The following is a 144,179-nucleotide window of genomic DNA, read 5'->3' on the forward strand; positions in this document are numbered from 1 at the left end:
ATCTGATTACAATTAATATATCTTTTTATATTGATAAATTGTAAAATATTAAGAACTTTTTAAGATTTTTGTGTTTAGGTAGGTACTTTCATTTTTTTACTAAAATTAAAACAGTTTACTATTTTAATAGTATTATTTACGTTTAGATATGACACTATTATTATAGGTAATCCTGCATATTTGATATTATAAAATAACGTGGGTTGCATTGGATTTACAACGACGGTGTTAATTTTAATACATTTCCTTATAATGATAAATTGTAATGTATCAAAAACTAAAATACTGCTCTTATGCTTACTTACCTTCATCTTCTATAACTATAAGACAGTTTATTATCTTTATAGTATCGTTTAAGTTTAGGTATCTCATTTGTATTCAATAATCTTTCAATTTTTGAATTATAAAACAAAATGGGACGCATTGAATTTAACGGTGCATGCGAATTGCGTACTATGTCAGATAAACGAACCTTTTTGAACAAATTGCCTCTCGGACGCAATTCGTGTTACTTTTTCACCTACAGATAATTTTGTGTACCGGATTGGTGGTAAAAATACTTTACGACCTTTTCTCAGATATACTAATCAAGCCGTTGCGGAGGAGTGCGAATTTTATATATTAGATGGAATTACATATCGTAAATGATTCTGAAACCTTCTTTTAGACTTATATGGACGTAACTACGTAGGTACTATCGCTCTCGCAATTTGACATTTAATATAGGTGCATCACATTACAACACCTATACAACATAGAACATACAAGTATAATACGGCGACGATTAACGCGATAAAGTGAAGCATGGTGAACTTAAATACGAGATACGAAGCGAGCACGATAAAATAACCACGACGAAGCAGTGGCGATAAAATACTGCACGATTAACAAGCATGCAATAAAACGTCGGCGATAATATTTCGGGCGATGAACTGTCGTGGAATCGTATTCACACACCTTAATGTGTTGAGAGGGACAATAATATTGTTAACAATACATGATGACATTCCTTACGCCGCTGACGCGTCACGGCTGATCGAACTAGGTTGCCCCCATACAGTATGTCTGATATCACGTTATGGAGTTAAATATAAGCTACAATCCTCAACATTAACTGTCAGTGAAACAATTAGAAAACAATTAAAAAGTATTACAATATGTAGAATACCACTACATGTACAATAATATGTTTATACTATTACTTACTAAGAGTACAATAGTTCTGTGGAGTCTTTAGTATATCTTCAAGTTCTAATAAATAAATAGAAGAATATGTTATGAGATTAGGTAGACTATTTCACTTTTTACATTATAAAAATACAACACATTTATGACGAATTCTATAAAATATTTATATGATTAGTTATAAAAACAGATTCACATACGTATATTACTTACCTTCACGTTTTGCACTATAGATTGACGTATAAAATACACCTAAATAACCTTTTAGTAATTTTAATGATATATCAATTAATTAAGAGAATATTCTCTAAGGTTGGGTGGTCATGCATTCTAAAATAACGTTTTCGAAGTCCAAGGGAACGAAAGATTGTCTATGAGAAAGATTGTGTGTTCGAAAGGTCGTATGTTTGAAATTATCGATAAATGAAACCATCACGAGTTGTACCATAGTATTTGTATTTATTCATTCGATCGTCCGTGTAAAAAAAAAAGGAAAATAATGGATTACAAATGGAAAGACGCATTCGTCGCGTTCATTGAAGCTTAATATTATTTTAAATAGCAAAACTGTTAAATATAGTTATAATTGTTTTATAATTGTCTTCATGTTGGCTGGTCATCAGACATCCGTACCTACGTACCTATACCAATGGGAAATGGTACACAAATTTTGTTACTGATACCTTGTGAAATTGATCCATGTATTGTAAATATCTGTTTAAAAATGCAAGGAAAAGCCTTGAATGTTGCATCAAAATTTTATTCCCACAAGTTGCAATCATAAGTTTATTTTTCATTCGATTACATTTTTCAAGAAAAAACGCTTGCCAAGTCAGGGATCGGTATGGAAACTTTCTTGATTTTTAATTTTTAGAAATGTATTAACTGATATCACATCCAAGCGGTACAGCAATTTGAATCCAGAAAAATTTCGGTATGAACAGCCCCACAAAAAATCATTTTCATTTAGTGCGATAGATCTCCGAAACCGGAGAGCGGATTTCGTTGTTTTGAGTCTTGTTAGATTCACATTGGTTAGGAGAAGTGCAGTGAAGATTTTCAGAATTTTATCTTTAATAGTAAATTCATTACAGAACATTAAAAAAAAATAAAACAAATTTTATTGGGCGTTTTTTTATGTTTTCCAGCTTTACAGCTTTGTAGTGAATTAACGATTGGAGATAAAGTTCTGAAAATCTTCACTGCACTTCTTCTAGCCAATGTGAATCTAACAAGCCCCAAACAACAAAATCCGTTCTCCAGTTTTGGAAATCTACCTCGCTAAATGAAAATCTAGCGAAAAATAACTCTTTTTTTATCTGTGAAAAATAAAATAATTTTTTTAAAAAAGTTTTAATTTTACATTTAGTATCTACTTGGGAATTATCAACCAACTTTCTAGCTATTATAGTTTAGGAGAAAAGTTAAAAAATAGAAATTTTGGGACTGTTTATGCCGACGTTTGAGTGGTTATACCGCTTAGCTGTGATATCAAATCTCTCTCATTAATATTTTATATTAAAGCTAGCTAAATTACCCACCCATCATTACTGAGTTACATTTTTAATATTTGCCTATTTAACACAAATTCTTGAAGTTTTCAAAATCCAGACTTTTTTTCATTTCAATTACCATACTTACTTGATTAAAAATCAAGAAAGTAAAAGGTTGTCTTGGAATATTATTTTGAAGCTACAATGGAGGTATATAATTTAATGAAACTTTTTATAGTTCTTTTCCTTTTCTTTGTATTTTTACGATTTGGTTAAATTCGTTTTTAGTTTCTTGAGAACTATCACGTTGAAATTTGAAATTTAATTCCGGCTTTTTTATTTTATTTTTTAGAATTTCTCAATGATGTTTAACCGTACTTATCTGATGCGTGAGAATGTAAATAATAAAACAATTATCTTTTTTATGTTCGCCGTGCTCAATTAATATTGTCTAAAAAGTTTGTTGTCAGCATCGTTTTATACATTTCCAATAATATTTATTAATTTTATCATGTATTGGCATTTATTTCTTATCAAACATGAACTGACAATTATTTATAAGTAAGACGTCCTGTCATGTATATTTTAAATGTGTTTAAACTAGCCATTTAAAAAATTAAAACCACTCACACAAATTGTATACAATATTATTTGAAATGAGTTTTTGAACAAATTTGTGTTCGGTACTCATACCTTTGGAATGATGTAGGTATCAAACTGTACTGATAGATGAAAGACAAAACAAAACTTCAATAATATCTATAATGCTTTCGCCACGTAAAATCAATAAAGACAAGATTTAGTGAAATCCAATATTATAATAACGCGATTAGTGTTATTTAGTTTCGTTTATCGATAAATTCGAACATACAACCTTTCGAGCATATAATATTTCGTGCACTTGCAATATAACATGCGACATTCGAATACATGATTTTCGAACACATGACACGCTACCGTAAACTGTGGTTATCTCAGTAACTCATAATAAACCTTTCACATAGATTTTAGAATAACCTCATTGAAGATTTACCACACACTTAAAAAATTATAATTTAAAAACGCTAAAACAAATTCATGCAAATTAAGTACTCCTAAATCTTGTTTCATAATACATATTTATCATACCAGACAATTTAAAAATAATATTTTTTGATATTATCCCCAAAATTCCAGAAAAAGTCATATTAAAAAAGAGTAATTAAACATTTTTGTATTTCAATTTTTAGAGAAGCTAAAATTAAAAAATCAAAATCGTGAGTATATATTAATTTCAAGTAGATTTGACGACGAATTCAAATGTGTTTTCAGAATTCTTATCTCTTCATTAGATCAATTGATATGTTTGGCAAAGAATCCGTCTAAAATCCTATGTCACGCGTGTGTTAGACAAAAACAGAAAATCACGGTATGAAATCCCCTTAAGTAAAAGTCATAAGGAATTTGGGAAAAGAGATACTTTTAATATTACAATTGGAATCGATGTTGTGTAGGTGTGTTTTGTGGAATAACTTAGAAATGTGGAATTCCTGAAGTGGGGAAAGATTTTAGTATAACGTATTTTAAGCAGTAACATATTTATTAATTCAGCCATGTAAGGTGTGACAAAGATGAGCTAGTAGTAGGTACGTCCTTCTGGAAAACGAAACGAAATTGTCACCCATATTTTGTTTTTAAAAAGTTGTATTAATAATTTAACAATTCTTATGTTAAATGAGGCTGTTTAGTTGCCGTGTATTATACTTTATTTAGGATAAGATTGAACCACTTGAACGGCAACAATTTTGTCATTTTGTTGGTGCATACCCCCACAACCATCCCCATTTCATGCATATACACTGTATCACTTAGTAAGCACTGAAGAAAGTGAGTACCGATGGTTATTGGCTACCGCAGATGATTATCAATCGATAACAAAACGCATAGCAATCGCCTGAGAGGTTAGACGCTGATCGACGGTTCAGACTAAATTCGCGAAAGTGGTTCAATCTTATCCTGAATGAAGTTTTTAAATACATATAAAAAACTTTATTAATATAAATATATAAATATAGCGGACTGCTCACTTTGTGAGTTGCCTTACGACACAGTCTACCGTTCAATACTCTTGTACATAGTTTGTATAGTTAAAAATTAAATTACTATATTTTTCAGTTGAAATCACTTCATTATAACTGTTGATGTCAATCCTTGTTTTCACGTGCTGTATAAATTCCTCATAGTCTTCTGGGATATTAAATTTTTCATAATAATGATCAGCAAATATGTGAATTACCGCATAGTGTATGAAAAAGAAAAGATTATAACTTTTGTATTTTGTACGTTGTGATACGTTATTACATAATAAGAAAGTTAGTAATCAATAATGTAATAGAGAATGTATTTTATTTAAAAATAGACGTCTATATTCTTTAAATTTAAGAATATTACCACTCTTAATTACTTACTAAATTGCAGTATAAAATTCAAATTATAAAATCCAGTGTCAGCTGTAACAATATATTATCATACGTATATTACTCACATAAGTTAAACGCAGATTTATCGACGGTTTAAAATATTTAATATTAATAGGTGTTTGATATAAAAATAACAAATTGTTTTACCAATATACTGATAGGTACCATAAACATTTACTTACATTCAAACCCAATTTTTAATAAAAGATCTGTTGTTAATTTTCCAAAATTAAAAATATATAAATACAAAACATACGATTTATCTAAAGAAATTATTTATGAAAATTATAATAAAATAAAATATAAATCTAAAAATAATTAAAGCTAATATAATTTTTATTATTATGAAATCACTTACTTTCACATTCTAAAAAACAAAAAAAATACTAAATAAGTTATTTATTCGATTGTTAAAATTGACGAATGTCATTGATTGGATATTACATATTATATTACATGGTGAATTATATTAAATTTATATATGTATATTACATTATTAGAAAATTGTATTAAGTTCGAAAGTTTTTTGATCTAGCGAAACACTTTTATCGACAATCATTTTTAAGAAACTAATAAAAATAAAAATTTTCTTTTACATATAAATAGCCAAATATTTTTAGTGTAAAGAAAATTCCAATATAAACAATCGGTGAAAATGACATGGATAAATTATAACCTGTATAACCTAACTCAGCGTCCTCATTATCGGATATGATTTATGTCTAGGAAAATACAAACACGTTGTATTCAAGTAAATTAAAATTTGAGCAAACCTCATGCATTTCTGCGCGGAGTCCACAGTACATTTTGGTATATTATCTTAATATTAATATCTAAGTTATTATTATCCACTAAAGTAAGTTTTTGGAATGAATTATTAGATGGATAAATTTATAGAAAAGGTAAAATATTTATGAATCTGGATTTAAAGGAAAAGAATGCTTGTACAAATTTTTTTTTTTGAGCTTTTAAAGCTAGAACAATTAAAACAATTCGATAAAAATTTGGTATGGACCTCAGTCGTTGAGGCTTAATATGAAGTCAAAGGGTACATTACTTTGCTTCGTTTGGCCAGAATTCGTTATTTGAAGATTTATTGAGAACTGATAGAACTCTGTTTACATATGAAATCATTACGGCATTTTCGCCAGCATATTTCATTTGTTCCAGTTCGTTACAAACAACTCGCATATGTCCCCTTTCTAGCATCGTACGATCCCTTGTAATTCTAATGGAATTGGGAATTGGAGTTCTGCCATTCACGGTAGCTCTATAACTCATCATAAGGTCCTCTACATCTTTCTTTATAAGTCAGATTTTTTTAATGGTCTAGGTTTCTTGGCATTATTACCTCCAATATGGATTAACTTAGCATCGTCTGGTATGACAATAGGTAGATTATTGAAAGCAGTCGATAGGGTTAACTTGTCATAAATTGTTCTTTGATTATACCTCTTTGATAGTGATTCTGGCACCCCATATGCGATTGAATTTTGTTTGAATTTTGAACGTTTGCTTAACTTACGCAACAACTGTATCAATGACGAAGTACTCACTGTTAATGATTTAGTTTCAAGACTAAGAACTTTCGCTTTGAGGGAAGATAATTTAGATTGGAGATGGGAATTTTCCGACTTCAATTTATTAATATTGGCAGACCATGTATCAATAGACTCTGGTTAGCCGCAAAAATTCAGCGTTTGTTTTGATGCAAGTTCTTTGTTTGCAAAAAAAACCCAGCCAGAGACGATTTAATTTCTAAAATGATTTGCACGAGTTCATCGAAAGAACATTATTTTGTGGTCTTTGATCTGGTATTCATTTTACTGGATGCATTGGGTACAGAATTTAGATTATTTAATTTTGTGTATATATAATAGTTATGTGTATACTAAGAGGAGAGAAAGTAAGACAAATAAGACAGTATCACAAATTAAATAATTAGTGGTCATATTAACTTGGTACCCACTGTATATTTTTAAAAGATCTAGGTAATTGTTACTTGGAGCACAGTGTATATAGTATGTTGAGTAGTGAATGGTAGACCCGTAGGATCTAGTATAATTTAATGCATATAATACTACCAATCTTGTACACTTCACAACAGTATATTTGTACATGCGTTACGGGTCTGCGATCTTAAATGATTTCAACCGATAGATAGCTAGACAAAAAATCATCTTTTCTGGAGGCAGTTTATTTATTGCGGTGAGTCAAAGAACCGATTCTTATGGAGTCATTTTTGGACGAACTGACTCAAAAACGACACCGATCCGTGTGCGGACTTTTTATGAACTACGTAGTCCAAAAATAACAAAAAACGGTAAATTAAGTCCAAAGATACAAACAATAAATACCGAAGTATGGACACGTTATATTTCCACAATTCATAATTATAGGCACATGATAAAATTTTCGACTAAAATCGTCGATTTATTTCGAGGCCACAACCATGTACAATATAATATTACAAGAAAATGAATCTGTTCGGGTGATCGATTATCGTATCAGACCTGCGCATTTCCCACCAACGATCTGTATTAATATTTAATAAACCACCGTTTTCCAAATTATTTCTCGGCCGGAACCCTTAGAGTATAGTAAAAATTATTGTGGATAAGACCCCGTTATAAAAATAACCTAACCTAACAATAATTGTAAATAATAATTCACGGACCTCCTTCAGCATACATGCGGGCACCTAGGGGCATCCACAATTTGGGAAACGCTGTTATAGGCAATTCACACCCATTTTCGAGAGTTGAAAAAGTTCGTACAATATGGTTTTCGGGAAATGTCGGATAGCAAGGTGGGAGAAATTTGGCCTCGGCAGTTCCATAGCCATCAATAATGAATTGTACCGCGAAAGTGATTATAATTCTCTTTTGAAATAGAGTACCCATATTATATTAGTATCGTAGAATGACCACATTATAATCAGTTGAGGATTATTAAATTCATATTCGGTTCATAAAATATCCTGATATATATATAAATGTATAATTCTTGAGTGATTTCTGATATAAATAATTTATTTTACGTAAAATAACGATTGAGGTATATCAATAGTTAACTTAGCCAACTTCTTTAAGCATCGTTTTTCCACCGAAAGAGCTCAAACATGAATATTATTTTGACTCATGCAATTATATTTTTTTTTTTGTTTATTTATATAGTTGACATTTGTTACATATTTTATTACTATAAACTATTATAATAAGTAGAAAATATATGCATTTTTAAATTATTTACAAATTTATTTTAGCAAAAACAAATCATTGGCACGAGAAACACCGGGCGGGAAAGCAAGTAGTACGTATATAATTTATAAACCTGAATTGGATTAATCCTTCTTATTTGTTGCCATCGCCAGCGAAAGATAACTTTCAAAAAAAAAAAGTATATAGAGTAATTACCTAAGTAAAACAAACTATCAACATAGTCATCTACAAATTGTAATCATTTACATCCATCAATTTTTTTGTTAAATTTTAAGCGTACAAAATATATGTAATCAATTACAAATACCTATTTTATTATGCAATTAATATTATGTCATGAATAATAGTAACTATTTAATGGGCCATCACTTTTATTCTATTTTAATATGCATACTGCAACCTAATTTAATACTATTATAATATAAGTACTATGTTTATTAAGTAATATATTTTTGTATATTTTAATGTAATTACAAAATAATTGTTAGTTGTTACCTTCCACTGTTCCGTTACAGTATATCATAATATCAAATAGCAGTGTTAATAATGTTAAAGCTTTATAATATGAAATCATAGTTATTGTTTAGGTAAGTACCTACAAAAAACGAGTATAAACTTTTTATCGCAATGGACGTACGTAACACCGAATAACGTTATTTTACTTTGGTGAGTATGCCTTTTATAAACTGAGTAAACATTGTAAATATTTTTTTCATAGACATCTGCTAGAAATCCATATGATCATATGAAAAAAATATAATTTTTAGTGGTACACGTTAAGAGAATAAGTGAGAAAAGAAACCCGACAACAACACCTGGCTGTGTGGTTTTTTTTATCGATATTAATAAACTATTTTATTGACTATTGTTCTTTTTATGTATTTATTTAATGTACAATTTAAATACATATTTACAATAAATGTATTGAATTTAAGACCATATATTTCTGCACTTCATTTGAAACCTTCAGCTATTGCGTTTGCATATGGCATATCCATACCAGTTGCCTTTGGTCCAATTTAAAAAAAAAACATATTTAAAGGTAGAGTTGTTTGTTTTTTAGCAGTTCCGTTTGACATGTTATATATGTAATATATACAAAGATTTTGTATGCCAATAAACAACATTTTTTTTAGAATTTTAGCTTACTATAGTTAAGTATAGTTATATATTAAGGTTTATGGCTGTCTTAATAGTACTTGAGTACTTCCCTTTTCTTGCAAAACTACCAAGTACTTAGTCAGTGGTACAACTAAGGGGTGCTTACTACTGCTTAGCCCCCTGACTACGATTTAGCACAACCCCTCCCAAAAATAAAAAAAAATGTCCCTTATTGATTTAGATATGGATTATTTTAAATAGATATTTTTGTTAGGTAGTTTGTATCCCCCACAGAATTTTAACCCAAGTTGCGCTTATGTAGGTACTTAGTCCCACTATATATTTATCAATACAATATATAAACCAATTGAACACAACATAAAATATATTTTTTTTAACCACCATTCTTCCATTGAATATTCCTGAGTATGCCTCTGATCTCTACTGTAATAAAGGATAGTTTATTATTTATTCAAATCAAAAAATGTATATAATCAAATTTAAAAATTTAAACAAGTGCTCCTAAAAATATAATATACAATTTAAGGGGGCTCCAGCATACCATGTTTTAAGGAGTAATGTTTAGGAAATTCATATCTCACGTACATTTGAACTGTGTCATTGTGTGAGTAGTAAATAAACATTAGTGTGTGTATCCATTATCGCACGCCACCGCCTACCGACCGACAGTTTAATGGTTTCCCGGAACTACGATGATGAAAATTAAAATGTACAAATAATAATAATAAAAGTGTCATTATACCTACGTACGTACGAATATCTTATATATTGTAGAGTTATCTTTTACCATAGTACTCGCTATCTCGACTTTTTCATTATTACACAGCTTTATTTTAAATGTAACTATTTAAAAAAGTATTACTATAAAACAATACCTGATAGGCAACCCACGCTCATATGTTGAATCAATTAATTCCAAAACTATACTATTCATAAGACGACATATACAGTTGAGCCATGCCTATGTGTGAGTAAAAAATGAACATTAGTGAGTTATGTGCCAATGTGCATAGTAAAACAATATAACATGAATAACATTCCTTCCAAAGCCATTTTGTGGGTATAATGAAACACTTTTGAATGCATTTCTTGGTACATCCTATTAGAAATTACCGGCATATTCAATGTTGCAGCAAATTCTTCTAGTTGGGCATATCCTTGATCAGTATTTACGACAGCAGATACGACGGCCAAATTAGCATTTATATTTATATTATCAGAAGGATTTTCACTATAAACATTTTCTTCTGAGCCACATATTTTGCAAATAAAACAAAAAGTACTAACAAATCCTTTCCTTTTCTCTTTAGTAAATTCCAAGTCTCGGAATGAACAATCAAACCCTTGGTGTCTGATCGATTGAATAGACTCAAAAATATATCTAATATTGACCAATCTTCTTCCATCCAGACTATCAAATGAGTTATTTATTTCAGCACTATTATTTTCCTCCTCAGCTATTTCAGTAAATAACTTTGTATTCACCGGAGTAGAAGCAAAAAATGATTTGGTTTGAAAAGCAAAATTATCGTGGTACGAAGATTCGGCGTTTATACATTTTGAATCATTGGTTTTAGTCCTATGCACAAATAAAAATCACAACAAATTAAATCTGAACCTATTTCGTAACCTACAATATTTCTACTATCCAAATAAGTTTTTTTTAATCAGTACTTTTTTATATCAGTCTTTTACAATAATTTGAAAGTCAGTAGCTCTAATTCCAATAATATAGAATGCAGACATTCTGCAGGTATCTGGTATCTATGTTTATATTAAATAATGCTGGTTTTACGCGAATTCGTAAAAAATTAAACTTCAGACACTTTAACTTAAATTTTTCGGATAATGACGCTACGATATAGCGACACGATTGAGCATAAAACACATTTTTTTGCGACACGATTGAGCAAATTTGTCAGCGTATCAAAGGAAATTGAAATACAAAAGGAAACCTACAAACTCTGCATCGTTGCCATTTTCAATTTTGAACTATATTTTACAAAAATATTTTTTTAAATAATTATAATAATAATTCAATATATAACACGTCAAAAAAATAACATGATTTCATGGTCAATAATAAAGTCAAATTTCATGAATTTAGTCATAGATCCGTTTGATAATAATAATAATAATAATAATTTTCGTGATTTTAATATATTTTGTAACAATTTGAACTTTATACGCTTTTAAAAAAAATTGTAACTTACAATTTTTGATTTTTTTTAATTGTGATACATACAACTTAGAGAGTAATTTATAAAAAAATACTTAATAAGTTACATTTTTTTATAATATGTTATTACTTATATAGCCGTCGATAATATTTAGACATTTAGCATAATATTATCATCTATAACTTCTACGTCCTACTACTGTTATTTCACAATGACTAATATCCAAATCCAATAACTGTTTTACTTACCTAGTGACGTTAGTAAGTTCTATATTGTTTTCTTCTATCGTCACATTTTCAGATACTGGTAAATGCGTATTTTCCTTTTACAATTAAAATAAATAATACTGAATTATTTTCAATTGTAAGAATATTATTATTATTCTAAATGTTATATTTTTGTTTTATAATTACCTGATCGCTGCTATTATTTATATCACCTTTTTTCTTTTGTAAATTTTTTAATAGATATTTTTTTGGCCTGTGCGCACTTAGCTTGCATCTAGTTTTTCGCCCAAAACGCCAATCTTTACCCATTTTTTAAACAAATTTAAAAAAGAACACAATACTAAATTACAGACAACTTTGCTGATCGGCGCTAAGTACTAAAATGAAATGATTCATAAATCATAGACCATAGGTATTTTTCCTGTACATATATGGGTTGTACATACTATTATAATATGTGGGTATAATTTTTGAAATAATCATTATTATTGTTGCCCATTAGTAATTTTACTATACCTATCCAGTAACTCTTATCGGCTAAGTGTTTCCGAGAATCACTGTTACGTCGCGTCGGGCAGCCGCGCCGCGAATGCAACTCTCGTACGCGCACGCACATGTCAATAATCGCGAAAAACGAAATATATTTTTATATGCACAACCTATAAAAACTACTAAAAGCAGTAGTAAATTAAACATACTTCCTGAAGTTCAATTTTAATTTCGAAAAAAGGGTTAAATTCGTAAGCTTCTAGACTATGCTTTGTAGGAACCACTTTTTTGATTTAAAACCAGATGTTCCCAAAATAAACATAAATGTAATGCAATTATTTCATGAGGTTTTTTAAAACTAATTTTTTAATTTTAAGGTCCTTTAAAATTGAAAATTGAAAATCGACTTCCTAGAAAGCCTAGTAATTTTGTCAAAGAGTACATACATGTATTAAAAATTAAAATCAGACATTCGGAAGTATGCATATTTTACTACCGCTTATTGGTCTAAAACATACGAAAAATACGTATGATGCGATCCCCTTTTAAAAATAAAAATGTTACTATTAAGTATTTACTAACTTGTTTTTGTTTTTCAATTAGACGGACAAAATTTTACACTCCCTTATGTGACTTACGTTTTAACCACTATATACTATACACAAGACCGATTAATAACGAGTGGCGACTAAAGACGTGACTAAAAACTTAAGACTTTAAACGTGATAGCATGATAGTTGTAACAGGTTGATTTTTGTGTACCTTCCCGTAATTACATGAATAATAAGTTATAAATGACAACAGATTGGTTTTATGGTAATTTATTTCTATTGAATTTGAAAAGTATAGTATTTTATACAATATAAAATAATTATTATGAATATAAACAAAATTCGCGATGTTCTATTACAATTCTACTCTCCCATTCACAAATGATATGTTTTAAGTACTCACAGTTAGTTGACCGTTTTGTTTTACTAGTGATGTCGCTTAAGGGGATTCCATACCGTGATTTTCTGTTTTTGTCTAACACACGCGCGACATAGGATTTTAGACGGATTCTTTGCCAAACATATTAATGAAGTGATAAGAATTCTGAAAACAGATTTGAAATCGTCGTCAAGTCTACTTAAAATCGACTTTCCCACATTTTGATTTTTTGATTTAAGCTTCTCCAAAAATTTAAATACAAAAATTTTTAAATACTCTTTTTTAATATGACGTTTTCTGGAATTTAGGGCATAATATCAAAAATGTGGGAAAGTCGATTTCAAGTAGACTTGACGACGAATTCAAATCTGTTTTTAGAATTCGTATTCCTTCAATAGATCAACTGGAATGTTTGGCAAAAAGCCCGTCTAAAATACTATGTCACGCGTGAGTTGGACAAAAACAGAAAATCACGGTATCGAATCCCCCTAATGGAAGATGGTAGCCCCGGACTTGGTTGTCACTGGTGGTAATTTAGGTTCCTCTGCTTCGAGTGTATTGGTAACGGTTGACGGCAAGACTATAATTGCACTCCAAAGTTCCGTACAACCGTGGTGACTGCGAGTGTAATTGACTACTATAACTCACCCGAACTAGTTGTGGAATAGTCAATACACCAAGGAAACAGTAACGTGAATATAAACATTATAAACGTATGTCAGTTGAGCGATAATCAATGCTTTCACTGCGGTATTATAGTAATAGTAACAGCGCACACGTCGGTGGTAATAATGTTAGCGATAGTCGCGAGAGAAGGTAAACGATAACAGTGATATCATGTGTTATAAAAATATGTATGTTGGCGACGAAAGTAGGTAAACGGCGGTGGCGGCATTACGTTTTGTATAGCGCGACGATATACATGAAGTTGCCTCCCCCCCACATTGTCCGAATGATTTCAAAATACCACCAAATAATTGCAAATCGAGTTTCGTTAATTGCAAATCAATCAGTTTTGAGTAAACTCAAATTCAAAATTGGGGGGTCAACTTCATGTAGCCCCCCCACACTCTATCCGATCAACTTCGAAATACCACCAATCAATTGCAAACTAATTCCAAATCGAGTTTCGCTAATTGCAAATCATTTTTTATATTTTTTACGAATTTTTCAATTTTTTAACCAGCCTCCCCACCAATTTTGTCTGATTCATTTCAAATTTTTTGCCAGCTTTCCCACTTAGTCCGATTCATTTCAACCTAACCTGACCTAATCATACTACTAACTAATTATATATTATAGAAAAAAACAACTAATGGTAATATTAAAAATTAACAGTCACTATTTGAATGGAAAAAAAATCTGTATGGTTACATACAGTGCTAAGAATAAATAACAAAAACCTATATCTAGATAAGATACAGATAATTGTATATACATTTTTCTAGCTACAGATAAAGATTACCTATCTAACTTTTATCTAAATAATATGGTAGGTAGATAAAACTAATTTGTATTATACTTAAATAATAAATATATTTCTTTACCTACTTGAACATAAAGTAACTAATAGTTAATAGGTGCATACAGTAATATAGTAATATTTTGTACTACTTGGATAGTGTTCTGGTAGAACAATTTTTGTAAAAAAATATTAATATGATTTAAATAAAATGTATCTAGGTAAGTAAATATGTCTTCTAAGATAACACATAGATAGATCGGACAAAGTGGGGAACTGGCTAAAAATTATGCTATTAGCAAAAACCGATTTGCAATTAGTTGCAAACCCACTCAACACTGGGTGATTTGCAATTAACGAAACTCGAGTTACAATTATTTGGTGGTATTTTGAAATCATTCGGACAATGTGGGGGGGGGGGGTGCAACTTCATGTGCATCGAGTGCCGCCGTCGTGACTATTGCCGTCGCCGCCACTGGCAAAGTGGCAACGTGAGTAGGTAAAACGGTGGTGTAATCTTACTCTAACCTTCCCACGGACGGGTGGCCGAAAATAAGAAACACTATGATAAAATATGGCGTGAATACGCGATGACGGTGATACAATAGTATATGACTATTCTAGCCTCCCGTAATTGGGTAACACACACTAAAACAACAGAACGTGAATACGTTGTGAAGTTGCGCGGCGGCGGTACGAGTATGCAACTGTTCTAACTAAAGCGCGGATTTTTAGGTTCTTAAAAGCTTAAAATATGCAGATAATATGCTCTAAGAAAACCTTAAAATATTCTCTAAACATTCCTTAAGCTTGTAAATATGCAGATGATATGATTTTTTTAATAATATGAATAAATAACTCTTATGGGCCATTCCTTTAGTAACAAGTAAATTATTTAAATATAAAAATTTAAAACAGTTTATACATAGGAATATAAATATAATAAAATAATATATAAATGAACGGGCGTCACCATTTTCAGCCAAAATGTACCCTTACCTTTTCGGCCAGTGTCACTTTTCAGCCAAGACTTACCATCCCTTTTTCGGCCAAAACATAAAGTTCATTTTACAATTATAACAACTGAACTTAACAATTTTTATATTTAATTAAATATGATTGAATCCAAAAATTTAATTTTTTGATAAACATTCTTATCTACAATTGAGTGAAAAAATAATAAAATAAAACAATTGGCAATAAAATGGTTTAACATATTATTAACTTAGTCAAATAAACTAACGATTAATTTTTGTTCAAAAAATGTTACTTTTTTTTATTACCTTTACTCTTCAATGTAAGTTTAATTTCGTTCATAGTTAGTTATATTTTAGTATCATAATTATTATTATATACCTATTCTTATTACCTATATGTATTATATGACTATATTAATTTCTATTCGATTAATGTAAGTATTAACATTGATTATAAATACTAATATAAATATATAATATAATCAATATTGTAATAATAATATGTTATAACAGTTTATTGCCAATTGTTTTATTTAATATTTTTTTCAGTTTTTTTTACAGTTGTAGGTAAAAGATAAATAATTATATTTATTTATTTATTATAAAATGATTCTCACAACGTTATTAGTTATCAAATTCGATAATCTATCGTAAGATCACGGACTGAGAGTAACAGTAAGACCAACATTACCAATTTAATTACAACCAAGTAAATAATTCAATGATTTTTAATTTTTAACATTCTTAAATCAAATTATTTTTTTTTCCAAGAAAAATCTCAACTCAAGAAATTAATAAAATACGCTTTTTTATGAACAATAATTGAATATATTCTAAAATATGACAAATAGGCTAAATATTCAATAATGTTCAAAATATTCTAAAATATGCAAAGTAACATTTTTCCTACGAACTCTATGATGGATAAATCATCCACATTTTTCATCCTCGTAAAGCTGCATAAAGCCAATAAATATATGTAAAAACCTAAAGATTCGCGCTCTAGTTCTAACCTTCCCGTAGGATGACACCGGACCTCGCAGACCTAGGCCGAATGACCTGATTACCCTCTAGCCTTCCCGTAGGTGGGTGGCCGAAAGCAGTGACCTACACTAGCCAATTGTCTGTTCAGACTCGGAGATGGAGAACGATAATCTTCGGGCCGTTGTGGGCTCTTATATGCTAAATAACGGTGGTGTCAATGATGTAGAAACTGTGGTTACTTCCTATATTGTTGGCTGTATAGGCGGCTATTCATAAATGTCTACTGTCGACCCACGCGCTCTATCGCCGGAAATCAGTCGTTCGCACCGGTTCCGCAGTTTTGAGTACCGCCTGGAGGCGCGTCGTCAGCTGTTTATCGTATAATAGGAACATGAAGCATTTTGCTTTTGTTACATAGTATAATAGTATTCAAATTGAATGTAAACTGAATAAGTTTATAAGTTAAATCCAAAAATAATTGCACACTCCACTTACTCGTGCATGTACACGCAAATAGGCGTCACGTCGGCTGGTAAGGAATGCGCCACGAATGATTCACCAGGAATTTACACGAAAGTGTCCAAGTATTTTCCGTGGATTGAACGAATCGTTTGGCCCAAGTCTGGCTGAGATCATCACACCCATATTATAGATGGACATCACTTTGCATTGAACTCATGAATAAATATGAAAACCTTTAATAAAATAGCGCAGCTTTTAATCTTTAAGTATAATATTCCGTTTATTCCGATTTTCTTCAACGGTAACTTTTCTGATAGGAAAGTGAATTAAGTTGGTACTTTGGGGGGTCAAAAGTAAAAATTTCCCAGTAGTTTTCAAAAGCGACGTGAAAAACAAAAGAAAAATTAAGGAAAACGGGAATTTTCACGCGAAATCTGTTTTCGAGAAAATCGATTTTGGTTTTTGGTGCAACTCTAAAGCAAATGATCGTAGGTACATGAAATTTTAACAAGCTTGAAAATTTAACACAAGGCTCCTACTATATAGTTAAAATGACATTTGAAAAATATTAAAAATCCTTAGTCACAGCTTTTATTTATAAGCATTTAAAGTTTAAATATTGACAAAATACGAAAAAAATCACGAAAATTAGCAAATTAATTTGAGTTGAGAATTCATAAAAATTTTATTTTTTTTCAATCTAAGATTTGAAAATGTAATACAAGATTATCCATAAGTTTGTCTACCTTTATCAAAAAAAAAAATGTCTACAAGAAATTCAAATTAAATTTTTATGAGCATTTGAAATTCATAATTTTACAACATTTGATCTTCACTCGATTTCTCGTGTAACGATTTTCTTATTTTGTTGTAATTAAAAAACGCATGACTGTAGATACTTGAAAATTTCACCGAATGTTTGTATTAGCATTTTATATACACGATACAATTTTGAAAATAATTTGACTCTTTTTGACCTGTTTAGGGACATTGTCAGTTTTCAATTTTTTTAGTTTTATTTTCTATTAATATCAATAAAATTTTTATTTTTGGGTAGAAAAGCGTGAACATTTAATGCAAGGCTCCTGATATATTGTTACAATAGCAGTTGAAAAATATTAAAAATACATAGGCTTAATTTTTTTTTTAAGCATTTAAAGTTCAAATTTTGAAAAAATGTATCAAATTTAAAATTTAATAATTATTTTGTAGTTAAAAATTTATAAAATCATCAAATATATTAGTTACCATAGGCTGACTGACCGTTTTCGCTCAGAATCGTTTTTCTTATACAATGATATTATATCATTGAATTAAAATTTAACACCATCCATTACAGTGACCCACTTGTAACCTACCGTACAGCAGAGCGACATCCACTTACCCACCTTTTATTATATTATTTTTATTTTTTTAGTTTATTTTTCTATAGGTAAATATCAATTGAATTGTATTTATTGGGTGAAAACCCGTGATAATTAATACAAGGCTCCTGATATATTGTTACAACAGAAGATGAAAAATTTAAAAAATGCATTGGCACGTTTTTTTTTTTATAATCATTTAAAGTTAATATGTTGACGAAATTTATCAAATTGAAAATTTACAAATTATTTAATGTATTAAAGTATCAACTTTTATATCTAAGGAATAAGGAAAGGATTATAAATTTAAAATAAAGTTCCACTTAAATAGGTCTGATGGGTAGATCAGCCCATCGGCGGAGACGTTTACACGTGAGGACATGACAAACACGAGGCAATACATTTTTCTTTATTTATATCTGTTAGTATTTTATAGATTATTGTAAAAACATAAATTGTATTTAAATATTTAATTCAAATTTATTTATAATTTGTAATGAGTAATGATATAACAGCAATGATATATTTCAAATACTTATTAGGTACATAAAAGATATTTATTAATTTTAATTAAATATTAATTTAAACTAAAAATTATAGACATCAAGTAAATAAAAAAATAAATAATTTAAAAGTGACGAATTGCACTTGTAACTTACAAGATGTAATAATTAAGCAAGGAATTACCAGGATTTTAATATTTTTATTTTTTTTAATTACAAATGATGACATACAAGATAATTAACTAGTAATAAAAGGAAAAGTAGTGCTTGTCTCTTCCTTATTCATTGCTTACTAGGCTCTTTATTTCCTTTGGAGAAATATTGTTCGCACAATTTAGAAATAGTGAATGATTTAAAGGCTTAAAATAATAGAAACCCATTATATTACATAATGTTATTTATCGTTTTAGAAAGTTTAATAGTAAATACAAATATAAATTTATAAATATTTATCTGTGTAATATGTGTTATGTATACACTATACATGAATTAAATAAAATCATATGGTGAGATCGACTGTTGTGACGAGCAATATGGGCACAAACCAAGTAAAAGAAACTAACTAAATAAATAATAACTAAAACAATTAAACAACTCAAAAACTTGGGATAAAGTACAAAAAGGCGGTTTTTAACAAGAACGCTATATTGTTAAGTCTAACCGTGTGGATTCACGCAGATTAATGCAGGATAATTATTTGTTTTGCTCCATAATATTTTATGTAGACATATTCCGTTTGTAACGTAGGTTATGATAGTCATTGCAACTACATGATAATTATTACTGGGGCTAAGTCTGTGTAGGGTTTCCCGTCATATTTTTTGAAGATCTCTAGGATATAGTTTTCAAATACTGTTCCGGCGAACCATCGAGCTCTGAGTGGACTGTAATCGATTGGTTGCGTTTGAAAGATATCACAGTAGTACGAAAAACCGCGAATGTATAACTGACTCATGAGTCATGACAAATTAAACAGGTATGTCAGCAATAAACCAGGCATGGTAGACACGAGCTGCAGTATGGACTTCGGTTGGTTCAATGGATGGTTGGTAGACGGTAGGTCGGTGTAGGCACACGGTGACAAAGAGAAAAAAAAACTAAATTTCCCTGTAGTAGTAAATTGTGGTAATATCCAAACTTTTGATCACGGTCACGGTATGAGTACTGGTCGGAAGGTGAGTTGGACGGTAGATCGGACGGTATTGAACCTGCATCGCCAGGCGGCCTGCATACGGAGCAATGCCTTTGCCGAGAGAAGGGGAGACGCCGTATAACTGTTTTCTCGCCCGAACAAGTATTTTTAAAAAATATCATAGTACCTTGTATCTTGTATTTAGATACTTTGTTTGAGGTATCTTGCCCAGCCCTGCCTATATACTACATTTTAATTGTAAAGTAACTGTATTATATAGCTGGAATATGAGCAAAGGGAGTGCTTAACCCCCTCCCTAATCAGTAATTGGTTACAAACTGGATATTTCTAATTTTTCGACCAAAACAAAAATGAAATCTAATTTTTAATTTTTAATTAATTTATTAAAAAATGTAATGAATAGCTTTACAATATTTTTCTTAAAATACAGTAAAAGTATTATGATTTATTTAATCGATTATTACGACTTTACTTGTGGTGACCTAACCTAACCTAGGTTTAGGATAATTTGTAAAGAGCTGAGGTACAAACGATGTTACTTGAGGTACAAACAGGTACAAACGAGATACAAACGATGGTATGTGTATAAACTCGAAATTCAAAGGCAGGGCTGCAAGCGTTTTATCGGCACCCCCAAAGGTAGGGGTGCTGGGGACATGGAGCTTCGCTCCACCGTAGTCGCCGCCGCAGAAGACTCCACCCCCACTCCACTGCTCAACCAGTTGGAGAAATGCTTACGTCACTGACATGCGTACCACGAGTTTCTGACATACCTATTTAATTTGTCATGAACTGACTGATATCGTGATCCGAACCCGTATTAAAGGCTTGGCCAATGAATTCCGTTCGTGATTGGTCGTAGCACTTGGAGTGTGACAACGTCGTGTATATGTGTGTGTCTGTGTGTGTGTGTGTATGGGGGGGGGGGGGGAGGGGAATCAAAACATTTAACTAATGCTAAAATTGTCTTTTAAAAATTCGTTGCATGCAACTATATGCAAGTGGTTCACACGGACCGAAATCATTGTGATCAGCGCTCGTTGTTATTATGTTTCTCAGTATCTCTCTCAATTACTTTTACCAAGTTCTGTGTTGTGTGTATAGTTTTTTGTAGACATTCACTAGTGCACCGACTTACACGTTAGTATGTATGGAAATTTAAATTTCATTGTCTTTAGCAAGATAGGCAACACATTTATATATTTTGTTATTGCATTGTTTCATACGTGTTAATACAGATTTCAGTTAGTATATCAATTTCTATACAGTTCATTTTATCTGTTAGATCTACCTATCACAATTTAAAATTATTTATAACACCTATTTATTACTTATTCAGCACAAATCATTGAGAGTCTATTTCCAGAAAATTAGACAATTTATGTCAAGTTTCCACGCGCGCAGTATCATGTTTTTTTTATAAATTTGACTGAATACAAAAAAAAAAAATTAAAATATTATTATATATTAGTGTTCAATAGAATACGTACTGTCAAACATTATATCAAAAATTTCGATATTATACAGGTAGTACTTATGTACATGTCCTAAAATAACAATAAAATAATGCATTATGTAATTATTAATTTTATTAGTGAAACTATTAAAGATTAGGTTTTACTTATTGTTTAATACTAAATTGTTGTTCTGTGTTGACTAAATGTATCCAGCCCCACTCCACCAAATTGGAATTAAAAACACTTATTTTGGCCTATATATTCAGCATGTAATTAGCATTAATTTACATGGTTTCTGTTCAAGCGTTGTATAAACAACTATGTGAGGGGTTACTTTAGACTCATGTCTTCGATCACCCTCCTATACTTAACAAAAGTTCTCATTTTCAAACACGGCATAGGGAAAGTGGCGCTCCAATCGCCCAATGTACTTAGGGTGCATTGCAATAGCCCTACATCGACCTTCATTGGTTGGGGTAGTCTGGTGCTCCAAGTTTGGTGTTAATCGCAGAGGTAAAAACCTTGCCTTATAAAAAGTCATATTTTCAGGACACCAAGCCTAGGGAAATTAACTGGAATTCAGAAAATGGAATTATTAAAATGTGGTAGGTACTTGGAACGTAAGAACTCTGTGTGAACTCTGAACCTTTAGCGATATTTGATTTGGAGAATGGAAGTGGAGAAATATAGAATGAAGTACGTAGACTTACAAAAACTTTGACGGGAAGACCTTGGGATAACTAAGACATCACGAAAACCTATATTTAATGATAAGTGCGAACATGGTCATAGTTTTTGGACTGGCTGCGCTGTAAATGAGTCAATCATCCGTGCAGTATAAAATATCAAAGATATTAACCCAAGGCTTTTTTCCAAGGAAAATTTTAGGATAGTTTTAGGAGATTTAATTTCAATTAAGGAATAATTAGTGGGATTTAATTCAGCTTGTTATTGCGGTTTTAAAACTTGATAACAAATTTCAGTTATCCATAAATTTAAATGTTGTGGTGATGAAAATGCAACAACGCTCATTAGTCTAAGTATAATACTGCTTTATTAATTACAATAAAAGTAAAAAAAGTAACATTGGTGTACAATGTAACAAACTATTTGGGACTAGTTGTAACATATTTTTTATCATAGTTATTATTTTTAACGAATTTACACTGTATTTACCAAGCCTGGACAAGTTAATGATAATTTTTAACTGAGTTAAGTGTTGATGGAAAAGATTTTAAAAAGTTTAAAGTTACAGGAAACCTAATTTTTTTTAACTTAGTTAAGTTAAAAGTTATATGAACATTTTCAATTACTTTATTAACTGAAGTTAAGTTATTATTTTTTCTTTTTTTTAATATCTATGATCTATATGAATACCCAGTTATATGGTTTAAAGTAATAAAAATCATAAATATTATTGAACACAGGAAATTGCTAATAGCTTTTCTATACATAGAATTAAATTAATAGGTACTGAATTAATAGAACTTTGTAATAGGTACCAAAAGCTTACGAAATTGAAAATGCCGAAATAAATACAATCTTTTGATTTATAAATAAATAAAAATTTATTTATAGTGAAAATATTTTATAATATTATGTTCTTGAGAATTGTACATTTGTGATTTGTATCTATATCAATATAATAAGATAATATCATATTACTTATTAGTAGGGATCGGATTTTAAAGAAAATGCTTCTTTTTATATATATAAAAAAGAAATCTAATTTTTACACATAAATTTGTTTCACGTAATTCTGTTTCCAAATAAACGATTTTATATTTGCATTTTTTGTGTAAATGCTTTTTTTGCTTTTTTATCGCTTTTTCAGTTATTCTAACTGTGGAATTCGAAGTGAGAGTTTTCACTAAAAAAAATGTTTGTTTAATTAATAAGAAATGTGAAAACCCGGAATACGGACTAAATGGTTGTATTGGATTATTATAGTTTTTGTTATCGACTTGATTTTATACCTATGTATAATATAAATATAGATTTTATTGTAGATTACAGTCGATCTACAGATAGGTCGATAGCTTATCGGCTATTGCATATGGCCTGTAGAACCTACGCTCAGTACATAGATAACATCGTTATCGACCAGTTCAAAATTTAAGTTTTAAAGTGTTGTAATTTATAAAAATACCTAAAGTTAAAACAAATTCATTTAAAAAAAAAATTAGTGTTAGAACTTAGAAGTTGATGAAGAATTTTTTCAAACAGATGGATCGATTTTATATTGCAAACTTTGTGAAATAAAAGTGAAATAAAAAATATAATGTACAACAGCATGTACGGAGAGAAAAACATGTGCAAACTGTTAAAAGACACGAAAATATTGTCAGATACATAGTAGTGAATTCTTTTTGTTAAATTTAAATTAATTTTTCAATTTTTTTCAGTGTTATAACTAATTCATGTTAATTTTTGGTCATGCTTTTTTTTGCTTTTTTTTAAAAAAAAAATATGCTTCATTTTTGCTTTTTTAAAACAATTTTGTGCCTTTTTTGTTATTTAATATGCTTTAAAATCCGAGCCCTACTTATTAGTTATTAGTATTTACTAATTATTATTATTACAATATGCCCGTATGCCGCAGTATGGCATGGTATATCTTTAATCTTTATATATTCGATACACCTATAATCTATATATCATAATACAATATAGGTTTACCTAAATGGCTATTGCTATAATATGTATTTACTATTTAATTAAGTTATTTTTCTCGAAGAATCCTGGCTAATGGAACCAAACATTAATTTAACTATATTTCTTACTTAATTTCCTATTCTAGTAAATGGTTATGTAATATGCAACATCAATAATAATTTTTATTTTTATTTTTATTATATTTATTGTTTAATTATTTATAAATAAACCTAACTTGAATATGATTAAAAGTAACTCGTTATTTATTAAGTTTAAATTAATTAAAAGAAGTTAAGTTAAAATTTAAGTTAGGTAATGGAAATTAAATTTAAAAAAAAATAAGTTAAAAAGTTAAAATTAACTTAACTTTAACTTTTTAACACGTTTATGTACAGGTTTGGTAATTACATAATTCTTGAATAGTATTTAGCTAAAATATTAATTTATTATTATACATTTATACTTGTATAGAGGCCATAGATCCTTTAATATGCCTATTGCCTAGACAGTAGACACTATAAGAAACACTAATAGAGGTTCCCAATACAGTTAATTAAACACTAAGAACTATTTCATTTTAAACTATTTATATTATTATAATAACCCACAGAACTATTTATTTTGAAATATTGTATTTGTTTTTTAAGAATATAAAAATGACACAATATATTTGAGTGTTGCAACTAATCCCACAAGGCCACAACATGTTGAAACTCATCCCAGTATTGGGGTTAAATGTAACAAAAAAATAATAATATGATATCGAATTTCACATCCATTAATGTGATTATTAATAAGGGACTTAAATGCATACTATGACACAAGACAACATTTTCTATCTATTGGTATAAGTAAAAACCAATTGTGAATATTATTGTGTTAGATACAGACATACAGTTACAAAATATAGTAAAAGTACTATAACTAGACCAGGTATCCAGGGCCACTGAACAACAATAATTTTAAAATTTACATTTAATGTAAGTAAATAATTATTTAATGTTAAATAAAATAATATTATACCTTTCGGTTTCTCAAATTTGTACTTATCTATAACAATGTATAATTATAAAATGCATCGTTTAATGTTCAGCTAGGAACTATATTTTGTAATTATAGTAATTCTAATAATTGCAATGCTATATAATTGGTTTATCATAATTTCAGTTTAAAAAAGTTTGGTTTAATATACAGGAAGTAAGGTAAAATGATTACTACCTATTCAAATTATACTCTCTTCCTTTTTATTTTCTATACTTCTTAAATATTATTATTCTTATGTATTATTTTACTATCCGTAGAACCTGTGAGCTTCGTCGAAGTTCCTGTAATAGCACTACGCAATTCGGCTCGTAGGCCACGATTGTCTAACTGTTCACCTTGGGAAGAGGGTAATAGTACCTAAGCCCTTTTTAAATTCAAAGACTGTAATAAATGCACAAGGATTTGTAAATGAGGCTATAAGGTATTCTGAGTGACTCCTGCCCTGAAAGGTCAAATTAAATTAAATTTGAATTTATTTAACATACAATTTAAACAAATTATAAGTCCCACAGATAAAATGAATTTTCGGGGGTACCCGATGTCAAACAAATTCTGATTCGGTTCAAACAAATTCAAACAAATAACATACTAAATATTGGCAAAGAAAAATCCTGGAAAGTCCATTATTTAATTATGAGGGGGGCTGGGGAAACGTTTCCTCGGCCCCCCACGGGAAAATTGAATTTTCCTGGGTACCTGATGTCAAACAAATTCTGATTCGGGTCAAACGAATTCAAACTAATAACGAACTAAATATTGGCAAAAGAAAATTCACGAAAATTGATATGTGGGGGGCTGGGGAAACGTACGTCTATTCGCTTATATTGTTAATATTATTATTTGTATTGTTTTATTATCTGTAGAACCTGTGAGCTTTGTCAAAGTGCCTGCAATCGCACTACGCAATTTGGCTCGTAGGTCACGACTGTTCACCTTGGGAAGAGGGTAATAGCACCTAAGCCCTTTTTAAAGTCAAAGACTGTAATAAATGCACAAGGATTTGTAAATGAGGCTACATGATCTAGTTGTATCTACTCACAATATACAAGTATCTATATTCTAAAGAATTTAAAGTAACTCTAAAATTAATTTGTAATCCAAATCGCAGTTCCCGAACTAATATGATTCAGTACCTATATATTTTTTTTTTTTTTAGTAATGATAGTATTCGCAGAAGGTATACTAGAACATTTAGATATAGATAAGTGTAGTAGTGAAAAATGTTACATAAAATTATTTACCTAACATTTTCTTGAATAATGTGGACTTCTCTGTAACAATATATAATTATATAATTGTTAATTAATGTCATTATCTTAGAACTATATTTATTAATTATAATTCTAACCATTACTGTACAATACATTTTTTGCCATAATTTTAGATTAAAAAATATATATTTAAAATATAGGAAGTGGTTATTTCATCTATTTATTTTTGCGTCCTATGTTGTTGCCCAAAATAAAAATATTGATTTAAAAATTGTAATCTTATCACCACTGATTTAAATACTTACCAGCGCTTAATTCAAATTTAAATTTAACTGGATTATTATTCTATTTTATTTGACCCTCATTAAAATTGTTTATAGCCTGGTAAAAATGTTGGTACCGATCATTTTTAGAATGTCTGGAATGACAGCATAAAGTTTAGAATCTGTTTTGGTGTCAAATGTTGACTGTAGCAATGTAAATTATAAAAGCTTATCATAAATATAGCTGATTGATGGATATATAAATATTGATAAATATATGTTTGTAATAAAGAAAAGATTATGCTCTAATTTAAATATATAAGGATATATATTATATTATAATAAACAGGATACTTCTAATTATTATTGTTATTTCTTAACCAATTTACAAAGTATTAATGCAGTCATTGATTTTTTTTTTACAGTGTAACACTATTTCTTTTCTCTCCTCGACTAACGTACAACATTGCAATTTGTCGTCAGAAGCACCAGTTTTGATGTTAAGTTTAGTATCAGAGTTTTGATACTTTTCCTGCTGTTCTGAAATTGGTCGGTAACTATTATTTAGCGCAGACAAATGTCAAAACTGTAACTATAAGAAGGGTGTCATTTGAATGCTAAACTTGCGCCATCATAAATTTATAATTAATATTTTAATGAGGGTAGTTATCAAATTAGCAGTCTTAAGATTACAATTTGTTATTCAATATTTGGACCAATCGGCAATCACAGCATTATATGACGCTATAAGACGCTGTCTCATATAGATATCCACCGGACATTGAAATAGCCACTTTCTAAAACATGATCGAGTATATAGATATTGTTACCTTGGTCAGGATTATGTAACACAGCTAAAGAAGAAAATATAAAATTGTTAACTATCGTTATCTATATAATGTGTCTAGTTTTTGCTTAAGTTAAGTGATTCTTAAAAATAAAATTACAATTGTGGTTATTACCGATCTACAGTAGGTACTATAATAGATCTAGAATAAAATCTAATATTCAAAAACCATTAAGTTATAAAAAGTACCCAGAGTCGTATTTTAACGTGGGAGTACATATACCTACAGTTTTATGATTTATTTAAGATCTCATTTTCCTGCATTTATTTTTTTTCAAAACTTAAAGTGGTAGAATCTGTTTACCTTAAATTGTTAACATTAGCTGGTTGTTATAATATATTATTATGTTATAATTTTAAAAAACTTCGAAAATTATTAAGTTATAACCAAAACTTATATTTGTTACGGAACAACTTTGCCACACACAACACGAAAACGATTCTTTTTAGGACCAACAACCAAGATAAAACAGTTTCGTCCAATCACAGGCTGAGATTGATCAAACGAAGAAAAGACACTTAAAATCATGGCATACGGCAACAAGGGTGGTATCAATGGATAGGGGAGGAGAAAACCTATCCAGAGATACCACCAAACCCACCAGGGAAAGTAGAGGCGACGCCCAATCGAGAGGGTAAGGGAGTCATTACAGCCGAAAGGGAAAGAGTGGATGAATGAGAAGAAGACATGGTCCAACAGGGTCAGGGGTGGCAACATCGGATAGGGGAGATAAATATCTATATATAGCCATATAGGCACCACCCGCGATCGGATCGAAACAGGAGAAGGGGAGATATCACCGGATATAAGAGCACAAACGGACGCCGACCAAACCAACCAAAACAGGAGGTTTATTAGTCGGTACGGTGATTATATACTGGTGTCCTGCCACCGATAAATCAACCTTTTTCTTCTCAACACTTTCACGCTCATTCAGACTTCAATTATCCATACATAACGGACCGAATTTAAAGGTGAAAAGGAAGAAACCTGAAGAAATAGCAAGCAACGACAATCGACGAAGCGACGCAGAACAGCCAGCCGGAGGATATTATACGGCGACGCCGCCGGAGCCCGGTACATCGCCGCCGTTACGATTACAGCTACCAGCAGCACCGAACAGCAGACTATGCCCTATCGGTCCGACGCCGCCGACAACGAACTCGGACTCACCCGGCTTACTACTGTTATTGCAGTGACGGTAGATTGTCTACACCGAAGACCATACAGCGCTCTCTTCTGAGTGTTCGGTGACTTACGTATCTATACGGTGCGACACCCGCAGTTCCCGACCGACGAATCACCCCAGATTAGACGCCCGGAGACCAGCGAACGACAGACCGCGGAAGCGCAGCCACCGATGACCGAAGCCCCGAGAAAGCGACCGATCGTCTGTCCGGCGTGACACGGGTCATCGTCTATTATGCCCCTCAACTTGTAATTAGAGTCCGGTCTCGGCCCGACTACACTCAAGCATCGCCGACTGTTCCGGTCCACTTACTTAAGTCTGATCGGAACAACTCGACGCTTTACTTAACCCTATCCATGTAAATATATTAAAGTTAAATAAGAATACAAGAACGTAATTACCATAAAACACACGATTTTAGATACTAATTGTATGTTTTATATTTTGTGTCTGTGTACACGAAAAGTAATTGAAATAATGCTTCGATTTTCAACTTCAGTATCATGTTCGATGAGAAAGTGAATCTAGTTGGTGCGTTGGGAGGTCAAAATTTTAAGTTCCCCGTTGTTTTCAAAAGCTTCGGGAAAAAAGGAAAGTTTCACGCAAAATAGGTTTTCAACAACATCGATTTTGGGTTTTAGTACTCTAAAACAAATTACTGTAGATATATGAAATTTTCATTGAATGTTTATATTAGAATTTTCTATACATACTAACATTTTTAAAATATTTTGAGTTGTTTTGAGCTGGTTACGGACATTTTTAGTTTTCAATTTTTTTTTATAGGTATATATCAATAAAATGTTATTTGTAGTGTAAAAATGCAAGACAACGCAATAAAAGACTCCTGATAAAATTTCAGTTAAAAATATTAAAAATACAAAGGCACAGTTATTTTTACAAGCATTTAAAGTTCAAATTATGACAACATTTAACTAATTTAAAATTTAAAAATTATTTTGTAATCAACAATTTATAAATGCTCAACTTTTATAGTTAAGGATTGAAAATTTAAAACAAGGTTCCACGTGAATTGCATTAAATAAATTACTTCATTCATAACAATATCATTGAATATATCAAGTAATAGCATAGGCTGACTGATCGTTTTCGCTTAGATTCATTTTTCGTAAGCTATGATAATATATCATTGCATTCAAATTTAACACCATACATTGCACTGGCCCATTTGTAATCTACTGTACAGCACAGCGACACCCACTTGCCCACCTTTTTCCTTTTGATGTACGATTTATATATATGCTCACCAAAATATAAGTAGCAACTAGTAATACACTTTTTCAATGTGTTGTAAATACGTAGAATATATTATTAGGTAGGTAAGTAAAAAATTTTATTAGTTGATTTCTAAATTCAATATATAATCAAACAATTGGTATTCATTTATAAACTTATAGTATATTTGATATTTAAAGTAAAAACAGTGAAAAAACAATAGAATAAAAGTTTTCTTTATTAGTATTATTTATGTATTATTAATGTTATGTACATAATATTTAATATTTTTCTTACCCATATCATATGTTGTCAAGAGACATTTGTATTTATTGTTTTCTAATAAATTCATATAATAAATTCAAATCATATATTTTTTTATCGTTACATAGATATTAGGTACTCGTCTTATTTTAATTTTCATTTCGACTTTAAGTTGATTAAGATATCTATACGCCATCAGACATTAAATTGTATAAAAGGTGAATTGTAGTGGTAATTTATTTTTAATATTGGATTTTTTCCAGTTTCCTCTATCCCATTAAACTGGTTCCAATATCCATACATAAAAATGGAACCTTTAGATAAAAATGTACACAAACATTTCTTAAGATTTTGTAACAGAATTAACCGTGATTATTTTTTTTAAAACCAAATTTTCATTATTTGCATCGTGTCAATAAAATCAGTTTTGAATTGCACATTTCAACTTCATCACTCAACATGAACATTCATATTTTGGGACCCACAACGTATTTTTCACTAACAAATTTTCTTATTAAAACCAGGATTAATTAACCATATTCAATATTAATTTTATATTAGCAGTTTATATAAATGGTAGATTATTAAAAATAATTTGGCTCCGTTTATATTCTAAACTTTTGATAAAAAAAAATTTACTCGGTCAAAAAAATTTGATGTATAATACAAAGTTATTAATAAGTTGTTATAATGTATATTTATAACATTAAAGATATAAAAATACATACAAATATGCACAATTTTTTTATCAGCATTTTAAGTTCTAATTTTGAAAAAAAATTGTCAATATAATGTAAATTAAAAAATATTTTGTAGTTAAAAGTGTAAAAAATCTTCGATTTTCATAGCTCAAGCTTGGGAATTTAATACAATATTTCTGAGAAGTATTTAGGGCACTATAGGTTTACTAGGACCAAAAAGTCCAAAAACTATATAAAATAATATTTTTCTTTATAGACATTTAAATTTGTAATTTGGACAAAACTACGTAATTAATCGAATAATATAATAAGGATTTTTAGTGTTATTGTAATTCAATTATAAAATAAACTACTTTAAGAAATAAGAGAAATATACATAAAACATCAAATAAACTTATGACGGGCCAGCTTATATATTATACAGTGAAACTTCCATATAACGAACTTCCATTTAACGAAATTTTCTGTTTAACGAAATATTTTTAAGAACTATGACCTTCATTGTTAATTACACGTAAATTTATTTCCAAATAACGAATCTGATGTTTCTATATAATGAAATAATTATTCGATAAAAACCAGTTTTTGTAAATGTTGTCACTATCAAATTGATAGTTTATGTCATAGTTTTAAAATTGTACATGAACAATGTACCCGATAAAGATAAGACACCGATGTTCCAAATGTTCCCGATGAAATTTTTTTAAAACTTGACGATATAGAAACTTTTTACGAAAGAAGGACAATTTTCAAAAATAATAAGCAAACAAAACTTACTGATTATTTCTTTTAAATTATATTTAAGGTTAAAAATTAAATTAAACTGTAATATGATGTTTGATGTTGTTTTTACATACATACAATATACATAATAAAAAAATAATAAAAAAAAAGTTGAAAAAAATACGTAATTCTATTTAACGAATTCCTCTATATAACGAATTTTTTTTGCTGCTTATTCGACTTCGTTATATGAAAGTTTCACTTTATATCATATAGTCTTATATAGTCTATATATGTCTTCGCTCAGAATAGTTGTTAGAATGCAATGTATATGACAATTTAAAACTTTGGATGCTGATGTGTAATGAATTAGAGAATTAAAACCTATATCTTAATAAGTTAAATTTAACCCGTGTCATTCAGATTTCTAATAACTAGAATATGGTTTATTTTTGTCAAATAATTATTATCATATACCTACTTACCATCATACTTAAACATTTTACCACCTTTTTCTGTAAAAAAAATTATAATTATAACAATTGAATGTTAATAAAACCACAACTATAATTAATAAAGCTAATTTTAACAATAAACGTTAAATATGTATGTTGTACTTAAATATTATAATATAATGTAATTTGGACAAGGTAATATTATAATTTGTTAAATTTAGTTTGAAAATAGTATAATTTTGCATAATCGTGTTCTTTTTCATAATGTTTATTGTATAGTCTATTACAAATATTTGGACCAGTATATATAAAAGAAGATTGAGTGGTGCACTCGTAGGCGCAACTAGCCCTATATTTTTGAGGGTGCACAAATTATAAAGAATTCCCAGACGCACGCTCTATATACAGGGTACGGTAGAAAGATCTGACAAAAAAAAAAAAATTCGCTACTTAAACGTATAACAAAAATTGTGAAAAAATATTTTGAAAAAAAGTTATTACATTCTAAATTAATTTACTCAAAAAAATATTAATATCTTAAAATATTCTAAAAAATTAACTAGGTACTTGACTTAGATACATGTTTTAACCATTAAAATTATTCTTGTAATCAGATTTACAAATTGGCTATTTTGAATTTTTCCAAAAAATTTAAATTAAATTTGAAATTTTTATTTTCAATATTAAAAAATAAAAATATTAATTTTATATATAAAAAAAAATTTTAAATATTGATTTGAACAAAAGTTATATTTAAAGCTGGAAAATCTAGATTGTCAATTTCTTGTATTTTCTTTTTCTTTTAAATAATATAGGTTCTATAGCAGGTTTTATTATTTGTTTAATATTATATATAATTGAATAAACATTGATATATTTAATTTTCATAAAATAACACCATAACAGTTTTTTGAACAACACAATTTAACTGAAATATTGTTGCGCCCGCTTGTTTTATAAATTATAACAAATTATAAACAAGTAAACAATATAAACGCGCTCACATTCATGAATCATGGACAGTCTTTTATTTTGCCAGAGATAAAGAGAAACATCGTTATCCTGTTTTCTAATTTATTTTGTTAATTTATAAGAAAATATTATTAGTTACTATGATCATTTTTACACAAATAAGTAATAACGACGTAATTGTGATCTGTTCTATACAACATCAAATACCTACGTAAGCTAAAGGTTATTTCATAATATTAGGTTATACCTACTGTTATAACTGGGAATGTCAGGACATAATAGTGAAGTATTCACTTATTATATTCCTCAATATACAGTATGGTACAACATTTTTGTATTTATTGATAATTTTTACTTCAAAATAATCAAAATATAATAGATTAAGTCTTTTATATTTCGGGGGTGCACATTTTAAACTCGGGGGTGCACAAGTCCCCTGTGCATCCTCCTAGTTGCGCCAATGGGTGTACTTCTGTACATGAGTGTTAATAATATTAATTTACCTGCAGACTTAACTACTTAAGTGTTAAAGTTTTAATGATATGCTCACACACCATTATAATAAACTAAAATCTTACAAAATAATAAACAACGGCCAGACTGTCGTATGTAGAAATCGGTCGCATCAAATAAAACCAACGACAATTAAGATATCGGCACGCACTTATAACGGTATTACGTAGAATGTGTATGACTTCATTTAATATAACTAAAGACCGGATTTATATGTTTTTACATATCGTTACTGGGTCTATGAGAGTCAGTCTTATGAGTCAGTCTTATGAGAGTAAAAAATGTGGATGATTTGTTCAATTCTGAATGCGTAGAAAAAAGTTTTTTTTGCATATTTGAGAATATTTTATGGGTTAGAGAATATTTAACTCATTTAGCATATTTTGGAATATATCGTATAAATTGTGAGAAAAAATTTGTATTTATTTTTAATTTTAATATTATATTTTATCATTTCCAACTCTTACTAAAGTGCAATAATATTCCATTAGAATACGCAACTTTAAATACCTAATAGTTAACTCACTATTAACATAAAATTGAAAAAAAAATTTTTAAATGCCATATTAAAGTAAATATAATGATGTTTATTGATTATTTTTGCATATTTTTGCTTTTTTTTTGTATATTTTGCATATTGTAGCATGTTTTTTAAATTTTTAAGAGAATATAATGAGAATATTTTAAGGTTTTTTCGAGAATATTAGCATCATATTTAAAGTATTTTAAGAGAATATAAATCCGGTCTTTAAATATAACTATCGACAGGAGTCGTATTTATATTTATTTTATTTCTACGTTATTACAAAGTTATGGGAGATGGCTTATAATACAATAATACCAATTAATTAGCGGCTATGTCAGTTTTTCAGAAAATCGTATTTCATCTGGTAGTTAATTTAAACACTATTAAACATAGACATTTTGAATGGTCATCTATTCTTTAATAATTAATTCAAAAAATAATATGTTAAGCTGAATTTGACAATTGTTGCGGTTTTATGACTGGTGATGTTATTTATGTACTTAACTATTAATTGTCTTAACACGTGGTTATAATTAGTTTACTGATTAGGTTAAAGAAATAATTACCATTTCTATATTCTAATATCGATGTTGTACATTCTGAAAGTATAAACAATTTTTAAATTGAATAAATGTTTGCTTTTTTAGAAGTGTATAATTCAACTATATTTAAACTTTATAGTAACATTCATAGTATTAAATAATACATTTATAAATGCGGGACTGATGTCATTTCCTTTGTTAGGAGATTTCCTTCTATTACAGGGTGCTCGTTATAAGGAAATTTTACTGTTTACGTATTTGATCGAATTATGTTTTATTATTAATTAAGTGAAATAGCTTACTTTGTATAACTGTAAATGTATAAACGTAAATCGTTATAAAATGATTTCGAAATAATTTCGTTATGAATTATAAATTATAATATAAACAATTAGTTTACTTACAATTTATCGTAACTGTTAAAATGTAGGTATAAACGTAATAATTATTAAAGTTATTAATATACAACAATTTGGAGTAATGTTAACAAGTAATTATAAATATTTTTTGTTTTTGTTTTTATTTTGGTATTTTATGTTTTATAAATAGGTAATGCAACTTCAGTTTCGTGTTTAAGCTCAACAAGATAACACGTTCGTTGAACCTATCTTTGAAAATAGTATAATATAATTGAGACTACACTTAAGGCGTATGAATAGTATTGAAAAACTCTATAGAAATATATATTTATATTTCCAATAATATGGTTTATTGAGTGGATTGAGAGTAAATACACCTAAATCTATTATCAATATTGTAAAAGAGAAGTTAATTTAACTATGCCTGTATAAAAGTCAATTTTCGATATTTTAATTACTAAACTCAATAATTCAAATTCAAGAAGTGAAATATTACAAGTTTTAGAGCTAAATATTGGACATTGAAAATAAAATATCCTTAATCGACTCCTATACAAGCCTAGATACATTTATTCTCTTAAATTTGTATAATATGTATTCATACTATAATGTCACTCAGTAAGTTATATTATTGGAAATACGAAACTTAGTTTCATTGTTTCGCTGAAAATCACATTTGTAATAAGTGTGTAAAGTGCTGCTTTTCTGACATGTACGTGCACGTGCGGCTGCGCTCTATTATTAATTTTATGCACAGTCACTCACACTAATAGGGGCGTTATTTTATTTATTGTATTTTAAATGTTACTGTGTTATTGTTGACATACGAAAAAAAAAACTAAACCAATAATTTCAGCGAGGTATGTCGAATGTGTCAGAATATATTAAGATATAGTTTTATCCAGAAATAAAGCTTATAATGTGGTTTCGTTAGTGGATTTCACAAGTACTGTAATGGAGCATTATTATATTCACAGAATTAGAAAGTTTTGTAATAGCCGTTGTGATGTATCACGTTTATTTTTAATATCATTACAAAAAGAATTAAGTATCTAACGATCGACATGATTGAATCATTGAAAAATAATATGTTTAAAGTACCAAGGGAAAAATATACAGAAATGTATGAAGTAAATGCAACATTGGGGTATTGCACTTGCTATCAAGGTCATTTGGGGGACCTTTTGCAAACACCAAGCAGCAGTATATTTTTTTTAGTAAAGAACTACCTAATGCACCACCAGTTACAGCTAAATGTAGATATAATATGACTGTTTTAGCATTTAGAGACAAAGTTCAACCTCCATCGTTTTATAATTCATTAAATGCTCAAGTAGAGATTAAAGAAAATAATAGTGAAATTATGGATGCAAATAATACAAATGATATAAGTAAGATTGTTATGGATGAAAAGCAACCATCATTAGTAACAAATAATGTATTAAAACCTGTATAACAATGTTTTCAAAATGTTGTAGATTTAATGATTCACAAAAATGACAAATTTTTATCCACAAATAATGAATCTTTAAATATATTTTTGAAAAAACTTGGAAATGTCAAAACTAAAAATTCTTGAGAACATTTTTATCTACTTGTGGGAGACAGATTTATCTTCGTCATGCTTATAAAGCTAAAATACAAGTTCAACCTACGGCAATAAGTCGACGAAGACCTGGAGTGACTAGAGGCAGTAATAGATTAGTGGTAGGATGACTAGCAAAAACTGAAAATTCAAAAAAAATTAAGCGTTAAAGAAACTTATAACAAAACATCAATAAAAATAAACCAAATGAAAAATCACATTGAAATTACACTAATAAGCTAACAGTGACAAATATCTTTGAAAAAGTAATAACTAGGATAATTACTAAATATTAAATATAACAATTTATGATTTTACCTAGTTATAATTTACCTATTAATTTATTTTATATTTTTTAGTTTTTAGATTTAATAAATAATTATTTTGTGAATTATATAATTATACAGCGTAACAGACAGATGCAAGGTAAACGTACGACAAAAATTGTGATAATTATATGGATAATAAATAATTTAAGAAATATGCCTACTCATGTTAGGCGATTTTTGTTTTTTTAGTTATAATTAGTAAAATTAATTGTATTTAAATACAATAGCTTGAAATGGCGATGATGTGATACCATAGGTGATTGTGTTTATCTGACATTCAAGTAATGGCCGTTCAGTGTGAGTGCGCTATATAATGTGTTGGAATAGACGACCTTCCGAAACTACAGTTATTTGCCGATACATTTTACAAAATATATCAGCTGTGAACATAAATTTGTGTAGCCGGAAACGATGTTGTAAATCCGATATATCCGTTTGTAATTTTGAACCTATATTAGTATGTCATTTACTGATATCGCTGATAATGACTTAGCCGGCGCGCGGCGCATCAAATACTACGCGAAATTTAATTTTGTTATTTTCGTGTTTAATAATTGCGTGATGTGGGATATGATATTTTCCGGGACCGGTAGCCACTTTCATGTGACCCAAATTTTCATATTCACGCATACATTTTCGGTGTTGGTCATATAATACGGGGTCTTTCATAAGTTTTCGTTCAAGATTGAAAAATCGCAAAACTGCCATTACTCGAGATAATCAAACGGAGATAATCACTGTACACGCCTGCGGGCCAAGACTGACTGGTGCCCCGGCGGTATATATTATATTGATAGGTAAGCGAGCCCATGCTATAGGCGACCGGTCGAAAATATTATATTCAGTATAATATGACAAGCGACAATGTGTTATCGCATTAAGCAAAACTATACGGAACAGCGACATCCCAACAAAAACACTCAGCCAAACTCAGTGTAAAAAAAAAATTGAGTATATAAAAAAAAGGATCTAAAAGTCGTGATACCATTTTATATAGACCTAAGTCTTTGAACGATGGATATCATTTATGTTAAAATAGTCTTCCAAATAATTGAGCTTAGTTTGGTGACTTAAGTTAAGAATTTAAAAATAATGAGTAGGTAGGTACATAATAATATAGTCTATCATCATTTAAATGTGTAAAATGTACTATCAATTAGTCTACTAATCAAGTATTTTAATGTCACCAAGCTAAGAACAATTATTTAGCAGACTATTTTAACAGAAATTATATATATAGTTCAAAGACTTAGCTATAAAATTATATTACAACTTTTAGAGCTGTTTTTTTATACTAAGCGTTTTTTTTGCACTGTGTTTGACGTAATGTTTTAACTGTGTAAAAATAATACAGACCATAGCCATAGCAATCATTTTAATCAATCTAAGAAGGCAATGTTATTACTTTATTAGCATGTTTCATGATCATATTAAATTGTTTTACAATTAGCATTTTCAACTACCGGTCTATATATTAGATATTATTATATGATTGTTTAAAGTGTAAGTATCGTTGATAATTAAATTATTATATTATATTTTGTACAAATTCTCAAATAAATTGTACGCAAACACATAATTTAAACAAAGGTGGTGGTGATTTAATAAGGGGTCGCGTATAGGCAATTCGATGTATTTAACTCGTTACGGAGTGTGGTTTTGTGCGAAGTAAATGATCATTAGTGTGCGTAGATACGCTCGGAATCCGTCGAGTGCCACTCTCGCACGCGCATGCATATGTCAGTAAATCGAGAAAAACGAAATATATTCTTCTATGCATCACCTATAAAAACTACCAAAAGCGGTAGTAAATTAAACATACTCCCTGAAATTTAATTGTAATTTCGAAATAAAGGATTGAATTCGTAAGCTCCTAGACTATGCTTTGTAGGAACCACTTTTTTTTATATAAAACCCAAAAAGCCCAAAATAAATACAAATGTAATGCAATTATTTCATGAGATTTTTTAAAAAAAATATCCAAATTTATTTTAAAATTGTATGGTCTTTAAAATTGAAAATTGAAAATCGACTTCCTAGAAAGCCTAGTTATTTTGACAAAGGATTCATACATATATTAAAAATTGAAATCGGACATTCGGAAGTATGTGTAATTTTATTTACCACCGCTCATTGGTCTAAAACGTACGAAAAATACGTTCGATCCCTTTAAACGCAATAAATATTTTATTCGAATTACAATTAATAAATGTTCTTATGTTCATAAATTTTAAAAATCAAAACTAAACTAAGGGATTTCCTTTTACTTACATTCTTCGACTGAAATTATACGACAAATTATTATTGTAAAAGTATTATTTAAGTTCATTTATTAGACGTCTTAGTAAAGATGATCTTTCAGATTTTAGATTTTTAGATTTCAGGTTTTTAAAATAATATAATGGATTTACTGGATTGCGTACTCTTGTTATAATATGTCTAATACTATATTTTGTTGTTTATTAGGTTTAAGCTACAATAATAGCGACGAATGTATTGATTTTACGGACATGTTGTGTATTTTTTGGGGGGTCTAATCGTTTTAAAAAGTGCCGTGAAAAAACAAAAAACATATGAAGGTAAATTTATTAAAAATTGGTGTATCACATAATAGATTTTTATTTTCGATGTAATCCTAAAAACAAAATATTATCTTAGATACATGAAAGTTTCATTGAATGTTTGTATTAGCATTTTATGTAAGTACACCATCAAATTTTCAAATTACTTTGACTCATCTGTAGCTAACCTAACCTATTTTCTTAGGATACTCTGCGCCACGAGACATAAGGAACCCGTTTTGCGCCTACAGACTGACGGCAGCGAATGTTATGAGGCCCTTTTTCCCCCACTTTGTGCCATTCACTATTCAGTATTATATCAAATAGGTGGGGCATGCGTGGATTTGAATACGATTTGGACGGGGAACGGGTTCCTTCTTTTGTGGCGCGGAGTATAGTTAAAAATATATAAAATGTTCCTTTAATAGCTTTAGAATTTAAAACAAGGTTACATGTAAGTAGTTCATTCTGTTACACGAAATTAAATATTAAAACAGGATCTGGAACTACCAAAAAGAATTTGTCTTGGAACCGGAACCCTTTGAGTATCGGGAACTGATACTATTAATTTTATGAAAAGGTTTTTTAAGAATAATTTCAGTTTCCAATATGAAACCGGGACGTAAGTTATAGTGAGTCAATCTTTTACTTATTTAGACCTCACATTAGTCCAAACTCTTAAGTATAAGTTTTGATGTAAGGTAAAAAATTGCTATTGACCCGCCATAATTTACGTAAATTGCCAAGACTTATCTATATTTTATTCTAATTTAGTCATCTCACTTATATTAGATAATCCTTCAAATTTTAAATTATAAAATAAAATGGGATGTATAGAATTTAATGGTGCACACGAATTGCGTACCAGGTCAGATAAACGAACCTTTTTGAACGAATTTCATCCCGGACGCAATTCATGTTACTTTTTCACCTACAGTTTATTTTATCTTAATAATTATATAGTTATGCGCTGTGCAAAGTGTAATCTAATGGTTTCCCAGAATAAAAGAGCAATATGCTCTACATGTAGCAATGATTTTCATACTGCGTGTACAAATCTTAAAACACAAACTAACTTTAATAATGCAAAAGATAGCTGGAATTGTAAAACTTGTACTTCCAAATTGAATAATGTTGTAGCACGTAAAAAATTGGACGGTTATCTTAACAATGAATGCAGTGAAAACAACAATCTTGATTCTGTAAAAATTGACCTAAATATTGTAATGAATAAAATGGAATCACTTTCTAATAATATTAAATCTATTGAGTAATCTATTGGTTTTTTCTCTGATTCGATTGATGATTTTAACGTTAAGCTTGGGTGTTAAAATGATTTCTGATATAGAAAATAAAATGCTAAATTATGAACATAAATGTAATAAATTACATAAAGAAGTCACTTTTCTCAAGGCAGTAATCAACAATAATGAACAAATAATGCTCTCTAATAATATAGAGATTTCTGGTATTCCAAAAACTGCCAATGAAAATATTACTGAGGTTGTTAAAATATTAGCACAGTCATTAAAGTGTGATGTTCAAAATTGTGATATCATTGAGACGCCTTTATATGTAAAGCATACAAGAACATGGATGGTAAAATGTATGCACACCTAATTTCAAAAAATATCAAAGAATTGTTTGTTAAAAACATAAAACTACGATACAAAAATAATAATCCATTATTAGCTAATGAAATTCATATGAATTTCCCGGAAAATATTTATTAATGATCAACTAACCAGACATAATAAGAAATTATTATGGATTTCTAAGGAAATCACAAAAAGTACAAGTATACCTGGGCAAATATGAGCGGAATTTTTATGCGAAAAGGAGAAGGAGAACAAGTCATCAAAATTCATAACCTTGAAACTTTGCAAGAAATGGATCAAAACAAAATGATTTATGAGCTATGGGACAGTGGCAGTGTTGACTTGAAATAATTTTCCATAAAACTTATTATAAGTAATTATATTGTAATTTTTATATTTATTATCTATGTTTTTTCAACCTGGAATGCTTAATGAAATTAATTCTAGTAACAATGTCGCTAGTAAGGCAATTGATAATTTAACTGATATTGTGTTCAATACTAATGATCTGTATCTTATTTTTTTTTTTTATATATTTTCACTTTTGTTATACCTTAATAGAACTTAACTCATCAGCATTCAAGCTTATTTGCTTATAGGATGAATTGCAACATTTGTTATCTATATTGTCTATCTAACCATGTTGAATTGATGATGTTGCAATAAACTTTTTATTAATATAATTATTTTTTTTTTAAGATTTTTGTTTTTAGGTAGGTACTTAAATATTTTTACTGAAATTAAAATAGTTTAATATTTTAATAGTATTATTTATGTTTAGATATAACACTTATTAGAGGTAATCCTTCATATTTTATATTATAAAATAATGTGGGGTGCATTGAATTTACAACGACGGTGTTGCAATTAATACATTTCCTTATAATGAAAAATTGTAATGTATCAAAAACTAAAATACTATTTTTATGCTTACTTACCTTCAATATCTGACACTATAAGACAGTTTATTATCTTTATAGTATCGTTTAAGTTTAGGTATAATAATCCTTCAAATTTTAAATTATAAAATAAAATGGGATGCATAGAATTTAACTGTCCACACGAATTGCGTACCAGGTTAGATAAACTAACCTTTTTGAACGAATTTCGTTCCGAAATTATATATAAATTTATGAATTACACTCATCTTATTAAAAATGATCTTTCAGATTTTAGATTTTCAGATTACAGGTTTTTAAAATAATATAATGGATTTACTGCGTTTTCTTCTTATAATATGCCTAAAATCATACTTTCTTGTTTAATAGGTTTAAGCTACAATAATAGCGACGAATGTATTGATTTTACGGATGTGTTGTTTTAAACATTTTTTTTTGTGTCTCCTCACATGATTAATACTCGTAATAATACTTTGATTTTACACTACAATATCTTTTCTGTAGGGAAACTGAATTTAGTTGGTGTATTACTTGGGAGTACTAAATTTAAAATTCTTAGTCGTTTTAAAAAGTACCGCAAAAAAACGAAAACAAAAATAAGGTTAATTTATTAAAAATTTGTATTTCACATGATAGATTTTTATTTTCGATGTAATCCTAAAAACAAAATATTATCATAGATACATGAAAGCTTCATCGAATGTTTGTATTTTATGTAAGTACCTAAATAAGTTATTTGCATTGTATGTAAGTAAATAAGTTATTTGCATTTTATGTAAGTACACCATCAAATTTTCAAATTATTTTGACTCATCTGTAGCTAACCTAACCTATTTTCTTAGGATACTCTGACGGCAGCTAATGTATGAGGCCCCGTTTCCCCCACTTTGTGCCATTTAGCATTGGCGCACATTGTGTGTGAATTTAGGGGGCGCTGGAAAAATGTTGCACAGATACACGGGGGGTTTTCCCCCCATACAAACCCCTAAATTCTAATACTATAATAAACTGCATTACATTAGTTTTAAATTTGTATACGATAATATGTAAATAGCAATGAATCAAATAGTTTGTTTGTTTGTTAAGAAGACGCCTAGGTACACCCACATGTGTTGTCTCCGTATTACAATTAATGTAAAACATAGGAGAAACTGTTTTGCACGGGTATAAGAACCACTCAGGCTGTACTCTAAGCTAAGCAACCAAATTTCCGCACTATAAAAATGAGAACATTTACTGTGCAACATTGTTTTTAGATTTCCGATATCAGAACTAAAAAAAAAAAAATGTTATTTAAGTTTGAAAAAGAACTTTTTTTGTGTTTGTGATATCGAAAAATTAAAAACAATGTTGCATAGTCAATGTTTTCCTTTTTCTAGTAGGAATATTTGGTAATATTATAATATAATATAATAATATAATATATAATATTTGGTATTTGGTTTAATAGTTTAACTTGAACCATAGCCTGAGTGGTTCTTATCCGTTTAACACCGTTTTGACTATGTCTTACATATTTTGTTCATAATTTATAAGGCTGGGCAAGTTAATGATTTTTTTTAACTCAGTTTAGTTAAGTTAATATGCACCAATAACAAAGAGTTAAAAATTAAAAGTTAATACACACTTTTTGTTAACTTTTTATTAAGTTAAAAAAAAGTTTATTTGTTTCTACATCGCTAGCGTACTTAATTTTTGACAAAATTTGTTTGATTTTACAAGGCGGTATCGTTATTCCCGCAGTTTGTATTTTTGAGGACAAAATGACATCGGCATCGGGACCGGGTGACTTAAGCTACAATTCCCAACAGTGAACCTCGTTAAAAATTGAAAATTTAATTTGAGGATTCCCATAAGTTATTCTTACAGTATGTAGGTACCGAATTAATGATTTTTCTTTTTAAAACAAAAGTTTTGATGCTGTAATTTAAAAAGTATAAATTATTGAGACTTTAAACTTTCTACCACTACGTATATTGCTTTAATTTATAATAATTTCAACTTATAGTTGATATTTTAATAATATTAAGATAACTTATAAATTATAATGATCAGTACAAATCTTATTTAATTCTTAAGTTCTCAATTATTTAATACCTATTGACAATTGCAATAAAATAAATTCGGAATAGTAGGTTTATACAAGTATATCAATTAAACAAACTACTTTAAACACATGGAATTTTTTCGAATTACAATTAATATATATTCTTATATTGATAATTCGCAAAATATTTAAACTAAAATAAGAGTTTTTTGCTTACTTTCATCAACTGAAATAGGTAATAAAACAGTTTATTAGTTTAATAGCGTTGCTTATGTTTAGGTATTACACGTATTATAGGTTATCCTTCACATTTTAAATTCTTACAATGACAAAGTGGGTTTTTATTGTTATATTGTATTGCATTACAAGTTAAAAAGGTTTAATGTACAATCCCAAAAAGAGATTCTCGTTAAAAAATTTAAAAATTTAATATGAGGATCTACGTTTTGCTTAGGTACCTAGGTGAAAAATATCGAAAATATATTGTCTAATACCAACAAGACAATCAACCGACAGGGTCAATCTACCGACAACCAAAATACCGACAACCGATTAACAATAATATTATAAGTAGTAATTTAATTTCACTTTTAATTGGTATGCTTATTTTAAAAATCTGTACATAATGTATATTATTGACTAAGTTAATAATACATTTTTTTTAAATATTGTACAGTATAGTAATAATATTAAATAATGATGATTAAAATCGTCTTATAATAAATAGTAATGGCTAGTTAAAAATAATTTAACCGGGAACTTATGTCATTATAACATATAACTAATAAAATATATAGCTGAATTCACTTTCCACATCAAACAAGATTCTGTTGAAGAAAATCGAAGCAGTTTACTGCTGCAAACCGTGATGACAGCCACAAAAAAAAAAAAAAAAATTTAAAAAAAAAACATCATTGTAAAATCAATACATTCATCGTTCCACTCAGAATCTAAAATAATTCAATTTATACTGCAATTATTAGAGATTAGAATGTTATAGAAATAAATTGGTCATAAAATGGATAAGCGATCATTAAAGAAAATTTATTATTAACATTATGCGTAGATTTTTAAAATAAGCAAATAAATTAAACTACTACTAATAATATTATTGTCAATCGATTGTCTTGTCGGTATTTTGGTTGTCGGTGGATTGACCCTGTCGGTATTTTGGTTGTCGATCGATTGTCCTGTCGGTCGATTGTCCATATCCCATTTTCTTATATTGATAATTTTATTATTTTATTAGTATTGTTTATGTTTAGATATTACAATTATTATAGCTGGTAGTCCTTCACATTTGAAAATATAAAAGAATGTGGGTCACATTTGACTCAAAATTAGTGCCAAATTTCATTAAATTGATAAATCGTAAAAAATTAAAACTAAAATAAGTGATTAGTGCTGACTTACTTCCTTCTACTAAAATTATAAAATAAATTATTATTATAGAAGTATTATTTAAGTTTATAGTTATTACACATATTTAAAATGATCCTTCAGATTTTAAATTCTAAAATAATGTGGAATGTATCGGATATACCTAACGGTATAATAATATGTTTGATATCATGTTTTGGAGTTGAGTTATAAGTGAAAGCTACAATAGTATTTTCAATAGTGATTATCTGTCAAAAAACTTGAAAATTGAATATGAGGCTCCTCATATTTAGTTATTCTTACAGTACCTATAGTTGAAAAATATCAAATATATGTTGTTGGAATTTGTTTATATTCATGTTTGAAATACATATTTTGATAAATTGTGTATTTAATTAATGAAAATTAATTATTTTTCTTCTAAAACTTATATAGTTTGGATGTTGTAATTTAATAAGTGAGAACTATTCAGAAATCAAACTTTCCACCAATACTTGTATTGTCATAGTTTAAAATAATCTCATCTTACAGTAGATATTAGATTCCGAGACTTACCTTCTACAGCTGAAATTATATGATACATTAAGAATGGAACATTATTATTATCAAAGTATTATTTAAGTTTCTTTATAACACATAGTATAGATCATTCTTCATATTTTATATTATAAAATAACGTGGGGTGCATTGGATTTACAACGATGGTGTTACAATTTATAAATTTCCTTAAAATGATAAATTGTAATGTATTAAAAACTAAAATACTGCTCTTATGCTTACTTACTTTCATCGTCTATAACTATAAGACAGTTCATTATCTTTATAGTATCGTTTAAGTTTAGGTATCTCATTTGTATTAAATAATCTTTCAATTTTTTAATTATAAAACAAAATGGGACGCATTGAATTTAACGGTGCATGCGAATTGCGTACCATGTTAGATACACGAACCTTTTTGAACAAATTGCCTCCCGGACGCAATTCGTGTTACTTTTTCACCTACAGATAATTTTTTTTCTTTTTTTCTCTTTTATAACTAATAGCAACCATTTATAAACAAATATTTGCACCGTAAATCTCCAAATCCCCGTTGAGCACCTCCCCGGATTGGTGGTATAGGGTAAAAATACTTTACGACCTTATCTCAGATATACTAATCAAGCCGTAGTGCGACCACTTACACTTATGTGACACGAGAATTTTATATATTAGATGGAATTACATATCGTAAATGATGCCGAAACCATATTTTAGACTTATATGGACGTAACCACGTAGGTACTATCGCTCTCGCAATTTGACATTTAATATAGGTGCATCACATATACAACACATATACAACATAGAACGTACAAATAAAATACAGCGACGATTAACGCGATAAAGTGAAGCACGGTGAACTTAAATACGAGCGACGTAGCGAGCACGAAAAAATAACCACGACGAAGCAGTCGCGATAAAATACTGCACGATTAACAGCATGCAATAAAACGTCGGAGATAATATTTCGGGCGATGAACTGTCGTGGAATCGTATTCACACACCTTAATGTGTTGAGAGGGACAATAATTGTGGACAGTACATGGCGACATTCCTTACGCTGCCAACCCGTCACGGCTGATCGAACTAGGTTGCCCCCAGACAATATATTTGATATCACGTTATGGAGTTAAATATAAGCTACAATCCTCAACATGTTTATATTATTACTCACTTTCAGAACAATAGCTGTGTGGAGTCTTTAGTACATTATCTTCAAGATCTAAGAAATAAATAAAAGAATATGTTATGAGTTTAGGTAGCCTATTTCACTCATATGTATTATAAAAATACAACACATGTATGACGAATTTTATAAATTATTTATATAATTAATTATAAAAATAGATTCTATAAAAAAACTTTTTCTATTTATAAAACTTACCCTGAGGTTTTTCATTATAGATTGAAGTATAAAATTCACCTATGTAACCTTTAAGTAATTTTAATAATATATCAATTAATGAAGAGAATATTCTATAAGGTTAGGTGGTCATGCATTCGAAAATAATGTTTTCGAAGTCCAAGGGAACGAAAGATTGTCTATTAGAAAGATTGTGTGTTCGAAAGGTCGTATGTTTGAAATTATCGATAAATGAAACCATCACGAGTTGTACCATAGTATTTGTATTTATTCATTCGATCGTCCGTGTAAAAAAAAAAGGAAAATAATGGATTACAAATGGAAAGACGGATTCGTGGCGTTCATTTAAGCTTAATATTATTTTAAATAGCAAAACTGTTAAATATAGTTATAATTGTTTTATAATTGTCTTTATGTTGGCTGGTCATCAGACATCCGTACCTACGTACCTATACCAATGGGAAATGGTACACACATTTTGTTACTGAAACCTTGTGAAATTGATCCATGTATTGTAAATATCTGTTTAAAAATGCAAGGAAAAGCCTTGAATGTTGCATCAAAATTTTATTCCCACAAGTTGCAATCATAAGTTTATTTTTCATTCGATTACATATTTCAAGAAAAAACGCTTGCCAAGTCAGGGATCGGTATGGAAACTTTCTTGATTTTTAATTTTTAGAAATGTATTAACTGATATCACACCCAAGCGGTACAGCAATTTGAATCCAGAAAAATGTCGGTATGAACAGCCCCACAAAAAATCATTTTCATTTAGTGAGATAGATCTCCGAAACTGGAGAGCGGATTTCGTTGTTTGGAGTCTTGTTAGATTCACATTGGTTAGGACAAGTGCAGTGAAGGTTTTTAGAATTTTATCTTTAATAGTTAATTCATTACAGAACATTAAAAAAAATTAAAACAAATTTTATTGGGCGTTTTTTTATGTTTTCCAGCTTTACAGCTTTGTAGTGAATTAATTGATTGGAGATAAAGTTCTGAAAATCTTCACTGCACTTCTTCTAGCCAATGTGTATCGAACAAGCCCCAAACAACAAAATCCGTTCTCCAGTTTTGGAAATCTACCTCGCTAAATGAAAATCTAGCGAAAAATAACTCTTTTTTTATCTGTGAAAAATAAAATGATTTTTTTTAAAAAGTTTTAATTTTACATTTAGTATCTACTTGGGAATTATCAACCAACTATCTAGCTATTATAGTTTAGGAGAAAAGTTAAAAAAATAGAAATTTTGGGACTGTTTATGCCGACGTTTGAGTGGTTATACCGCTTAGCTGTGATATCAAATCTCTCTCATTAATATTTTATATTGAAGCTAGCTAAATTACCCACCTACTCATCATTACTGAGTTACATTTTTAATATTTACCTATTTAACACAAATTCTTGAAGTTTTCAAAATCCAGACTTTTTTTCATTTCAATTACCATACTTACTTGATTAAAAATCAAGAAAGTAAAAGGTTGTCTTGGAATATTATTTTGAAGCTACAATGGAGGTATATAATTTAATGAAACTTTTTATAGTTCTTTTCCTTTTCTTTGTATTTTTACGATTTGGTTAAATTCGTTTTTAGTTTCTTGAGAACTATCACGTTGAAATTTGAAATTTAATTCCGGCTTTTTTATTTTATTTTTTAGAATTTCTCAATGATGTTTAACCGTACTTATCTGATGCGTCAGAATGTAAAAAATAAAACAATTATCTTTTTTATGTTCGCCGTGCTCAATTAATATTGTCCGAAAAATTTGTTGTCAGCATCGTTTTATACATTTCCAATAATATTTATTAATTTTATCATGTATTGTCATTTATTTCTTATCAAACATGAACTGACAATTATTTATAAGTAAGACGTCCTGTCATGTATATTTTAAATGTGTTTAAACTAGCCATTTAAAAAAAAAACCACTCACACAAATTGTATACAATATTATTTAAAATGAGTTTTTGAACAAATTTGTGTTCGGTACTCATACCTTTGGAATGATGTAGGTATCAAACTGTACTGATAGATGAAAGACAAAAAAAAACTTCAATAATATCTATAATGCTTTCACCACGTAAAATCAATAAAGACAAGATTTAGTGAAATCCAATATTATAATAACGCGATTAGTGTTATTTAGTTTCGTTTATCGATAACTTCGAACATACAACCTTTCGAACATATAATATTTCGTGCACTTGCAATATAACATGCGACATTCGAATACATGATTTTCGAACACATGACACGCTACCGTAAACTGTGGTTATCTCAGTGACGCACTCATAATAAACCTTTCACTTAGGCAACAAACATAATATCGTGTTTTGTTTCGTTAGGTGGGTCATAACATGGTGGCAACTAGTTGTGTAGATAACTTAGAAAAGGTGGAACCCCTGAAGTGGAGAAAGATTTTAGAATAACGTATTTTAAGCAGTAACATATTTATTAACTCAGCCATGTAAGGTGCGACAAAGAGGAAGCTAGTAGTAGCTACGTTCTTCTGGAAAACGAAACGAAATTACAGCAATATGTATTACCTACTGATTGTCATCCATTTTTTGTTTTTAAAAAAGATGTATTAGTAATTTAACATTCTTATATTAAATGAGGCTGTTTAGTTGCTGTGTATTATATTATATTTAGGATAAGATTGAACCACTTGGCCGACAACAATTTTGTCATTTTGTCGGTGCATACCACCACATTCATATCCATTTCATGCATATACAGTATATCAGCACCGAAGCACCGAAGAAAGTGAGTACCGATGGTTATTGGCTACAACAAAACGCATAGCAATCACCTGAGAGGTTAGTCGCTGATCCACGGCTCAGACTAAATTCGCGAAAGTGGTTCAATCTTATCCTGAATGAAGTTTTTAAATACATACAAAAAAATGTATTAATATAAATCTATAAATATAGCAGACTGCTCACTTTGTGAGTGGCCTTACGACACAGTTTACCGTTCAATACTCTTGTACATAGTTTGTATAGTTAAAAATTAAATTACTATATTTTTCAGTTAAAATAACTTCATTATAACTGGCGATGTCAATCCTTGTTTTCACGTGCTGTAGAAATTCCTCATAGTCTTCTGGGATATCCAATTTTTCATAATAATGATCAGCAAATGTGAATTACCGCATAGTGTATGAAAAATAAAAGATTATAACTTTTGTATTTTGTACGTTGTGATACGTTTTTACATAATAAGAAAGTTAGTAATCAATAATGTAACAGAGAATATATTTTATTCGAAAATAGACGTCTATATTCCTTAAATTTAAGAATATTACCCCTCTTAATTACTTACTAAATTGCAGTATGAAATTCAAATTATAAAATCCAGTGTCAGCTGTAATAATATATTGTCATACGTACATTACTCACTTAAGTTTAACGCAGATTTATGGACGGTTTAAAATATTTAATATCAATAGGTGTTTGGTACAATGTATAATTATATTATACAATCGTTATAAAATAGTTTTACCTATTTTATCTGGTTAAATATAAAAACAATTGTTAAAATATGTATCTGATAGGTAATTCATAAAAATAACAAATTGATTTACCAACAGTTACTGATAGGCACCATTAACATATACTTACATTCAAACCCAATTTTTACTAAAAAATCTATTTTTAATTTTTCAAAATTCAAAATATAATTATACAAAACATACAATTTTTTTAAAGAAATTATTTATGAAAATTATAATAAAATAAAATATATATCTAAAAATAATCAAAGCTAATATAATTTTTACTAATATGAAGTCTCTTACCTTTGCATTCTAAATAACAAAATACACTACAATAAGTTATTTAGCTCAAACATGAATATTATTTTGACTCGTGCAATTATAATTTTTTTTTTGTATATTTATATAGTTGACATTTGTTACATATTTTATTACTATAAACTATTACAATTAGTAGAAAGTATATACATGTTTAAATTATTCACGAATATATGTATAGCAAAAACAAATCATTGGCACGAGAAACGCCGGGCGGGAAAGCTAGTAATATGTATATTATTTATAAACCTGAATAGGATTAATCCTTTTATTTGTTGCCATCCAGTGAAAGAACGTTAGGCCCCTCTACCACCTCAATCCTAATCAGGGGGTATGACTATTTTTAGTCACCCATTTTCAAAAGGAAAAAGTCCTATACTATAAAATGAACTTTTCGAGAACCCGTTGCGCCCCCTAGGTATAGGTCACCCATGGAACGAAAAAGGCCGGTCGGCGTAAAAAATTAAACACCGCTCCTTCTTCACAGTCCGTTCGGGCAGTTCATTTCGGTTCCTTAGCGCGTCCAATCAAGTACTTTCGCCGCGTCGGCGGTCGGTTAGTTTTCAAATTTTTCGAAAATATAAAGATTTTCGAAAAATGTTACGCTTTTTACGCCGTTTTTTGCATTTTCGACATTTGCTCATTCTCATTTCGCATACCTCGATTGTTTTAAAAGCCGCCGATGTGCGGTTTGTACGCGATATCGGTCTATAGCCATCGAAATCGACGCCAGCGTTGGTCGTTATTATGGCTTTTTTCGTCTTTCTCGATTCTTTTCAGTCGCTGTTTGTGTTTTATTGATTTAGTTAATTTCTTTTGAAACAAGTGGATATATGCGGTCTGTACACTTTAAAATTCGTGTTCACGAAATGTCAGTCGGTCTTCGTTTTAACACAACTGATATATACCCAATTAAAAATTTTGGTGCACATTGGGTGCCCTACATCAATTTTTAGGTTTTTGTTACCATGCTATAACGGTGCACAGCAATGTGTTTTTGATCAAATTGAACACTGATTTATTACATGGGTAGCACGTGCCGGTAGAACTCAACATTCGGTTCTGGAACCGTTTTAGTGTGCAACTATAACTACTGTTCATTTGTCAGACTAGAGTCGGTATTGCAACCGTGCAAGAGTGAACAAAATTACAGTGCCGTAACTGTGTATGAGTGTTGAAACATACCTTGACAAAAATAAACAAAAAACGTAAAACACGCAAATCACTTTTGCGAGATGATAGTATCGAACCAGAAACCCCTTACAACATATGCTCTGGAAAACCTAAATTCCACCTACCGGGCCACTATCTTGGATATATTTCTGTGGCGATTCTATAATATTTAAGTTTTTTTGATCATTGTTATTTAAATAACAATATACAGTTTATATATGTATAATATAATATACATTTACATTTAAGTATATTTAAATTCCTTAAAACTCAAATATATTTAAATATTTTTATAAATAGTAATTAAAAAACTCAAAATATGACTACCAAATAAAATTAGGCAAATTTAAAATTTATTTCATATAATTATAACAATAATATTAAAGCTAACCTGTGTGGCTGTGTAATTTATGCTTAACCAATGTAAGAAAAAAAATATATTTACCTAAAAAGATCCTTACTTAATAATTTTTAATATTTCAAAACAATATTTTAAACAATTTTAATTGTAATAATGATACTTAACTTACTAATATCATACAATAAAAAGATGTTTAAAATATATTAAAAAAGTAATTTTTAGTACAAAATATTCTTTTATTTCTACCCTGAACAAAAAAACGAAAATGGAATATCCTCATTATTCAGTAGATAATATAAGATATTGTGAACTGTTGTGAACCTATAACAATATGCTATTTATCATGACATACCTATTTAATAATTTATATTAACAATTTAATATTCAGATGTAAATATATCAAATCGGAGTATTATATATTTTTAAAAGTTACAATAACAAAAGATTATTATAGCAGGTAATATCTGTTTTATTCTTTCCCTTTAACACTTGTCTAGTTAGAATTTATATTTGATGAATATAATATATACTGTAGGCAGGACCGTCCCTAGGGTGGGGCGAGCAGGGCCCTCACCCCGGGCCCCGTGCCTTCATGACAGTTGGACAGGTCACACTTTTATAGATACAATAAAAAAGTCAAGTTAATGAGCAAAAAAAAATGTGTCATTTATATTTTATACATTCAATTTATACTAACTATTCCTACTTATATTAGTTGATGTCAAATTAATGTATCGAATTTTAAACGAGTTTATGATTAAAATTAAATTTTCATAGATTAAAATTATAAAAATAACTATCTTTGAAGCTCTCTGTCTCAAAAAAAGGCACCATGACTTACTTAGAGAAAAAGAAATTGCTAACCAACTAAAATATAATGATATTATTGACACATTTGCTAATTTCATACGTAAGAAGGTTAATTTATAATAATATATTACATTCTGAGCGGAGCGAAAAATTTATTGATTTTACAAAGATGTGTGTGTTTTTTTTTTTGTTTTGTCAGCCACATTTTAGGAAGTAAAAATGCTTTGATTTTCGAGATCAGTATCTTTTCTAATTGAAAAGTGAAAATAGTTAGTATTTTTGGGAAAATTTCAAGTAGTCTTAAAAAGAAAAAAAAGGTCATTTTTATACAAAACCAATTATTAAAAAAATCGATTTTATTTTTTTGGTGTAACTCAAAAATTAATAACTGTAGAACGTTAAAATTTTTAACAAATATTTATATTATTGTTTTCCATAAATGGTAACATTTTCGAAAATTTTCAAACTATATTAGAAATTCATAAAAGTTTTTCTTTTATAGCTAACATAAGAAATAGATAGAAGATTCCCCACAAAAGTTCCTACCGATACCTTTAACAAAAAAAAAATATGTTAACCGGATAGTAACATTAATTTTTTATGAGCATTTGAACTTTTTATCATTTTTATAATATCTCATATTTGATATTCAGCGGTAAATTATCGAATCGCTTTTTTACCCAACAAATAAAATTTTATTGACATTTATTTTAAAGAAAAAAAAATTAAAAAATTAAAAACTTACAATGTCCGTAAACAGCTCAAAAAGAGTCAAATTATTTTCAAAATTTAGTGGTGTATAGAAAATGCTAATATAAACATTTAGTGATATTTTCAAGTATCTACAGTCATTCGTTTTTTAATTACAACAAAATAAGAACAAAACAAAACCATGAGAAATCAAATGTTTTAAAAATATGAATTTCAAACGCTCATAAAAATGTAATTTGACTTTCTTGTAGACATTTTTTTTTGATAAAGATAGACAAACTTATGGATAATCTTTTAATAGATAACATTTTTCATGAATTTCTAACTCAAAATAATTTGCAAGTTTTCGTCATTTGATGTATTTTGTCAATATTTGAACTTTATATGCTTATAAAAAAAAATTGTGACTATGGATTTTTAATATTTTTAATCTGCCTTTGAAACAATATACTAGGAGCTTTCTATTCAATTTTTAAGCTTTTTTAACCAACAAATAAAATTTTGTTGATATTTATAGAAAAAAAACTAAAAAAAACGGAAACTGAAAATGTCCGTAAACAGCTCAAAATAAGTCAAACTATTTGGAAAATGTTATGGTGTATAGAAAATGCTAGTACTTAGTACTAATTTTTATATTATGTGGTACTAAGCAATATAGCCTATGGAGAGGAGGGCTTGAATCCCTCCAAACAATTTAGTCAATTTGCGCTTTTGCAAATAGGTATGTATTGTAACTGTTGAAGTACACAGATATACAGAAGTTAAAAGGTAAATAATAATATAATCGGATATATATAATATAATAATAAGTATAATGATACGATGTACAATAGTGTTACGAGGCGTAATATAAATCAACGACTAACTATGTATACCCGGCTACACTACGCAGGACATATCATATGCTGTAGTATATAAAAATGTATAGTCAGCGTCTGATGAACTACAGTGTGAATATATTACTTATACACTACATTATATAGGGTGTTTTGTTTATAATTTCAACAGTAACAATGTTTATAAACACCGCTGTACAGTGACAAACACCATAATTTTGTCCACCGTCACACTTTTGATGTACGGAGTTCGTTGTGCACCATAGCATCATAATGGCATGTACGCAAAATAAGAATGGTTTCAAACAGACACCAATACACTTTAATTGCACCGTCAAGTTATGCATGGTTGTATCCTTGGTGCACTGTACATAGTTTGCACGGCTGCGCCCAGTAGAAACGGTTTTTTTTAACCATATTTAATATCCCTTGAGCACAGAATGTGCACCATAAACAATTTATCCTGCACGCTAGGACAGTGTGTGCACAGTACTCCAGAACCGACACGGAACTTTAAAATTGTTACTGTTTTTTTTTTTTTGATTCAATAAATATTGCAATATATTATTGGAGAAATATTGTTTTGTCCAGCGTAGGTGTATTGCTTAACGTAAACACAAATTTGTGATTTGATTTAAAAATAAATTTATCATTCAAACATACATTATAATAATGTAATAATAATAATAACGGTCAGATCATTGAATAAATTACAATTAAATATTAATGTTTAAACAGTGTGTAGATACACCGAATTATATGCGATTACCTTTATGTATATTGAATATATCGGCTTACGTCGCTCCGTAGCCATACATCTTAAGTTTTGAAGTTTTGACGATTGTTCTCAACACAAACTGTGGCTTGGTAGGTTAGGCGTAGGTTCCCCACACGTAGGTTGTAGGTAGGTCCTGGTTCGAATCCGTCGTACGTCCTCCCCGGGAGGCGACTGTCTATGCCGTATGGTATGCCACGTGACTTTTTTTGCATTTTTTTTCCGATTTTTTTTCACGTTTTATTTTCATATAAATATACATTACAGGTAAACGTTTATATGTATTGTATTGATTAATATTTTATGTATCTATATGTTATTTATATGTTATTTTATTCGGAATTATTATTGCAAATTTCTCAACATTTTTATTATTATATATCGTACAATAAATACATATTATATTTGTTTGTATTAGTTTGTATTTTTCGTAAATTGTATGTTGTATGATAGGGTTTTCACTTATAGCCACTCGACGTCGGGTCTGCAATCCACCGCAGGTGGATTGCCTATCTGATTTGTTGTAGTACATTGTCCGCAATCCGACGAAGTAGGAATGCCTACCTAGTACCTAGGTAGAGTTAACGTCTTGAAAGTTAATCGATTTTTACTTGAGATGACTGACTTGCTACACACTCCAAAACAGTTTTCGACTTGACACTTTTTACATAAGTAAAAGCACCGGACATAAGCGACGGCACATACCACTCTATCCGCCGTAGACGGATATTGCTTATTTTTATTTCGTTTTAGACGGGTGATGGCTGATTTGCTAGACACTCCAACATGCAGGTTTTTGAATTTACATTTTTTTACACGTCATACAAAAAATAACTTGACATACGCTGGGGGATAGTATCATTGAATTGCCGATTTTCACGGGCCATGGGAGATTTCTCGACACTGTAACTCGACATTACAATGATGTGTGTTTTTTTTAAATTCTGAGCGAAGCGATGAATGTATTGATTTTACAATGATGTGTCCTTTTTTTTTATTTTTTTTATTTTTGTGTCTGTCATCACCTTTTAGGACAGTAAAAGTACTTGGATTTTCTTCAATAGTAACTTTTCTGATAGGAAAGTGAATCTATTTGGTACTTTGGGGGGTCAAAAGTAAACATTTCCCAGTAGTTTTCACAAGCGACGTGAAAAACAAAAGAAAAATCTGTTTTCGAGAAAATCGATTTTGGTTTTTGGTGTAACTCTAAACAAATGACCGTAGGATCATAATTTAAATAGAACCTATTTACATGAAATTTTGACTAAATGTTTATATTAGCATTTTCTATACACCATAAAATTTACAAAATATTTTGACTCTTCTTGAGCTATTTACGGCCATTGTCAGTTTTCAATTTTTTTAGTTTTTTTCTATAAATATCAATAAAATTTTATCTGTTGAGTAAAAAAGCTTGAACATTTAATAGAAGGCTCCTAGGTTATTGTTTCAAAGACAGATGAAAAAAATTAAAAATCCTTTGTCACAGTTTTTATTTATAAGCATTTAAAGTTCAAATTTTGACAAAATACGGAAAAATCACGAAAAATAGCAAAGTATTTTGAGTTGAGAATTCATAAAAATTTTTCTTTTGAAATCTAAGATTTGAAAATGTAATATAAGATTACTTATAAGTTTGTCTACCTTTATCAAAAAAAAAAATGTCTAGAAGAAACTTAAATTAAATTTTTATGAGCGTCTGAAATTTATATTTTTACAACATTTGATATTCACTCGATTTCTCATGTAACAATTTTCTTATTTTATTGTAATTAAAAAACGAATGACTGTAGATATTTGAAAATTGCACTGAATGTTTATATTAGCATTTTCTATACACCATAAAATGTTGAAAATATTTTGACTTATTTTGAGCTGTTTACGGACATTGTCAGTTTTCAATTTTTTTTTTCTATAAATATCAATAAAATTTTATTTGTTGGGTAAAAAAGCGTGAAAATATAAGGCTCCTGATATATCATTCTAATAGCAGTTGAAAAATATTAAAAATACATAGGCACAATTTTTTTTTTATAAGCATTTAAAGTTCAATTGTTGACAACATTTATCAAATTTATAATTTATTAATTATTTTGTAGTTAAAGATGTATAAAATGTTTAACTTTTATGGCTAAGGATTGAAAATTTAAAACAAGGCTCCACGTAAATAGGTTATATACATATAAATTACTTTATTCACAATAATATCATCAAATATACTTGGTAATATCATAGGCTGACTGACCGTTTTCGCTCAGAATCGTTTTTCTTATACAATGATATTATATCATTGAATTCAAATTTAACACCATTCATTACAGTGACCCACCTGTAACTTACTGTACAGCAGAGCGACACCCACTTATCCACCTTTTATACAATTGATATTATGTCGTGAATAATAGTAACTATTTAATGAGCCATCACTTTTATAATAGGTACAATGTGCATACTGCATACCTAATATAATAATATTATGATATAAGTATTATGTTTATTAATTAATTGTTTTTTCTATATTTTAATGTAATTACAAAATAATTGTTAGTTGTTACCTTCCACTGTTCCGTTACAGTATATTATAATATTAAATAGCACTGTTAATATTGTTAAAGCTTTATATGAAATCATAGTTATTGTTTAGATAAGTACCTACAAAAAACAAGTATAAACTTTTTATCGCAATGAACGTACGTAATGTGATTCGATTCTTAATACAAAATAGGTACTATTAAATTGTAGACACCGAATAACGTTATTTAACTTTGTTGAGTATGCGTAATCAAAACTGAGTAAACATTGTAAATATTCTTCTACTTCTGCTAGAAATCCATATGAAAAAAATATAAATTTTAATGGTACACGTCAAAAAATAAGTGAGAAAAGAAACCCGACAACAACATCTGGGGCTGTGTCGTTCCTTGAACACGTATTTTTATTGTCATTGTTTTTTAATTTTGTATTTTTTTCATTGGTTTATTTTACTCCCAATACATACCTTTATGAACAATATTGGCAGTTTACCCACATTTTTTAAATTGTTTGACGTTTATAATATTTCAGCTCAGGTATTATATATTATTATGCTCAAGTAATATTTGAAGTTTGTGCTTTGTACTTTATAAATTATAATTTATAATTTTATATTGATCACTTCATTGTATAGTGTTGTCTTGCAACTTTTGGTTTAACTGGTGGACTATCTAGTGTGATAATAATATTATATTATTATTTAACCTCTTATATTCGTACAAATGGAGAAATCGATTTCGATCGGTGCACAAAGTCAATGAACCGATAAATCAAATGATGTTTGTTACACTTGTATTAATAAAGCATGCAATATGTATTAACTATTACGTAAACCTATTATTTAATCGCAATATAAAACGTTTGTAGAATATAATATAATATCAGTATTCACTAAATTATTAACAAAACCCTGAATACCATTAATATGTATATTACCATGATAAGGCTTAAATATTATAATTAACTTATATATATAAGGTACATTTTTGTTGTGGATTTGTATTTAAGTTGCAATATTGTGTTCAACGATACCTATTATATCCTATATCGGAGTTTCCGAATTGCGTGTGAAAATTAGTATCCATGTAAAATTGAGTGTATTTCGTGACAGAATTTTTTGCGATAGAACTGAGCCATGTAAAATGCGAACGAAATTTTTTATATATTCAGAGAAAATGATCAGATGCGTAATCGTTTTTCATAATATGCACATTTTTTTATAGAATTCAAACTTAACATTTAGGTATATTGCAGTGACCCAGTGGCGCAGTGACGGATTAACCACTAGGCTTATGAGGCTCGAGCCTAGGGTGGCAACTTGTAGGGGATGGCAAATTATTTATGTTATATTATTTTTATTCTCAAAAAAAAAAGATATATCCAATATACGTCTATGATACTGATTGGCCCTATGATATTGCCTAGATAATAATCTTAACTTTAAATTTTATAATAAGTCAATTCACTCTACTACTCCAGTGAAGTATATAGAAATAATTTTTAGGGTGGGCTATAACGCTATATAATATGATTGACTAATGACTATTAAATGATACTCTAATTTTACAATAAAATCTAAACAAAATTTTTACTTATATAATAGTCGTCGAAATTACCTCCCACTAAATATAAATAACTTTGTTACGTATTAATTTTTTTCGTCTATATCATGTTATTAGTTATGACTTTTACTATAAAATTGATAATTGTAGTATATAATTACATAATACTTTAAATTTTTAATACTAAAGGGTATACTTATCTGTTAATAAATAAATGAAAAAACATTTATATAAGAATATCATATAATATAATTATATACCTATTTATGAATTTTATTATAATATAATAATTATCATTCAAATTGTATATATTTTTGTTATTATTAATTATTATTTTTGACAGCTGTACCCAACAGTACGGTAAGGTATAGCTTTGGGAATTTTTTTTCTAGATTTTGGATAGTATTAGATCTTTGGATAGTATTAGAAAAAGTTAGAAATCGCCACTGCAGTAGAGGTTTTACGGGGGTGTGCTTAGGTGAACCGCCCTCCCCCCACGGGCCGCGTAAAAATTAAAAATATAAATGAGCAAACAGTTTACTAAAAATCGTTTTGGCAATTATTTTATGTCCAAAATGTTTACTGTCATAACAGTTTTTGAGTTCACAACGTTCACGATTTTATTGTTTTTAAAGTTTAAACATTAATGGTGGCCTGTGCTCGCGTTTTTTTGTAAAAATGTCAAAAAATAAAATAACGTCTTATTTTGAAACAAATTCACCGAAAAAATTATTGATGACTCAAAAAAATACAATGATTGAAATTCAGACATAAATGCCGGATATACAAATAAATTGACTTATTACTTATATACATATATATATAATTAATAAGTTTGTTTAATATGTAAAATATGTTTGAAGTTTGACTATTAATTAAGTTTGAATAAAAAATCATTTTTTAAAAAATATTTTTATTGTTAAGTACCTATATCTTTATGTTATGCCGTTGTGGTATAAAGTTTATAGAACTTATAATTGCTTCTTATGTACCAATCAATAGGAAAAAATAAATTGGATATGTAAGCAAATTTTAAGAATATCAAAAATACAAATACGTCTCCCACATTGTGGCTTCTCATGCACCGCCCTTGAAGTGACCTACCTGATACTGTATAGTCGAGTGGTTACATAATTATATAGTTCAGTATGTTGTTATATTGATGATAATGTAAGTTTGCGCGTAAAACTGGCAATTGAATATTATATTTTATATCTACGCTTATACCGACCAAAAGGTCTAATAGGTTATAGTATATCTATTAATTATTTTAATATATAGATAATAATTATAAGAAAATAAATGACTGCCGATAAAGAGTAATAGGAACTATACCTAAACTCTCGTCTCCCTCTCAATACAAAATGTAATCGGTTTGATTACCGAATATGCTCATACCTAGCTATCTATACATTACAGACAGACAAAGGTCACTTGTAACGGAAGTGGGATTTGCGATTATAAATTAGTTCATCAATTTGAATTCTGAATTGTTGATAGTCACACAAACTCGATAAAGACTAATATTTATTGTTCAGTCACTACTTACAGTGTCTCTTAAACGTTAACCTAACGTCGACCATATATTCTATCGTAAGTTAGACGATAATAGATATTAAAGTATTTTATTAGAATATTAATTCTAATAGTTTCATGCGAAATGAAGAATCTTAAAGGCATACAATGCATATTTATGCTGTTTATAGTATGCATTGTGCGTTTAGGATGTTGTGCACCGCAAATTGGAGGTAAGCTTATAATCGTATTTTAATATTACGTATTGTTAATTATTTTACAATGCCATGTCATGTTAATTACTTTTTTGTATCATTCTTACAACAAAAGTATAACCTTAAACACCAACCTAAATGCTTTTTTTCTTACTAGCTTTTAACCTACTATATTGTTTGGATAGGGTTCGAACGAAACAATTTTAGACGTGGGCGACGTTTAGGACTGGAATTCACCCAAAATGAATGTGGTTGTTTTATTAACATTATTTCGCGTACCATGCATTTACTATCATTGGCCTATCGTGACCTCCAAGTTATGTTATAAGGTTTATTTTATTTTAACTTTTTAACTTAAGTAGTTACTTTTGGATTTTCTTTAACTTAACTGTTAACTTACTAAATTTTTTTTTTAATTAACGTGAAATTAACGAATTCATTTTTCATTTTAAGAAGTAAGGTTAATTTATTTAATTTAATTTTATCGCATTTCACTATTTTAGTCTATTTCGTTTTCATGACAAAAAATATTTACTATGAACTGTTTAAAGTTAAAACATTTAAATTGTATATTATTCTAATCTAGCTTATATGGAAATAATGTATAAAGTACAAACACTAGTCTATAATATTAGTTTTGGGGTTTGAAAAAAATAAATTATGCAAGCGTTATATAAACAAATTAACTTTTTTTAACTTGATAAAAAGTTAACAAAAAGTGTGTATTTGACTCAACTGAATTAAATTATAATTAGGTAATAAAAAGTTTCTAAAAGTAAATACTATATAAATTGTACGTACTACACGCGGAACATTCACTCCCGAGTTTTTCTCCGACCGCCACTATAACAGTTTTTAACGTTCTTTGTTTCTACCGATTCATAAAAAGTGCGCGTTCAAATTAGTGTCGCTTTCGAGTCGATTTGACCAAAATTTTACTCATAAGGGTCGTTTTAGCGACCCAGACTTTATACACGGCCGTAGTAGTAAAGTCAAACGTAAGTCTTATCTTTCTTTTTATCGATACGAAGGTCGTAAACTCGTAACACCGAAAGTGTTATGTTGCACCGCAATGCAATTAACTTATCGATGTGATTAGATCCATCTCTCACACGCTTTATACACTAGTTGTATAATAATTCCCTATATACAGAGCGATATAGTTACCGGCTTCATATAACCTAATCGTAAATTTCGTATCCGAACTTTGGCAGACGCTTCATCGATTATAAAATTTATTATAATATCACGATTCGGAAAAAAAAAATCATCAGCTGTAGGACAGAATAGATACTAGTGCTAGCACAGCCGCGATCTCCGAACCAAAAATCGAATGCCAAGGCTGCGGTAAAAAATTTGTTTCTCTAAACAGCCATTTAGCTAGGGCATCTGGTCCATGCGTGATAATCAGAGTGCAAAGAATAATTGATAATACACCCATGGCCCATCAGACCACTCTGCCCACTCCACAAATATGGATACACTAACAAATTCACACAATACAGCGGAGCTATTGAATGTGAACATTTTAGTGAAGGAATAAGAACAGGTTTTCACAAAGATTAATAAATATACATTAATGTTTTTCCCTTGCAATTTAGCCCATTTTACTCGTTGGTTTCCATATTCTTTGTTGTCTGCTTACAGATTATGTGACCAATATCATAACTATTCCTCCAGTCGATCAAACCAAAGGCATTGAAACATATTCGGCCGCTGAAAGTAAGTGGTTACATATTTTAACTATAATTTGTTATTTCTAATATAGTAAATAATTATTGAAATTTTTTTTTAAATTTTGAATAAGTGTGCAGCTATTACTCGCAATTAATTTACAAATATATAAAGGATTCAACATTATCTGATGATAAGGATATATTAACCAATAATTATCCATCAAACATACCTAAAAAGAAGCCAAATGTTAAAGACGAAAGGGCTGCATCAAGAGAATTTTTGCACATGGTAATGTAGAAATAATAATATGTAACACATCGATTGTAGAAATGTATTAATGGTTTTTATATTTTATTTAAAAATTGTATAGGCTTTGTTGGGTGATAGCAATGGTATTTGGCTTTACAGTGGATCATTGATCAGCAACAGATGGATCCTGTCCGTTGCGCACTTTGAACGAATATTCAACAATCTGTTAGTATATGATATTATATAAACATTATTATATTAAACTTAAGCTTCTTCAGAACAGTAAAATGACTAAAATAATATTAATTATACTTGATATGAACAAGGGTGGATCCAAAATGGGTGTTGTGTCGATTACTCCATAATTTCTCAAAAAAAAATAGTTTTACGTCTATACAAGCGTAATGCGTAATAGTTAGTATAATCTTTAATTCGGGCCTTCGACACTTAACTAAAAGAGTGACAAAACAAAGTGTTATCGTACATGTGTCATACTTTCGACATATGCACGTACGCATGTCAATAACTTGGTTATAATATAAAAATCACCATACGAATTTTCGATATTCGAACATTCTGGATAGTATCTTCTAGGTATATACGCGCGTCTATAACCTAGGTACAAATAAAGTAAATTTTGATAAATTGTATAATGCTTACCTAAATTATTGCTGAAGTACGCGCTGGGCACGTCTGAGAGATCCGAACTATTTGTCGGAAACCGATGATGTCACACCAATGGACTACCAAATCGATCAAATTGTAGTGCACCCGGATTTTCAAGTACCGTCATTGTACAACGACATAGCGTTGTTCCATTTGGACCAGGAAGTGAAGTTTTCGGCGTACGTGCGGCCCATTGTCTTAACGCAGATCCAAACTGGCAGTCGAGTCACTCGTCGTCTGTGATAACACCTGGTTGGGGACGGAACCAACACGGTTTGTTTACTATCATTGGCTTAATACGAACATCGTCCAGAGCCGTACCGAATAAGTGTGGCCATTAACGAGATAAAAATTTAAATTTATGTTAAAAACTTTATTTTATTTTAACTTTTTAACTTAACTAGTTACTTTTCGCTATTCACTAACTTAACCGTTAACTTACCAAATTTCTTTTTTAATTAACGTGAAATTAACGAATTCATTTTTTCATTTTAAGAAGTAAGTTAAATGTATTTATTTTGTTTTTAATTTTATTATATTTCACTATTTCTGATTATTTCGTTTTCATATCAAAAAATATTTTCCGTGAAATACTTAAAGTTAAAAATGTATATCATTTGAATCTGACTTATATGGAAATACTGTATTAAGTATGAACACTATAGTCTATAATTTATTAAGTTTTGGATTGGAAAAAAATTAAGTACGCTAGCGTTGTATAAACATATTAACTTTTCTTTTAACTTCATAAAAAGTTAACAAAAATTTGTATTAACTTTTAATTTAACTAAGTTAACCTACCTATAGTTAAATTAACTTTTAACTTTTAACTTTTTGTTATTGTTGCATATTGACTTAACTTAACTGAGTTAAAAAAAAATCATTAACTGGCCCAGCTTTGGCCGTAGATAATGGTGGAGGTGGTTTGGGAGGAGGAGCACTGCTGAGAAATTCCAAAAGTTTTTATTGTTATAAATTATAATATTTATTATTATTAATTACATAATTATATGTTTGAAACAACATTTTTATTATATCTAATTTAAAAAAATATAATAAAAATATTTTTGAAGCTTACGCTTCCCTCGATCGTCAAAATTCTAAATAACCTACACATATACTTAGAAATAGGGATGTCTTAAACTGTATATATATTTTAAGCTCCTTTCACTAAAACTATTAATAGGGCCCTTACTCCTGAGTCGTGATTATTAATTTTTAGAATAATGTCAAACGCATAATGATTATAAGTAAACTGTTTTACAGGTGGACCATGGGAATGGGATGCATTGAATGCATTTAGTTCAGGTCTGTTAAAGGTTAATTTGGACGTCATCTCGGTGGACTTGTGCAAGATCAATTACAATGTATCGTCTGGTAGGCCCCAAATGATGAACGGAATAGTTGAAGACGAGATGATATGCGCGAGTGTTGTGGATGGCGAAGAAGACCCTTGTGTGGTAAATTACATGTTTTTCTTTTTCACGCTGTAAAGTTTTAAGATGAATTTCCATTTAAAGAATTTGTTGTATCCATCTTACAGCAAATACGCTTTGTAACATACCAAATTTAGGCTCAGCAGATCACGTTGACCTTCGTTAGGTAAAATAAAATTCAGTGTAAATCGACTTATTATGAAACTTGATGGTAAGACAATTATCTGTGTTTGTATGTGGGTTTTTACGATAATTCAATTTATTAGAAAGTCTTGGGTATAATATATCATATGAAAAACACTCATAACACACTAAAACCTGAACTACTGTAAGAAAAGAACCACGTACAAACACAGATAAGTTCTTACCATCAAGTTTCATAATACGTACCCTACGACAAATGTTCGTGCCCGTGCACTCCTCCGCACCAATATAAACGTACACAATTCCATGTATCTTTATAAACACGTTTGAAGTATTTCATATTTGATTAAATTTGTCCATATATTATAGCATCAAATGTTTAGAAAGTAAACGATACCGTTATATCAACTGTCAATTTCTTTCGAAATTTTAATTTAAAAGCAATCGATAATAATTAGTATTTTTTAATTTGTTTTGGATATTTTATTGTATTTATTGTACTCACAGTTACACATTGCTCATAGTAGGAATATAATAATGCCTATATCCAACCCCTTAAAAATAGTACACATTCAAAAGTCTTAAGATTGGATTCAATTTGGCTATATTTCGCATCAAATTCATATGAAGTAAAAGATAACGTTAAATCCACCACATGCTCTTTCGTCGATTTCTTTCAAAATTTTAATTTAAATTCTTTTAATATTTATTTTATTTTAATAATTCTTTATTAATTTGCTTTGTATTTTATATTTTTTTTGTTTTGTTAAACTCGCTCTAAAATCGTTACGTTTATCGCAAGGTGTAGAACCGAATGGTCATCATATTGTAGTACTTCAGAGGTGGATTTTCAAATTTATTTTGCGGGTATGTGGTCCCGAACAATAATATTTACATGAGAGGTATTATTTAATAATAAACAATGTTGGCTGTATTTTTTTAAAATAAAAAATATCGTTGCTTTTGGTCGGGAAGGTCCGGTACCATTGGACATACTCTTGTATATCCTCCACTGGTATAAAGTATCAACAGTCATCCGTTTTAACTATTTTTCTTCGATTTTGTCACACAGGGCTTTGGTGGTAGTTCTCTTCAAATTGCGCACGCCAATTACACGTTCATGTACACGCAAGTAGGCGTCTCATCAGCCGGCAAGGAGCGGTGCGCCACGAAAGATTTTCCATATTTTTACATGAGAGTGTCCAAGTATTTGCCGTGGATCGAACGATTCGTTTGGCCCAAGTCTGGCTGAAATCATCATACCCATATAGATGAACATCACTTTGCATTGTACTCACGAATAAATATGAAAACCTTTAATATATGTAGCAGTTTTTAATTATTAGTGTAATATTTTTCCGTTTCTGATTATTTTTAATCGACATCGGGTCTGACTAGGTATTTGTAAAATTTTTTTTTAATGTTCATGCAAATCATAATAACACCTACATTGTTTTTTAATTGTTGTTATTTTTACTGTCGTGACAATTATTTCCATAAGACGTAGACTACATAATATACGAATACCTATGCGATAAGAAAATAATATAATATGAACGTGTATGATGTAAATGTAGATATAGTACTTTCCTTTGTAAGTTTAAATCTGAATAAATTTACGTCAGCTATTTACCTACGGTGTTTGTTGTAAGTTATTAACAACTCATTAACTAAAACCATTTAATAACATTTTATTATTATACATGGAATTATATAGGAGATTTGGCAATCGACTTGACTTATTATCGATGCCAAAAGCTCAACAATTGGTGGATTTAATGATAATAATACTGAATTATTCGTAAAAAAAATCTCTACCAAAATAATCGTTATATCAACTGTGATTAATCATTTAGAAACAAAATGACTGTTTAATAACCGATTTATCATTATTTTAGTAAACATATGCCGAACAATTTACCGTAATAATATGAATAATATGAATAAAATAAAAATTGTATTAATTATAATAGCGAATAGCCTACTACTTGGTGCAAAGCTAGGATTTTACCAAAACGCGTAAATTTAGGAGCATCAAAGTGGATAGCCGATTTATCGCGTAGGTAACGAGTAACGACAATATTATATTATAATATCAAGGAGGAATTTGGAATGCCAATTAAACGAATTAATCTGTAAGGACACAATTTTGATGGTTTTATATGCCCTAGATCAATCGATTCATTCTCATGGAATATCTGCATGAGGTGGTGCCTATGAAGTGGAAAACGTTAGAAACAATTATAAATTCCGAGATGAGAATTGCACTTTTAATATAAGCATTGGAATCGATGTTGTGTTGGTGTGTATTGTGGGATAACTTAGAAAAGGTGGAACCCCTGAAGTGGAGAAAGATTTTAGAATAACGTATCTTAAGCAGTAACATATTTATTAACTCAGCCATTTAAGGTGTGACAAAGAGGAAGCTAGTAGTAGGTACGTTCTTCTGGAATACGAAACGAAATTACAGCAATAGGTATTAACTACTGATTGTCATCCATATTTTGATTTTAAAGAAGATGTATTAGTAATTTAACATTCTTATATAAATATAGCAGACTGCTCACTTTGTGAGTGGCCTTACGACACAGTTTACCGTTCAATACTCTTGTACATAGTTTGTATAGTTAAAAATTAAATTACTATATTTTTCAGTTAAAATAACTTCATTATAACTGGCGATGTCAATCCTTGTTTTCACGTGCTGTAGAAATTCCTCATAGTCTTCTGGGATATCCAATTTTTCATAATAATGATCAGCAAATGTGAATTACCGCATAGTGTATGAAAAATAAAAGATTATAACTTTTGTATTTTGTACGTTGTGATACGTTTTTACATAATAAGAAAGTTAGTAATCAATAATGTAACAGAGAATATATTTTATTCGAAAATAGACGTCTATATTCCTTAAATTTAAGAATATTACCCCTCTTAATTACTTACTAAATTGCAGTATGAAATTCAAATTATAAAATCCAGTGTCAGCTGTAATAATATATTGTCATACGTACATTACTCACTTAAGTTTAACGCAGATTTATGGACGGTTTAAAATATTTAATATCAATAGGTGTTTGGTACAATGTATAATTATATTATACAATCGTTATAAAATAGTTTTACCTATTTTATCTGGTTAAATATAAAAACAATTGTTAAAATATGTATCTGATAGGTAATTCATAAAAATAACAAATTGGATTACCAACAGTTACTGATAGGCACCATTAACATATACTTATATTCAAACCCAATTTTTACTAAAAAAAAAGAAAGAAATTGTTTATGAAAATTATAATAAAATAAAATATAAATCTAAAAATAATCAAAGCTAATATAATTTTTACTAATATGAAGTCCCTTACCTTCACATTCTAATAAACAAAATATACTACAATAAGTTATTTAGCTCAAACATGAATATTATTTTGACTCATGCAATTATAATTTTATTTTTGTTTATTTATATAATTGACATTTGTTATATATTTTATTACTATAAACTTTTACAATCAGTAGAAAATAATATATACATATTTAAATTATTCACGAATATATTTATAGCAAAAACAAATCATTGGCACGAGAAACGCTTGGCGGGAAAGCTAGTAATATGTATATTATTTATAAACCTGAATAGGATTAATCCTTCTTATTTGTTGCCATCTCCAGTGAAAGAACGTTAGGCTCCTCAACTACCTCAATCCTAATCAGTGGATATAACTATTTTTAGTCACCCATTTTCAAAAGGAAAAAGTCCTATACTATAAAATGAACTTTTCGAGAACCCATGGAGCCCCCTAGGTATAGGTAACCCATGGAACAGAAAACGCCGGTCGGCGTAAAAAATTAAACACTGCTCCTTCTTCACAATCCGTTTGGGCAGTTCCTTTCGATTCCTTAGCGCGTTAAATCGCGTACCTTTGCCACAGCGGCGGTCAGTTTTCAAATTTTTAGAAAATAAAAATTTTTTCGAAAAATGTTACGCTTTTTACGCCGTTTTTTGCACTTTTGACATTTTCTCGTCCCCATTTTCACATACTTCGATTGTTTTAAAAAGGTGCCGATGCGCGGTTTGTACGTGATATCGGTCTATAGCCATCGCAATCCAAGCCAGCGTTGGTCGTTATTATGTTTTTTTCGTCTTTCTCGATTCTTTTCAGTCGCTGTTTGCGCTTTATTGGTTTAGTTTATTTCTTTTGAAACAGGTGGATATGGTTTGTACACTTTAAAATTCATGTTCACGAAATGTCAGTTGACCTTCATTCCAACATAACTGATATATACTGTTTTTTTTTTGATTCAATAAATATTGCAATATATTATTGGAGAAATATTGTTTTGTTAACGTAGGTATAATGATTAACGTAAACACAATTTTGTGGTTTGATTTAAAAATAAATTTATCATTCAAACATACATTATAATAATGTAATAATAATAATAACAGTCAGATCATTGAATAAATTAAAATTAAATATTAATGTTTAAACATTGTGTAGATACATCGAATTATATGCGTTTACCTTAATGTATATTAAATATATAGGCTTACGTCGCTCCGTAGACACACATTTTAAGTGTTGAAGTTTTGACGGTTGTTGTCAACACAAATTGTGGCTCGGTAAGTTAGGCGTAGGCTCCCCAAACATAGGTTGTAAGCAGGTCCTGGTTAGAATCCGTCGTACGCCCTCTCCGGGCGGCGACTGTCTATGCCGTATGGTGTGCCGCGCGACTTTTTTGCCTTTTTTTCACGTTTTTTTTTTCATATAAATATACATTACAGGTAAATGTTTATATGTATTGTATTGATTAATATATTATGTATCTATATGTTATTTATATGTTATTTTATTCGGAATTATTATTGCATTTTTCTCAACATTTTCATTATTATATATCATACAATAAATACATATTATATTTGTTTGTATGTAGGTATATTGTTTTAGTTTGTATTTTTCGTAAATTATTTCGTAGGTTGTATGATAGGGTTTTCACTTATAGCCACTCGACGTCGGGTCTGCAATCCACCGCAGGTTACCTGATTTGTTGTAGCACATTGACTTGACGAAGTCGGATTGCCTACCTAGGTAGCTAACGTCTTGAAAGTTAATCGATTTTGACTTGAGATGACTGACTTGCTACACACTCCAACACGGTTTTACACTTTACACTTTTTACATAAGTAAAAGCAACAGACATACGACGGCACATACCACTCTATCCAACTTAGACGGATTGCTTATTTTTTTTTCGTTTTAGACGGGTGATGACTGAATTGCTAGACACTCCAACATGCTGGTTTTCGAATTTACATTTTTATACATATACAAAAAAAAACTGGATATACGCTGGGGGATAGTATCATTGAATTGCCGACTTTAATGTGCCGTGGGAGATTTCTTGACACTGGAACTCGATTTTCAAACTTTTCCACCTTCGAAAAGAGACCGCCAATGAGCCAAAGAGCCTTATCAAAAATTCTTATCACAAAATCAACTCCGATTACCAAAATCACCTTATATATAAGTTCGACATTTATAATTCGACGGTGTCTCCAAAATCAATACTTACTTACAACTAACACGGGGGTCTAACTATATTTTCCATTCTTCAGTTACCTACGCTACTAACGTGGTCGGCAATCCACCGCAGGTGTATTTCATACCTGGTGATATACGCTTCTCATTATGTCCGCGATTCAAAGCAGTCGGATCGCGATGTAATTTGATGACTGATTGCTAGACAATCGAATACATATAATATATAAGCCTTATCTCCAATCAATATCACAAATCCTGAACTTTTATCTTACAACTGTCGCAACTTTTATAATTCAAACGACTCTTACTTCAAAATCTGTACCCACTCTCAGCGAGTCCAATGGCCCTCGAGTTTCACTTAGAGCTAGTATAATATAATGTTATTAAGTAAAACAAACTATCAACATAGTCATCTAACAATTGTAATCATTTACATTCAAACATTATTTTATTAAATTTTTAGCATGAAAAATTTATGTTATCAATTACAAATACCTATTTTATTATACAATTAATATTATGTCGCGAATAATAGTAACTATTTAATGAACCATCACTTTTATAATAGGTATAATGTGTATTCTGCATACCTAATATAATAATAACATTATAATATAAGTATTATGTTTATTAATTAATACATTTTTGTATATTTTAATGCAATTACAAAATAATTGTTAGTTGTTACCTTCCACTGATCCGTTACAGTATATTATAATATCAAATGGCACAGTTAATATTGTTAAAGCTTTATATGAAATCAAAGTTAATGTTTAGATAAGTACCTACAAAAAACGAGTGTAAACTTTTTTTTCTTGTCATTGTTTTTTAATTTTGTACTTTTTTCATTGGTTTATTTTTCTCCAAATATACATACCTTTATGAACAATAACCGTAGTTTTCCCACAGTTTTTAAATTGCTTAACGTTTATAATATTTCAGCTCAGGTATTATATTATATTATTATACTCGAGTAATATTTGTAGTTTGTACTTTGTACTTTATAAATTATAATTTATAATTTTATATGGATCACTTCATTGTATAGTGTTATCTTGCAACTTTTGGTTTAACAGGTAGTGAGAACTATATAATTAGGCAACCGCTCGACTGTACAGTAGCAGGTAGGTCACTTCAAGGGCGGTGCGTGTGAAGCCACTAGGGAGGAGGCGTATTTGTATTTTTGATATACTTACAATTTACTTACATATCTAATTTATTTTTTCCTATTGCTTGGTACATGAGAAGTAATTATAAGTTCTATAAAACTTATACCACAACAGTATAACATAAACATATAGGTACTTAACAATAAAAAATTATTTTTTATTCAAACCTAATTAATAGCCAAACATCAAACATATTATTATACATTATAAAACTAACTTTTTAATTATATTATATATATATATAAATATAAGTAATAAGTCTATTTATTTGTCTATCCGGCATTTATGTCTGAATTTCAATAATAGTGTTTTTTGCGTCATCGATCATTTTTTCGGTGAACAAAATCGTGAACGTCGTGAACTCAAAAATTGTTATGACAGTAAACAGTTTTGACATAAAATAATCGCCAAAACGATTTTTAGTAAGCTGTTTGCTCATTAATATTTTTAGTTTTTACTCGGCCCAAGTGGGGAAGGCGGCCACCTAAGCACACCCCCGTAAGACCGCCACTGCAGTGGCGAATTAACCATCTCGGCGCCCTGAGGCACACTCAGTGTTTACCACCCACCTTTTTCTAATACTATCCAAAATCTAGGAAAAAAATACCCAAAGCTATACCTAACCGTATTGCAGTTGGGTACAGCTGTCAAAAATAATAATTAATAATAGTAAAAATATATACAATTTGGATTATAATTACTATATTATAATAATATTCATAAATAGGTAGGTATATATTATATTATATGATTCTGCTAAATAAATATTTTTTTATTTATTTATAAACAGATAGGTATACCCTTTAGTAATAAAAATTTAAAGTACAGTAAGTTGAATCTCAATTTGACAAATATTATACTGAAATTAAATTATATTATATTATAAATGAGTTATTATTTTTAAAATTAATCGTATTCCTATTTATGAACCCTAACATCTTAAGCGATTTTTTAACTTAAGTATTATGTAATTATATACTACGATTATCAATTTTATAGTAAAAGTCATAAATAATAACATGATCTAGACGAAAAAAAGTAATACGTAACACCACAATTATTTATATTTAGTGGGATGTAATTTCAACGACTTTTATATAAGTAAAAATTTTGTTTAGATTTTACTGTAAAATTAGAGTATCAATAGTCAATCATATTATATAGCATTATAATAGCCCATCCCAAAAATTATTTCTATATACTTCACTGGAGTAGTAGAGTGGATTGACTTATTATAAAATTTAAATTTAAGATTATTATCTAGGCAATATCATAGGGTCAATTAGTATCATAGACGTATATTGGATAATACGGTTTGAAAATAATCTTATCTTTTCGTCGAACGGTCGAACATTCAAACGCGTAATGACATTGGGTACGCGTATTGGCGTATTACGTAATAATGCATGTTATAACTAGAAACAAGCAAATCAACGTTTCAAGAATAGGTTCCCGCCAGAGATTTAAATTATTAAATTTTCAGATAACAAAAATGATGAGTAGCCCAATAGAATGTCGGTAATCTTTTTTTTTTTGAGAATAAAAATAATATAACATAAAAAATTTGCCATCCCCTACAAGTTGCCGCCCTAGGCTCGAGCCTCTTAAGCCTAGTGGTTAATCCGTCACTGCGCCACTGGGTCACTGCAATGTACCTAAATGTTAAATTTGAATTCTATAAAAAAATTTGCATATTATGAAAAACGATTACGCATCTGATCATTTTTACTGAATATATAAAAAATTTCGTTCGCATTTTTCATGGCTCAGTTCTATCACAAAAAATTCTGTCACGAAATACACTCAATTTTACATGGATAATGATTTTCGCACGCAATTTGGAAACTCCGATATAGGATATAATAGGTATCGTTGAACACAATGTTGCAATTTAAATACAAATCCACTACAAAAATGTACCTTATATATTAAAAGTTAATTATAATATTTAAGCCTTATCATGATAATATACATATTAATGGTTTTCAGGGTTTTGTTAATAATATTATATTATATTTTACAAACGTTTATAATGCGATTAAATAATAGGTTTACGTAATAGTTAATACATATTGCATGCTTTATTAATACAGGTGTAACAAACATCATTTGATTTATCGGTTCATTGACTTTGTGGACCGATCGAAATCGATTTTTCCAATTTTTACATGGATATTGATTTTTGTACGCAATTTGGAAACTCCGATATATAAGAACACTATTATAATATATATATATATATCTGTATGGTAAAGTAATAAATTATAATTTCGTTAGAAAGGCACAGTGAATGGTGTTACCTAATGTTTGTTAATATATGAAATTGTTAATTTTGTGTTTTTATGGCAAATATTTTTATAAAAGTCAGATAATTAAAAACGAGTACCTAGGTATAAAGACATTATTTAATAATACCTTAGAACTTTAAACATTATTCAAAAGAAAAAATACATGAAAACAACCATATTTCTTATTTCTCAATAGGTATCGTTGAACATATCTTTGAACATAATGTTGCAATTTAAATACAAATCCACTATAAAAATGTACCTTATATATTAAAAGTTAAGAACTTATGATGTCTGATGACTTTGCACTGTTTCCAACACGTCATGATATTATGATGTACCTATCAGTGTTTTTCACCATACCTCTTAAACATATTATGTGTAATACTGTATATTAGTATACTTAATGTATATACATATATATATATTATGCATTACTAGCACGCTGTATAATACGATGGGAAACTACATTAATTATAATATTTAAGCCTTATCATGATAATATACATATTGGTTTTCAGAGTTTTGTTAATATTATAGTGAATAGGTACTGATATTACCTATATTATATTCTACAAACGTTTTATAATGCGATAAAATAATAGGTTTACGTAATAGTTAATACATATTGCATACTTTATTAATACAGGTGTAAGAAACATCATTTGATTTATCGGTTCATTGACTTTGTGCACCGATCGAAATCGATTTTTCCATTTGTACGAATAAAAGAGGTTAAATAAAATAATATAATTATCACACTAGTCCACCAATCATTGGCGCAACTAGGGGGGTACACCACTGAGTTTAAAATGCGCACCCCCAAAATATAAAAGACTTAATCTATTATATTTTGATTATGTTGAAGTAAAAATTATCAATAAATACAAAAATGTTGTACCATACTGTATATTGAGGAATATAATAAGTGGATACTTCACTATTATGTTCCGACATTCCCCGTTATAACAGTATAACAATAAAATATTATGTAGATTGATAAATATTGATAAATATGTAATATTTTATAGAACTTATAATTGCTTCTTATGTACCAATCAATAGGAAAAAATAAATTGGATATGTAAGCAAATTTTAAGAATATCAAAAATACAAATACGTCTCCCCCATTGTGGCTTCTCATGCACCGCCCTTGAAGTGACCTACCTGATACTGTATAGTCGAGTGGTTACATAATTATATAGTTCAGTATGTTGTTATATTGATGATAATGTAAGTTTGTGCGTAAAACTGGCAATTGAATATTATATTTTATATCTACGCTTATACCGTCCAAAAGGTCTAATAGGTTATAGTATATCTATTAATTATTTTAATATATAGATAATAATTATAAGAAAATAAATGACTGCCGATAAAGAGTAATAGGAACTATACCTAAACTCTCGTCTCCCTCTCAATACAAAATGTAATCGGTTTGATTACCGAATATGCTCATACCTAGCTATCTATACATTACAGACAAACAAAGGTCACTTGTAACGGAAGTGGGATTTGCGATTATAAATTAGTTCATCAATTTGAATTCTGAATTGTTGATAGTCACACAAACTCGATAAAGACTAATATTTATTGTTCAGTAACTACTTACAGTGTCTCTTAAACGTTAACCTAACGTCGACCATATATTCTATCGTAAGTTAGACGATAATAGATATTAAAGTATTTTATTAGAATATTAATTCTAATAGTTTCATGCGAAATGAAGAATCTTAAAGGCATACAATGCATATTTATGCTGTTTATAGTATGCATTGTGCGTTTAGGATGTTGTGCACCGCAAATTGGAGGTAAGCTTATAATCGTATTTTAATATTACGTATTGTTAATTATTTTACAATGCCATGTCATGTTAATTACTTTTTTGTATCATTCTTACAACAAAAGTATAACCTTAAACACCAACCTAAATGCTTTTTTTCTTACTAGCTTTTAACCTACTATATTGTTTGGATAGGGTTCGAACGAAACAATTTTAGACGTGGGCGACGTTTAGGACTGGAATTCACCCAAAATGAATGTGGTTGTTTTATTAACATTATTTCGCGTACCATGCATTTACCATCATTGGCCTATTGTGACCTCCAAGTTATGTTATAAGGTTTATTTTATTTTAACTTTTTAACTTAAGTAGTTACTTTTGGATTTTCTTTAACTTAACTGTTAACTTACTAAATTTTTTTTTTAATTAACGTGAAATTAACGAATTCATTTTTCATTTTAAGAAGTAAGGTTAATTTATTTAGTTTAATTTTATCGCATTTCACTATTTTAGTCTATTTCGTTTTCATGACAAAAAATATTTACTATGAACTGTTTAAAGTTAAAACATTTAAATTGTATATTATTCTAATCTAGCTTATATGGAAATAATGTATAAAGTACAAACACTAGTCTATAATATTAGTTTTGGGGTTTGAAAAAAATAAATTATGCAAGCGTTATATAAACAAATTAACTTTTTTTAACTTGATAAAAAGTTAACAAAAAGTGTGTATTTGACTCAACTGAATTAAATTATAATTAGGTAATAAAAAGTTTCTAAAAGTAAATACTATATAAATTGTACGTACTACACGCGGAACATTCACTCCCGAGTTTTTCTCCGACCGCCTCTATAACAGTTTTTAACGTTCTTTGTTTCTACCGATTCATAAAAAGTGCGCGTTCAAATTAGTGTCGCTTTCGAGTCGATTTGACCAAAATTTTACTCATAAGGGTCGTTTTAGCGACCCAGACTTTATACACGGCCGTAGTAGTAAAGTCAAACGTAAGTCTTATCTTTCTTTTTATCGATACGAAGGTCGTAAACTCGTAACACCGAAAGTGTTATGTTGCACCGCAATGCAATTAACTTATCGATGTGATTAGATCCATCTCTCACACGCTTTATACACTAGTTGTATAATAATTCCCTATATACAGAGCGATATAGTTACCGGCTTCATATAACCTAATCGTAAATTTCGTATCCGAACTTTGGCAGACGCTTCATCGATTATAAAATTTATTATAATATCACGATTCGGAAAAAAAAAATCATCAGCTGTAGGACAGAATAGATACTAGTGCTAGCACAGCCGCGATCTCCGAACCAAAAATCGAATGCCAAGGCTGCGGTAAAAAATTTGTTTCTCTAAACAGCCATTTAGCTAGGGCATCTGGTCCATGCGTGATAATCAGAGTGCAAAGAATAATTGATAATACACCCATGGCCCATCAGACCACTCTGCCCACTCCACAAATATGGATACACTAACAAATTCACACAATACAGCGGAGCTATTGAATGTGAACATTTTAGTGAAGGAATAAGAACAGGTTTTCACAAAGATTAATAAATATACATTAATGTTTTTCCCTTGCAATTTAGCCCATTTTACTCGTTGGTTTCCATATTCTTTGTTGTCTGCTTACAGATTATGTGACCAATATCATAACTATTCCTCCAGTCGATCAAACCAAAGGCATTGAAACATATTCGGCCGCTGAAAGTAAGTGGTTACATATTTTAACTATAATTTGTTATTTCTAATATAGTAAATAATTATTGAAATTTTTTTTAAATTTTGAATAAGTGTGCAGCTATTACTCGCAATTAATTTACAAATATATAAAGGATTCAACATTATCTGATGATAAGGATATATTAACCAATAATTATCCATCAAACATACCTAAAAAGAAGCCAAATGTTAAAGACGAAAGGGCTGCATCAAGAGAATTTTTGCACATGGTAATGTAGAAATAATAATATGTAACACATCGATTGTAGAAATGTATTAATGGTTTTATATTTTATTTAAAAATTGTATAGGCTTTGTTGGGTGATAGCAATGGTATTTGGCTTTACAGTGGATCATTGATCAGCAACAGATGGATCCTGTCCGTTGCGCACTTTGAACGAATATTCAACAATCTGTTAGTATATGATATTATATAAACATTATTATATTAAACTTAAGCTTCTTCAGAACAGTAAAATGACTAAAATAATATTAATTATACTTGATATGAACAAGGGTGGATCCAAAATGGGTGTTGTGTCGATTACTCCATAATTTCTCAAAAAAAAATAGTTTTACGTCTATACAAGCGTAATGCGTAATAGTTAGTATAATCTTTAATTCGGGCCTTCGACACTTAACTAAAAGAGTGACAAAACAAAGTGTTATCGTACATGTGTCATACTTTCGACATATGCACGTACGCATGTCAATAACTTGGTTATAATATAAAAATCACCATACGAATTTTCGATATTCGAACATTCTGGATAGTATCTTCTAGGTATATACGCGCGTCTATAACCTAGGTACAAATAAAGTAAATTTTGATAAATTGTATAATGCTTACCTAAATTATTGCTGAAGTACGCGCTGGGCACGTCTGAGAGATCCGAACTATTTGTCGGAAACCGATGATGTCACACCAATGGACTACCAAATCGATCAAATTGTAGTGCACCCGGATTTTCAAGTACCGTCATTGTACAACGACATAGCGTTGTTCCATTTGGACCAGGAAGTGAAGTTTTCGGCGTACGTGCGGCCCATTTGTCTTAACGCAGATCCAAACTGGCAGTCGAGTCACTCGTCGTCTGTGATAACACCTGGTTGGGGACGGAACCAACACGGTTTGTTTACTATCATTGGCTTAATACGAACATCGTCCAGAGCCGTACCGAATAAGTGTGGCCATTAACGAGATAAAAATTTAAATTTATGTTAAAAACTTTATTTTATTTTAACTTTTTAACTTAACTAGTTACTTTTCGCTATTCACTAACTTAACCGTTAACTTACCAAATTTCTTTTTTAATTAACGTGAAATTAACGAATTCATTTTTCATTTTAAGAAGTAAGTTAAATGTATTTATTTTGTTTTTAATTTTATTATATTTCACTATTTCTGATTATTTCGTTTTCATATCAAAAAATATTTTCCGTGAAATACTTAAAGTTAAAAATGTATATCATTTGAATCTGACTTATATGGAAATACTGTATTAAGTATGAACACTATAGTCTATAATTTATTAAGTTTTGGATTGGAAAAAAATTAAGTACGCTAGCGTTGTATAAACATATTAACTTTTCTTTTAACTTCATAAAAAGTTAACAAAAATTTGTATTAACTTTTAATTTAACTAAGTTAACCTACCTATAGTTAAATTAACTTTTAACTTTTAACTTTTTGTTATTGTTGCATATTGACTTAACTTAACTGAGTTAAAAAAAAATCATTAACTGGCCCAGCTTTGGCCGTAGATAATGGTGGAGGTGGTTTGGGAGGAGGAGCACTGCTGAGAAATTCCAAAAGTTTTTATTGTTATAAATTATAATATTTATTATTATTAATTACATAATTATATGTTTGAAACAACATTTTTATTATATCTAATTTAAAAAAATATAATAAAAATATTTTTGAAGCTTACGCTTCCCTCGATCGTCAAAATTCTAAATAACCTACACATATACTTAGAAATAGGGATGTCTTAAACTGTATATATATTTTAAGCTCCTTTCACTAAAACTATTAATAGGGCCCTTACTCCTGAGTCGTGATTATTAATTTTTAGAATAATGTCAAACGCATAATGATTATAAGTAAACTGTTTTACAGGTGGACCATGGGAATGGGATGCATTGAATGCATTTAGTTCAGGTCTGTTAAAGGTTAATTTGGACGTCATCTCGGTGGACTTGTGCAAGATCAATTACAATGTATCGTCTGGTAGGCCCCAAATGATGAACGGAATAGTTGAAGACGAGATGATATGCGCGAGTGTTGTGGATGGCGAAGAAGACCCTTGTGTGGTAAATTACATGTTTTTCTTTTTCACGCTGTAAAGTTTTAAGATGAATTTCCATTTAAAGAATTTGTTGTATCCATCTTACAGCAAATACGCTTTGTAACATACCAAATTTAGGCTCAGCAGATCACGTTGACCTTCGTTAGGTAAAATAAAATTCAGTGTAAATCGACTTATTATGAAACTTGATGGTAAGACAATTATCTGTGTTTGTATGTGGGTTTTTACGATAATTCAATTTATTAGAAAGTCTTGGGTATAATATATCATATGAAAAACACTCATAACACACTAAAACCTGAACTACTGTAAGAAAAGAACCACGTACAAACACAGATAAGTTCTTACCATCAAGTTTCATAATACGTACCCTACGACAAATGTTCGTGCCCGTGCACTCCTCCGCACCAATATAAACGTACACAATTCCATGTATCTTTATAAACACGTTTGAAGTATTTCATATTTGATTAAATTTGTCCATATATTATAGCATCAAATGTTTAGAAAGTAAACGATACCGTTATATCAACTGTCAATTTCTTTCGAAATTTTAATTTAAAAGCAATCGATAATAATTAGTATTTTTTAATTTGTTTTGGATATTTTATTGTATTTATTGTACTCACAGTTACACATTGCTCATAGTAGGAATATAATAATGCCTATATCCAACCCCTTAAAAATAGTACACATTCAAAAGTCTTAAGATTGGATTCAATTTGGCTATATTTCGCATCAAATTCATATGAAGTAAAAGATAACGTTAAATCCACCACATGCTCTTTCGTCGATTTCTTTCAAAATTTTAATTTAAATTCTTTTAATATTTATTTTATTTTAATAATTCTTTATTAATTTGCTTTGTATTTTATATTTTTTTTGTTTTGTTAAACTCGCTCTAAAATCGTTACGTTTATCGCAAGGTGTAGAACCGAATGGTCATCATATTGTAGTACTTCAGAGGTGGATTTTTAAATTTATTTTGCGGGTATGTGGTCCCGAACAATAATATTTACATGAGAGGTATTATTTAATAATAAACAATGTTGGCTGTATTTTTTTAAAATAAAAAATATCGTTGCTTTTGGTCGGGAAGGTCCGGTACCATTGGACATACTCTTGTATATCCTCCACTGGTATAAAGTATCAACAGTCATCCGTTTTAACTATTTTTCTTCGATTTTGTCACACAGGGCTTTGGTGGTAGTTCTCTTCAAATTGCGCACGCCAATTACACGTTCATGTACACGCAAGTAGGCGTCTCATCAGCCGGCAAGGAGCGGTGCGCCACGAAAGATTTTCCATATTTTTACATGAGAGTGTCCAAGTATTTGCCATGGATCGAACGATTCGTTTGGCCCAAGTCTGGCTGAAATCATCATACCCATATAGATGAACATCACTTTGCATTGTACTCACGAATAAATATGAAAACCTTTAATATATGTAGCAGTTTTTAATTATTAGTGTAATATTTTTCCGTTTCTGATTATTTTTAATCGACATCGGGTCTGACTAGGTATTTGTAAAATTTTTTTTTAATGTTCACGCAAATCATAATAACACCTACATTGTTTTTTAGTTGTTGTTATTTTTACTGTCGTGACAATTATTTCCATAAGACGTAGACTACATAATATACGAATACCTATGCGATAAGAAAATAATATAATATGAACGTGTATGATGTAAATGTAGATATAGTACTTTGCTTTGTAAGTTTAAATCTGAATAAATTGACGTCAGCTATTTACCTGCGGTGTTTGTTGTAAGTTATTAACAACTCATTAACTAAAACCATTTAATAACGTTTTATTATTATACATGGAATTATATAGGAGATTTGGCAATAGACTTGACTTATTATCGATGCCAAAAGCTCAACTATTGGTGGATTTAATGATAATAATACTGAATTATTCGTAAAAAAAATCTCTACCAAAATAATCGTTATATCAACTGTGATTAATCATTTAGAAACAAAATGACTGTTTAATAACCGATTTATCATTATTTTAGTAAACATATGCCGAACAATTTACCGTAATAATATGAATAATATGAATAAAATAAAAATTGTATTAATTATAATAGCGAATAGCCTACTACTTGGTGCAAAGCTAGGATTTTACCAAAACACGTAAATTTAGGAGCATCTAAGTGGATAGCCGATTTATCGCGTGGGTAACGAGTAACGACAATATTATATTAGGCTTTATCGGAATAAACTAGTTTTTATTATTTATTAAACCTATCTTTAATAGTATTTTTCTAGTTGTTAGAAATTTTTATATGATACGATGTATACCTACGTCTTTCTTAGGGACATTTTAGTAGACGAAAAGCACTGACGTCCTTTCATTTTATACTATTTTACTATATTTTTATAAATAATTTTATTTATTATTTGTATATTTACCTACCCTATTTTACAGGCTATATTTTGTAACCGTGTATATATTAACATGTGAGGGCAACTGGTATATTTTTAAAATCCCGATGAAAACCGTGGGGGGCAACTGGTCAACACCCCGCCAGTCTTTCCTGGTTATATTATTACATATATGTAAGGTATACAAATAAATGTATTAATGAAAACAGAGTGAACATGAATGAAAAATAGAAGAAAAAGCTTCTGGCGGTGATACATCGTCGAGATAATCATGTGGGCTATTCGAATGATGAAAAAGATACTTGTGGGAACGTAAGTTGCATTTTAATTATTGTGTTTCGTCTTCGACGTGTTAAGAGGACTATGCTGCACTTGTACACTCGCTATGTGTGTTTAACGCATAACTTACAAAAAATCTCTATCAAAATAACCGTTATTGACCGTTGTGATTAAACATATAGAAACATTATGACTGTTTAATAACTGATTTATCATTATTTTGGTAAACGTATCCCGAACAATTTACAGTATGAACGTTCAGATGGTAAGAACAGCCGTATAATGTTATACTTTATTATTATAATTTTTTATTATTATTATTATTTATTATAATTAATATTTCGTTTTAAATAAATATTTTATAATTAAAACTTAGAAATATGGGAGGCTTAAACTGCAGCCATATATTATATGTTTTATGCTCCTGTCGGTAAAACTGTAAATACGGTCCAGACTCCTGAGTCGTGATTATTTATTTTTAGAATAATGTCACAAAAGCATGATTACAATTAAACCGTTTTACAGGCGGACCAATCAGCTCGGATCTGTTAAAGGTTAGTTTGGACGTCATCTCGGCAATTATGCTTCGTTTGCAGATAAAAAACAGTTGATGCACGGAATAGTTGAAGAAAGCATAATATGCGCGGGCTATGCTGATGGCGAAAAAAACGCTTGTGGGGTAAGTTGCGTGACGTGTTTCTTGTTCACACGTTTTAAGAGGCATTTGCATTTAAGGTATTTGTTGTATCTTACAGGTGCCTAACATACGTATTATGGTAAATTTACGCTCAGCAGATCACGTTTGGCTTTTTAGGCAACTTAAAAATTAGTGTCGATCGACTTATCCTTATAAAACTTGATGGTAAGAAGATTATCTGTGATTACAGTATATATGTCGGTTTTTCACGTTTTTTACGTATTTATACCACGTACAAACTCATATAATGTTCTGACAGTCAACCGTCGAGTTTCATAATAAGTCGATTCTTTCTATTTATTAAACCATAGCGAAACTAAACGTGAGCGTAAATTTGGTATATTGTACGCACTTGTAAGACGAAGACGACAAATAATGTCCGTGTAGTGTAATCGTAAGAGGACTCACTGCAACCGTACACACGCATATAAACGTACACAATCCCATGTAAACATATTTGGTGGATCAGTAGGCCCTGTGTCGACTTTTGGAACAGCCATTACCACGCAATCGTTAATTTCGAAGTCTGGAACAGCTGCATGACTTGTCTAAAAAAGTGTATTATAATAATATTTTTATTTTATTTTTAAAATAATTGTGTTATTTAAAAATTTACCTCTAAAATTTTTTCATCAAACTAGAGCCTTAAATTTTAATCTGTTCCTTTTTCATGCATAGTTTACACATAATAGATCCAGCTTCATCTTGATTTTCAACTTCATGTATGTCAATTTCACATGTATGAAATGTATAATAATTAACTGTTGAGAATTGTAAATTTTCTTAATTTTCTTCAATTCCTTCAATTTCTTCTTCAGTCGTAATAGTCCGTAACCAACAACTGGTATAAGACAGACTGGCACATTATTGTCAACGGGATTTCGGATCATACACTATCTGTATATTACTATGTATATCTGTACAATAATTTTCAATTACTTGATATCTTATCTTGAAATTACCTGATCGACTGACGAACCAGTTTATACAGTGTACAAGTTACAAATTATATCAAGCAACTTTTATATTTATTTTATACACAATTACCTAGTGCAAATCGTACAATAACCCAGTGTCAAAAATACTCGTATTTAATAGTAATATTACATCAAGATGTGCCTGTTTTAAAAAAAAAAAAATGTTGCGCAATAGTCGTTGCCATAACTCTGAACAATGTAAATATAAATAATAAAATATAAAATAAAGCTTAAGAAAACTTTTAATTTAATTTTTATACTTCATTACTTAGTGAATGTCATTAGTGGATGACTTCTCACCTCAAGTATAGCCTGTTATAATTAACTCTTACCATATAAGTTTATTGTGCCCCTAAGGTACAGACTATTTATCCCAAATAAAAATAATAAAAAAAAAAAAAACTTCATTGTGTAAGGTTACCTATATTATATTATTTAATTATTATCATATTATACACAATCAGTGGCGCCGAACCCTATATTCAGGTAGGGCATCTGCCCTACCTCATACTATTTTGGTAGTGGGTGGGTGGTGCAGTGGTTGGGTCAGCGAGTTTATTATAAGTTATAGTAAATTATAAATAAAAATAGTTTATAATTAAGTCTTTAGTATTAAGGTAGACTTATTTATGTAGCCTAAAGCCTAAAACCACAATAATATTATAGTTAATAGATATATACATAGGTATACGATGATAATATTATTATATCATTAATTTTGTTGTCAATGTTTGGTATATAATATACTTATCTATGGTTTGGTTATTATGGTCCATGTGTTTAAGTGGCTTAGTCAGTGTTAACATGTAGCGAAAAAATTCGTTACGAGTGGATATTTTTGTACGAAAATAGAATTATCAATATAATATTATTATTCGTGAAACGTCGAATTGTTCCGAGTGGTGAGGGCGCTGCATTGTTGCGACGGCCGACGGTCGATCTTATTATAGGTATTTATATTGTCGACACACGAAAATGATTGTGATATTGACAATATTGTGATTTGTGATTCTGTGGTTGAATTTGAGTGTAATATCAAATATTTTTGTAAACGTCAAATATTATTGATCATGGGATGGGGTGGTGGTGTTTCATAGTTTTAAAAGTTTGCCCTACCTGATTTTTTTGGTTTCGGCGCCACTGTACACAATTACCTAGTGCAAATCGTACAACAACCCAATATCAAAAATACTCGTATATAATATAAATAGTAATATTACAGAATGTGGATAAAATGAAGTTCATCCACTTCATGAAAAGGTCAACAAATTGTCCATATAGTGTAGTAAAACGTCATTTTCACTAAATGGATACATTTCATGAAGTGGACGTACACTTCATGAAATGAGCGATTTCACTAAGTGGATGCGACATATATACCTATACGAAAATAAGATATTAGAATAATATTTGAACGTATGACCCGTTTAGATTTAGTGTTATGGTAACCAATAAATCCGAATAAATTGACGTCGGCTGCGCGCACGCGGTGATCGTTATAAGTTTATTACAACTTATCAACTGAAACTATTTAATAACGTTTTCATATTATTCAAAGAATTATAGAAGGTTTGGCTATAGAAAATATCACGTATATTATTATCGATACCTGCAGAAGCTCAACCACTATAATAGTGGCTTTATAATGATAATACTGAAAAAAAAATAGATTAACAAATTTTAAGTCGTGGTATACGTATAATATTATATTATTATGAAATGTTGAATAAAAAAATCAGTATTGGCACTCGGCACTCGGCACTATTAACGCTCAAACGATTGACGAATGACTAAATTTAGTATTTACGGTTGGAACTTGGAACCCTCATAGTCGCACACTCACACTAGTTGACACACTACTACATAAGCTGATATTATATAATATAGAGACTAGTTAATTGATAACAATTAATTCTTATATAATATTATTTTATTTACATACTAATATAATACTATAGAAATGTAGAGTGTAGTTTGTAGAAAACACGGCAAAAGTATCACAAGCATCACCGTATCAAAAATTACTAATTAGGTCCGTTCTGGAAATTGTATTATTACCTACCTATCAATGTATACAGTACAGTAGTAACATACAGTGTAACATACATCTTAACCGTTGTCATTTCATAGAAAATATAAACTTCCCAGTTATATTTCAAATAAGTAATAAATAAATAATAATAATCACTAATACTACTAATTAGTAATTACTATATGTCTATAATATAGTAAATGGTAATACATATAATAATATACATACCTACAATCGTCCTGGCGGTTCTCAGAAATATCAATGCAAATAATATACAGTTCATAAATCATTATAGGGACATTTTTGTAAATAACTTTTTACAAATAACTTTAATTTTAACAAAATAACTAAGTTAAGTTACAATTTATTTATAAAATATATATTCTAATGATATCATTGATATCTACATTCTATTTTTTTTTAACTAGTTAAATTAAAAGTTATCAAAAAAAGTAACTTTTAACTTAACTTTTAACTTTTTAACTAGTTACTGCCCAGCTTTGCCAAAGTGTACTGTCGCCAATGATGAAAAAATTAGTTATACATCAAAGAGACAAACCGTCTCCGCTCAGAATCGTTTTTCGTATACAATGATAATATGATATCATTGAATTCAAATTTAATACAATCCATTATACAGTGACCCACTTGTAACCTACTGTACAACAGAGCAGCATCCCTTTACCAGATTTTTTTGCTTATATATTATTAATGATTATTCATTTTTTTTTTCAAAATACTGGGCATCACTGAGAGAACTCGTGTGACAGCCCAGAAGTCCTAAATTACATTATGAGTGCATCAAAATACAGTATTAATAGCAGTAAATCTACAGTCAACTTGTGCAATAAGTAGGAATACAAACAGTGGAAAAAAATGTACTGGTATTTAACGTTTATAAGTATTTTAAAATAAAAACACTTCTTTCACGTGCATGATATTATGGGGTGATATTGTGTGCGCGCGAAAAGAAATTGTGTGAGGCTGACTCGACATCCGTCCGACAGATGGCCCCACAATGACCGTTTCGCGATACTACAATCCGTGAAAACATTAAAAAGTCGTGGTTTTCTGACCAATACGGTTGTGCGATTGTCATCCCTCTTTGCTGGTTTGCTCTGATCGATAAACTAAAGTTGTTATATAGCAGAGGTTTACAAACTGTGTGCTATGCCCCAAAATTGGGTCACGATAATAAATTTGGTGGGTGGCGTACATTTTTAAAATAATTAACATTTTTCAATTTAAAATGTTTTATGTTATATTTCAATAATATATATAAAAAAATGTCCGATAATGACCGCATCAATCGAGAACGGCTGCAGTATCGATTTGGCAATTTTTTTTTTGAAAACGTTCGTAATATTCCGAAGATGTTTTATACCAAGGTACCAATGTAAATTTACCGGCGAGTTTATATAAGCTGAAGGCTCTAAATACCAGTATAATAAATAATAAAAATAATCACAAATTTTCATCATTTCAGGTGCAAACGAATGTTATGTTTTCAGGGAAGACCTTTGCGACAACAAAGCGCATATCGAAAACGGTGAAAATTATCGTTATTTTCAGTGGTGTGTAAAGTAGGGTGGTTTTCCACACCTTGAATATGGATGGGTGGGTATTGACAAAAGAAAAATAGGACATTTTATAGGTCGCTATAACATATACATTATGTGGGGTAAGTCACTTAAAATTATTTGGCAACACCAATTTTTTTTAAAATACACGCCACTTGTTATATCGACATATAGGAAAATGAAGAATTCATTAAAAGTGACGGTATTATAGTATATAGCGAGCCTATAATAATTAAACTTAAAAATTGTGGATTTTTGTTTTATAGAAAAAAACAGTTTTTGATGCACTACTAGGTAGTTACTAGTTATGCAGTACGTTTTAGAGATAAAATAAATATATACAACAATGTGGTTTATACTATAATTATAGGAACTCAAAGTGCGGTGAATGTCTATAATATAAGATTTGCCGTTTTATATTAAATAAATCACATTGCCAAATTGGAATTATATAAGTAACTATATATACCAATACCCACATAGCTAAAAAATATTTCCGAACTATGTTAAAAATATTTTCAGAAAAATAATATATAGTTGTTAAAATATTTTTAAAAAGTTGGATAAATAATTGGATAATATTAGATGTATTAGATATATTATATAAGACAATTTTAGTTTATAATCTTTGGCCAAAAAGTTCATGTTTTTGAAAAACATTTTAATCATAATATATTTTCAAAAAAAACATTTTTCTAGAAACTTTATAAAAATTGGGTAAACCGAAAAACCTTGATTTTGAAAAACACCAAGCACTGCGAATTCACTAAAGACGCTGTGTGCCAGTACGACGTCGTTACAGCACCCGGACGGAGGATTTGGTTTTGCGTAAAAGGGAGAGGGGTAAGAAAAAATGTAGGGAGGGTTCAAACGGGTACAAAACGGGTACAAAACGGGTACAAAAATATGAGATATGTCCGAAATCGATCGGTTGACTTCTGGTGGTTCCGGGTGCCAGGACGACGTCGTTACAGCACCCGGACGGGGGATTTAGTTTTGCGTAAAAGGGAAAGGGGTACACATTTTTTTATGGAGGGTACAAATGGGTGCAAATCGGGTACAAAACAATGAGATATGTTAGGGGGGTTTGGACGATTTATGGGTGCCAAGACGACGCACCTATACCCATAGCTATAATAATATATACCATAATACAGAGTGTACAGATAATCTGTATAATATTATAATCGGTGTTTATCTACGGAAATGCTTATACACTGTGTCTGAATTGTAAATCATTTGTGTGCGCAGTCTCGCGTACCACTCTGTTCGACAGACCGTTGATTGCGTTAATGAATCGATATATTATGTCGTATATATTATATTATTATTATATAGTAGGTATATATAATATAATATTATAGCCTATATAGGTAACAGCTGTATTATATAATATACAATAATGGTGTCCTTTTACTGCGTCGTGTCGAGACACTGTCAAACCTACACACACTCGCGCGCGCGATGCATATATATAGGACATATAGGTACAAATGTTCAATATATACATTTTGTTGTGGACTATATGATGACATACGAATAATGAATATACGATGCACACTTGTAATAATTACAATAGAAATTACATAGAAATTATTTCTAATGAAATTTCGATTCGATTTATTGTTTTATATATTATAGATAATATATGCTCGGTGGAAAATTACAAGCCTATTCCACCTGCAGTGGTGTAAAAAAGCACGAGGGGGTACACAACGGCACTCCCTCACCCCACTGGTGTTATGTAACAGGTGCAGAGATACCTGTATGCTTAAGCACCTGCTGAAGCCGAACTTTAATCAAATTAAAATATAATACTACTTTGTTGATTTGTATACTTAATGTTTTTTGATAAATGAAGACACGACTGAACAAATAATAACATGCAATAACGTTATTATTGTGTTATCACTTATCAATTATATCGATGTCATTGCCTGTCATAGACTATTATAGACTACATTTTAACAAAAGGTGGATAAGTGGATGTCGCTCTGCTGTACAGTAGGTTACAAGTGGGTCACTGTAATGGATGGTGTTAAATTTGAATTCAATGATATAATATCATTGTATAAGAAAAACGATTCTGAGCGAAAACGGTCAGTCAGCCTATGATTTTACCAAGTATATTTGATGATATTATTGTGAATAAAGTAATTTATTTATAACCTATTTACTCGGAGCCTTGTTTTAAATTTTCAATCTTTAGCCATAAAAGTTAAACATTTTATACATTTTTAACCACAAAATAATTAATAAATTATAAATTTGATAAATGTTGTCAAAATTTGAACTTTAAATGCTTATAAAAAAAAATTGTGCCTATGTATTTTTAATATTTTTCAACTGCTATTAGAACGATATATCAGGAGCCTTATATCAAATTTTCACGCTTTTTTACCCAACAAATAAAAATTTATTGATATTTATAGAAAAAAAAACTAAAAAAATTGAAAACTGACAATGTCCGTAAACAGCTCAAAAAGAGTCAAAATATTTTCAACATTTTATGGTGTATAGAAAATGCTAATATAAACATTCAGTGAAATTTTCAAATATCTACAGTCATTCGTTTTTTAATTACAATAAAATAAGAAAATTGTTACATGAGAAATCGAGTAAATATCAAATGTTGTATAAATATAAATTTCAGACGCTCATAAAAATTTAATTTAAGTTTCTTCTAGACATTTTTTTTTTGATAAAGGTAGACAAACTTATGAGTAATCTCATATTACATTTTAAAATCTTAGATTTAAAAAGAAAATTTTTTATGAATTTCTAACTCAAAATAATTTGCAAATTTTCGTGATTTTTCCGTATTTTTTCAAGATTTGAACTTTAAACGTGTATAAAAAAAAACTGTGACTAAGGATTTTTAATTTTTTTCATCTGCCTTTGAAACAATAACCTAGGAGCCTTCTATTAAATTTTCAAGCTTTTTTACCCAACAAATAAAATTTTATTGATATTTATAGAAAAAAAATTTAAAAAAACTGAAAACTGACAATGTCCGTAAACAGTTCAAAAAAAGTCAAATTATTTTCAAAATTGTATTGTGTATAGAAAATGCAAATATAAACAACCAGTGAAAATTTCATGCATCTACGGTCATTTGTTTTAGAGTTACACCAATAACCAAAATCGATTTTGCGTAAAAATTCCCGTTTTTCCTTAATTTTTCTTTTGTTTTTCACATCGCTTTTGAAAACTACTGGGAAATTAAAATTTTGACCTCCCCAATGCACCATCGATATTCACTTTCCCATCGAACAAGATACTGAAGTCGAAAATCGAAGCATTATTTCGACTACTTATCGTGTACACAGACACAAAAATAAAAAAAAAAATAAAAAAAAAAACACACATCATTGTAAAATCAATACATTCATCGTTTCACTCAGAATCTAAAATATTGTTTTTTATTCGCTATAAATATTCTATTTGTATACCTTCTTATGTAAAATATACAGACATACCCCACGCAGTACGCACATACAGTGTTTAAAATATACAGATTTTGATATTTCTATCTAATCCAATATAAAAAGATAGTGTACCTATCTATATGGAGCAAAGCGATTCGCTTCAATAATACGACTTGACTTTTCATTATGGTCATTGGACAAATACAAATTTTGGACATGCTGAAATTCAATGAAATTACCACAACTGCAGCTATAATTGCTATTTTTAAGTACGTATAGTACTTATATTATAGCTACACAAACGCATTTATTATTGTGAAAATCGATATAGCGTAGCCACGCCCACATGTACCTTTTTTTTTTAGAGTAGGTAAACAACTAAATTTTATACACCTTCGCATTAATCTTAATATAAACAATTATAGCTATAACATAATACACTTTTATCTATATTATAATTCTGTCAGGTACCTACCTATGTATTATTATTATTATGAAAATGATAAGGTCTTATAGAAATAAATGTATCCAAATACCTATGGCATAATATTAAAGCCAATAAAAATTCGATGAGGCCATCAAACATTTGGGGGTGCTAAACCACTAACTACTAAGCACCCCCGATCACCCGTCAAATTGCGCCTATTTATCGGAACTATATTACTATCATACGTTATACTCGTCCTAAATTCGATTTCAACGGGTACCGAAAAATATTCTGCTTCGAAATATGAAATTAAAGCCGTGTTACTCGCCATCCTCTCTGTCACCCTCTCAAAAAGGTAAGAAAAACGTAAAAAAATTTTGTTTTCCAACAACTATATAGACGCCGCGGAAATTATTTTCAAAAACATTAATTATTTTATACTTTTTGAAATATTACGAGTGCACTGAAAATATATAATATTATGTGATGAAAGAATCACCCTGTATAGCACAATATGCCGTGCATTCGAATAAACATAAACTGCAGTCGTGACCCACTGGGAATATTCCCGGCGGCGACCCGGTCCGCCACTGCAGTCAACAGGTCGCGATATTAAAATAATATCGTTGTTGTTGTTGTTATTGTTGTAATTGTCATCGTGTATTTTGTGTATCGCGAGCTGCCGGGACACTCGCGGAATACACGAAAGAGGGATTACGAGCGCGACGGGACGGCGCCGGACGGGCGCGGAACAGGAAGCGGAGGCGGTGGCCGCGGGACACAATGGGCCGTGACGGTACGATTGTATTGGCTGCGGCGGGGGCGGCGGCGACAACAATGCACAGCGCGAGACGGCCTCTCTGCGCGCGGCTATTGTCGTGCGCCGCAGACGGTCTCCGCGCGAGGCGGACCGCCGAAAACCGGCGAGCGCGCGCGCGCGCGTTTACCACCACGCGCGCCGTCGGCCAATGGATTTTCGCGAGCGCGTAAAATCCCGCGACTCGGGCGGGGGGGGAGGTATTGTTTTATTGTTATCGCCGGCTGTTGTTTTGGAACGCCAACCGTCGCCAACCCGCTGGGTCGTCGTCGAATTACCCGGGGGCTAGGCCGTCGGAATTAAAAACCCGGCCGGGGGAGGGGGTCCGAAAACTAATAGTCGTGAAATTTATTTATATCAATCATCTATGACCCCCCCTCCCCACCGCTAAAACTACTATGATTATTGATTTCAATATATTTTTATGGCAGTAATTCCAAATACATAAGTGTGTTAACCAACGTAAACGTTTACGGCTTTTCGTCTTCTGATTCGTTTGTCCTACATTTATTACGCAGGTCCATTAAAACACATAAAAAGCTATGACACTTGAATTCAATGATATAATATCATTATTATTCGTCGTATAAGAAAAACGATTCCGAGCGGAGACAGTTTGTCGGATTTTTATATTGTTATTATTTATTATAGCCTGTAAGTTGAATTAACTTTATAATATTATAATTTTTTATTCGTTTCTATGGTGATTATCAAAGCGTTAGAAATTTAAATCCCGTTTTTGGCTGTTTTTCGTAATTTCTCGGTGGTTTTTCCAGTGGCATTAACTATAACTATTGAGAAAATCGAAAAACGACCTCTCTAAAGTACCATCCTGATCCAATTTTCTAAAAGATATGGTACTATAATATGTTGAAATCGAAGCACTCCTTCTGGTAGAAATTTTATATTCGGGATAAAAAAAAATTATAATAAACACCATTTTAAAACCACTATATAACTTCCTCGCTCCGCTCAGAATCTAAAAATTAACCTGTCTTGTCTGCAGATCGCGACATTATCAATAAAGTATCACTACCGCATATGGTGTGTTAATGATGATGTTAATAATTATTTAATGGGTATTCTTGAATGGTACTTTTAAGTCGAGTTGTTATGTCGTCAACTATATCAGGGGTGGTCGACAGGTCGACCAGCGGCTGACTTATTTTATCTTTTCTTAATTTTTTTTCGGTAGACAAATAAATCATTATTATTTTTTTTTGGTTTTTTATCTTATTGTTTAACCCACACGATTGTAAAAATTTGATTGATAAAGGAAATAATATAATATAACCATGAAAAACGAAATTATACACCGCGAGATCAAGAAGCTGTGTAAGTACTCTGATGGATATCCCGTATTAATTCCTGTCGTCCCATTCTCGTCTTTCACCGCGTTCGTATAAATTTATGAATCGAACCAATCCATTTTATCCAGTTCTAAATTCTAATACTATTAGATACTATCGTTAAATACAGTGCTATTATTTACTGTGCATGTAAGCACCTATGTAAAATATATATTTGTTTACTGACAACATTTTTTTAGTCGATCGCAACAGCCTAGAAAAACTCAGAGGTCGATCGCGAGTCTATTTATGTTGACCACCACTGTCATGTCATTTGGCGCCAAATATTATGGATAATGGATCTTGATATTAGAAATGCGTGCGGGCGTAGTAATATTGTTATTTTTCATAATTAGTAAAATATGTAGGAAAATGTTGCATATTATTATTTGGTCTCAACCTAGGGGCGCTAAAATTAATTCAAATGTGTTGTGTTTATTTTTTTAATTGGACCAAACGGGTCCTGCACACATGCCTATGGGTAAGTACGAGCTACTTAAATTAGTGATAACTGCAATGACTATATTATATTATAGTAAATTATATTGATGTAAGTATACCTATATAATAATAAATGAACAGAGTTTATATGATTTAGCACAACAACAGGTAGCATAATAAAAATAATTACTTTTGAAAATCTATCTTTTGCGCACCAATTTACGTATGTATATTGATACCTATATACCTATATATATCTCGGAACATCATAATAAATACTCTGGTGCGTTTTTAATTCTTCGCAAATTAATTAACACTTGGATTTTCCAATTTTGTTCACTAGGGCAAAAACGTATAATTTTGCATAAGTTAATTTCTGAACGTATTATCATAATATGATGATATTCTTTTATAAAAACTGGACGCGGACGATGCATTATATTGTAAGCCGGGTACCTTAATATAATATTATACGATGGGTTATTACTCATTATTCATTAGTGAGTAGGTACTAGCTACTGTGTATTATCATATTAAATACTATGCATAATATTATCATAACACTAATAATTACAGTAATAATGAACATTTTTAGAACGTAATAATATGGTGAACTGTTATAGTGAGTTAAAGTTAAAGTGTTAAACTTAATTATATTCAAAGAATTATATAGTGAGACTTATTTAATGTTTTCTTTTAACGAAAGTTATTCAGGGTAAATATTATGATCTCGCCGCGGTCTTTAACACGTTTTTTTACACTTGATTTTTTTACGCCCTTGTCATCATAATATGTGTTGTTTCATTAGCGTTCTATATAGCTGTTTCCTTTGCCAGTGAACATATAATAATAAGTTAACCGCATAAATGGGCCCGTGGGCCATGGATTTATTATTTATTAGTTAATATAATTATATGCATAATATATTTAACATGTCTGTAACATAATGCAAATATGTATACTATTAAATGACTAATGAATAATACAATTATATGTAGTTGTATTATAAAAAAAAAAAATGTAAAATGTCTATGAATATATTTTATTCGGTTTATCAGTGTAATCAACATCAGAACGGTAGGCATAGGTACCTACATGATTTTAATTCGTGTTTTTATGGACCAATAATACTACTCACATTATTCTATTTCCTTTGAAACAAAAACACTGTAGTGTTTCTGAGCGGAGCGCTGAATCTTGAATGCGTATTGGTTTTACAATAATTATGTATTATGCGATCGTATAATATTATATCAATTTTATTTTTAAAGACATTTTTTATAAATATAAAAAATACAATTAGGGGATGGAGTGGCCGAACGGATTTAAGGCATCGGTTGCGACGCACACCGGCGCCGGTTCGAACCCGGCCGTGGGTGGCATTTTTCTTCGGGCAAGTCACGGTGTCCGGAGAGAAGTGCCCACTAAAAAATCTGCCAAACCAAAAAAACACACGTGTTTACAAAGATACAGTCTCCTCCTCCACAAAAAAAAAACAATTATTGATCTTCAATATCAAAGGTGGTTCCCGGCAGTTGGTACTTATCAAATCGTTTATAGTTGGTAGGTACTTTGGGGGGTCAAAAGTGAAAATTTCCAAACAGGGCCTTGCACCCGAATTAACCGGAACCCACGTAACACCTTTAAAAACCCTTAAAAAATCAAACACCCGAAACCCATAATAGATTTATTTAAGACGCGATGCCTTGAGAATATTCGCGTAGTTAATCTCTTAGTAAATATGGTAATATTATATGAAATAATATTATAATTATCACTTTTAAAAATAATATGCAAAACATTAACACAACCTACCGTATTATTAACAGTAAACGAAGTGTTACTAATAGCAAAAAATTCAATGTATTATAAAATATTCTTAGAAGTATAGTAATTTATCATTGAATTCAGATTTATCTAGGGATGGAAAACGTAATTAAATGAAAAAAAAATCGAAAAACAAAACAAAAAATAAAACGGAAACGAAAAACATATGTGAAACGGTGGCAAAAAAATAACAAAAACTGAAAAATGGAAAAACGAAAATTATATATAAAAAATGTATATAACCTATATTCTGCTATCGGAAAATTGGTAAACCTGATAACTATAATTGTTAAGTAAAGGATTATTGTTTCAATGCGCAATAGCAACTTTTTTATTTTTATATATCTTTTTATATAATAATTGTATATGTTCAATTTCTGAGTTCAAGATTATTTACTTTACTAAAGCACTTTTAAAATTACAAAAAATAATTAATTTTAATTTTTAAGTACCTACACTTACATATTGGTGCGTGTACTGTTATAAGAATTTAAAAAATAAAAATAAATTATCATAAATATTATTTGGAAACTTAGTAGGTTTGTAGAAAATTATTGTTCAGCAAAAACTATATTTTTCAAATCGATAAGCGAAAACGAAAACAAAAAAAAATTTAAAAAACATTTTCCATCCCTTAACACCTACATTGACCTATACTCGATGACGAGGTGTAATCGATATGTACCTACTCTACAGTACAGATCTGTAGGGTAGTATAGTATTATTATTATACTTTTCGATTTATTTCAGTTTTGGTTTTTTTTTTTTGTTTAGAAGTATGATACAATTGTGGTCTGTGAGTAAAAAGCTTGACATCTCGAAACGATGAGAATTTACACATTATTACGTAGAAGCGAAGAATTCTCTCGTTCCATACAATGTACGAATAGGTTAGGTTAGACGTATTGTCAATGTTTCATTAATTAATTTCTTATATTTATGAATTTTGTCTATGTTCTACCTACCTATTTAATGCATTTTAATTCATAATTATAGACTTCAACCCGGCGCTTACTGATTGTCTATATATTGTCTATATTACACTCTATTATTATATTATTATACCTATACGTCTTGCGAATCCTGCAATCAATACTACTATTATAGTATACTACCATAGTATGTATAATATTATAATAAAATATTTAAAAACACATTTTATTTGTAATTAATGAAAATCTGATAAATCATTTATATATAATGGTGTTTTACTTTATAATTTATACGTATAATCTATTACATTGTATTTTTAATATTCAATAATGCAAATTGCGATGCATTAAAAATCCATTATAAGACAATCGGATAAAAAAAAAAAAAAAAAAAACTAGCCTTGAACACTTAGCCATGAGCATTGCTATACTGTATATACGTCTATAAATGTGGTTAGAAAACTGAAAAAAAAAACAGCTTTAAATTACCCATACCGTCGTCGTATATCCTATTTTTTATACAGTCGATTAACAATTGATAAAAAAAAAAAAAAAACAACAACCACAACCACAGTTCGAGAGTGAATTCTTGGTTTGTGCTGGGACGTCATAATTAATGATCGCATGGTCCCCTTAATGTAGAAAAATAATATACTTTTATACGAGCTGTTTAATGAGCGAAACAACTTGTTGATGTGTATTAAGTATTGCCATATTATAATTTCAAAAAACGAATTGATCGATGTTTTTACTTAACACAACGCATATTATCACTAAATCGATTACAATATACATTGATTGATTTTCTACCATTAAAATCGACAATTTTAAAATCTTTTATATTATTATGCGTATAATATATTTATTATAGGTATATAGTACGTGTATATGCGTAGCTCTTTCAATAATATATATATAGTCGTTTGACCCTCCGCTATTACGTTAATTATTGAATTATGTTTGGGCGTCGGCGGACTACACCATACAACACTGTGTAGTTGTATAGCAATGGGGAGCACAAACACAATTATTTCTCAATACTCAAAGATTTGTTTATAATTGGATTCCGTATATTCATTATGGACACCATTGTAACGGATTTTCGAGTTGAATTCCGAAATCGTATATAATATATTATCTCGACTGCAGTTTGTTCATTCGTATAATATCAATCTTATACAGTTCGACCTTTACGTCTTTTGCGTTTACAAAATGATATAATAATACGTAATAATAATATTATTATTATATTTCATGAAATTTCTATTTTTATACGCAACGCATACCTAAATTTTTTATATATGAATAAATAACACAGTCCGACAATAGCGGCACGCAGACGTCCCGCCGAGTGTTGTCGGATATTCCGCGGCTTATATAATATTATTATTATTGTATACATACATATACTAAGCAGACGCTATACAACTCCGAGAGTACCTATCTATATATAGGTGAATGTATATAATATAATATAATATTATCTAATAATGTGCACAATAACATTCACGGTGTATTATATGCGCATAATACGGTCCAATTACAAAATAATTTTATTGTAACGAACCAGAGGGTTAATATACAGCGTTTACTACGTACGTCATACATATACATATAATAATAATAATAATAATAATAATATGTACCTCTGTATATATCTAATATTAACGTTATACGGGTGCACTCGACTCGGTGTACATACGTCCATACATACATGATACATATATTATAATACCAGAAAACCAACAATCGCCACACGGTGGGGGGGGGGCATATGTGGGTCCAATATATAATATTGTGGTGTGCAATACTGACTCGAGTATTTCTCTCTCGTCTCAGTAGCATTACCGTATATATATATATGTGTGTATAATGTACTAATAATAATTTCTCCTCTCCTTTCTCTATTCCGTTGTACACGCTCACACACAAACGTATATAAGCATTACCTGTGTGTGTGTGTGTGTGTGTACGAATATAATATACGACACAAGAGGATATAGTTAGTTTGGACGGAGACTTTGCCCGCCGTTCGCATTTGTCTTTCGGTGGCTATCTTCATCAACAAGCCCATTGTCCGGACGACGGCGGCGCGGACGGGTCACAAAAGCGGCGCCGCAGCCCGGAAAGGGATCTCGGCATGACGTGGGTCGGGGCGGCGGAGAGGGGCAATTTCCACCCCATTGTCCGTCCACCCCTATACAGTCGCACACTATAAACATCATTATTATCTGTAGTATAGTAGCAGCAGTAGTTGTAGGTAGATAGAATATCAGTATACATAATGTATATATATATAGTGGCATAGTTGTTCTCGAGCGAATCATATTGTATAGGCAGGTACTACCGTAACTGCGGGGAGCAGAATATAATATGTATTGCGAGTACTATGAAATACCGAGAAATATACGTTTGCGCGAATTTGTGCGTAAAAAGACGTAATACATATATTATATTATTAATGTGAGTCAAATACCGCTCACTCGTTCAATCACATCGCAATACATCTCGAAAACTACAATCGTAGGAACTTTTGAATGATGGAAAAGCGGTTTCTCTAATGATCTAGATGTCGTGCAATAAGAAAGGATTTTCCGATAATCGTATTTTAAACGGGTGGTCGAACAGGGATGTCGAGATTCGCGGTGAAAATTGAAACTTTTTTCGTTATTAATGGTATTGCCATTGATACTTGGGTGGATCAGGTACAAGCATCAGATCGTCGCGCTTGTGGCCTCTGATAAAGAAATAATATCTTAAGACCAAATGTTATACCCCACCCCTATACAGTTGTCAGTTGCACACTATAAACATCATTAATCATTATTATCAGTAGTTACTAGCAGCAATTGTAGGTAGGTAGAATATTAGTATATATATAGTGGCATAGTTGTTCTCGAGCGAATCATATTGTATACTATACAAAACTAAACACGTAGAAACTTTTGAAATTATGGAAAAGTGGTTCCTCTAATGATCTAGATGTCGTGCGATAAGAAAGGATTTTCCGATATTCACATTTTAAACAGGTGGCCAAACAGGGATGTCGAGATTCGCGGTGAAAATTGAAACTTTTTTCGTTATTTTTGGTATTGCCATTGATACTTGGGAGGATCAGGTACAAGCATCAGATCGTCGCGCTTGTGGCCTCTGATAAAGAAACAATATTTAAATACAATTTTATATCCCACCGCTGTATACGTTAGGGTGAATTTGTGCGTAAAAAAACGTAATCCATATATCATATTATTAATATGAGTAAAATACCGCTCACTCGTTCATCCACATCGCTATACATCTCGAAAACTACAAACGTAAGAACTTTTAAATGACGGGATAGTGGTTCCTCTGATGACCTAGATGTCGTGCGATAAGAAAGGATTTTCCGATAGTCACATTTTAAACGGGTGGCTAAACAGGAATGTCAAGATTTTCGGTGAAAACCGAAACTTTTTTTTCATTAATAAATTGTATTGTCATTGATTACTTGGGCGGATCATAAGCATCAGATCGTCGCGCTTGTGGCCTATGATAAAGAAACTATATCTTAAAAACAAATACAATGTTTGTGTGTAGTTTATATATTATACTTAAAAACTGCTCAATTGAATTTGAAGAAAATCTCAGAGATGGTTTTTTAGAGATGTCCGAAAAATGAGTAAGTACACCAAAAGTGAGATAGGTACATATTCAAACCGAGATACACCTATATATAGGTATGAAGGATTTGCCACGAAATAAAACTGCAAAAGAGCGCAACCGGGTAGTCAGCTAGTAAATAGTATATAATATACATTTACTATCCTAACATACGATACAAGTGAAATAGGTAAGTGTAAAATACTCAAAAATGTACTCAAATCAAATGCTTTTTTTGGCGATAAATAAATAAAATCTGAAATATTATTCAATTATTAGTGAGTACTAAGTTGTTGTATAGTTATTATGGTGTTTTATTCGAAAAATTGTCTTCGATCAACCATACAGAGATCAATTTTTTGATGAATACACCCGTAGTTTATAACGATTATAAATTATAATGCGGTTAAACTTTACAATCACATGAACGCCTATACATGAACGCCGTTGTAATAGTCGTTAATCGTTATATTATATCGACAAATCGTCCGTGCCACAGTTGACGTTCCCCCTCTCGGACTTTCGGGACTCTCACAATTCCATCGACGCGTGCACTAAAACGATTTGATATATGCGTGCATCAACGATATAATAATTGATATTTCATTATCACTCAATTACTATGTCGAGTTTCTACAACAGTATGGCCTTTTATGGCTACTGCACGCAACTTGCAGTCCGAAAAACCTTTTTCTCCCAGTGAAGGGATTCTCGCGAGCGGCTGCAAAAAAAAAATAAAATAAATATGCAATATCCGGCACGGGAAATGTGTTTTTGCAAATCGCCGGGATGACGAAAAAAAAAACGTACGAGAAGTGAAATAAAAAAAATTCGCTTTCCAACAATAATGTCATATACAAATATAACATTATATTATTATTATGACGTGCTCCTCTATAAATACCATTGCGCGTGGGACGTGAAATGCGATTACGGAGCGCACTGAAAACGTAAGCGACTGGGAAACAATCATTCATAAGTCGTTCGCCCCTTTCCGGTCTTTGAAAAAAAAAAATAAAACATCGCTAACAATTCGATTATTTGTCATTTCCCTAACGTGAAAAAAAAAAGGGTCTCCGGACCCCAGTCGAAATTGCTTCTTTGAGTGTTGCTCGTGATTTCATTTCATTATTCATTTTCAACCCCTTCGCCGACGCTATATACGGCTACCAATTACTTTTAATTGTCAGACTGATCACTGCCGCGAGGTCGTCTCTCCCACACTATACATATATATATACAATTATAACCTACACTCACCCACGCGCACACACACTCGCGCATATAGTCATCTCTCTCTCTCTCTCTCACACACACTCACACTCGAATCCTCTGAAAACCGTACGTATATATGAGAATTGAACGGTATTTTTATATAATATAATATACTGTAGGCACTGCAGATAAAAAATACTTAATTATATCATGTGCCGCCGTTGTCAATATTATGACGTGCCGATAATGATATAAATGCAGCGTGTGTTGCAGGCGACACGAAATATTTCGAACACAATATGACCTTGAATTAAATTTTGGTTTTTTTTTACTGCACAAAGGACTTAATAATAATACATCTATTTTTGAAACATTTCCCTCACATGCCCTACAAAACTGTTTTTTATATTGAAACCACCCCCCTCCCTTTTTTTTGAGTTAAAATTAAATTATTTAATACATTTTATTAAACAATTTCGACATTTAAAGTGTTTTTTTCTATCCAAAAAATTGACTTACTGAGAGTGACCAATAGTTTTGATTTATGCATGTTGTATTTGTCATATTTTTTTACAGTCTATCTACGATTCTACAATGTTCCGTGTGATTTCGTATGTTTGGTTTAAAACTCAGGTGTGGTGTCAAAAGTAAAGCACATTTACATTGTTGTCACCAAATTACTAACACTCCCCATACATAAATCAAATTTTTGGCTCACTCTCATTAAGTCGATTATTATTAAGATAGTCACTTGAAAAAATTAAAGTAATTCAAATTTAAACTCAAAAAAGGGGGTTAAAAATCGAAAAAAATTGTATTGTAAAACTTTAATTTTTCAAAAAAAATTTAATTATTGAGGTGTAAACTTTATGCAGTAAAAAAAAAACCAAATTAAATTTAAGGTCATGCGTTTGAAATATTTCGTGTTTCCTATATCATCGAACTATATCAGCAAACGATATTTTGTAATCAATTTTTTCTAGTTAGAAATGTAAACAAATCGCTGGTGTTAAACAGTTTAAATGAGAGTCGCGAAATTAATACTTAATAACGTACGGTATTAAAATGCATACCTACCTTTATGTATATTATAAAGTATATATGCGTAAACCACAGAACAGTGAACACGATAATATATTTTATACCTAGATACTTGCAGGAATTAAATTCAGAAAAGTCACTTGAAGTTTGACTAACGATTGACATCGTAGGTATAAACTATAAATTTCTCGCAACAAGTAGTAACGACATACATGTGGATATCAAAGACCTATTAATTTCTTAATAAATATATCAAAAAAAAAAAACATGCTCACATTTGCCCAAAATATACGTAGGTATGCATTTTTTTATTGCTTGTACCTACCTATATATTGACTTATTTCTGGATTCTGAAATATGATTTTGACCACTTTATTCATATCACTTTAAATTTCAAAATTAGTACACTATTGGCTATTGTTAAAAGATATGTTATCATTCAATATCCTCATAGTATTTTTTGTAAAAAATTATTCGCATGACAATAGCGGCATGTCTTACACAAAAAAAAAATAATACGATTAATTAAAATTAAAAGAATAGGTATTTTCTATTGAATCGTGCTCACATATATGGACGTTCAATTAAACAGAATGTAATATTACAATTTACTATACATTTTATACACGAAGGATAGAACTTTAAAAATTTGAGAGTATAATATATAATGTGTGTTGTTATAATGGCGTATTCGAGAGTGTTAGGCGGGGAGATTTCCCCCGTGAAACTTTTTTCTTCAAATTAATTAAGTTATTGTTTGCACATTAAAGTCCAGTTGAAACCAAAATGTGACGGGTGATGGAGTACCGGAGTTGAATATTGAACATTTAATATAATAACGCGATTGTATACATATTTCTATTGTATTATGTACTTCATAGCTGTATATTATTATACTTAAATGTACACATATTGTTTTCAAAATATAAAAATACACCAACACCCCAAAAAATTAAGGCACATAAGGATGTTTCTGTGTAAGTACCTATATGTATTGAACATTTTTACATCGGATAATTTTCGATCAATATTGTGTTTTACTATATAATTCGTAAGCTTAATGTGGTTCGCCTAAGTCTTATACTTGTTTAATATTTAAGTGAAGTCGAAAGCTATCAACAATATTACTTCTCGTTGATCGGGTTAAATAACAAATTGTGAATGTACATTGCACGGTATATTGTCCTATTGCGACACTACGAGGTGTTGAATTGTTATATACCTAACAACAATAATAACAAAAATAATTATAATGATTTATACTTAATATACGCTTTTGGGGTAAGTCGTGTAATTAAACCCTGTAAGTATAATATAGTCTACCCTTTTGTACTGCATTGAGTTTCGTCTGCGCCCAATAAACAAAATATCTCATCTATATAGAGTCTTATAAGTTCGATGAACACCAATTTGGTTTAAAAAGATTTTTTTTGATAAAAATTTATCGACATTCAAACCACATTACATTATATTATGCGTATATGTATGTAACAATATATACATGTATATAGGTAGTACAATATATATATATATTTATATTATTTATGATGTGAGTTCTCGTATATTGATTTCTGCGTCTACAATATATTCAAACTATATATTATTATATACATTATTATTTGTAGGTAGGTAGGCACTTTTACGCACGACGTATATGTACATAATAATTAATAATAATATTGTAAACTTCACTGGTATACGTGGGTTGAAGACTATAAATAATAATATTATACATCTTACTCGGGAAAATAATGAACGAAAATCATTCACGACAAGAAAAAAATATACATACCATTATTATTCATGTATATGATTGCGCGCGCGAATTCTCAATAAAGCATTTCTTGTTTTATCGACGTCTTACTGTCGATGGAAGAGGCTTTGCAGATGCTCAGAGAAACCTCAAAATACCAGACACTCTAGATCGTTGATATTTTGTCCGCTTTCGGAGGTGTATAGTCCAAAAACACTCGAAAGTCGAATAAGGTGGTTTTCCAAATAATTTGGTAACATATTATATTACAATAATCCAAACCTATATGTATAACATCGACTTAAATCAACTTTCAGTATCTTATCCATGTTAATCCACTGTTTTAAACATACCTATCGAATTAGATTATTTATGTATTTTGTACCCATTAAAGGGTAACTATAAGTAAAAATATCACGTTATGTATTATTTCTATTGAAATCGTTTGGTTTTTTACAGTGATTGATAACATAATATTTGATGATATCAGCTGTACCCCCACACGGGAAAAAAATTACTATAATATTATATTTAAACAAATTATAGTAAATATAACTATTTAATAGGGAAAATGACTAAAATGATTTACTTATTATTACTATATAAGTATAGTTATTAGTTATGGTTAGGTTTACTATATTTTATAGTTAATACAGTTTTTAATGATTGAATTAACTAAAAAATATAGTTAAAATAGCATACTTCAGTTCGAATAACTATAGTAACTTGACTATAATATTTTAGTAAATATGATTAATCTTATATAATGTACAGTCAATCCTACTATTTTTATAGTACAAACAACTGTTTTGTTTTTTCCGCGTATAATGTACTGATATCAAATATTATAGGTATCTAAAAGTATAATAATCTATGGTGTTCACTAGCAATGATGACTCACATTTTGTGGAACCAAAGTGCGTGTATAACGGTACAACGGGTTATAATAATTTACGAACGCATAAAATGGCGAAACGAAGGATTCGATTTTGTATTTTTGTGTATGCCTACGATATCGAGATGAGAAAAAAAAATTGGAATTCAATTTATTATCCTACTGCAACTCTCTGCCCCGCGCGTTTTCCCTCTCACTCGATTTATGAATTATAACCATAAGAGTTCACGCGAGTTTTAGTGTAGGGAAAAATTACCTTTTTTTTTTTTTTCCAGTTTATAACCGACGACGCCGCGGGAACTGCTTTCGCATTACTTCCGCGACGCCGCCATCGTTTATTGAAATTAATAAATGTAACATTATATGAATTTAATAACACACCTTTTGTTTTTGTCCCTTAATGGGCGCACATTGAAAATATTTTTAACATTTTATTAGTAAATAACGTTGTTGGCTTAAGGCCCGCTGGTTGCTTTTGTTGACTTCTCGACCCGGCTTTGCTGCCCGCCAGTCTCGAAGTCACGTTCGTGGTCTTCCCGGCCCGGCTTGTTAGCCAGTCGGCCTCGAGTCTCGTGCCTCGCGGTTCTCCTTCCGTTGTACTGGAGTTCGCGTCTCACCGGTGATGGTTTGGTCAGTTTTCCTTCTGTTTCCTCCATTCGTTGGATCTTTCGTGCTGCTCGGTGCGTCGAGTGACCGGTCGGCGGTTTCTTGAGGCGTTCTGACTAGCGCCCTTTCTCATCAATCGCGATCGCCCGGACGGTGACGAATCGTGCTACAGGCGTCCTACTAATGCCCCGGCGCACGCCTGCGCTGCAGGGCAGTTTCGGATGATGATACTGGGGCGCTGAGTTTACTAGCCCCTGGGTCCCCGTCTAACCTAGGGAAAAATTACCTAACCTGTCAAATTATGCGTTTTCGCGATAGCATCGGCTATTCTTGTGCGAATAATTTTTTTTTTTGTGATATTAAAAAACAAAATAAATATTTAAAAAAACACGTAATTTGCAGATCAATGCGTACCAATCTACCTACGCTTATTTCTGGTCAAGCAGTTCCTACTTGGCGGTACCTACATATACTACATGTACCTATAGTTAGTGTGTGCAAAGTATTATTGTCCGAGAGATGTGTTGTGTGCGTCCGTCGCTGAAGTCGTTTATACAATAACATTCTCTCTTCTCTCGTTTAAAAAAAATATAATATAATATATTATTATTGTACTCGCGCCTTGAATTGTGCGCGGAGCACATTCGCTCGTTGCAGCTCAACGGCCTCCGTCACCTGGATACTATCGTTTAAAACGATCAATGAACACACGTCGATGAATATAATATGATAACAATACTATTAAGGTCAATATTATTATTTTATATTATAAGGCACCAGAGAGAGAGAGAGAGAGAGTGTGAGAGGGTGTGGGTGAGGGAGAACCCGTAGAACTGGAAATCGCGCGAACGCAAAGCTGTATAATAGATAACAATACGTGCGACTTGTCGTGACGTGATTTCGAAATTCTTGTAAAGTTTCTTCATTCATAATATATACGACGACTTTATACAATATACCACGTTATACGAGTGTATAAGACTTTATACAATTTCGTACGAGTTTAAGAGTTGTTTATTGTAATACTGGAAAATTGTAGCGTGAAAAAATATAGGTAGGTACTCAACGCAAGGTATATCGCAAGCCTGGGCATAAACGAGTTAAAAAGCTAAAGTTAAGTTGATTATAACTTTTTAAATTTATACCTTTCGTGAACTTAATTTTTAACTTGACTGATTTTTATTGATATAAACTTAATAAATAATGAGTTACTTTTAATCAAATCCAAGTTACTTACGATAATTTATAAATAATACATATAATACAGTTATTATTGATGATACATGTTGCATAAACATTTACTTTTTATTATTTTAAGCCATATTCTGGCTGTTAATAAATTAAAAAATAAATAAATAACTTAATTTAAGTCAATAAGTTAACTGTAAGTTTCCATATAACTATTAATTTAACTGAGTTAAAAAAGATAAGGATAACTATTAAGCGTAAACTTTTTAAAATAGTCTCTATCAAACCAATAAAAAATTATCATTAACTTGCCCATGTTTGTTATATCGACTATCGGCCCACCGAGTTTTAGGATTTCTAACGTTTGATTTCAGCTACGCAGCTTTCTACATAATTTTTATACATGTCTGAACTCTTTGACAAAATATTTAGATTTTTTAGGAAGTCGATTTTAAATTTTAAATTTTAAAGGGCCTTAAGATCAAAATCAAGACCCCCATTGGCACAGCATCTAGTTAAATAAATTGGGTCGTGTTTAAATACTTGAAAAAAGACAATGCCCCCCCCCCCCCAAAAAAAAAAAAAATTCTAGATCCCGCCACTGGAAACTCACACTAATGTTCATTTACTATTCACACAATATTGAGTGGCCCAAATGTTCATGTCATGTGAGTTGCCTAAACGTTACTCCTTAAAACATGATACACTGGAGCCCCTCAACTATTATTATATCTTAATAATTGATTTTATGGCTGGTCTGTCGTGATCGCTATAACTATTGTCCGACACGTTTTAGATTTTATTTTTAATACCTACCTACATGTAGGCACATTGCACTCATTTTTTCATGTAGACATTCAAACTCGAAGTTAATTTTAGTTTTAACTATAGGTAGTTAAAATCGGTTTTGACGAAAGGGGGTTATCGTGAAAATTAGTGTTGACTATTAATAGTCAAAACTAATTTTGGGTTTTAACTGTAACATATTAATATATTATATCGTAAAATCAAACAAGATCATGGGTACTTGTTACACATTTTAATACACCTCCATTTACCGTGAACATTGGCGATCCTAGACAACATTTTTGTGAGGGGTGAATGATAGGTATAGAATTTTACAGGGTTACGCTCTATGTCTCTAAACATGTGATGTTTATTGAATTATTATACAGTATAATATTAGATATTAATTCGATTGCGTGTCTAATTATTTTACATACGATTTTAATTTGCATATAATTTAACAGTATTTATTCGGTAGGATGTTTTTAGAAAGTATTTTTAATGTCACTGATAAAAATTAACGTCCTGCTTGAATGATAAAATAATGAGTTGAAAATGTTTTTTTTATACCTAAACAGCTAAATAAGTGTATTTTAAAAATTCACAAAGGATATTGTAAACTCGTTTTTAACAAAATGCATAAATAAATAACCGAGATTTGTACTTAACCTTTGAAAATACTTAATTTCAAGTATATCTAATTGAGTTATTAATATGTTCAAAGAACTCGTGTAAAATTGAGTACTTTGTATAATTATTTTACTACACGGTCGAGGTTAGCGTAAATTGGTTATTTGAATCATATTATAATAATGCAACGGGATCGTTTTACATCGTATTTATAGGCTGTGTCAGAGAAAATTTAAAATTTCAAAATATATTATTATTCAAAGAAGTTTTTTTTTTAGAACCTTTTAATCTCTCTCTTTCTTTGTGCGCAATATATTAAAGCTATTACAAATATAATTTAAAATATATATTTTTATTCACCCTCTTTTTCGCCCAGTTTTTTAAGACTTCCATGACTATAAAATATACGCTCAATAGCTACTCTGTTATACAAATGCAGGAAACCAAATAAAAGCACCCAACCGGGTGCAAAATGACCCCCGCCCGTATGGTGCATATATATAACAAATTTTCTTTTTTATTTGTTATTAAATTATTAACTTTATTTTACTAACATTAACACTTGTAATCAACTAATATACACGTAACGTGTGAGTATAATACAATGTAAGAGATTGCAAATTATTCAGCTTTCTAGATTTAATCTGATTTAATCGGTTCTTCTTTGGTTTTTTTTTTCAGTCACTTATGTACTTGAATACCTCTGGAACTTTCGACGGAGAAAACATATTTATTTAAATTGTTCCACATTACATTAAAAAAAAATCGGGTAAGTGGATGTCGCACTGCTGTACAGTATTTTACAAGTGGGTCACTGTATAATGGATTGTATTAAATTTGAATTCAATGATAATATCATATCATTGTATACGAAAAACGATTCTGAGCGGCCGAGACGGTTTGGCATTCTAGATAATATTTTATATTGTTATCATATTTTATTATGGCCTGTAAGTTGAATTATTATTTATTATAAATTACAACAAAATAACTAAAATCGTCATTTTTATTTTTATTCGTTTTTATGGTGATAGACAAAGCGTCAGAAATTTAAATTCCATTTTTAGCGGGTTTTGTAATAATTTGTCGGTGGTTTTTCCCGTGGCATTAAATAACTATTGAAAAAAATTAAAAATGACCTCTCTAAAGTACCATCTTGATCCAAATTTCGACAAGATAAGATACTATAATTATGTTGAAATCGAAGCACTCCTTTCGGTAGAAATTTTGTATACAGGATAAAAAAAAAAAAATAAACACCACTGTAAAACCACTAGATCTCTCGCTCCGCTCGGATTCTAAAAATTAAGAAATTGTATTTAACTAACTGCATCGGCGTAATAAAGGTATTTATAACGTTTATTTTCATGAAATCGCGCGTCCAAGACGATTTTTACTGATATAATTTTTATTCGATTAATTATTACATTGTAGGTAATCTGCTAAAAATAACAATAGGTTTTTAATATTGTCACAGTATATTATTTTACATTTGATAAATTTAGTTTATAATTGCACATAACAATAGTATAATCATCTATGGAAAAATTATAAAGATAATATAACCGAATAATATAATGTCATATTAATATCATATTTGTGTGATATTATGACCCAATAACGAATAGGGTTTTTGTGTTACCAATATTTATAACGCCGTAAACCATAATAATATAAACATCAATAACAGTCGTGGTATATTGCTTATTAGTTATTACGAATATCAATTAATTATTTAATAAACAAAAACACAAGCTGCAAACCAAACATTGTGAATGTTAACACAAACGGCCGGGAAACCAATGAGCGATATTTATAATAATAATAATAATAATTATGATATACCGTAGTCCAGTCTTTATGGACATCGATTCGGCGAACTGTTAAAATTGTTTTATCTGTCTGTTTATATTATATTATATTGGACGGACTTTCGCTGTAATTAATATAATAGGGCGATCCGCGAGTGTTTGTTTAATACGCTTCATTGAAGACATAATCCAATGTAAATGTCGTACATTATGCAAAATTAATTTTCAATTCCAATATCGAATCACCGGAAATCGTCAGTAATACATATATGTAATATAATATAATGATATTATTTTGTCGTAAAATATTAATTTTTTTTATTTTACTGGTTTTTCCCAGAATAATGTAATATTATGTTTAACGAATAAATATAGAGATATTATATGATATAGGTTCAATCGTTTACTGATCAACATTTTGATTTTCGAACCGAATAAACAAAATATTATACATGTCATCGTGTGATATATGGAACAGCGGGGCAGAACCTAACCGCATAATATTATAGCAAAACTTTTAAGTTAAGTAAAACATTTTAAAATTAAAAAAAAAAATAGCTTATTTTAAGGGACGAAAATACTTTTGTCACATATTGACTTAGGTCCTAAACTGCTGCAATATTACAATATTTTTAAGGTACGATGAAACCTGGTAACAATTGAAAATGTAAAAATAAACTTTCATACCCGTGGTTGAATTATAACTTTTGAATTTTGAGGGACTACGCGCTCACCTCTCCCATTAAATAACGTCTATACAAATTAGAAGTATATAGGTTTAAAATGTAGGTATGATTTAAAATGTTCAATTTAAAAAAAAAAAAAATGTGAAATCCCTAACTTATACTCAGTAAGACTTAATACTAAATTTATGAAATCTAATAATAGTGTGATACATACGTCACGGTTAATTAATCTAATCAATAAGTATAGTTTTAATATTAATAATACTTGTGTTTATGTATTAAATTGCTGCAGCATCTAAATTGCTTTAAATTAACATTAAATAAAGTTTATTTTAAAGGGACAAAAAAGAAATGTTAACATTTAACCTCGATGTAACATTTCTTTTTCGTTGTTCACTAAGACATATTTCACATGTTTATAAGAAATATCACATAATATCAATTGTGAACCTAGGTCCTAAACTCCAATATTTTAATATTTTTTTAGGTACAATAAAACCTGGTGACAATTGAAAATTAACTTTTACACCTGTGGTGAAATTATAATTTTTGAATTTTGAGGGACTCGCCCCTTATTAAATAAAGTCTATGTAAATTAGAAAGTATTGGTATGATTCAAGATGTCCCATTTAAAAAAAAAAAAATGTGGGATCCCTAACTTATACTGACTAAGACCACTAATACTAAATGTATTGTGTTACATACGTCGCATGTTTACTTAACCTAGTTAATAGTTTTATAATATTAAAAATGTTTATGTATTATGCATAATAAAACAATACAATATATAAGTATAATAATAAAATAAATGACTTCTTTAGCAATATAAATATATAATATTCTGGGGCCTGGTGTGGCGCAGTGATAGACTGCAGTCGATAAAACGTGTGCTGAGGTCAAGCATCATCCAGCATTGCTGGATCCTGGATGGGTGACCACCTGGAGGTTTTTAGCGACGAATCTTCACACCCACATACACACGTGCAGTTACTCAAATCTAACCGTACCCCCCCCCCCTCCCTTCCCCATAAAATGATAATGGTCATAGTTGATGCTTTAAACCAATAATAATAATATATTATACAATATATCGGAATTGTAATTTACGCATTGTGATTCCATAATACAATATTATGATACCTTTATTTCAATTAACCATATGAGTTGTATGTAATATATTTGAGGATTGTTAATATTCTAAAGATAATTCTGGTGTTTTATTTGCGTTAGAGAAAATGCTATTTAATTTGAACGTTTCGCCGTGGAGTTATACCCTAATCTATAGACATAATATTATTATATAAGTGTATATAATACGCGAACGAGTATACGGTGAAAGGGCGACCTGTGCGTTTGTTTCAGGGCCCGGTCGACTCGTTCGTCTAATACAAAGGGGACGAGTAAAGAGAAAGAGAGTTGTCGGTACAAAAAGCTTTGGGTATCGTGATGATAACGCGGATCGGAGGGAAATCGAGGGAATTTCGCCTTTGATGATGATATCAACTTTTTATCGCGGTGAATAGAAATCTCGGTATCCGGAAAAGGGACAAGTATATTATTGTATATGTGCGTGGTGAAGGAGAGGTGGAAAAAGGACCGGCGCTTCTTTTATCTAAGGTACAAAAATACCATTAAAATTAATATCAATGCGTGTACATATATATATTCTTAAACATAATATATAATATTTTATATGGTTTTTTTTTTGTTCGACAGGTTCAAAGAAAACCTAGATAAATCAAAGACATGTGCAACTATAGGGACAAGGGACTATGACTATAATATATTGGACAAGTTTCCGAAATAGTTCAATATTGCAGCTCTTGTTTCCCTTTGACTTTATTAATTATTTTATACGATATATTATTATTAACGTTTGAAAGCTAAGAAGAATAATTATAATAATTACTGTTTAATATAATTGTGTGTTGAGAACGAACCGAACCCGAACCAAACTTGTAGATTTTTATTTGCAAACCAGACTATTCAAATTTCAAATAATTATTGTACATCAAACCCGAACCAAACTTTTAAATTATAACGATAAATACGAAAAAATATTGTATTAATAATTAATATATATTAATTTTTTATAATTTTTTTTTACACTATATGAGTATGATATTATAATATGACAATTTTTTATTCCATAATATTATTATATTTATTCCTGTTAAATATATTCATTATTAAAACATTATGAACAAGTTGTAGTTGTAGAACAACGAAGTATAATATGAGTGGTATTTGAATAGGTACTTAGTTGGACAGACAATTATTTATTTATACCAAGTGTCATTGTATAAAACAAAATATGTACTTGTACCGATTGTACCATTATTATTGCACAGTAAAATAATGTTTTTAAATTTGTTTGATAGTTCATTACTATATCGGTCAACAGCACATTTGAAAATCAGTTTAGAATATTCCTAAAGACAATAATTTTCATAGCTATGCTAACAAATACTAATACTGATGATTAAACATTTCAGTTTATAATAATAATATGTAGTTTACAATTTCATATAAATATACGATTCGTAAGTACCTTTAGAGTCATCTGCATGCAGTGTTCTCGCATTTATTTTATTTTTTTATTTAATTAATCAATTAAACGATTTAAACAACCCAATTACATAATACACTAAAGTTTACAGTGATGTAGATGGTTAGACAATGCATAAAGTGTAGAAAACAAAACAATAGATGGAAAAATAATTAAAAAATACAACTCTTCAAAAATAATAGATGATGGGTCTAACCCGTCTAAGAGTCATTATGATTGGAAACTTAATTGATTTGTGGTATAAAGAATATAATTACAATTTTACTTAAAACTAGATAAATAGTGAGGTAAAACAAAGGTCTACGTTATATTTATTAGTTAATTACAAAATGTGGTAATTCGTCGCGTAATATTAGTCGTTGGTTGAGAATATAGAATGTAATATTATTATAATAAATTATATCTGCGGTGATACGTTGCGAAACCAAAAAGGACAAACGGCCGAAAAACTCAGGACAATCAAGACGATCAGGACTCAAATCAAGTTTTATTCTACTTACCCTGCAGTTCCAGTGAATCGAGAAAAGCTATATCCAAAACAGGTGCGTAGGGAAGTATGGGGAACACGGTTTATATTGAAACGATAACATAGAAAACCTCAAAATGTATATGTACAGCTTCCAATGAAATTTTATGTCTGAAAAGGTGCGGAGAACATAATATATTTAACAATAGTCAAGAGACAAGATTTGTAGACGCTCAATGAAAAAATTGTATATAAATACGACGTAATAATGCGTTTGCGTTATTAAAATTTCCACAGAAAAATATTTTGATAAGACCTGCAAGCTGATTTAAAGATTTGTTTTTTACGATGTCTGCGATCCAACAGTTGGTCGCGGGTTTCTGTAACAACTGTTATAATAATATAATATTATACTAACGACATTATAATATTATTATTGCGCATACATGCATAGCGTTATAATGTTTTATATGAAAAAAAAAAAACGCTTGGGCGTATGTTATAACACTACGACGACAACGACCACGACTGCTGCAGCTGTCGATGAGACGACTTGTCGACTTGAAAAACTTAACACGCGATTTAAGCGCAATTTGTATTTTATTTTTTTTTCATCGCTCTCGTCCCATACGATATAGGTATAGCTAGCTACCCGACTACCACGCTACAGGTATACCAGCAATAATGTCATACCAGCCTTATATAATATAATACACAACAATCGCGGGGTTATTAGCATTTATTCTCAGTCAATAATAATCGTCTACCGAATAAATCACCGGACTTTTTTTCCAGCGATGACAACGCGACGGCGACGTGGGTGTATAATTGTATGTTATTTTGTCGACGGGTGACCGCACGCGTCCCTCTCTCGGCGGCAGCTTCACAACTCGGCCAAGCCAAGACGTGTGGGCAAGTCCTTTTTATTTTCATTATTATCGAGTCTCCCCGTTCGCACTATCCTCGCGGACCAGTCGTGGTGATGTATATTATTCGCTCTCTCCCCCGGTCACTCCTCATTAGTCATGTTATATATTATTATTATTATTATCATTACGGTGTGCACTCTGCAGCGGACACTGTGTGTGTGTGTGTGTGTGTGTGTTTATAATTTGTTGTTATCAGCCGCAGTCGCCCATTAGGGCCGCCGCCGACGTTACCAGAAACCTGATGTCGAAACGAGCATAAATCCCAGCTGTTATCAAACCCATTTCCCATGCCTACACTCAATAATGTTACAAAATCGATATTTATTTTACTCCGCGCTTAGGTTTTTATTATTATTTTTTTATGAGCGGCGAGCCGAAAACTTCTATTATAGTAATAATAATATGAAGACGTAAGTTTTAGATTATAATATATTACGTGGAGTTAAAACCATTAAAAAAACACCACGATAAATATTCATAAACGTTGACGATTTAACGATTTAACTATTAGTTATTATTTTATTTTTCGTTTTAAAAACTTTTTAAATGGACGTTTTAAAAACTCGCCATTTTGGCTAGGAACCAAAGAATTTCATTTGCTTGTATATAAAAAAAAAAACGTTGAAATAAAAATAAAATTACAATAGATATCAGACCATTGATCAATATAAATAAAGTTTAAATTGTAAGTATGGAAAATAAGTGGACAGCCGTAGAAATAATAATCACAATAAACGATATTGAGCCATATTCGTTTAAAATATAATCGGTATACGATTGAAATAGTTAGTATTATTGCGTAATACATGAAAACACAAAAATCCTGCACATTGTAATAATATTATACAATATATTGTGTGTGTTTAGCGATGATTTAGGTAGTTATTTATTTATTTATGCCCAGGTGGGGGATGGCGGCACTTGTTCTCCCGGACACCGTGACTTGTCCGAGGAAAAATGCCGTCCGCGGCCAAGAAATCGAACTCGGGTCTGCTGCGTCACGGCCGGCGCCTTAGTCCTCTCGGCCACTCTAACGGGGTTCAACAAATTTATAATAGTCATAACAAACTATATTATGATCTAAGTATTAAATAATGAGCCCAGAGCACCTTCACATCACTCAGCCACATATACACACATATTATACGACTTTTGTACACTTTATAATTACTGAAAATACACTATTATTTCATTCATTGTTGGAATTGACTTCAACTTTATAACCAACCATTATCTTTTGGATCGCTGATATACAACAATATTTTACAACTCGTGTAAAAAAAATGTTTTTATTCTCAAAATAATGCCAGGAATATTTTTCAGCACTATATAATATAGACTATACAAATATGAAATAATAAATCAACAAAAATAATATGTTTTTTTTTAATTCTAAGTGTGTAATCAATTTATTGTTTCTAATCATCTATAACCGAACACGTTTAAAAGAAGAAAAAATATTTTTCATAATTTCGTTGAAATATTTCAAGAACAGTAAAATTTTCAATTTTGAAATAATTCAAATTTAGAACCCTAGTAATAATTAATAAAAATTATTTTTTACTTAACAAACGAAAAGTTCATATTATAGTCTACTACATATTATATTATTATTATGGCAATGCCATTGCGCGTAATAACTCATTCTTTCATTGGTCTAAAATAATTTCTTTTCAAATCTGTCGACATTCTAAGGGATTTTATTTATTTTTTTTTGTTCCTTAAACGTCGTATAGACAATTCTAAGAGAGAGAGACACACACACACACACACACACACTGCACATACGTATACAAAACGCCGCAGAACGTGAAAAGAACAGTAATAGAATAGAGAAAAGACGTGTTTAGGAGATCATTGGATTGTGGGAAGAACGAGGTCCCTCGGAGGAAATTACCGGAATACGAGGATTTATTATACATTGCCCCACGGCGATAAGGTGGCAGTGTGGCACCGGAGGGATAATGGTGGAGGCGGAGGCGGCGGCGGCGGTGGAGGCGGAGGCGGTGGTGGTAAATAAAGACGAAATCTCGTCGATGAAAAGAAAGTAATTGCCGACCGGGGCAGAGCGCAGGGCTCGTTCTTTTGTACGCGCTCGACCAAAGTTTTATACTTTTGTGTGCGTTCCTTTTCAACATCGTCAAACCCCTCCCCTCCCCTCCCCTCCCCCCAACAGGGCAACGCACCTCGTCGCCGCCGCGTACAGTATAATATATATGGTGAACGGAAAAAGTTGGGATGCACGGCCGATTCAAGTCGATAATAAAGATTTCGTTTCCATTATTAATACACGCCACCAGCATATACGCAGCACGGCCGTCCGGAAGTCTCTTTTATTTTGATTTTTGTGAAAATTAAAATACTCGAGTCGTATAATTTCGATAATTCAATGAAAAACTTCAAAAATATTCATAACAAAAAGTAATTTTGGAGAACAGAGCACATTCGTTGACTTTAACGGATTGCTTAATTAATATAGTAATATATACAGATGCAGGTCGTAACAGAAATATAAATGACTATAATATCCAATAATTTTTTTATAAATTATAATCAATATTATTTAATTATATATATATAACAATTTACAAATACTTGCGCTGTTCATAGTATACATTTTTTTCATTTTTACTTCTTCAAACCGTAAATAAACAATTTTAAATTTAATTCTAATTATTTTGGAAAATTTCAAAATAGCCAATTCGTAATTCTGATTATGAGAACAGTTTTGATCTAGGTCAAGTAGTTTGTTTTTTTTAAGTTTTTTAAATATAAATATTTTTTGAAGTAAATTATAATTTAAAACGTAAGTACTTAATAACTTTTTCAAAATATTATTTTTGGGAATCTCCTGACATGAGTATTAAATTATTTATAATCCATATAATTTTCACAATTTTTGTCATAAGCTTAGATAACATATTTTTTTTTGTCAGATCTTTCTCACATACCGTATAAAATATATATGCACATATTGTACAGCTATAGGTATAGCCGTATAGGTATGGTTCGTGTTTGATGTTTGTGTATTTAGAACATTATAATTGTATAAATTATAAAAATAATATAATCGTTGTTTGTTTGATTGTAAACACGTAGATTTTTGAGAATATACCTACCTATTTTTATTTCATAAAAAACTAAGTTATTCAAACATGTTTTCTTAAATTGTTATATGGCTATTTGTATAATTATATAATTATATGTAGGTACCTACCTAATTATATTCAAAATATACATTTACTTAGATAGTCACCGAAGAATCACGATGCCATAACTTATTTAAATTATATGATGACATGCGAATATTGTGACTAAAAAGATTGCCACGATATTGTTACTAAATTAAACGATCTGAATAAAGTTATTCGATTATTTTTTTCTGAGCACACGCGAAAACTTAACAAAAAATAACAAACAGCGATGTTCAACACGATGATAATTAATAATAGGTACCTATATACTCTAAACAGTATAATATTATATATTGAAACACAATCATATTTTAACCTTGTTAGTGGTGTATTTTACATAAACATAAAAATAATTATACACGCAGCACTGGAAAAACTCGAATTATCCCATAGTACAATCGCAATTAATAACCTGTAAATTTATTTTCAATTTTTTTTTATAATATTGTTAAATTAGCATCAAAATGATATTTGACTTGGGAAAACGAACAAAACACGTTATGATCTGCTACCCAACGACCCACATAAATAACGTATACGATTAGACGGCAATAAAACGACGACACGCGCGTACAATACAATATTATAATTCGTTTTACATGTTTTCGACCGGAACTATGGCCATATAGTGCCATATTATAATAATGTTATATATATATTACATTTGCGTGTGCGTGTGTGTGTGTGAGTGTGTGTGTGTGTGTGTGTGTCGGCTGTCGGCGGGCATACATATTTTTATGAATAAAATTGAGTCGTTTCGACAGCGGCCTTTTTTTTCTTCGCACGCATTTAATATAACGCACGAGACGTAATCACGCGATGTTTGTCTCGGGGGAAGACGATGGGCGGCGTACTTATATATATATATATATTATTATGATATATAGTATAAATGGTTTGCAAAGGGCTTTCCATCAACCGCGTCTAAACATTTCTCGTCCGGATGGTCGGGCGCGGACAAAAAATGAGAACCGTTTTTTTTTTTTTTTCGTCAACCGCTAAAATCGCAACGATAAATCACGCGCGAATCGATGTACGCCGTTACCGTATGATAATAATACGAGAGGAGATGGACGGACGGGAAAAAAAACCCAAAATAAATAAATAATAACATCGACGACGACGACGACGATCGGTTGACCGAAACTACGGCGGCGCCGGACGTGACAAATCGTCGTCGAACTACGGTATGATTCTCGCCGGCGGCGCGGAAGGGTGTCCTTTTGAGGAGGAGGGCGAACGGCCTTTTTAAAAAGGACCGCTGTCGGCGTGCTCGTTCTACGCCGCCACTGCTACTATTATACGCTTTTTCCCGTTATGCCATTTCCTCGTTCGTCTGCCGAGGAGAAGAGAAGAAGCCACTTTGGATTTGACCCTTCGGGTCGGTCTATTGTCATGCAATGAGCTCGGCCGGCCCGCGCAGTCCATACTAAATAGATTTGTCTCCGTGTCCGGTTCGCCCGTTGACGGGTAATGGACATGTAAGTGAACGCCGCCGCCGCCGCCGCGCGTCTTCGCACAATGAAAACATTTTCGTCGCCAGTCGTTCTGCAGTGCACGACGTACATAATATTATACGGTTGCAGCTGACAGACGGCGAAATCGATGTAATTTATAGCGCACACATTATATTTTATATTATCATGTATCCCGCCACCGCCGCCGCCGCCCGGATTTAGGTATACAAAATAAAACATGATAACGCAGTAACGATAATAATATTATATAAACAATATTATACAGGGCGATTCACCGGGCATCCTCGTTTTTTGCAGTCGTACGAAATCTGATGTTATATAGCCTTCCTCGATGAATGGACTATCCAAAAAAAAAATAATTTTTCAATTCGAACCAGTATAGCCCCTTACAGCCCTTTTTCAGTATTAAAAAGTAGCCTATGTTTTTTCTCAGTGTCTAAACTATCTATATGTACCAAATTTTATTTAAATCGGTTCAGTAGTTTCGGAGCCTATTCAATACAAACAATCAAATCTTTCCTCTTTATAATATTAGTATAGATATAGATATAGATTACTAAGAACATTTAAAACATAAACTTGATATATCTAATAATTTAGGAATGAAAAATATAATATATAGGTATATTTATAAATTACAATACTAATAGATATCATTGGTAGTAGTTAAAATAATAATTTTTTCCTATTGTTTCTTATTGTTTCCTATGTTTAAATATAAATTTACTATTTTGTCATCGAAAAATATAAAATACCTAATTAACATTAACTATAATTTATAATAGAAATATTTAAAAATTAAATTTTATCTAGATGTTTTAATTATTTATCTTAGATAATAGCTTAGATAACATATTTCCCATTTATCTGTATAAGATAAAAGATAAAAATATACCTATCTAGATAATTAATCCTCGTTTTTTGCAGTCGTACGAAATCTGATTTTTGGAATTTTTAAATACACCTTAAGACGTCTCAGCGGTGAAATTGGCCCCCCAGTTTTATTATGCTGATTTCGGTCACAAAGTAGTGGGCTGCAAACTTTTTAACGCCAGTTGCAAAAAGTATCTAAAAGGTTACTAAACATACTAGCACTATAGTTTGAATCTCTATGTGATTGTCGGGGGGCCAACTTCACGGAGCTCTTTAATATTATATTTTCAATTTGTTGTACTACTTAAGGAGCATCCTGTGGAGATACAAAGTTCTGTTTTTCAAATGAGATCACCGCTTTTCAACTGTAAATTATACAGTGAATAATTTTTCCGAACATTTTGAATAAATTCATTATTAAAGGGAAACACGGGGGTGAGCGTGCTTGGTGAATCACTCTGTACATAACAATGCAGTCAGCCGCCGAAGTAGTGAAAAGTCTAACGACAAACAGGTGTCGCACAGGTAGTTCTATTGTACCTATGATAATAATAATAATAATAATAATAATAATACGAAGACGACTGTCAAGTAAGTCCGCGAGCGCGCACTTGCATACAGATAGTCTCGGCACCGCGTTTACATATGAAACACTATGTAGGTGAAAATAATGTATTGTATAAATGTATGATAATAATAATATAATATATTATTGATTTATTTATAAACCATATTACAATATACTTTATTATACCGTCACAATATCGCCGCTGTATATCCGGATGGTATATATTATAGTGATTGTCTGTACGACTGTCGTACATTATATTATGTGGATCTGCGTTGAGTCTTAACTACTCGTCGACGTCGGACTTTTGTATACATAACTAGTTATAACATAATATTATACAAAATACAATAGGTATATAGCAGGACACTTGCTCTAAAGTAGCACACGCGTAATTTTACGAATCGCTCAGCTCGCAGTTGGCCCGATTGTTTTTCTCAAACTGCAGATAACTTTGATAAAATTGTATTTATGTGTTGGCCAAATAATATAAAGCCGCTACGACACGGACAAACTTCTTCCCTTTGCGTTGTGAAATGTTGGTAATCGTACTATAAAATGTACAGAGTGAGTTGAGTCGTCCAGTGCAAGACAGGCTTTTTGTTATGTTTTAATTAGCGAGTTATGAGTATTTTGAGATGTTCAAACTAAAAGAATTTTAAAATACTCATATCCAGCTTTTAAAATTTAAATATAATAAAAAGCCTAGGAGATGCCCTAGATCAGTCTTTCTCAAAGTGGGCAATAGCGTGGACGTCGGCAACCTCCATGGGGGGAGTGCGGTATGAGACCCATATTGTGTGCGTTGATGCGGACTAGAGTGGCTATAATAGGTGGATAAAAAAGGCGAAAAATTATGTTCTTCTTTTACTTAAAATTAAAACTAAATACCTATTACGTCATATCCGCATAATTCCACTTTTACGTCTGTTTTTATGTAGATTCGAGCCCGAACGACATACTCGTTAAAGAGGTTCATCCTTTACATTAGACACGTTTCAATTTTAATAGAAATACTTTTAAATATGATTCAGATTAGTGATTGATGTTTGAACTTTCGTAAAAATAATTTCAAACATGATCAAGTATGCGTTTTGATTATGTATTTGTATTGTTCTCATTAAACATGTAATTTGAACTCAGATATAAGATATGGCGTGTTATTTAAATATAATATGATTACAATAAATAGTTTTTTTTTTTAAATTATTTATTTATTTATCAAGAAGATAATGGGCTCACTGAACATGTTCGTTTTGAAGACGCGCTACAGGGGGTAAGTTTAAAATATTTTTGGGGCCTCTAGAAAATTATCGATTCTCAAAGTGATAAGTAATAATCTTACCTTTAAACTAATGGAGCTAAACGTGATCTGATGAGCGTTAAATGTGCTATGCTACGCACTTAGACGGATACAACAAATGGCTGTGTGGCATCCTCGTACGGCGGCGGCAGTATAATATTATGCATTTATATATTATTTTCGTTGGGCCGCAGAAAAATATGAGATTTTTATTATTTCGAGACGAACTGCATTGCAGCAAATCTTGGAAACGGATAGAGGTAAAAAACGAGGTGTACATCAACCGTATCATACTATTATCATGTGCGTTAGTCACAGCTCATCGTCTCACACAATAATATTATTATATGTTTAAAATAATGATAAAATGGCCTTTGGTCGCTGCAGTGGGTCGTATAGTCTGTGGATACGGGTACCTACCTCTAATATAATATTATATCGACCGAGGACGGCCGCAAAATGATTTACGTAGGTACATATTTTTTAAAATATATAATTATTCGTCAAACGTTTTTTTTTATTCTCACGTAAAATTCGTTAATCGCGTTTTATTCGGCGGAGTTTATAAATTCACAATTTCGCCATAATATCCGATGGCCGCCTATATAATATATAATATGTTATACCTATCGAGTGCGTTGTTCTGTAACGCAGACCCGGTCAGCAGTGTTATAATATTATATTATATAGATAAACCGTATATTATACACACTATGAACACGACTCGGATACACCAGAGTGGAATACGTGTAGGTATTATAATAATAATAATAATAATAATAATAATAATAATATAATATATTAACGACCGAAAAAAAGCCGCTTCTCAAAGAACTATATAGGTACACGCATCGCGACTATACGGACACGACCGGCGGCGGGAAAGACGAGGAAATTACAACGATAAATAATGGAAGAATTTATCGAACGAGTTTAAAACATCATATACGTATAATAATAATAATAATAACAATAAAAAATAATAATAAATAAATAACACGTTGGGTTTAAATAGAATCGGTCGGCAGTCTGCGCCGTCGTGTTATTATTATTATTATTATTATTATTCGTATAATATCAGCTATATACCTATACCTATAATACTTTGAAAAATAATTATTTCGGAAAGAGAATAATGTCTTTTAAATAAATAAATAACCGAACCGGGGGAAAAAAAATCAATACTCCGACCAAACGAAACACAACGGTTATATTTTATTTTGTCGTTTGAAATGTGCGCGTAGGTACCTATAACTATACATAATATTATTATTCGTAACGGCATTTGTATTTATTCGTACATAATATATATAATATGATATAAACGCATAATCGTTTTGACGGGCCCTCCGTTCAGAAATCGGTTTTTGTGCCGTAGTCTTATAATAGGCGTATATTTCGAAATTATTATTCGATGTGTGACAATATAATAATCAGACGGCACAGGTCGCACGTGTAGTGGAACATCATAACAAATGTTGGTAAGTCAATGAAAATAATTGACTGTGGCAGGTTAAATTAAGTTGATAATAACAATAATAACTCCAAATTATCAATTGTTATCATTACAATATTATGTAATAACGGTCGAGTGGTATTTATAGGAATTTCAAAGCTAAAGGATTTTATTTTCCGCGTTGATACTCTGCACACAATAATAATATAACAGTCGTTTGTTTTCACTTTACTTCGAAATTATAATAATGTACCTATGTGTACTGCAGCAACAACAGTAACAGCAGTGATTAGGTGAAAATTTGACTTCATTGTCGTCGAGCATCGAGATTTATTTCTCTCGACCTCTATATATATATGTATAGTATAAGAATAATAATGTATGCGAAGCTGGACACAATAAACCGGCACTTTATTTCTATACCAGCGAGTTCGTATATTATTGTTTCGGAGGGACGGTGACAGTGTTCGAAACGACAAATTTCACATAATAGTTTTGAAGGGCCTTTCGTTCAGAAATCGGTTTTTGTGCCGTAGTCTTATACAGGCGTAGGTATATCTCGAAATTATTATTCGATGTGTGACAATATAATAATCAGACGGCACAGGTCGCACGTGTAGTGGAACATCATAACAAATGTTGGTAAGTCAATGAAAATAATTGACTGTGGCAGGTTAAATTAAGTTAATAATAACAAATAACGCCAAATTATCAATTGTTATCATTACAATTATGTAATAACGGTCAAGTGATATCTATAGGAATTTCAAAGCTAAAAGTTTTTATTTTCCACGTTGATACTCTGCATAACAGTAGCAGCAGTGATTAGGTGAAAATTTGACTTCATTGTCGTCGAGCATCGAGATTTATTTCTCTCGACCTCTATATATATATGTATAGTATAAGAATAATAATATGTATGCGAAACTGGACACAATAAACCGGCCCTTTATTCCTATACCAGCGAGTTCGTATATTATTGTTTCGGAGGGACGGTGACAGCGTTCGAAACGACACATTTCACATAATAGTTTTGACGGGCCCTCCGTTTAGAAATCGGTTTTTGTGCCGTAGTCTTATATTATAGGCGTAGATATATTTCGAAATTATTATTCGATGTTTGACAATATAATAATCAGACGACGCAAGTCGCACGTGTAGTGGAACATTATAACAAAGGTGGGCAAGTTGATGAAAATGGCGAGTTAAATTAAGTTAATAATAACAAAAAACGCTAAATTATCAATTGTTATCATTACAATTATGTAATAACGGTCGAGTGGTATCTATAGGAATTTCAAAGCTAAAAGTTTTTATTTTCCACGTTGATACTCTGCATAACAATATAGCAGCAGTGATTAGGTGAAAATTTGACTTCATTGTCGTCGAGCATCGAGATTTATTTCTCTCGACCTCTATATATATATGTATAGTATAATAATAATAATATGTATGCGAAACTGGACACAATAAACCGGCCCTTTATTCCTATACCAGCGAGTTCGTATATTATTGTTTCGGAGCGACGGCGACAGCGTTCGAAACGACACATTTCTATCGATAGGTATATAATATTGTGTGTAGGTACCTACCAGCTATACCTGCGTACCATTGAACTGAACCGGGCCGCAAAGACCAGTAGTACCTATGGTATACGTCTTAATGAATCGCTTTGCATACGGTTTTTTCAACGACGATTATAATAATACGGAGGTATGTTTATTGTTCTATCGTCGTCGGCAGAATGAATTGGCTATATTTAAATAATATATAATATAATATGTATACGCGCGGTGCATAGTGCATAATATAAAGTTATAGTTCACGACGATCTGCTGCAACGGTTCTCCCGGTGCAATGGTGCATCGGCGGAAGCATACACGTATATAATAATATACTGTGTACATATACATAGTGGGTATTGTCGGGTGCAAATACATATTATTTGAACACTTTAAATAGGAACTATTTGCATTTCGATCGCAGCGACAGGAAACGGCGCACAGTTATATAATGTACAATACACACGCGGAACGCATTCAAATCGAAAACCTATTCATGTGTTGCGCAATAATAACAATAATAATATAATACATACCAGAAACCTGTGCGATATAATAATTATTATTCCTCGGTTTGCACGCGCCCAGTCGAAGAAGAGGTTTTATGTGTTATACAAGAAAGGACCTAGTTTGATTTTGAATTACATTATTAGAAATTGAAAAACCGTCTTCGAGTCCTAATAAAAAGTTCCGAAAATCGGTTGTTGAATAAATTGATCACTTAATCGCCCAAAGAACGGCGATAACCAACCATCGTCCTGTATGTTATAGTTTTTTTTACACATAAAATGGGTTATATTCATTTTCCTCTCGACTACAACTATATTGTTTAAAATGCGAACGGACGTCGACAATATTTATGTACCGAAAAATATTGTGATCTAGCTGTAGGGTCTTCGTTTCTTGCTGCGATCGTTATTATTATTGTTGTAAAGTCACGACGGGAGGCGGTAAGGTTTATACTTTATAACATCATATTATAGTTGTCGTGTATAAATATTTTGTATGCGTCGAGAGGTACCTTATATAAGTACAGTGCCGAGAGAATTGTCCAAAATACGTGTGGGACAGATGGACTTGGCGTTCGTTTCGGGTCTGCGTGAATGAATATTACGACGTACTTAATATGCGTTGGATTAGTGATACTGAAAAAAAAAACACATACTAATTTAGTTTAAATGTTTTTTTTTTATTACAGACATACTTTTCGGGGGCAACAGTTCTTTATTATATCACACACGCATAATACGTTTGTGGATTCGTGTTAATATATTCGACTATTGTGTTTTTTTTTATTTTTTTTGTTTGCCGGCATTGTGGATGGCTCGAATCTAATTTATCAAACGGTCGCCAACGGTTGTTCGTCCGTGTAGATACAAGAAATTCGATTAAAGTGTAAAGTCAGTTTATTTATTTATTTTTTTCATTTGAACAAGTAAAAAACTACTTTATAATACGACGTCGTACGGATTTCGTCACAGTTTTTTTTTTTTTTTGTTGGAAATTTGTCTTTGAAATTCCCCCGAGACGAATATACGGCGTACCTTATATATATATATATTATTATATAGGAGGTACCTACGATTCGAAGACGTCTGACGAAATAATACGATTTGTTTTATTTCACCAACTGACCCGCGTTTGCAAGGCTGGACATTAACGAGTTAAAAATTAAAATTAAGTTAAAATGTTAAGTTAATTTTAATTGAGTTGATTAACTCGTTACTTTTTTTCAAATTAACTTTTAACTTAATAAGTTACTTTTTTTCAAGATTAACGTGTTAACTTCAAGTTAATTTTATTTCAAATGTATCTAAATTAAGTTAATTTTTGTCCGAAGAATAATGCAAATTTTTGAATGGGTTTTAACTTTGATGTATTAATTTAAATTTCCCCAGTAATTTTCTTGAGCGTAAAGAAAAACTATCTAATAAACCATATTATGTGTCTGGAATTTTTTATATTTGGAAATTAGCAAATTTTAACATTACACCAAGTTAAGTTTTTTTTTTTCAAAGTTAACATTTAACTTAACAAGTTAACGAAAAAAAATACGAGTAACTTTTACATCAACTTAACTTTATTATTTTAAAATAAATTAACTTAACGAGTTAAAAAAAATCGTTAACTTGCGCCCAACCTTGCGCGTTTGTATATTATGTATATTCGTTTTATAATTTTTTTAAACATCCATTTATGAAATTGTCGTAATAATAGCAGCAATGCTGTAGTATTACCTATTGAAATTTACATAAATTGTTTGACGTGTATGTTATATTTTGACATTATGATGTGTTCGAAAAACTACCTATATCGCATGCGAATTCCGCTAATTTTAGTCAGGTCTGCAGGTCCTCGTTTTTCTTTCCTACAAGTTTACACAGCTAAATCGTTTTGAACCAATATTTTTGCTTCGCATTCAGACACATACTTTCAGATCGGTTCGACGCCTACACCTATTGTTTTACTCTCCCCGTATATAATAATATTTCAATACAGTGAGACCTCGACAACTCGAACGTCTATAAGTCGAATTTTCGATAACTCGAAGGAATATCTTCGGCCCCGCATTTCAATAAGTAGGGTACATACAATTTTTTCTATAACTAGAATTTTTTTTCGCCTCCAAACGATTCGAGTTATCGAGGTTTCACTGTGCGTGTTATATTCTGTCGTCCTGACGTCGAGTATTTCGGGGTTTTACGGTTCAAACTCTCGAGTCCGGAGTACGTTATAATAATATCATACATAAAGGCAGTGTTTCATCTTATATTATCGTAATATATATAGGTACACGCGTGAGAAAGCGCACGTCTATGGTCGGTGGTGCCTGCACCATGGTATATCGATACACGTCAATATACGAACGCTGTTACTAATGTTCGCGATTATCCCACAGATATAAATCCACCTGTAATCTATGTATAATATATATATGTGTGTGTTATGATATAAAATCGTACATATATTATCGCGCCATCATCTGCAGGCACAACCGGTGGTGTGTTCACGTTGCAAAGTAGGCACTATATAATATGTGCACAGTCGATGCGATAAATATCTAAACAAAACTGTAAAAATATAAAACAACAATAAAAAAGCCATAATATTATCATTATAGACGTACCTATAGTCGTCGTCGTCGTAATTCGTTTACGCGGTTCACTCGTACGGCGCAGTCGCCGTACTATCTATACAGCAATAATAATAATACGCCGAGCATATTATATTGTGACCGGACAAATGTGGACGTTTACGAGTTTGATGAAATATATAATCGGCGTGGCATTAATACACGGACGTACATATTATTATTATTATATTTTTATGTAATGTCCGACGACGGAATCGCGTGCGACCGAATGTTTACAACCCTACGGCGTCCGCGCCGCCTCGGATACGACTGCGATGCCGACTCGCGTGTGCGTATCTATATGTATACGACGGACACGAAATAATATAACAGTATATACCATTATAATATGGGTACCACAGGTCGTTTACCATATTATATTATACGCGCCAGTCGGTACAACATGTAGGGTCGTACTTATAGGTAGGTACCTAAGTTATTGTCGCAATTCGATCGAACAATATCGTCGTAATAATATGCGTATACGTTTGTATGCAAGATAAGCTCTATGTATGATACGTTATAATAATAATATAATGCAGTCACGTCATGTATACAAGCCATATAATATGATATTATAACGGTTCCGATAATAATATGGTACTTATCTCCGTGTCCGTACAATGAGAGGTTTAAATGGTTCTCTGATGAAATAATGACATTGGGCAGACAAACAGGCGACTAGTATTGGTTTGTTTTTTTACGCGAAACTGATTTTTTACCAGTGCAAGGTCAAAGTCAACTTATCAAGCAGATATGTACAGTGCGATGCAAGGCTGGGCAAGTTAATGATTTTCTTTTAACTCAGTTCAGTTAATATGCATCAATAACAAAAAGTTAATTTGACTATAGGTTAACTCAGTTAAGTTAAAAGTTAATACACACTTTTTGTAAGCTTTTTATTTAGTTAAAAAAATACTTTTTAATTAACCGGTTAATTTGTTTATACAAGGTTAGCGTACTTAATTTTTTCCAACCCACAAATAAATTATAGACTACAGTGTTTATACTTTATACAGTATTTCCATATGAGTTAGATTCGAATGATATACATTTTTAACTTTAAACAATTCGCGGTAAATATTTTTTGACATGCAAACGAAATAGACTGAAATAGTTTAAAATAACAAAATTAAAAACAAAATAAATTAACTTAACTTACTTCTAAAATGAAAAATTATTTCATTAATTTCACGTTAATTAAAAAAGAAATTTAGTAAGTCAACAGTTAAGTTAATGAAAAGCCAAAAGTAACTAGTTAAGTTAAAAAGTTTGAATAAAATTAACTTTTTAACTCGTTAATGCACCCAGCCTTGGTGCGATGTGTATGAATGTGTACAAAGATACGCAGAAATTACGTTTAAAATGCGAATGTCTATACGATTCGTTCCACTTTCAAACACTTCGAAGCTATACCTATGTTTTTGAAAATAAATGAGTTTTATCAACATTTGCAGGTAGATAAATATACTTAATGCGACGGCCTACCCAAGTGGGAGAGGGGGGCTAACTGGCTTAAGCCATTTACCCAAAATGATTGGCCCCGAACATTTATAGGTAAGTACCTAATATTGTATTGTTAATTTCATTAGGTATCGTCTATAATAATTATCAACTGTCTAACTAAACGTGCTTTTAGATTTCTGTACATATTTAAAAATATTTTTATTTCCCCCCCCCCTCCAAAAATGTCTCTAACTTGATGACTATCAATACTTTTTGATTTGTCATCATGTGAACGAGAGTATAATATATTACACAGTAGACTGTAACACACAAGTCTTATGGCTCTGTTATGCCTAAATTTTAAATCTATGAAGATTTTGCGACTGGTTGCGATTTAATCTGATACTATAAGGATTGAATTTTATACAATATTTATCTCGTTACCGCCATAACACGAGTGATAATCCCGACCTTAAAAACTCAATATCGTAAAATATACTAATGCAATAGGTAATTTTATTATAATATAATATTATAATTTCGAAATAATTTACTCAAACAATTGAGTAGGTATGTAATTTTTTTCTCCGTTTGACCGACAGTTTTCGAGGACATTATTTACACGTTTGGTCACGTGAACCTAAATTGCAAAACATTTGAGTACTTATGTGTTTTGGGTACAATAATAATATAGTATGTATACCCATTTGAATATTTCATCTATGTTAAGTTGATAGTTTGTTAATTTATTGGATTTGATATAAATATATTTTTATTTCAAGTAATGTATAGTGTTGATATGAAAGAGCCAATATTATAAGCGTTGGCCTTCAGCTAACTTAAGCTAACTAAAGGTTGGCCGTTTATCGTCTCGTGAAAATATTTTTGTGATGTTTGTTTTCTTGTAATAGTTTTAAAGTTGTGATTTCAATTTGATTTCTGATATTTTTAATTTACAATATTTTCAAATAATTGTCGAAAAAATATTTTTCTCTGTCAAAAAACTTGAAAATGTAATACAAGGTTACTCATAAGTGTTGTTATTAGTGGAATTAAAAAAAAGTTATTAATATTTTTTATGAGAGTTTGGAGTTTGAATATTGACAAAATTCGTTTTGCGTTTTAACTGCAATTCGCAATAATTTTTTAGTTAACATTTTATAATTCCTTTAATATTCATACTTGAGATAAAAAAAAATTTCCATAACATACTATTTAAACTGTCAAACACAAAATATGCTTCATATTCGCGGCTGAAGCAGTATAGCGATCCTAAAAAAATTAAAAATTAAATATTAGCTGACTTGCACGTATACCCTACATAAAACGTGTTTATTTCAAGTTTGAAATACCGCTGAACATGTTTCGTAAATTTCAAAATTAATTTTGAAACAGCAATATTATAATAAACCTCCTTAATTTGAAGAGTAAAAATAAGTATCACATGAGTCATAAACATTTTATTTATTAACATTTTAAAATTAAACCTCCACACTGTTACATTAATAATAAATTGCGATTACAGTTTAATTAAATTTAATACTTTCACATTTTTATAGGTATGTACCTACCGTAAAAATTATGTCAACAAAAATCTGGTGGCCTTTAGAATTTTCCGGGCACTACCACCGCGCTGGTTAAAATTAAATCATTTAATCACTCGAACGTATTTAACCCATATAAGTACTAAAATATTTTGTGTTCGCTAGATGACCCTGCAATGTCATCCTCCCATGTTTGCAGCCAATAAAGTGATATACCTAAATATAAATCAATATTTATTTTTTCAGTAGATATTTATTTTTTCTTAAATTTCCTAAAAATTATGGTCAAAAAGTTTAACTTTTTTTTTTTTCATATAGTATTCCGGCCTCCGGATTCCCACCAAACGTATGCTGACTGGGGCAAGTGACCTCAAAACCCTCCGTCAAATACGCCACTGGCGTGTTGTCCATGCGATATTGGAGGGCGGTAGCCCGATAATTTTAAAGGGGCGCGGCGGGTGGTTGCTGAGTAGGCGATTAGTGTGTACCCACTGGATTTAGTGCGAAATTGTAGTTCAAGACTAACTTCGTTTGAATATGCGATATTTAAATAACTTCAACAATAAGTATCATAATATTGAGTGGTAGGTAATTCAAGAAATTAATTTATTGCCCGATAAAATACGACGTAGTGTCTATAGGTACTCTAATAGCGACAAAATAATATAACGTTTAGTTTACCAGTTAATATTTTTACAAGACTTTCGCGGATCATCGCACCGAAAACGGACCACGATATGACAGACTTGCAGTGCTGCTGTATAGTAAGGATTTCCGGATAAATACACACACTGTTCGTATAGTGTGTGTGTATGTGTGTGTGTAGGTGTGTGTGCGTGTCAATTGGACGTGTTTTGTTTGGCGTAATAACATTTCGCAGTCGGGAGAGAACTCGGGCGATGCGATGGTGGTGGTCGGGGGTGGAGGATTAAACAGGAACTAGTAATTGGCGCGAGCGGTGCTCCGACAATTGCGCGACGTTTGTACGTATATACCACGACGGGTCGGCGGCGGCGGAGGAGATTTGTCGAGCGCAGGGGCCGCCGCCGTCGGGTTCAAAGGAAATTGAAATTGTCAATTCGCCTAAAGTCGACGCATTAATTCAATGTCGCCCGGGACTTTAAACGGCGGTGAAGGAGGGGTGCAGGGTCGTTCCCCCTTTTTGCAGCCCCGCGAACGAAATCGACTTGGCAAACCGAAACAATTTATAATCCCCGTACGATTGATATTGTATTCGATTTCGATTGTCACTATATATATATAGGTACTCGCGGTGCCCTCTATTCTTACCGCGCATACAAACCGCCGCCCTCTATATACCTCCACCCCCACATCTACCTCCACCACCGCCACCACCACCACCACCACCACTTCGAACGCCGCCTCCGCGCTCGCATTATAATATTGTGTGTATGCGCTCTCACCTCGCGCTCTGGCTTTGTCCTGGGATGATTGTTTTTTTTTTTTTACTCCCATCTGAAATCCGTTTAAAAACTTTTTTTTTTTTAAAAACTCGTCTCGATGAGTCAACAACGTCCCCCGGGCTCGACTCCGCGGCCGTAATCCGCGAGCTCGGGCCAAAAGACGTGAGGCTATTGAAGTCTTCATGGTCGGTTTGGAATGCAAAAAACACACATGACCGACAGACAATGCGTATAATATGTACCTCCATCCGTAATAAAGCGTAGCGTATAATTATTATTATTGGACTTCAATAGTATAACGTAATACAATATATTGTTTCAATGTATTATGCGTATTATACGGGGCCTGGCAAGTCAATGACAATTTTTAATAATTGAGTTGAGTCGAGTTGATGGAAGACATTTTAAAAAGTTTAAAACTAATAAAGTTACATACTGTTTTTCGGTTTTCAACTCAGTCGAGTTAAAAGTTATATGAAAACTTACAATTTTTACTTGTTCTCTTAGGTCAAGTTATTTTTTAATATATAATAATAGCAAGTCATATGGTTAGAATAATAAAAAGTAAAATATGTTTATGCACCATCAATCATAATTGTATTATATTCATTGTTTGATTATTCGTAAATTAACGGAACTCTGATTTGATTAAAAGCAACTCGTTATTTATTAAGTCGATGAAAATTCAATCACAAAAAGTTGAGGTAAAAAGTTCAAATTAACTTAACGTTTAATTTTGGTTTAGAATTTTTATCTCGTCCATGCCCAGGCTTGTGCTTTCCACCCCTCCAGTCTATCACGTAGTCAAAATTGTGTGCGAGAGACATGGCGATAGGGGCTTTCTTGAGAGAAATACGCGCCGTCTGTATTATTTCGATTACTCTATGAAAACAATACAAGTTTTTATCATTATAATATCCATATTGTACTATTGTAGGTTTAGTGATAATAGGAATTATATATTATAATGATCGGTGTAAATAAAAATATTAAAGAACTTTTTCCGTTCTCGTCCCCGACAATCGCTATCTCTCTCAATTAATACCGCGGTTGCGGTTTTCTCTCTCTGAGCGCAGTCCACATTATATTAATAGGTGTACATGGTACCTATACTATAGTATAATACGCGTACGAAGGCAGTAAACTTTGCCCACGCGACCACGGACAAGAAATTATGACATATATTATCATTATAATATATCAAAAGTATAATATTATTATATACCTCCGATACGTCGTATGATTATATAATATAATATTATGATATTTCATAGTTTTATGTACCACCGCACGCCGCCGCCGCCGCGTTTAAAGTGCGCGTCATAACCGCGAACTTAGAACCCGATAATAATTATAATACGACGACGTCTATATTATGCTGCCGATCGGTTTTGTAAATTCTTTCCCGAGGCGAATCGTAGGTACCTACCTATATTATATATACGAGATATTTTACGATCAATAGAATCGAGTAGCACTGCAGAACCGACGTCACCGTATAAAATAATACGCTTATACGGTTTTCCAATCGAAGTCGTAATGCCAAAGTACACGCCCCAGAGTGTTGTAATAATACCGTCCGAATGTTACGACGTCGGTGTTATTATTGTAAGACTACTATGACTCTTAATACCACTCGTTACTATTCGGTGTAATTTTATACAATATATCAATTGGATTTTCATCTCGAAATTACTCTTACCGGCAGTGTTTATATTATATTGTGTTCTATACGACCCGAAGGACGACATCAATACGCGTCCGCTGCGGTCTATTACACTATCGTTTTAGATTTAATTACAATTTATTATCGGCCTCGTGCATTATACCTATCGACGTACACCAGTCTTGGGTAGTATTCCGAATACTTTTTAAGTAGGTATTCTGAATATTTTTAGAATCCTATTTCCAAAAGTATTTTGCGATGTATTCTGAATACTTTTATAGTATGAAAATTAAATTGTTTGATTTGCATTTGATTTAAAACAAAAATACAAAATTTATATTTTATGAGTTGGAAATTTGGAATCAATAATATCTATTAATATCATACAATATCGAAATTATAACTGGTATCGTTTCATATGTTTATCAAAAATATTTTTAAGTGTTCGGAATACTTTTATAGTATTCCAAATAATTTATTCGGAATATTATATTTATCAAGTATTCGAATACATATTCGGAATACTATTTTTCATAAGTATTCGAGTATTTATTCCAAATACTTTTCAAAAGTATTTTACCCAAGACTGCCGTACACTCGTAGGTATATCATAGCCACTCGTATTCGATGTCACATTGTATAGTAATTGTCTTAGAAGATCGTTTTCTAGCCTTTTTTTTCCTATATAACAAACATTTGGTTTCAATGAACGCGTCATAGATTAACGACATTATCGTTCAGATCGCTTTTTTTACATTTTTATTCTGCGCGACGTGTATAATGTATATGTTACCATAAAGCCACTGTGCCACAGTGGTGTACGCGGGGGTAGAGACCTAGTGCCCTCCCCCCCCTGAAATGTCTTCCTTTTACAAAAATAAATACGAGAGTGTGCGAGCCCAATATTACACTCTGGAGAAGTAAAACTTCTTTCATATTAAGTATTGTGGTCCGTGAAATTATAAGAGAATTGGGAAGAAAGTGAGAAAAATCAATACAATAATAATAAACGTGCACGACTTGCAAAATAAATAAAGAAACGTGTCGTTTCATTTTTCGTTACGATTTTGTTTCCACCCACACCTCAAGAAAGAAGTTTTACTTCAAAAATCTTATTTACTATATTTGAATACAATGCTAAACCATTGTATACTAGATTTTGAGCGGTGAGCGTAGTCCTTATAATATTATTATTTATTAAAAAAATTAAGACAATCGGTCTAGTAGTTCCGGAGAACATTTCATCAAAGGTGTCGTTTCATTTTTCGTTACAATTTAGTTTCCACCCACAAGTTTTACTTCAAAAATCTTATTTACTACCATTTGAATACACAGAGTTGATGAACAGTAGGTAATTTTTAATAGATATAAAATAAATTGTTAAATATATGACAAAGACGTCGATAATAAGTTTCAGTTTTTTTATTGGCTAGTTTAGAACATTGCTAAACGACGGTCATAATCATCATAAATCATAATCGTCCATCGATTATTACCACGTTTATTACGACCCGAAGAGGCTCCATAGATGACCAGGTGTCCAGGTTAAACACTCGAGTGTTCTAAGTGTAGACTAAATTTGAGATTAACTATAATTTGTTATAACCAGTTACATAAAAACGGTTTAGCAAAAAATTATGTTAACCGATTACCCAGCTAAAACCATAACCGAACTAAAATCCTGCGTACGCTACTGCACTGTGGTGATGACGGCTTGGCGTGAGTACACTATTGTTTACTAAATAAAGTAAAATGAATGTACGGTACATAGGTACAATAAAGTTGACATATAAAACCTAATCAAAGTAAGACTGTACCATACGACGTTCACTTTATGATTTATGCCACCCTCTCTTCCGTGGCGTTTCCTCCAATCACTTTCCTATTCCTTATTGTCTTTTATATTCAGAGAAATAAACGGGGATAAACATTTGACCTGAAAAAAATCTCATATCCGTGTCAAGGGACTATAAAAGCCGCTGTAAATGCACATATGTCCCCCCCTTGCCCCCCCCCTAGGTGCCCTTGCACCGGGGTTTGAACGGTGAGTTTTTATTCCCAATAAAGCGTAATTATACCTTCCTGCGGCTTTTTTTTCATTTCAAATAATATACAAAATATATAGGTTCCTTATAATATATCATAAATAACCTACGTTATTGTAATATTCGAGTTATATACCTAACCTGACTTATGATGATATTCCACGAAACGAAAAACTTTTGAAATCTATTGAGTAGGTGTATACGATTCGTAGACGTACAAATTCTCAATTGGTTTCGTATTAAAATATATGCGGGAAGTATTTATTTAAAACGCATTTTTCCGTGAATATTATTATTGTAAATACCCGGAAGCGTGTAAAAAATAAAAATCACGGTACAATTCATTACATATTTAACCACGGACGGTGGATTCGACCGTGTATAATTGTTTACCACTTGTTGCGTTGACGGCTTGTTGATAACTGGTGTAGCGCATATTATTATAATACATAACATATGATACCTATGTACATAATATTATATTATATGTACAGCGATATTGTGGGCGTCGTCTTAAAGTTGAAAATTCCGTTTCAAAGCTTGACGAATGTATATTATATATTATTGCGACGTGTACGACGGCGTGTATAATAATTTTACGTAGGAACAGTGAAACATAATATAATGCAATGGTGTTGGGTATTATGATAATAATATTATCGTGTGTATATAATACAATGAAAAATATATAAATTATACTACAAATTATGTTTTGGCATATGCGCGTCATCACAAGGAAAATGATTTATTTCCTTACGTATTTTACTAACTGCTTATAATAGTGTGTGTGTGCGCAAAGCTGTCCGATTAAAATAAGTAAGCACGTGCCTATTTACAATGTACATAATCTTATGTGATAAAAACGAAAAGCTGTTCGTTGGTATACTGCGGCCCACGAGAGAGTATTACTGTTTTGCGCATGCAGACTGTAGGCATTCCCCCACTTTGTGCCATTTAGTGTATGTCAAATACGTGGCAATGCGCGGAATCGAACGTGTTTTCGTCGGGCGACAGTAATACTCTCTCGTGGGCCGCAGTATAGTATCAATCGAGAACGGCTAGAACGATTTGCCTCGTTTTTCTTTTTTTTTTTAAGTTGGTAATATTATTCCGAATAGGGTTTTTACGGGAGGGGGGGGGGGGGGGTGATGGGGAGATTTGTAAATTTGGGGAAAAACGAAAGAATTCTTTACGTGAGATTTTCGTATATTGGTATAAATGGCGGCCATCGGTTGTAGATTATCATTATAATATAGAAATAATAGCAAATTAGTACTTTTTTCCTGTATAAATTATACAGGTATGTTGCCCCAAACCTTACCGGAAAGAACCGGTTTTGGAACTGGAACCCTTATTGAATATTGGGAGCCGGAACCTCACCGAAACCCTTATTTAAATTATCTTTAATACCGGAACCTCACCGTACCACGGTTGGTAAATAGTTATCCCAATAAATTCCTTGAGACTTAGAGGCTGTTTATAGTTAATATAAACGCCGGGCGGGATGCATATATATAATATATAATTACGTCAATTTTCATAGTAATTTCAAGCGTATTTTTATCAGGACACAGCCTATATAAATGTGTAGGTATAGCGGTTTAATATTGTATAGAGCAGTTAATTTAATATTACAATATTGTTCACTAGGTAATTATTATTAAAAAAATATTAACTTTTTCATTAATCCTGCTGACTTAGCATTCACAAACGGCACTTAGGCACCTTATATATATACAATTTTAAATGTTCATCGTTTTTTAAGTCGAATAACTCAATTTGTATTAAATGTGATATAGTTTTTTTTTTATAAACATTTAAACTTTAAAGTTTATACAAGTCTGTAAGAATCTGCAGGGTCTGGTTCCCAGAGGGAATGGAAGTCCATTATTAATTAGTTCATTTAAAATGTATGTACTCTAAAACTATAATGTTAAAATTTCGTCATCTCCAAAAAACTTTTTGAAATAATGAGTTTGGAGGGGAAGTACATATATTATTATCTAACGAGAGAAAAGCGCTCCAAGCACAATAATAGTTTAAAAAGAGTGTTCGCATATAATCCTTATCCTTAATATATATATATATAAAAGAACACGTCGTTTATTTTTATATATAAGTATCACGTTTCTTACGACTCACTATATAATTGAACTTTTTACCAATTTTTTTTTTCCACGAAATTGTTTCAAATCCTCTCCGAGTGTACCTATATATAGGTGCACTCTTTTTCGTTGTTCGACAGGGATTAGGAAGGAGAGTCTACTATTTGGTTTTTCCACTATTCCCGAGGTAACATCCGAATGAATTCAAGACTTTTTTTTCACCCGTTTATTGCAAATACCCCGCGACTACAGATTTTCCAGCGTAACCATAATAATCCCACTTTTAGCCAGGGTAGGCGGAAAGAAGATAATACATGTATTATTCATTATACCAGTTATTCGGTGGGGCATTCTAATAATTTCGTGATATTTTATTTTTTTTACCTAGTGATACCAGCAGGTTATATTCGGCTAGTGACCGCGCCGCACAATTGTCTTGAAAATAATACGTCTCCTCGTCTTCTCTCGTAAGATGTCGACGTGTCACGAACAATTTTCCGTCCACAAGATATTATCTATTTGTGTAAATAATGTAAACAGTGGCGTTTCTTGGTGGCGGGGGGGGGGGCTGTGGGGGCTGTAGCCTCTCCCATTGACCGTGTTTATTTTACCCTGCATTATAATATTATACCTATACCCAAGGCTGGGCATTAACGAGTTAAAAATTAAAATTAAGTTAAAATGTGAAGTTAATTTTAATTAAGTTAATTAACTCTTTACTTTTTTTCAAATTAACTTTTAACTTAATAAGTTACTTTTTTTCAACATTAACGAGTTAACTTCAAGTTAATTTTATTTCAAAAGTATCTAAATTAAGTTAATTTTTGTCCGAAGAATAATGCACATTTTTGAATGGGTTTTAACTTTGATGTATTAATTTAAATTTCCCCAGTAATTTTCTTGAGCGTAAAGAAAAACTATCTAATAAACCATATTATGTGTCTGGAATTTTTGCAAATTAGCAAATTTTAACTTTACACCAAGTTAAGTTACTTTTTTTTCAAAGTTAAATTTAACTTAACAAGTTAACGAAAAAAAATACGAGTGACTTTTAAATCAACTTAACTTTATTATTTTAAAATAACTTAACTTAACGAATTAAAAAAAATCGTTAACTTGCCCAGCCTTGCGGCTATAGCACTGTCCACTGAGTATAGGTAGGCACAGGTATAGGTACGAGTAATACGATGCAGTGTGGTGCATGTCTATTTAATGATATAGCCAAATGAAAGAAAACGTGTATTACCTGCTATGTTATAGCCATTGGTAATATAATACATATATTATGCTATTCGTATGCCTATACGAATATTACGAGCTACTGTTGTGGAGAATATTTTGTAAAATTTCAATATTAATAATCTACGCTGGCCGACGGTTAATTTAGTACGTGTCTTATTCGTTTGTGTATATCAACTCGTGCGCTTTAGCCAGTAGCCACCTGTTCTAATATAATACCAGTGTTTTTTGTCGTTATAGGTATAGTATTATTATATTTTTCTTCTTCGTAAACTCACGTCCGATTCGCGTTTGAGGTTTCTCCTGTAGGCTATACAGATTTATACTGTACTACACGCACGTTTACTAAACATTTAAATGACCGTCGTGTGGGTAGCTATATAATATAGTTGTACATAATATAGTTACAATATGGGTGGCTACAAAATGTATATCGAGTTTAAATTGCGTAACGTTAATTAAAGATTTAGTCATTAAAAACGACAATTTACTAATGATTTATTGTCTATACTCTTTACATAAAAAAAACATAAAAAAAATTCCCGATGAATATAATATTTTAATAATAATCAGTAAGTAGTATAATAACGTTTATAATAATTAAAACATCAACGAAACTTATGATTTGGGCCTGAGCACTTTCGCATTATTGCACGTAAATACGCAATTCATAAATACGTAAAAATATCTATTTACGCAATAGAATAATTTACTATACAAAATATATTATTAATATAATATAGAAAATATATTATTAATGTAATGTCATCCATATATTATATTATGTAGGTAAGCCAAATAACACTCACTTACTCACTCATTCATTGTTACATCTCGACAACTATAAAACGTACGAATTTAAAATTTGGAATAGTGGTTATACTCTAATGATTTGGATGTGTGCGACAAGAAAGGATTTTCCGATATTCGCATTTTAAAGAAGCGGTCAAACAGAGTCAACTTGATACTCGCGGTGGAAATTTAAACAAATTTTTATATATTGATCTCGTCTCCTTTAGTCTTTACACAATATTGTGACAAAATTCAATAAGTACACTACGAATAAAATTTCAATAAAAATTTACCAATTTTACCGTACCATTTGTACATTTACCGGTAAATTACCGAACATTTTTTTTTTACGTAAAAACCACATCACTAATAGGTACGCGGCAGCATAATATACCAGATACCTATATACATGTGGTTGATACGATCTGAATTATTTAGTACTGCACGATGGTAAAGTATGATATGATTAATTGATAAACACGACGAGGAACTGCGCCATGACGTTTAATCATTCATTATTTCGGTCATTAGGTAATGTTCACGTGGTATAGTATAACATAATCCTATATGGTACATTATATATTATAGTTGGGACATTGAATTCTGTCAGTATTGTTGTGTGCAGTCAACCCTCGGTTTAGGGTCGAAAATCCGATGGTCAAAGTGTCAAAAATCAACTGACACGTAATAACAACAATTGTTGTACGCTTTGGTGAACAGTGTCGATTTATTAAACCGCAAAGACACGTCATCGTCACTGATTTGTGGTCGTTTGTTTCCAGCAAAACCGAAAAAATTCGTCATTTAATGCATTTAATGATGATAACAATAATAATATATTATAGAGAATCTCGTACCGAACAGAAATAAATTATTATCCGACCGGATTTGTTGTCGTCATTTGTTGATATGCAGATTAGTGAGAAAAATTACCATTTCGTACCAAAATACCAAAAAAATACATGTTTTGTATATTTTGTTTTTAATAAAAAATGAATTTAATGTGTTTTTCAAACTATATACAGGTACTTCGAATACCTACCTACCTACCTACCTACAATACTAATATTTAATCTTACAAGGCACAGTAGTAGGGTTACGATTTATGATTGTTATATCTACGTGTGGTTCTAAATAAAAAGTACCTACCTATATTGCATAACGTCTAATATGAGTTATTCGCAAATGAAAATAAATTACAGACCATAGCAATAATGGGAATAAAAAATCAACGGCGTACGATTCTCTTCGAGACACGAAAATTGAATTCATCCATCAGGTAATTAATGGTAATATTTCATTCCGTTTCTCCTATCGGTAGATCGCGTAAATTGTATAATAACCAATAAGTAATAACTCTATGCGTTTATAGTGTAGTACCTAACCGAGCAGATTGATCGGAAATAAGTATAATATATTTTGAATCCTTGTTTTCATTAATTTCGCATAATAAATCAGTTTATTATTACTACCTGTCTACCAACCGCATATTATCATTATAATATTTTACGGACTCAACTATGTATTTATTTTCAAATAATTATTATCAAATGCAATTATGATTTGCGCGAGTGAGATTGTTCGATTTAATAATAGGAAATTTGGTTATAATGATTTGTATTTTTGTAATTATAAAGTGTCTGTGGACGTAATTATTGGCCTTTATACTTCAGGAAACAAATCTGATGCTATATAAGTTACACCTATATCGCAAAGGTGGGCAAGTTAATGAAAATAATTAACTGTGGAAAGTTAGTTAGTTTAATAAAATTTCCTTCAGTTAAGTTAAAAGTTAACAAAAAAAAAATTTAACTAAATAAGTTAAAAGTTGAGATAGAAAATATACTTAAATTAGCTCAGTTAAAAAAAGTTAATTTTTTTCAAGTTACAATATTTTTAAGTCATCACGTTTAACACTATGTAAAAAATCTAATTATTATAATGTATAGTTAGAAAAAAAATTAGGTACCAAAATCGAAAAAGATTTATCGAATCAGTATATTGTCTAGTTGGTTCCGCGGACACGAAAATAAAATTAACTTAACTGCATAATGATAATTAACTATACAAAGTTAAGTTACAACAATAAACATTTTAACTGAATAATGAATAATAAGTTAAAAACTAAAATAGGTAAGAATTATATAAAAAATGTATGCAAA

The 144,179-nt window shown here is 30.6% G+C and overlaps 1 protein-coding gene, 2 long non-coding RNA genes and 1 pseudogene across 4 annotated transcripts; 2 read left to right on the plus strand and 2 right to left on the minus strand.

Annotated features, from left to right (window-relative positions):
* Positions 1-46,350: 46,350 nt before the first annotated feature.
* LOC132945828 (uncharacterized) lies at positions 46,351-51,283 on the minus strand. Its single transcript, XR_009664606.1, has 7 exons — positions 51,273-51,283; positions 51,097-51,123; positions 50,798-50,839; positions 50,495-50,578; positions 47,493-47,540; positions 47,283-47,330; positions 46,351-46,367 (listed from the first exon to the last, which is right to left on the minus strand). It is a non-coding gene; the product is annotated as an uncharacterized LOC132945828 (long non-coding RNA).
* A 9,824-nt stretch (positions 51,284-61,107) lies between these two features.
* On the plus strand, positions 61,108-67,575 carry LOC132945764 (venom protease-like; annotated as a pseudogene).
* Positions 67,576-76,426: 8,851 nt separating this feature from the next.
* LOC132945536 (venom protease-like) lies at positions 76,427-82,550 on the plus strand. Of its 2 annotated transcripts, XM_061015310.1 has the most exons (8): positions 76,427-76,766; positions 76,934-78,297; positions 78,396-78,470; positions 78,555-78,712; positions 78,794-78,897; positions 79,350-79,612; positions 80,605-80,798; positions 81,991-82,550. In XM_061015310.1, coding segments are annotated over exons 3-8 (900 nt in total). In that variant the 5' UTR covers positions 76,427-76,766; positions 76,934-78,297; positions 78,396-78,469; the 3' UTR covers positions 82,171-82,550. The 2 variants fall into 2 exon arrangements, with proteins under 2 accessions (XP_060871293.1, XP_060871292.1); XM_061015309.1 differs by lacking the exon at positions 76,934-78,297.
* On the minus strand, positions 82,030-84,990 carry LOC132945537 (uncharacterized). Its single transcript, XR_009664581.1, has 3 exons — positions 84,782-84,990; positions 84,518-84,713; positions 82,030-82,166 (listed from the first exon to the last, which is right to left on the minus strand). It is a non-coding gene; the product is annotated as an uncharacterized LOC132945537 (long non-coding RNA).
* Positions 84,991-144,179: the final 59,189 nt, after the last annotated feature.

The sequence above is a fragment of the Metopolophium dirhodum genome, chromosome 5, assembly GCF_019925205.1.
Source record: "Metopolophium dirhodum isolate CAU chromosome 5, ASM1992520v1, whole genome shotgun sequence".
Classification (NCBI taxonomy): Eukaryota; Metazoa; Arthropoda; class Insecta; order Hemiptera; family Aphididae; genus Metopolophium; species Metopolophium dirhodum.

Excerpts from the sequence above, each read along its gene's own strand:
- LOC132945536 (XM_061015309.1), top strand. The coding sequence starts at position 76,679 with ATGAAGAATCTTAAAGGCATACAATGCATATTTATGCTGTTTATAGTA. Across the intron at positions 76,767-78,395 it reads TTGTGCACCGCAAATTGGAG|ATTATGTGACCAATATCATA; the intron begins GTAAGCTTATAA and ends GTCTGCTTACAG. Across the intron at positions 79,613-80,604 it reads TTGGGGACGGAACCAACACG|GTGGACCATGGGAATGGGAT; the intron begins GTTTGTTTACTA and ends ACTGTTTTACAG.